Source organism: Oryctolagus cuniculus, chromosome 7, assembly GCF_051225735.1.
Source record: "Oryctolagus cuniculus isolate XC-2025 breed Fujian yellow rabbit chromosome 7, ASM5122573v1, whole genome shotgun sequence".
NCBI lineage: Eukaryota > Metazoa > Chordata > Mammalia > Lagomorpha > Leporidae > Oryctolagus > Oryctolagus cuniculus.
The window spans coordinates 17,281,890-17,421,059 of NC_142873.1; the positions used below are offsets into that span (position 1 = coordinate 17,281,890).

The 139,170-nt window shown below is 47.7% G+C and overlaps 2 protein-coding genes, 3 long non-coding RNA genes and 3 pseudogenes across 5 annotated transcripts; 2 read left to right on the forward strand and 6 right to left on the reverse strand.

Annotated features, from left to right (window-relative positions):
- Window positions 1–10,811: 10,811 nt before the first annotated feature.
- LOC103350008 (nucleoporin SEH1 pseudogene) lies at window positions 10,812–11,558 on the reverse strand (annotated as a pseudogene).
- Window positions 11,559–33,661: 22,103 nt separating this feature from the next.
- LOC149125328 (syntaxin-18 pseudogene) lies at window positions 33,662–34,547 on the reverse strand (annotated as a pseudogene).
- A 7,518-nt stretch (window positions 34,548–42,065) lies between these two features.
- On the reverse strand, window positions 42,066–44,479 carry LOC100340111 (ADP-ribosylation factor GTPase-activating protein 2 pseudogene; annotated as a pseudogene).
- A 6,818-nt stretch (window positions 44,480–51,297) lies between these two features.
- Window positions 51,298–62,159, reverse strand: LOC127486644 (5-hydroxytryptamine receptor 5A-like). Its single transcript, XM_089336886.1, has 2 exons — window positions 61,025–62,159; window positions 51,298–51,475 (listed from the first exon to the last, which is right to left on the reverse strand). The coding sequence occupies exons 1-2, from the start codon at window positions 61,517–61,519 to the stop codon at window positions 51,434–51,436; spliced, it is 537 nt and encodes a 178-aa protein (XP_089193012.1). The 5' UTR covers window positions 61,520–62,159; the 3' UTR covers window positions 51,298–51,433.
- Window positions 62,160–69,233: 7,074 nt separating this feature from the next.
- On the reverse strand, window positions 69,234–73,635 carry LOC149125329 (uncharacterized). The gene is made up of 3 exons (XR_016211371.1): window positions 73,561–73,635; window positions 72,007–72,127; window positions 69,234–69,728 (listed from the first exon to the last, which is right to left on the reverse strand). It is a non-coding gene; the product is annotated as an uncharacterized LOC149125329 (long non-coding RNA).
- A 5,839-nt stretch (window positions 73,636–79,474) lies between these two features.
- LOC149125330 (uncharacterized) lies at window positions 79,475–80,441 on the forward strand. The gene is made up of 3 exons (XR_016211372.1): window positions 79,475–79,641; window positions 79,818–80,001; window positions 80,127–80,441. It is a non-coding gene; the product is annotated as an uncharacterized LOC149125330 (long non-coding RNA).
- Window positions 80,442–86,122: 5,681 nt separating this feature from the next.
- On the forward strand, window positions 86,123–89,389 carry LOC149125331 (uncharacterized). The gene is made up of 3 exons (XR_016211373.1): window positions 86,123–86,222; window positions 88,082–88,296; window positions 89,320–89,389. It is a non-coding gene; the product is annotated as an uncharacterized LOC149125331 (long non-coding RNA).
- A 34,748-nt stretch (window positions 89,390–124,137) lies between these two features.
- Window positions 124,138–137,188, reverse strand: LOC127488788 (tetratricopeptide repeat protein 34-like). The gene is given in 12 exon segments (XM_089299370.1): window positions 124,138–124,353; window positions 124,484–124,567; window positions 126,892–127,454; window positions 128,510–128,703; window positions 129,040–129,297; window positions 131,078–131,235; window positions 132,085–132,293; window positions 133,009–133,234; window positions 134,260–134,484; window positions 134,486–135,111; window positions 136,324–136,451; window positions 137,155–137,188. Coding segments are annotated over 10 exon segments (2,586 nt in total). The 3' UTR covers window positions 124,138–124,353; window positions 124,484–124,567; window positions 126,892–126,926.
- Window positions 137,189–139,170: the final 1,982 nt, after the last annotated feature.

Sequence of the window (139,170 nt, forward strand, 5' to 3'; positions counted from 1 at the left end):
CCGCCCCTTGAGGGCTTCAGGCAGCAGAGTGTGGTCCGCCCACCCACCTCCCTACCGAACACCGCTCGCGGTCTCCCAGGGGAGCGTGCGGGAGCCCGGACGCCAGGGAACGCGCGGCGCGGACGACGCCCCGGGCCTGGGTCCTCACCCTGCCCGGCCCGGCCGCTGGGCCTCGGCCTCCGCGGGTGGAAATGCGCCCGGGGAGGGGCGACTTCGGGTGAGAGGGGGCAGCCGCGGCCTCCGCCCTTCTCCCCTCCTCTCCCACCCACCGCGTCCGCTTCCCGCCTTGGCCCTGCCTCCTCGGGAACCCGCACAGCCCTGGGACCCGCACAGCCCTGGATCCTGCACAGCCCTGGAGTCGTCCTCCGCAGCGGCCACGAGGCTCAGAGGCAAATGATGGCGCGGGGCGGGGCCTCCGCAAGGAGTCCCACAGGCGCCGCGTCCGAGCTGTCCCGGACACCAGCGGCTCGCCCGGCTTTTCCTCGCCAGGGCCGGGTGCAGTCCAGGTGCGGGGGCCGAGTACGGGCCGCGCGCTGCCTCCTGGGCCCCCGGGCCAGCTCTGGAGCTCGCGTAGGGGTCCCCGGGCCCGAGGGAGGTGGTGCCCTCCTGGGGAAGACGCGACGCAGGGTGGGCACTGGAGGAGGGGGCGCCCTCCAGCTGCCAGCCCCACCCCTCCCAGCCCCGTGGCCGCCCCGCTGCCCAACGCAGAGGCAGCCAAGGCCGCTCCAGACCCCCCAGGGTCCCCTGAGGTCCTGCCCTGCAGGCCATACACACCCTTGGCGCCCCATGCGTGCCAGGCCTCCTCAGCGCCCGCAGCCCGCGGTCCTGGCCCCTCCTCCCTGCGCGGAGGGCGCCCCCTCCCCAGGCCCCGGCCCTTGGTCTACAGGAAGGGGCCGTGGGAGGTGGTGGGAGGGGTCCGGTGGCTCCGCGGGCCTTGGGAGCCTGGCCTGACACAGGAGCTGGTGAACAGGCGGCGGGACTAGGAGTAGCCTCTTCTCCCGGGGGGCGGGGGCGGGGGGCTGTTCCCAATCAGAGCTGAGGCGGCCCCTGCGGCCGGGTGCCTTGGATGGCCACTCACCTACCAGCTGGAGCTCCCGTCGCAGCTGCCCCCTCCATCTCCCTCTCCCTCTCCCCCTCCGCTCCGTGGGTCCCAGGCCATGCGGACGGCGCGTGCCCAAACCCGCGGCCGGGCGGGGGTAGGGTTGGCCAGGCGCTCTGCACCAGCATGGAGGTGCTGGGCTCCCCGGGGCCCAGCAAAGCTGGAGAGGCCGCGGTGAAGTAGCAGCTGTGCTACCACATGACGGCCAAGATGTGGTGGATGGTGAGTGGGCACCGGGCCCATGTGGGCCAGCGTTGTGGCCCTGGGGCCGTGTGGCCGGCTCAGCTGGGCGTCTGAGGCCCCCGGGGGGGGGATGTCTGTGGGCAGGCGGCCCCCGGGGGCTCCAGGCAGGGCCAGGGGCGGCTGCATGGAGCAGGGCTGGGGCAGCTCTGCTAAGCTTGGGCGCCCTTCTGGAAGCTTCTAGGGGACCAAGCCACGGCCCTCGGGGCTGGGACCCCCAGATGGGAGAGGGAGAGATTCCGGGTCAGGCGGGGGCCGTGGGGCTAGGCTGGGGGCCGGGAGAGGCCCAGGCCCTCCACCCAGGGACTTGGAGCCTGGGGCCAGGGGCCAGGTCTCGTCCCACTTTGGGAAGCAGCCTGGGTCTCACGGCCGTGGCTCCGGGGCCCTGTCCCCTGCAGCTGCCGGGAGGGGGTGGGGGTCCCCAGTCCCCGGTGCCGAGTTCCGGGGTCAGCTTCAGCTCTTGGTCTCCCCTTGGCCAGCATTTATCATGTGCCTACTGTACCCCACCCCGTCTCGGGTGCTCAAGAGAAGGGCAGGTGTGGGCGGCGGGGGGCAGGGGCCCGCGTGGGCCTGGGTGGCCACAGAGCAGAGTCCCGGCAGCTGGCAAAATGGACAAAGAGAAAAGGGGGCTGAGGATAGGGCCGGTGCAAAGGCCCTGGGGCAGCATGGAGCCAGGAGGCCAGCGTGGCTGGAGTAAAGCGGGGAGGGGGGGCGGCCCCACAGCAGAGGCCCAGGCTCCCGTTCGGGGGGGTTATGCCCCCTCCAGCGAGCCAGGGGCCCACATCAGCGGGGGTTCCTGCAGAGGTGCAGCCTGGGGCACCTGGGCGCTCGCCCCTTCCCAGCCCTCAGCAGGAGCCATGAGCTGCGTCACTCCCCCACCAGGCCCCCAGCACAGCTCGGCTGCCCTGGGGCCGGGGAGGGGGCCACGTGCCCACCAGGGCCACGCCGGCCTCGCTGTGCGTCCCCATCACGGGAGACATCTGAGCCCAGTGGGTCCGCGGTGTCTACAGGAGCAGCGTCTACACCTGGCCGGCCGGGATCCAGGGCGGGAAAACAGGACACATAGCCAGCGTGGCTGCGAGAGCCGCTTCGTGGCTTTGTCCTTTCCGTGGGGGGTGGGGGCACGGAGGAAGCGAGAGCAGGGGCGTGCGGGGCTAAGGACAGGCACCGGCCGCCTCCAGCCTCAGTCTCTCCTGCCTGCTGCGAGGTAGCTGCCCAGGCTGGATCTGCAGGATGGGCATGCGGGGGCGGCTGTGGTCGGACCCCCAGGAGGCTCTCCTGTGAATCTGCAGCCAGGCCAGGGGCTCGTGGGCATGGGGTCGGCGCTGAGGAGGGGATGCTGGCAGAGGGTCTGAGGTCTGGGGGCCGAGGGCATGGCCATGCAAAGGCCCTGGGGCGGGATGGAGCTGTGGGTGAGTGGGCGGGGCCCTAGGGAGCCATGTTGGGGTTTAGGCGGGCGTGTCCATCTGAGTGCCACCCGCCGCCTCCCCTGCTGTGTGCCGGCGCTGGGGTGGGGGTCGGGGTGCTCTGTCTCCTGGCCCTCGGCCGCCGCCCACTGTACCCACATCTGAGGCTCCGAGGAGCTAGCCAGTCTGCTGCAAACCACGGAATGTGTCCCGGAGCTTGGCGGGAATGTTGGGGGGGGTGGGGCCGGGTCGGGTCAAGCGGGGGCCGCGGGGCCTTGGGCGCCTCCTCGGCCCCGCCCCGGACGCTGCGCAGAGGGGGGCTCGGCTGGGCTCCTGGGCGGGCCAGTGAGTGAGTGAATGAATGAGTGGCCCGCTCCAGTGAGGACACGTTCTGTTGGCGCCTCCGGCCCCGCCTTCTCCCAGGCCAGCGGCCAGGTGTCTACCCCTCCCCAGGCGCTCAGAGAGGGGCAGCTACCCCTGGGGGTCGCACCCAGGAGCTCTCAGGGAGCACTGAGCTTGGCTCGACCTGGCTTGGCCGCCTGTGCGGGGTGGACGGGGCTTGGAGCCGTGGCCGTGGCCGTGGCCATGGCCAAGGCGGGGCGGGAGGAAGTGAGGGAGCCTCGCGTTGGAGGCCGAACACGCCGCGCTGGGGGGCGGGGCTGAGCCAGGCAAGGTCGGGGGGTCCGCGGGCAGCGGGGGTCCACGGGGCAGGGCTGAGGGCCCCGGAGGCAGCGGGGGCAGGGAGGCTGGCGGGAGGGTCCTACCTGGGGGTACACCAGCAGCAGGAGGGGACCCCGCGGATGTCCTGGCCGGGGTGGGGGCTGAGCCCGGGCGCCTGGGTGGTCCGCGCTGCGGGGCAGGGGCAGGGTGGACAGATGGGTGGGTGATGGGTGATGGACGGATGGGTGAGTGGGTGACAGGTGGGTGCGGACCGTGCAGCACCCAGGGCTGCCCGGGAAGCTCTGTGAGGGCCAGGCACAGCCTCCCCGCCCCCGCCCCTGCTGGCCCCGCCCCTCTGCGACCCCCCGCCAGAGTTGAGCCTATCCGAAGCCAGGAGCCAAGAGCTTCTTCTAGCTCTCCCATGCAGGTGCAGGGGCCCAAGGACTTGGACCATCTTCCACTGCTATTCCTAGGCTCGAACTGGTACCCATATGGGATGCTGGCACTGCAGACTGCGTCTTTACCTGCTATGCCATAGCGCCTGCCCCTAGATAGGTTTTCAATCCTACTTTCTCTCCTCTCCTTCAATAATTCTTATACAAATTTACCTTATTAACCTACAGAGCCATGAGATTTTCTTCATTTTGTTTCAGCCTATTTTCTCTCTATTTTTCCGATTGGTTACATTCTACTGTCGGGTCCTCGAGATCACCTGCTCCTTCCTACATCATCACCACTCGACCACTTGGCCCACTCAGCAAGTTTTTTAAGCTTACTGCGTGTTTAGTCCTATCATTTCCACTTGGTTATTGTTCGGCCAGCAGGGCCGAAGCAGGGGACCTCAGTGTGAGACCTGCTGATAAGCCCCACCTCATTTCATTAATTCTTGTTGCTGCCAGGTGAAGCTGCAGGTTCAACATGCCACCAAGAGACTTGGAGTATCACCGACTCTCCACTCTTGATCTCAGCCAAAAGGCCAAGAAACAATACGCCTGCTCCCACCAGGTTCCGATTGTAAAAGACCAACCCTCCACCCCCCAACACCAGCAGCCAACACCACCCAGAAGGATATCCAGGCTCTGCCTGCATCTACCTAGTAGAGGCTTAAGTTTTGCTTAGGTTATTCCTTCTGACTGTTTCCTCCGATTCAAAGTTGTACTTCAAATATTCCATTGTTGGAATAGTTTAAGCATAGTGGGTTAAGCCGCTTCATGCAATGCCAGCATCTTATATGGGCACTGGTTCGAATACTGGCTGCTCTACTTTCCACCCAGCTCCTTGCTAGTGTGCCTGGGAAACAGCAGAAGATGGCCCAAGTGTTTGGGCCCCTGCACTCACATGAGGCACCTGGAAGAAGCTTCTGGCTCCTGGCATTGGCCTGGCCCAGTCCCAGATGTTGTAGCCATTTGAAGAGTAAACCAGAAGATGGAAGACCTCTCTCTCTCTCTCTCTCTCTCTCTCTCTCTCTCTCTCTCTTTCTCTGTAACTCTTTCAAATAAATAAATGCTTTTTTTTTTCTAATTCTATTGCTATTTCTTCCTGGCAGTACATGTTATTATTTCAAACCATGTTTCTGCAGATTAACCTACTGTGCCACAGTGCTGGCCCCAGAAATACTATTTCTTAAAAAAAAAAAAAAGATAATTTATTTGTTTGTTTGTTTATTTTTCTATCTGCTGCTTCAATCCCACAAATGGCCTCAATGGTCAGAGCCGAGCCATGCAGCACCCAGGATCCAGAAACTCCATCCTGTCTCCCACATGGGTGGCATGAACCCAAGTACTTGCGCCATCACTTGACACCTCCCAGGTACATTAGTATTCTGAAGTTAGGTGGGAAGCACAGAATAACTGACAGTCAAACCAGGCCTTCCAATATGGAAAGTGGGCATCCTTTCTCTCTCTCTTTCTCTCTCTCTCTCTCTCTCTCTCTAAGATTTATTTATTTACTTGAAAGTCAGAGCTACACAGAGAGAAAAGAAGAGGCAGATAGAGAGAGAGAGAGAGGTCTTCCATCCGCTGGTTCACTCCCCAGATGGCCACAATGGTGGGATCTGCACTGATCCAAAGCCAGGAGCCAGGAGTTTCTTATGGGTTTCTCAAATGAGTGCAGGGACCCAAGGACTTGGGCCATCCTCTACTGCTTTCCCAAGCTGTAGCAGAGAGGTGGACTGGAAGTGGAGCAGCCAGGACTCGAACCAGCACCCATATGGGATACTGGCATTGCAGGCAGCAGCTTTACCCACTATGCCATAGCACTGACCCCAAGAAAGTGGGCATCCTTAGCAACAGTTTAATACATGGCACCACAGTGCCACCTCCACACCACAAATCTGAACAAATCGACAATCATTGAATTCAATTATCTTTTCTGACCATAATGGTATGAAACTAGAAATAAATAATAAAAAGAATGTCCAAATATTCATAGACCTGTGGAAATTAAATATGTTATTATACACCCAATGGTCAATGAAGGAATTAAAATTGAAACTAAAAATATCTTGATAAAATTGAAAATGGAAACTCAACATACTGAGATTATGGGATATAGCAGAAACAGTTCAAAAAAGGAAGTTCACAGGACAAAACACATACAGCAAAAAAGACCCCAATTAAGCAACCTAATGTTAACAACTTAGACAACTAGGAAAAGAACAAATTAAGCCCAAGATGCCAAAAGGAAGGAAAAAATTAAGATCAGAACTAAATGGGAGGCTGGCACTGAGGCACAGTGGGTTAAAGCCCTGGCCTAAAGCACCAGCATCCATGTGGGCGCCGGATCAAATCCAGGGTGCTCCACTTCCGATCCAGCTCTCTGCTATGGCCTGGGAAAGCAGTGGGAGATGGCCCAAGTTCTTGGGTCCCTGCACCCACATGGGAGATCCAGATGCAGTTCCAGGTCCCTGGCTTCAGCCTGGCCCAGACTTGGCTGTTGCAGGTATTTGAGGAGTGAACCAGTGAGTCAAAGGTTTCTCTCTCTCTCTCTCTCTCTCTCTCTCTCTCTCTCTCTCTCTCCCCCTTTCAACTAAATTAATTAATTAGACTTTATAACAGATTGGGACAAAGTAAATGAAATAGAAACTGGGAAACAGAAAGCAATAGAGAACAAGAAGTAAGAGTTGACTTTGAAAAGATAAGCAAATTTGGGCAATTTTAAGTAGAATAAGAAAAAAAGATTGAAAACGCAAATGAAGTCAGAAATGAAGGACTGAAACTTGGTACCACAGACATACAGGATCCTAAGAGACTACTAGGAACAGTTGTGTGCCAGCAAATGGGATGGCCGAGAAGAAAACCACCATACATGGAAAAAGTGATCGCTCCATCTCACCCTCTTTGGCAGTGGGATTCCCTGCTCCGTCACATCTTTGCCAACCAATGGCTGATGGCGTGGCCATCTTTTTCTGTATCTATTTTCCACCTGTATGTCTTCTTTGTTGAGTTCAAACATTTTGCCCATTTTTTTCGGTTAGACTGCATTCTTGTTACTGGGTTTTGAGAATTCTTCATGTAGTCAGAAAAAGACCCAGATACATGATTGGAAATAGTCTCTCCGAGTCTGTAGCTACGTTTTTACATGTTATAAACAATGACTTTTGAAAAGCAGAAGTTTTTAATTTTGATGACATCCAGCATATTAATTTGATTATTTATAATTTTATTTGTTTTTAATTAAAATTATTTGTAATTTTAATTTTAGTTTTGCCTGATCCAAAATCACAAATACTTCTCATGTATTTCCTTGTAGAAGTACTGTGGTTTCCATCTTTCCTTTAGGTGTATAGTCTATTTTGAGTTAATTCTTGTATATGATATTAATTAAGGATCAAAATTAATCTTTTGAAATGATTTATATTTGAAGGCAGAGAAAGACGAATAGAAAGCACTTCCGTTTCCTAGTTATCTCCCCTGTGCCTCCCACAATGGCCAGGGCTGGGCTGGGCCAATGAGTTAGAACTCAGTCAGGTCTCCCTTGGGGGTTGCAGGAGCCCAGTTTGTTGAGCCATCCCTGTTGCCTCCCAGGATCTGCATTAGCAAGAAGCTGGAGTCAGGAGCCAGAGCCAGATGTTGAACCAAGGTATTCTAGTGTGGGCATGGGCATCTTAACTGCCAGGTAAAACTCCTGTCCCAAATGCATCTTGTGTGGGGTGTGTGTGTGTGTGTGTGTGTGTTAAGATTTGTTTATTGGGGCCAGTGCTGTGGCCCAGCAGGTTAATGCCCTGGCCTGAAGCGCTGGCATCCCATATGGATGCTGGTTCAAGACCCAGCTGCTCTACTTCAATTCCCACTCTCTGTTATGGCCTGGGAAAGCAATAGAAGATGGCCCAAGTCCTTGAACCCTGGCACCCACGTGGAAGACCTGCAAGAAGCTCCTGGCTCCTGGCTTCAGATTGTTGCAGCTCTGGCCTTGGCAGCCAATTGGGGAGTGAACCAGTAGATGGAAGACCTCTCTCTCTCTCTCTCTCTCTCTCTCTCTCTCTTTCTCTTTCTCTTTCTCTTTCTCTTTCTCCTCTATCTGTGTAACTCTTTCAAATAAAATAAAGCTTTTTTTTAAGAAAAATATTTATTTATTTGAAAGGCAGAGAGAGAAAGAGGTCTTCCATCCACTGGTTCATTCCCCAAATGGCCACAATGACCAGAAATGGACCAATCTGAAGCCAGGAGCCAGGAGCTTCTGCCAGGTCTCCCACACAGGTGCAGGGACCCACGCACATGGGCCATCTTCTACTGCTTTCCCAGGCCATAGCAGGGAGCTGATCGGAAGTGGAGCAGCTAGGACTCAAACCCATGCTCACATGGCATGCTGGTGTCACAGATGGCTTAATCCACTGCACAACAATGCCAGCCCCTCTATTCATTTATTCTGAGGCCAATGCAACATTATCTTGATTACTGCAAACTTATAACAAGCTTAGAAATCATAAAGTGTTTGTCTACACATTTTTCTCTCAATATTAAGATTCCATCCATTTCCATATAATTTAAGAATCATCTATCAATTTTCACACACAAGCCTGCTGTAGGTTTTCTTAGGGTTGACACTGAACCCAATTTGAGAATTGACATATTAACAATTTTGAGTCTTCTCAGCCCTGAACAAGATATCTCTCTTTTACATAGGTCTCCTTAAATAGCTCTCAAGGATTTTTTTTATTTCGTTGTACAAGTCTTAAATTTTGGGGGGCTGATGTTGTTGCTTAGTAGGTAAAAGCTGCCTCCTGCAACGTCAGCATCCCATGTGGGTGCCAGTTCAAGTCCCAGCTGATCTACTTCCAATCCAGCTCCCGGCTAATATGCCTAGGAAAGCAGTAGAGGATGGCCCCAGTGCTTGGGCCTCTGCACTCATGTAGGAGACCTGGAAAAAGCTCCTGGTTCCTGGCTTCAGCCTGGCCTGGCACTGGCCATTGTGGCTGCTTGTGGAATGAATCAATGGATGGGAGATTCTCTCTCTCTCTCTCTCTCTCTCTCTCTCTCTCTTTCTCTTCATCTCCCTCTCCTTCTCCTTGTTTGTAGTTCATTCAAATAAACAACCAAATCTTTATTTTTTTAAAAAAAGACCTCAACTATTTTTTACCAGATTAATTATTTCACATTTTGATGGCATTGTAAATAATATTTTCAAATTTCCACCCTCCAATTGTTTGTTGCTGATATGTAGAAATATGCTTGAATGTTGTATATCGGTCTTACCTCCTGTAATCTTGCAAAATTCCCTGATTAGTTTCAACAGTTTGTGAGGTTTTTGTTTGTTTGAGATCTCATTGGATTGTCTACATATGTGGGCATATCATCCGAAAATAAAGATGCTTTTTCCTTCTTCTTTTCCAGTTTGGACACTTTGTTTCTTGACTTCCTAAGCAGGCTACAACCTTCAATACAGTCTTGAATAGGAATAGTGAGAGTAGGTGGCCTTCTTTTGTTCTTGATCTTAACACTCAAGCTTTCCCCATTAAATGCAACATTGACAAGAGGGTTTTCAGCCTGTCCTTTTTCAAACTGAGGAAAATCTTTTTATTCCTTGTTTCCTAAGAATCTTTTTTTAAGAATTATTCTATTTATTTGAAAGAAAGAATTACAGAGAGAAGTAGAGCTAGAGAGAGAGGGAGAGAAAGAGAGAGAGGTCTTTCATCTGCTGGTTCACTCCTCAAATGACTGCTATGACCAGAGCTGCACTGATCTGAAGCCAGGAGCTTCTTCCAGGTCTCCCACGTGGGTGCAGGGGTCCAGGGACTTGGGCCATCTTCCACTGCTTTCCCAGGTGCATTAGCAGGGAGCTGGAACAGAAGTGGAACAGCCAAGACTCAAACCAGTTTCCATATGGGATGCTGGCTCTACAGGCAGAGGCTTTAGCTACAATACCACATTGCCAGCCCCTGTTCATTTTTGTTGTTGTTTAATCAAATGTTGACCTCATAGAATAAGTTGGAAATTATTCTTTTAGTATTTAACTTTCTAATGTTTGTGGTTGACTTCTGACAAACCTTGTTTAAGGACATCAAGAACATTTTTCTCTTTCACTTAAAGTACCCCCCATTTATTCTATTAATATTCATTTTCTTTTCCTTTTTTAAATGCAATTCTTCTCATAGATATGACGCAAAAATAGCAGGAAGTTTGAATTGCTGTGTTGGTAGCAAAGCCTACCTTTAGCATGAACCCTGATCAGCCAAAACTACATCACTTGAGGCCGGCACCGTGGCTCAATAGGCTAATCCTCCACCTAGTGGCGCGGGCACACCGGGTTCTAGTCCTGGTCGGGGCGCCCGATTCTTTCCCGCTTGCCCCTCTTCCAGGCTAGCTCTCTGCTGTGGCCCTGGAGTGCAGTGGAGGATGGCCCAAGTGCTTGGGCCCTGCACCCCATGGGAGACCAGGAGAAGCACCTGGCTCCTGCTTTCAGATCAGCGTGGTGCGCCGGCCGCAGCGCGCCAGCCGTGGCGGCCATTGGAGGGTAAACCAACGGCAAAAGGAAGACCTTTCTCTCTGTCTCTCTCTCTCTCACTGTCCACTCTGCCTGTCAAAAAAAAAAAAAAAAACTGCATCATTTGAAAATCAGTTTTGGGATGTAATCAGAAATGACTGCTAAGTTTTCTTTATGAAAGATATTTATTCAATCTTCAAATTAAACTTATAAAAATTCATCATTTTTGCATTTTTGAAAACAAAAGAAACATGCCTACATTCTCCAAAGGGAGTAAAATGGTATTTTCCTTCCTCCCCACACTCAGAAGGATAGTAAGGATTTTTCTAATTTTTAAGCCAAGTTAGTTTCAAGAACATTTCAAAAAATTGTTTTGCTGACAATGTCTGAACAAAAAGCCTCTCCATTTATATCTCAAAAGTTTCAAGTAGTGTCAATAAACTGACTAGTACAAACAAATTGATATCCACTGTGTTTTTAAAGGCCTTTTGGACTGTGGTTAGTAGCAAGCAGGCTGCTGGTGTATCTTGGGAGAGGTCAAACGGCACTGGGGAAGGGGAAAAGGAGTTTGCGTTCCATTCCTGTGTGCATGCAACAAGCAGCAAAACAACAAAGTCACTCCAGTTAGCTTGTACTCAGCTGTGCTTTCTGCCAGCAGAAGATCCATTTAGTGCATTTTGAAGATTTGGAATATTTGAACCTAGGGAAGGATTCACATTTCCCTGCTGAGAACTCCCATTGACTAGGCTCCCATTACCTTTCAAAATACCAGTGCACTTCCAATTGTCTATATAATTAGCTATCCACAATCGTACACAGCCATCATCTCCTGAAGATGCTAGCACTGTTCCTATTATATTCCAGCTCACTCTCCAGACCTGAGAATTGTGATTATTAAACTGAGCTGCTATATGGATTTCAAATTTTGTTGGTCCACCAGATGAAGTAAGTTCTTTCCTCACAGGTTTTAGTGTAAAAATCCTCACATCTTTGGTTGCTATTGCTAGAATATGGAAAGATCTTCCCAAGTTTGGAGCAAATGCAATATCATGAACAGGATCAGTGACTGTCATAAGAGTTTCAGCTTTTGCATATTTCCTGGTATTTTCATTATATTCAAAAATCTGAACTGTGGCCATTGCATTTGGACTATTGTCATCACTCCCTACAGCTCTCCTGGGAGAGTGAGCACAAGAGCTTAAAGGGTTCCAAGAAATACAACTATGGCACATGCTTGCGCCAAGTCCCTGCCTCTATGAAAACATCCTTAAAAGTGTGAACTGATTGCTTAGTGACCCTCAGATTAATGTGTTCTTATGCCTGTTGCTCTAGAATTTATGATAATGCCTCTTTCGCATGTAAGGCACTGACATAGTCACATACAGGTCTACAGGATACAGTTGAGATGGACAGCTCCACAACACATCAGGAGTCTATGGGTCAATGCGGATGGAGATGAGGGGACACTGCCTTCCTTCTCCACAGTGAGATACATCACAGGTGTTGAGAGAGACAGGCACTCAGGAGGAGCAGACCTGGTTAAGAGAGCATCCATGAGTTGCAGGCTTTCTTCCTAGCTTCCTACACAACTCACCTCCTAGTCTCACTTTTATGGCATGTGATGACACCTGAGCCATATCCCTGAACTACAAAACACCTGACTTAGAGGCTGTGAGTCTTTGAACATGTGGAGAGAAAAGACTGATATTGAGCATCTCAGAAGGTAGCAATCTCTTTGGAGTTTGTGCCCTGTTTCATTGAGTGGCCTGTTCTTCATATCAGTTTTCCTGATTGGCATAGTAATGGTTTTTGAGTGTCAAATGCTCAAAGGAGAGATTCCTGGCTTCAGTGGAGGCAGATCAGAAAGAATGTGTAGATACTCAGTGAGAACAAGATTCTCAGTATCTTTGCCTATTATTGACTTCTTAACAGTATCAGACACAAAGACGCACAGAGATACAAGATACACACACAGACACACAGATGCACACATGTACATCTTTGCTCAGGAAATCAAACTCAGTTTATTGGAGATTATATCTACTTGAATTACTACTGACTAATGTAAATGATTTTAAAAAATAGTGAAGACCTCTAGCTAAGGCCTCTCATAATTACAGGGTATAATGTAAGATATAAATGAGATATGCACAATGTAAATATCCAACAATTCTCTGGGCACACATTTAAAATGGTCCCTATCTGACTCTATTCTTCCTGGTTACTCAAATGACCTGGACTTTAAGGCTTTGGAAATGACTTGAGAATTGATTAGCTTGCTTTCCTCAGACTAAGATGGTGATTTTGCAAATATATTAATAATTTACATGGATAACAGTGTTTTTATAACAGAATTGAATATGCAAATGTAAGTTTATTTTGTGAATTGATTGCATAAAGTATTCTCTTTTCCAAAGCAATGACCTGGAATTTCGCATTTATTTCCTTTCTGTGAATAGTCTGGGAGAGATAACAGATAGTGACCAAATTCCCACCCATGCTGCATTGGAAGGGCCCGTGGATGAGTCTGCAGTTGGCTGTCACTGTCCTTTTTTTTCTTAAAATGAAAATATTTTATTTATTTATTTGAGAGGCAAAGTTACAGACACAGAGAGAGGTCTTCCTTCCCCTGGTTCACTCCCCAAATGAGAGCTCAGTCAGAGCTGAATCAATATGAAGCCAGGATCCAGGAGCTTCCTCCGGCTCTCCCATGGGGGTGCAGGGGCCCAAGGTCTTAGGCCATCTTCTACTGTCCTCCCAGGCCATAGCAGAAAGCTGAATTGGAAGAGAGGCAGCTGGGACATGAACTGGTGTGCATATGAGATGCCAGTGCCACAGGAGGAGACTTAGCCCACTGCATCACAGCACTGGCCCCATAAACCATATGGTTGTAACACCAAAATTTATTTTTCTTTCTATACAGTGACTTATTTCAGTGAATCAGTCTCGTTACAAAATGTGTAATTTAATAGTCTTCAAAAAATATACAGAAATGCAGCTTGATAACAATTCAAACAGCTGTCAAAGATTCTGTCCCGACACAAGGTGAATGAACCCTATGACTGGTTCTGCAAGTGGTTATGCCCACGTTTAACAGAGGGCAGAGCTTCTGTTAGTGCACCCAAGGACAGACATGTCCTTCCCACTAGAGAATCCTGCAGTACTGAGGGCTGTTTTCCTACTTGGCAGTGCGCATTCTTCAAGGCTTTTGGCATAACTGACAATCTGCACAAGATCGACCAGCACTCAGTCCTCTGGTGAGCCATATTTCTGTTTCTGTGTTGCTCTTCCTGTTTGCGTGATCCTGAGAGCAGAGAAATTCCACCCAGGCAGGCTCTGTGGGAAGCAGGAAGAGGGGTGCTTCTTTGTAACAGTTCTTTGTGGAACTGCTACAAAGATGGTATAGTGCAGGTCTCCCTTGGTTTCCTCCTCACAATCTGTGAGCTAGATTGTCCTTATTTTGCTTTGAAAGAAACCAAGGCTCAGAGAGGTCAACCAAGGTGCCTGAGGTCACAGAGCCAATAAACAGGACACCAGAATACAAGGAGTCCCCACCTGCGCCCTTCTGACTCTGCCAGTCAGTGGCCGTGAGCCTAGGTAGGTGCAGACCAGCAGCTCCTCTCAGTGTCAGATGCAGAGAAGTCACCAATTGCATCGCTGGTCTAGCGCCTCCTTCATTGATGGGTCTCAAAGCCCCAGTTGCCTTATGTTAATCAGCGCAATTCCAAAAATGTGACAACTCCAAAATGTAATTAACAGTTCATCTTTTTTTTTATTCAGCAATGTGAATGATCTTTCTTTCTTTTTTTTTTTTTTTTCATTTTCATTATTTACTTGACAGGTAGAGTTATAGACAGTGAGAGAGAGACAGAGAGAAAGGTCTTCCTTCCATTGGTTTACCCCCCAAATGGCCGCTAAGGCCGGAGCTGCGCAGATCCGAAGCCAGGAGCCAGGTGCTTCCTCCTGGTCTCCCAAGAGTGTGCAGGGGCCGAAGTACTTGGGGCATCCTCCACTGCCCTCCCTGACCACAGAAGAGATCTGGGCTGGCAGAGGATCAACTGGGACTAGAACCCAGAGCCCATATGGGATGCCGGCGGAGGAGTAACCAAGTGAGCACAGTTCCGGCCCCAATTATCATTATTTTCGTTCTCAGTTTTCTTTTGAGAAATATTCTCAATTTTTTGAAGGAAAAAAATCTTCTAAAGAATTAAATCACGACAAAGGGGCGGGCCGCCGAATGGGGCTGTGGCGGCCGCGCGCCTCCTAGGAGGTGGAGCCGCCGCCCGCCGCCCGCCGCAGCCCTGTTCGGGATATGAAAGATTAACAAATCCCGGTGTAGAGGGCGGCGGCGTTGGATGTGTGGCGAAGCACTGGGGGCCACGGCTGGGCAGCCAGCGGCGTCTCCACAGCATGAACTACGCGGGCCGCGTCTCCCCGCGGAGCCCCGAGCCTAAGGGCCGGGGCGGCAGCGCCTGGGAGCTGGGCTCCGACACGGGGCCGGCGTTCGGGGCAGCGTCTGCTGCTGGAGCACCTGCCCAGCGGGGACCGGGCGGTGGCAGCGCGCCCCTGACCCTGCTGCGCGGGGAGCCCGGGCTGCACTTGCCGCCGAGCGCCGACGACCGCGACCCCCACCTGGCGCTGGACCCCTGCCTCAGTGACGAGAACTATGGCTTCAGCTCGGCCGAGTCGGGCTCGTCGCTGCGCTACTTCAGGGAGGGCGAGAGCGGCGGTGCCTCATCGCTGCACCCGTCGCCTCCGCCGGGCCCGGCGAACTCGGGGGGCGGCGGGTGCAGGTAGAGGAAGCGCGCGCGGCCCGGCAGCCCTGCCGCCCGGCATCCCTACAAGGTGGTGACGGAGCTGGGCCCGGAGGAGGTGCGCTGGTTCTACAGGGAGGACAAGAGGAACTGGAAGCCTTTCATCGGCTACGACTTGCTCCGCATCGAGCTCGCCTCCAGACCCTGCTGCAGGCCACCGGGGCGGGCCCCGGGCCAAGGCCCCGGATGGCGACCATGTGTGACCCAGCCTCCAGTTCCGGATAGGAAGACGATGAGTACCGCGCCTGGAGCGGCTTCTGCCCGCGCGCTGCGAGGCACGAGCCCGCGATGCAGGAGCTGGTGCCCATGGAGCAGGTGTGCGTGCGGGGCTGCCTCTACTAGGTGGACGTGGTTCAAGGAGAGTGCTACCCCGTGTATTGGAACCAGGCTGATAAAATACCAGTGAGCACGACAATGATGCAAAACCAAGTTTAGATCCAATCTGAACTCTTAAAGGACATTCATGGCCCAAAACTGATTTTTTTTTTTCCTGTTCAAATGGTGTTTGTCAAGATAAGGAGATTTCAGGGCTGAGTTGTTTCAGTTTTATTTAGGGGCAAGAAATATTTAAATTTAAAAGCACTTTATTTTATTTTTTTTAAAAAAGGTTTCCCATCCTAAAGAACTTATTTATAGTTTGCATCATTTTGATTATGAATCTGACAGAACCTCCTGCAGAGTGATCACACAAAACCTGGAAAAGAAGAAAGTTTGGGTCAACTGCATGTGAACATCATAAATCACAATCTGACTTTGCCCAAACATGAAGGCATATTGATCTGTTAGAAATCTAAAGTGGCCAAGGCCTAGTGTATTCTACGTAAAGATTACAAATGGTATCATTGTTTAGATTTCTATGAAAGCTTGCATTTCCACAATTCCTTAAAAAAAGAATATAACAGATTTAAAATGTTTTCAATTTAACTTGTTTAAAGAAGACTAATACTTAAAAAGAAACAATATTTGAACTACTGTATTTATAATGTATTACCTCTAACTGTATGAAACATTACATTTTTAATGTTTCCTTTGAGAGTAGTTTAAGAACCACATTTATTTCTATAATGTTTAAGATCCTTTTTTCTCAGAACTCCATCTTTGTACTCTTCAGATGAATATTTAGGCACTGTGGCGTACTTTCAGGATTTTTTTTTCATTAAAAAGTTGTAGTTTCACATAAATAATACTAGTTCAATTATCTTTCCTTTAAATATTAGTTTTTCACATGTACCTCAGAATGTTGGGTACATCTCATTAACTTTGTTAGAAAATTAATAAATACTTTTAGAATAGAGACTGTGACACTATTTCAAATTCTAAACATCCGTGTGCCAAACATTCAACAGGTAGGAAAGAATGGAGTGTCAGTGACATTTTATTTTTGATGTGTTTAAGAAAACAGGCACAAGGCACAGCACCTCAGGACTGGGCACTGGCAGGGTTTTCCTCAAGGGTTTGCACAGTGCTTTTCATCTGAGGAGCTCAAAGCCTTTGAGAGGTGTGCACTCAGTTCCCTGTGTGGTGGCTCCTCGAGGTGAGTGAGCTGATTCTTGTAGTCCATGCTGATACACCAAGGCACCAAAACCCTCCAAGTGCCTTGCATTCGATCACAGGGCAAGTCCACGTGTGCTCGGGCTGAGGCCAGGTTGTCTTCTTTGACACGCTATGCGGTGACTAACAGTTCGTGTGTGACCCCTTAGTGATTGGCAGATAGTAATAGCACATCGCAGTTTCTGTTTGGAAGAAGCGGCCAACAAGCCGACGTGTTCCCCTGTCTGTGTTCTCTGAGGCTCTCACCCTCTGGAGAGGATTGCTTCTGTGACGCCCTCTGGGTTCCCCGAAAGCTGCTGTCCTTACCTACTTTGCAGGGAACGTGTTGGCTCCCAGGTGACCCCTGTCAGAGCAGGGGCCACGTTGTCAGCTGTGGCCTCACCCACTCCTTCCTCTGTAAGATAAGCTGTGGCCCTGGCGTGCATAGCCTTTCCCCAGCCCCATCAGTACTGTCAGCTCTTTTGGCCTTCCATTGCATTTGCACCACAGAAAGCAGTTCTTCTTAGTGTTAAAAAAAAAAAAAAAAAAAAAAAAAAAAAAAAAAAAAAGGCCGGCACCATGGCGGCTCACTAGGCTAATCCTCCACCTTGCAGCTCTGGCACACCGGGTTCTAGTCCCGGTCGGGGCGCCAGATTCTGTCCCAGTTGCCCCTCTTCCAGGCCAGCTCTCTGCTGTGGCCAGGGAGTGCAGTGGAGGATGGCCCAAGTGCTTGGGCCCTGCACCCCATGGGAAACCAGGAGAAGCACCTGTGCGCCGGCCACAGCGGCCATTGGAGGGTGAACCAATGGCAAAGGAAGACCTTTCTCTCTCTCTCTCCCTCTCACTGTCCACTCTGCCTGTCAAAAAGAAAAAATAATAATCCCAAGGCTCCATGAGCATGTGCATGACTCACTGGAGACGTTTGCTATAAAAGGCCTTTGGTGAGCACAGCTGAAGCAATCTTTCTCAGACTTTGAGATTCCTATGAACTCAGGTCATTTTCGTAACCTGTTGTTTTGTAGATCTAGTTTGGTTTTCATAAAAATTAAACTCCTGTCACGACTCTTTTAAAGGTACTGAGTGTTGGTTGCTGGCTGTGGTGTCAGACACAGACGCTTAAGCCTCACGGGATTCGTTCTTTTCCACTGGAGTGTAAAGAACCCTTTCCACCTGAGAAGAGTGAAAACTGTCAGAGCTTTGAGTTTGGTATCTTTTTTTTATGTGTTCCTATACCCATCGGAATGTCTTCTTCCTTTGTTCATACCGAAAAAAATCAAATGTAAACACATGGAGTTTATTTGAATTTTTGGAAAGAACAACATCCAACACCCTCTTTTCAAAATAGATGTCCCAGACTCCTGGAGAGGTAGTCTCTTTTCCATTCAGTATTTCATCAGTGGAGATGACGATTTGGGGTTTTGTGGTATTCTTGTTTCCATGTCTCTGCATGTTATCATGAGATGTACTTGTATACTCAAGTATTATACAGAATATGTGTAATTCTGGCTTGATTTAGAAGCTAAGTCAGTTACTGAGTAACATTTTGCAACTCTATTCCAGCAAGTACTAAATTGGCCCAAAAAAGTTCTGTTTTTGATACCATTAAAATTTTATTCTCTCTAAAAAAAAAGAATTAAATCACATAACATTGGAGGGATTGAAAAACAATTTTAAAGTTAAACATTAATGTGTCTGCAGTTCAGTTGCTGACTATACACTATGTAAGGATCCCAAATCAACACCAGAATGTAGTCTTAAGATCACTTTAAGCTACAAGTGTATAATTGCATAGGATCTAAAATTCCTATATGTATGTCTCAATTTGACTACGCAGGAAATAGACTTAATTGTGAAAAAAAGGGCTGGCACCGTGGCTTACTTAGTTAATCCTACGCCTGTGGTGCCGGCATCCCATGTGGGTGCCGGTTCTAGTCCTGGCTGCTCCTCTTACAGTCCAGCTCTCTGCTGTGGCCCCAGAGGGCAGTGGAGGATGGCCCAAGTGTTTGGGTCCCTGTACACGCATGGGAGACCAGGAGGAAGCACCTGGCTCCTGGCTCCAGATTGGCGCAGTGCTGCCATAGTGGCCATTTGGGGAGTGAACCAATGGAAGGAAGACCTTTCTCTCTGTCTCTCTCTTACTGTCTATAAATCTACCTACAAATTAAAAAAAAAAGAAAGCAAAAAAATTGTGAAAAATAACACATTGCTATTAGATTTTTTAAAGATTTATTTATTTATTTGAAAGAGTTACACAGAGAGAGGAAGGAGAGGCAGAGAGAGAGAGAGAGAATATGCTCATTTTATATTATAATATCCTATTTACTACTCTTTTCTTGAAATTAAGGACTGCTTCTTAGAACCAAGTTAGACTATTTCTCTGCTATCAAGTATTGTGGGAAAAGGATATGCAAAAGTATCAGTTCATTTTGGCTTCAACTCTTGTTAAAATGTATATTATTTCATGTCATATCAAATCTCTCTTTTTTTTACCATTTATAGAAAGTGGAGTCATTATATTGTGTTTGTGCTTCTCTGTAAACTAAACCTAGTTTAGTGGTAATATAGACAATGGCTATAAACAATAATTGAATGGCAAATGATCATTTCATTTGTATACAGTAAAATTTAAAGTAATCACAGATCATTAAAACTATAATAGTATAATATTTCTAACCATTGGTTTGACAAAGGTGTAAAACAAAATTTCACAAAACTATATCTGCAGCTATACTGATTTGCACAGATTTTTCATCTTTCCTTCCTTCTTCCTTCCTCCCTCCCTCCCTCCTTCCCTCTTTCTTCCCTCCTCCCTTCCTCTCTCTCTCCCTCCCTTCTTTTTCTCCTTCCTTCCTTCCTCCCTTCATCCCTCTCTCCCATCCTTCCTTCCTCCCTTCCTCTCTCCCTCCCTCCCTCCTTCCTTTTTTTTTTAATTTTAGCTCCCTCATATAAGGGAGAACATGCAGTATTTGTCTTTCTGAGTATGGTTCATTTCATTCAACATTATGTCCTCCAACTGCATCCATTTTGCTGCAGATGGTAGAATTTCATTCTTTTTATAATGAATAATATTTCATCATGTGTGTATATATATATATATATACACACACACAACATTTTCTTTATCCATTCATTTGATGATGGACACCTTGGTTGATTCTGAATTTTGACTATTGTGAACAGTGCTGCTATGAACATGGTAGTTTAGGTTCCTCTTTGATACAACCTGTTCATGTCTTTTGGGTTTATACCCAGTAGTGAGATTGCTGGATTCTATGACAAGTCTATTTTTTATGACATTGCTATACTGTTTTCCACAGAAGCTGCACTGATTTACATTCTCACTAGTAGTGTATAAGTGTTCCTCTTTCCCTGTATCCTCACCAGCATCTGTTACTCTCTGTGTTTTGGATTTTAGTCATTCTGACAGGGGTGAGGTGATACCTCATTGTGGTTTTGATTTGCATTTCACTGATGGCTAGTGATGTTGAACATTTTTTTCATATATTTGTTTGCCCTTTGTATTTCTTCTTTTAAAATTTGTCTGTTAAGGTCCTTTGCACTTTGCAGTCTTTTTTTTTTTTTTTTTTAGATGTTGCTGAGTTTTTTAAGCTGATACATTCAGGACATTAATCCTTTTTCAGATAGGTAGCTTGCAAATACATTTCCCCATTCTATTGGACGTCTTTTCACTCTATTGATTGTGTCCTTTGCTGTGCAAAAGCTGAGTTTGATATAATTCCATTTGTTTAGTTTTGCCTTTGTCATATGTGCTTTGGGGGTCTTGTCCAAGAAGTTGTCTCCTACACCAATGTCTTTGAGTGTTTCTCCTATTTTTTCTTCCAACAACTTCATAGTCTCTGATTTTAAATTTAGGTCTTTGCTCCATCTTGAGTTGATTTTTGTATATAGTGAGAGCCATAGATCTGATTTCATTCATAGATAGCAATAGATATAGATAAAGATATAAATGTATGTACAGATTTAATTTCTGGACTCTATTCTGTCCCATTGACCTATGTATCAATTTTTGTGCTAATATTATCATGTTTTAATTACTATTGCCTTGAAGTCAGATATTTTGATGCCTCCTGTTGGATTTTTCTTGTTCAGGATCGCTTTGGCTAGTCAGTGTCTTTTGTGATTCCATATGAATTTTAAGATTGCTTTTTTCTAATTCTGTGAAGAATGTCATTGGTGTTTTGAAAGCATTTACACTGAATCTGTAGATTGCTTCAGATAGTGTAGACATTTTAATGGTCTTGATTCTTCCAATCCATGAGCAAGGAATATCTTTCCATTTTTGTGTCCTTGATGGCTTCTTTTATAAATGTTTGATAAATTTAATTGTAAAATTTTTCCACTTTGGTTAAATTTATTTCTAAATACTAGATCATTTTGTGGTTATTGTGAATGGGATTTCTTTTTTCATTTCTCCTTCACTGAGTTCACCTTTAGCATATAAAAAAGCTACTTTCTAGGAATGTTTATTTTGTAACCTACAAGTTTACTGGGTTGGTTTATCAATTCTAAAGGCTTTTAGTGGAGTGTTTAATTTTTCCATGTATAGCATTGCGTCATCTGCAAACATGGATAGTTTTATTTCCTTTTTTCCAATTTTGTTTGTATTTCTTTCTCCTCCTTACTTGTTCTCATTAAAACTTTCAATAGTATATTGAATTAGAGCAGCAGAAATGGAAGCCCATGTCTTGTTCCAGATCTGAGGGGAAATGTCTTCAGCTTTTCCCCATTCAGTATGATATTGGCTGTTCCTTGTTGTGTACAGCCTTTATAATTTTGAGGAATGCTCCTTCAATACCTAATTTGTGGAGGGTTTTTATCATGAAGGGGTGTTGAATCTTATCAAAGGCTTTCTGAGCATCTATTGAGGTGACCATGTGGTTTTTGTTCTCATTCCATTAATGTGATGTATGACCTTTATTGATTTGCAAATGTTAAACCATCCTTATACTTCTGGGGTAAATCTCACTTGATCGTGATATAGGATCTTTCTGATTTGATTTTGAATTCAATTTGCTAGTATTTTGTTGAAAATCTTTGTATCTATGCTCATTAAGACTATAGGTCTATAGTTTTCTTTTCCTGTCAGGTCTTGTTTTATTATCAAAGTGATGCTGGACTTAAAATAAGTTTAGCAGAATTCCATCCTATTCAATATTTTCTGATAGTTTTTTTTTTTTTTTGACAGGCAGAGTGGACAGTGAGAGAGACAGAGAGAAAGGTCTTCCTTTGCCGTCGGTTCACCCTCCAATGGCCGCCGCTGCAGCCGGCGCACCGCGCTGATCCGATGGCAGGAGCCAGGATCCAGGTGCTTTTTCCTGGTCTCCCATGGGGTGCAGGGCCCAAGCACCTGGGCCATCCTCCACTGCACTCCCTGGCCATAGCAGAGAGCTGGCCTGGAAGAGGGGCAACCGGGACAGAATCCGGCGCCCCGACCGGGACTAGAACCCGGTGTGCCGGCGCCACAAGGTGGAGGATTAGCCTATTGAGCCACGGCGCCGGCCAATATTTTCTGATAGTTTTAACAAGTATTAGAATTACTTCATTTATTGATTCTCAGCCTTTTGGCTAAGATCAAGTGTAGAACTACTTCTTTTATTTTAATACCCTGGATATATCATCTTGCTTTCTTCTGATCTGTAGGGTTTCTGCTGAGAAGTTTGATGTTAATCTAATTGATTTTTCTTTATTCTTAACTTGAAGCTTTTCTCTTGCTGTCTTTAGGATTCACTCCTTATTCTTAAGTTTTGAGTTCCTAGTTTCTGGATGTTCATGTCTCTTTCAAGACAGGGTAAATTATCAACTAGTATTTCATTCAGTAGGTTCTCAACACATCTTTCCCCTTCTTCTTCAGGAATACCTATGAAGCTTGTATTTGGACATTTAATGGCATCCCTTATTTTGTAGATTTTCTTCATTCTTTTAATTCTATTCTGTTTATTTTTCTCTGGGTTATTTCAGGAGTCTTGTCCTATACTTTAGAAATTCTTTCCTCCACTTGGCCTTTTCTGCTATTTAAACTGTCAATATTATTTTTTATTTTACTGATGGAAAATTTCATCTCCAAAATTTCTATTTGATCCTTCTTAATGAGTTCTAGCTCCTTAGTATATTTTCATTCATGCCACTGATTTTCTCATTTCTTTAATCTATCTGCATTTTCTTGCATCTCATTGAGTTTCATTACAATCATTATCTTTGGATTCTATAACAGACATTTCATAGATTTCCTTAAGTGCAGATCTAATTCTGGAGGATTATTATGATTTTTTGTGGGGGGGGGGGGAGGCATCATCCTACTTTGCTTCTTCATGTGTCCTGAGCCCTGTGTTGACATCTGCATATCTGGTTTACTCATCCTCCTTCATGGAGTAAGTTTTGTTAGAAAAGAGTTTATGATTTAGCTGGAATATAGGGTATCACTTGGCTTGTTTGTTTGGCTTTGGTTCTAGGTGAGCCCTGGAGTATAGTTGATAATGTCTTTTGTCTTAATCATTGCCAGCTGTGTCTATAAGTGATAGAATAGACTACCCTGTTGCAGTTCATAGGGGTAGAATTATAACACAGGGATGAATATGGGTTTCCTAGAGTATGTATCTTTAGCCCATAGATACTTTGGTGTCAGACTCCCTGGTGATTATGATGTCCAAGGACTTGTTCTTGGTGCTGAGAGAGACAAGAATGGTTCTCCGCTTGTCCTGCTGTCAAGCCTGAGTGCTATCAGGGCTTGTGGCACCGATTTCTGTGGCTCTAGGATTGTGTGATGTGGATGAACCCTTCCTCGGGTCCTGCCAGGAGAGTGCAGTTGGTGCTGTGGCTTGTTTCTTTTTAAAGATTTTATTTATTTATTTGATAGGTAGAGCTACAGTGAGAGGGAGAGACAAAGAGAAAGGTCTTCCATCCACTGATGCACTCACCAGATGGCTGCAACGGCCAGAGCTGTGCCGATCTGAAGCCAGGAGCCAGGTGCTTCTTCCGGGTATCCCACGCAGGTGCAGGGGCCCAAGCACTTGGGTCATCCTCCACTGCTCTCCCGGGCCACAACAGAGAGCTGGACTGGAAGAGGAGCAGCCAGGACTAGAACTGGCACCCATATGAGATGCCGACACCACAAGCAGAGGATTAACCAACTGTGCCACAGTGCCAGGCCTGGTGCTGTGTCTTATAACAACAGCATGAGTCCTAGGACTAGCAGATGTGAGCCACCTCACTGCAGTCCTACAGGGTCGCTATAAGGTACATAGGAGACTGTTCTGGAAGGTGTTAGTCCAGAGTAATGGAATGAAGGCAGGTTCTCCCTTAGATCTACCAGGCAGATTACAATGCATTGAGAAATGAGAAATGATTGTTACAGTCCTGGTGTTGCAGAGTATAGTGGCATTATAAAGCAGATCTGTGAGTTCTTTCTTTTAGAGTGAGAGATTTATTATATCATATCTATATTCTAATATTTCTGTTAGCATTTAGTTATTGAAATTAAGTACTGGGGCCAGCACTCTTGCATAGCCGGTAAAGCTGCCTCCTGCAGTGCCGGCATCCCGTGTGGGCACTGGTTGGAGTCCTAGCTGGTCCACTTCCAATCCAGCTCTCTGCTGTGGCCTAGGAAAGCAGTAGAAGATGGCCCAAGCCCTTGGGCCCCTGCACCTGTGTGGGAGACCCAGAAGAAGCTCCTGGCTCCTGGCTTCAGATTGGTGCAGCTCTGCTGTTGCAGCCAATTGGGGAGTGAACCAGCAGATGGAAGACCTTTCTCTCTCTGCCTCTCTTCTCTCTGTATAACTCTGACTTTCAAATAAATAAATCAATCTTAAAAAAAAAGAAATTAAGTCCTAAGGGATAACAAAATAAAAAAATAAATTAAGGATTATTATTTTCACTCTTGCCTTTATCAGTTTGTTCAGGATACTGGCCATTGGTATATACAATAGAGAGTTTAAAAAGATTTACATAATACTTTTATTAACTCTTAAAATTGTATAAAGTACATCATTTTCTAATAGGAAATCTTATTTATTCATATTAAAATCAATTATGTAATTTCAAGCTTGAGAGAGAATTTATGAAATTTTAGTTCATTAATATTATTTGAAGGCTCATAAATGAAAGGATCTACTTGTTTGATTCTTTTTCTTCTGATGTAACACAATATGACAACATCATGATCACATGTAGTATAAAAAGTTTGTTAAATAGAAACAATATCTCTGGCAATTTAATATTGTTCATTATCAGTTGCTAGTATTTATCTTCAACTTAAAATTACAGATCCAAAGCCTTGAAACCTCTTATTCATAAAGTGCACATTTGTTAACTCTCCTTGACTTAGGTTTTATTAACTTAGATCCCTCTATTAACTTAATGCTTCCCTGATATAGTTATTTCTACCGACTCATTTATCTCCTTCAAAGGTTTCTTTGACTACTGTCTGTTAATAAGTTATCCTATAAAGTAAACTTTTTTATTAATCATCTTCCAGTTGTTAATATCAATTACATATCAGCATATTTCAGATGACATTATATTCAAAATTGAATTTTCTTGGATGAGCATCATATAGCAGTGTGTTAACCTACCCCATGGGATTCTCGCATCCCATATTGAGTGCTGGTTCAAGTTCTGGTTCCTCCACTTCCTATCCAGCTTCCAACTGTGAATCTTGGGAGTCACAGATGATGGCTCAAATACTTGGGCCCATGCCACCTATGTGTGAGACGCAAATGGACTTCTGAGCTCCTGATGTTGGCCTGGACCAGTCCTCACAGTTGTGGACATTTGGGGCATGAATTAACAGAGCGAAGACATCTCTCTCTCTCTCTCCCTCTCTCTCTCTCTCTCTCTCTCTCTCTCTTTCAATTAGATGAAGATAAACTAGTATTTTAAAAATATAATTAATACTCCTTTAAAGGTTCTGTTTTCCCAAATACAATTTTCTTATCCCCTTTCAAATGGGCTAAACTGAAAGAAGAAAAAAATAACCTTCAATATCCTTTACTTCATGTTCTAAAAATCATCATTGGAATAATTTCATCATTCAACTAAAAACAATCCAGTCAACATCTGCAAATCAATACCAAGCACACTTAAGATTGTGAAGCACTTTGATTTCTTTTTTTCTTGTTAGCTATCAACCTTGGATACAATTATAAGAATATGTGTGTAAAAATGGTCCATTTGTGTCATGATGTTCAGCTGGACAGATTTTCTTTTAAAGTAATACATAGAATTTTTAAGACAAAATGAATCACTGATTACCTGAATTTTATTTGTATGACTGAAGTTTGAAAACTACCCATATGAACAAACAGAATATGATAAATAATTTTGTAAAGAGTTTGATAGGTTATGTTAAACAAAATAACTATCTGAAAACAGAACAATCTGGATTCCAATTCTTGCTTAACAGTAAATAACCAGAGTAAACCCTGAAAAGAAAAAAAGAAGTAATTACAGTTACACAAGAACATACTTATGGAGAAGACACTTTGGGGGCCAGCGCTGTGGCATAGTGGGTAAAGCTACTGCATGCAGTGCCGGCATCTCATATGGTCACTGGTTCAAGTCCTGGCTGCTCCACTTCCAATCCAACTCTCTGCTATGGCCTGGGAATGCAATAGAAGATGGCCTAAGTCTTTGGGCCACTGCACCCAGGTGGAAGATCCAGAAGAAGCTCCTAGCTCCTGGCTTTGGAGTGGTGCAGTTCTGGCCATTGCAGACATCTTGTAAGTGAACTGGCGGATGGAAGACCTCTGTCTCTCTGCTTCTGCCTCTCAGTAACTCTGCCTTTCAAATAAATAAAAAAAGAGATACTTTGGCTAAATAAATATGATAAGACCTATATACTATAGTATATTCTATTTTCTCTATCATTTCTGCATCAGTTTTGAAATCAACTTTGAAATAATCTAATTTTTCAAATAGAGTTGTGAACACCAGAAAAAATGTTAGACATTATGTCTATGACATCATTCCATTTATAATTAAATATGATAATTATATAAAAGTATTATCTATTCTATACTTATGTAGATTTTGATATAAGTTGAGTGGTATTGAAATGAAGACATGGGAACTCTTAAAATTTTGGAAGTACACTGCTTCTACACTTTCTTTTGATGTATTGCTATTTCTAAAACTGGAGTCAGTAGGAAGCTAGCTACTGAGAAATTTAATCTAAAAATTGTGTATTAGAATGACAATTCTACTGGTTTAAAACAAATTATTATGCCTGTGCTGACAACACAGGTATTTGTGTTTTCTCGTTAAGTTTCTCTTCTATTTGATTATGCTGTGGACTACTTGAAATATCTCCTTCAGTTTAGACTGCATACCTACTTAGACCTGAAGACTGTAAGCAAGTAATCTATTTAATACTTCTAATTCTCAGTGTTTCTGGTCATGTTATAGAATACTTTGAAACCAATTCAATACTATTGCATTTAGCTATGTTGCAAACTTCTTATGGAATCAATCACCACCTATTATATTCCACACACATGATTAATTCACTAGTCATAAAGCAATTATTTCAAATGTGAATCAATTTTCATCCTGTCTAAATGTAAGAGTTAGGAAGACCCCTTTTTGAATTATTTATTAGCTATCAGTGGTGCTCAATTAAAATGATTTTAAATTATATAGGTGAAAGAAATTTTTTTAAAAACCCATCTATTTCTCTCAATTTTTGGCTCTTTCCCTCCAATTCAGGGATGAATGAGAAATACGGAAGTAAGCCAGCCTGCCATTTTTCCAAGAGCAGCCCCAATAGAATCTACTGGGTTGAAATAGAACATTTAGAGTTGAGTTTGGTACTCAGTTCTTTCAACCAGTACTATCTTTGTGACATGATTCACTGGGCCAACCACTTAGAGGAACTCTATGTCTGGCTGTCCAATTTGGAAATATAGAAAAGAGTTCATGACCACCATGCTTTGTAAACCCATATTTGTGAAAATTATATTTCTCTATTTAAAAGGGCTATGAGATAGCCATATGTGTGTACTGGGAAAAATTAACCATTTTGTAAAAAGGTTATTGTGCACAATTTCTAAAAACTCATTGGTATCACTTGAATTGGTTACACATTACTTTCTGGCAGAGTAATTTCTGTATTTCTATAGTTGGCTAAAAATGATCAGCATTCAAATTCAATTCAAAGATTCTACAAATACATCATCAGTGATATTGTGTCTTATTAACTATGCTGTTGGGTAAACTACATGGCATAGTGAAAAAAGCATGAACTTTTGTGTCAGGGAAATCTGGATATGAATCAGAATTCATTCCTATGTAAGAATGAAGAGATTTATTAACTAAATCTCCCCAGATTTAGTTCTTCAACCATCTGAAAAATCACCTCATTGGAAGGTGGTGAGGATTACATGAGATAACCTGTGAGAATTCTGATAACAACCTCCTTATGCAGCACTGAACATCAATGTGTCCATATTGCAAATAAGGTTATTGGAGTTCAAATAATTCCTTCAGAATCAGAGAGGAAGCAAGTCTGTAATCCCATGACAAAATGTAAATGTGTCTTTCACAATCAAAATATACTTTAAAAGTAGTATTCTCACAAATATCACCTTCCTGATAAAAGTTTAAATTCTCCTAATAACAATCATTATTATTATTTCAATAGCATTCACATAATTTTCTCACAGTTGTTACATTCATTGAATTATCATACATGCATCAACATCACTTTTGTAAGCATAAGTTCCAAATCAAAAGCCCAGTTAAGGTTGCAGGTCTATAATGTGTAGTCACAGCTTTTGTAAATCTTAGCTTGCCCATTTTCAAATTGTTGTTGATCATAGTGTTGTTGTATCATTTAAGTAAGAATAATTGGTTGATTATTTTGAGAGATGAATATATAGAGTGGCTATAAATTTTTATTATATTAGCGATTTTGTGGGGAGCAACCCGGACTAGACTGAGTTACTGGAATTAAGACTTATTCTATGCATCTGCTCTCCCACAATATGGCGCTGGGAGAGAAGTAAACAGCTTCCGCACAGCTGCCTCCAGTTCAACCAATAAACTGTGGGACCTGCTCCTGATTGGAGGAGAGCAGCGTACTCAGCATGTGGGTAGCAGAGTTGGGATTGGTGGAAGAGGACTATAAAGGAGGAGAGAGACGGCATGCACCAGGAACATCTATGGGGAACATCTAAGGGGAACACCTGTGCAGCCCCCCAGAGAGCCGGCCGGCGGTGTGCCGCTCCCCTGCGGAAGTGGGGAATGTGGCCAGGGGGAACCGCCCTTCCACGGAGGTGGAAGGGACAGTAGCCAACCCGGGAAGAACCAGCAGCAAACCCGGGGAGGGCCGAGCAGACGAAAGAACAGCGCAGGGTCCTGTGTCGTTCCTCCACGAAGAGGGGGAGCGACAGATTTGAATGATAGTTGTTAAGATGAAACATGACTATTGAATATGTGGCCTTAGTAATGCTCAATATTGACAGTTTTCACTAGAATTCTTTAGGTATGGTTTAAAGGTGATTCTCAAAGAGAAACGCATTGCTTAAGACATTATTTGGAACTAACAGTGAATCAGACAGACAAAGCATTATAAATGGAGTTGAGGTCTTTGCATTGTCATTAATGAGTCAAGTGATCATATGCATAAGCTATAACCAGTCTAATTCTCATCTCCCTCATCAAAAATTTTCAAAATAGCAATCACACACTTACCTCCAAGAGGGTGGAACAGATTATAAAATATTAATAGAAGATATGAATTGAAAACCAATATTAAGGTAAAATTACTTGGATCTTTAACCCTTTCCCATGGTAATTATTCTGTAAATCAATTTTGGAATGGCAATGAGTACTATGATTAGACGTGTCTTTTGATCAAATACTGGGATTCATGAGTTTGATTAATGAAGAAAGATTATTAATTTTGTTGTTTCCAAAAATACATAAGTAGAAACTAGGTCATTTATTGTACTCAAATACAAGAATCCCTATGATTGAATGACACAGATCAGAAATAAGCCTAGGAGACATACTAATAACTGTCTCTGCACATGAATAAATGAACTATTAGTAATTAGAATTCATTAACCACATAGGCTAATGGATGGAATAACACAATTTTACTGCTGTTTTAAAGTTTTTGGTCCTCATTTATTCAAATGGCTCTACTAAGGACAACACTGATGGAGTACTTTGACCTTTTGTACATCACTTCTTTCCAAGGTGAAATTTCACTTGTTCTCTTTCTCATTAAGGTTCTGCTTGAAAATGATTCATGCGTGGCCGGTGCTGCAGCTCACTAGGCTAATCCTCCGCCTGTGGCTCTGGCACCCCAGGTTCTAGTCCCGGTTGGAGCACCGGATTTTGTCTCAGTTGCTCCTCTTCCAGTCCAGCTCTCTGCTGTGGCCCGGGAAGGCAGTGGAGGATGGCCCAAGTACTTGGGCCCTGCACCCACATGGGAGACCAGGAGGAAGCACCTGGCTCCTGGCTTTGGATTGGCACAGTGCGTTGGCCACTGCAGGCCAGCAGGTAAGGCCACTTGGGGGATGAACCAACGGAAAAAGGAAGACCTTTCTCTCTGTCTCTGTCTCTGTCTCTGTCTCTGTCTCTGTCTCTCTCTCTCACTGTCTAACTCTGCCTGTCAAAAAAAAAATTTAAAAATGACTCACGCTTATAATTGAAGGTGAAGAAACCTGGGCATTCATTTAGATGATTATTAAGAAAATTTTTTTCAGTCTGAAAAAAATGATACACAACCTTATTATCCCCTCACCATTGGCTGAGAGTGAGATGTGATTCCCAGAAGTAGGATTCGTTTTCCTGGTGATGATAGAATTACTATCAGGATTAGCCTTCCACTAACTGAGCTGACTTCACCTCATTGGCAAGACATTTTAAATGTCCTCATGACATTCATTTGCAGGTGCTGTAGTTATCTAAAGCATAAAGGATGAACTGACTTTGAAATTGATTTACTCACGTGTCCATATTTATATTAACAGATGGAATAAAATTTTCTAAGAATACTGATTTAAATGTAACTGACTCTTGCTTATGTTTGAATCTTTTTCCTTTAAAGGAAATGGGCAAGATTATATAAATATCTATTTCATTAATATCCTTTGTGTTGTTTTTGCATCTGTAGATTTTCTAGCTAATACATAGGAATCAAAATGATAACTATGGTAATTAGAAAGTCCACATTCCATGATTTCCATTAAATTTAATACTATGTTCCTACCTTGTGTTGCATGGGTTTTTTGGGTACTGATAGCTTCTAAGCAGTAAATTGAAATATGTTTGTTTCATGGGTAACATGGAAACAACATTTTCACTATGTTGTGTACTCTATATTATATATGGTCTGAAATATTTAGGGAAGCAATATTTGTCATGATAAATAAAATGATAAGCTGTCATTGGATCATTTACAGAAATTTTCTTTAGCTAAAATTATAACTGTTGTTATCATATCATATCAAAATTATAACTGTTGTTATCATAACTATGATAACTGTTGTTATCATAATAGTGGATCAAGTTTGCCTAACACAGAAAGTTGGAAAAAATGGAGCTTTTTAATGTGAAAGAGATAATAACAAAGGGAATAAATGATGTTTGTGGCCTAAGCATACTGTAAACAGTTAAACCAGTTTTGGTAATCGCATACATTACTTTCTTTCATTAGATGTAAGTAAAATTTGAAACAATTTAGGATTAAAGTTCTTTCCTTTTCCCCTCTACCCAAACCTGTTGTCAAGTGAGAGCAATTCTAGGATTAGACTTTAACACACAAGCACACATTAGCAAATAGGCATAAACTCAAGTAGCTTATATTTTGAAAACACTCAGTTGTGTGACTTCATCCTGTGCAAGAACCTTGAATGGAAGGTTTATTAGAGAGTATTGTGACATTATCCTAGAGTAACACTGCTGTTTGTATTACTTTTCTGGGCAAGTGACATAATCTTATTGATTAAAAGTTGGGCTAGGCTGGCGCCACAGCTCACTAGGCTAATGCTCCGCCTGTGCCGCCAGTACTCTGAGTTCTGTCCCAGTTGCTCCTCTTCCAGTCCAGCTCTCTGCTGTGGCCTCGGAAGGCAGTAGAAGATGGCCCAAGTGCTTGGTCCCTGCACCTGCATGGGAGACCAGGAGGAAGCACCTGGCTCCTGGCTTAGGATACGCACAGTATGCTGCCCTTAGAGGCCATCTGGGGAGTGAACCAACAGAAGGAAGACCTTTCTCTCTGTCTCTCTCTCACTAACTCTGCTTGTCAAATAAATAACAAAAATGAAAAAAAAAAGAAAAGAAAGATCATTCACTTTGCTGATTAAAAAAAAAAAAAGATGAACTGTTAATTACATTTTGGAGTTGTCACATTTTTGGAATTGCGCTGATTAATATAAGGCAACTGGAGCTTGGAGACCCATCGATGAAGGAGGCGCTAGACCAGCGATGCAATTGGTGACTTCTCTGCATCTGACACTGAGAGGAGCTGCTGGTCTGCACCTACCTAGGCTCACAGCCGCTGACTGGCAGAGTCAGAAGGGCGCAGGTGGGGACTCCTTGCATTCTGGCATCCTATTCATTTGCTGTGTGACCTCAGGCACCTTGGCTGACCTCTCTGAGCCTTGGTTTCCTTCTACATGAAATGAGGACAATCTAGCTCACAGATTGTGAGGAGGAAACCAAGGGAGACATGCATGATACCGTCTTTGTAGCAGTTCCACAAAGAACTGTTACAAAGAAGCACCCCTCTTCCTGCTTCCCGCAGAGCCTGCCTGGGTAGAATTTCTCTGCTCTCAGGATCACGCAAACAGGAAGAGCAACACAGAAACAGAAATAGGGCTCACCAGAGGACTGAGTGCTGGTCGCTCTTGTGCAGATTGTCAGTTATGCCAAAAGCCTTGAAGAAGTCACATTGCTGCTGGCACTGAGGCTCACTAGGCTAATGCTCTGCCTAAGGCCCCGGCACCCCAGGTTCTAGTCCTGGTTGGGGGTTGGGGTGCCAGTTCTGTCCCGGTTGCTCCTCTTCCAGAGGACTGTTTTTTTGTAAGAAAACCACGTTTCAATTTGAATCTCGACATTAAAATGTTTACAAAAACCACCAGTTAGATAAACTAAATGTGTAAGTCAATTAAATAGAAAAAAAGATATTCGCAGCCGTTTTCTCCGTGTTGTTTGTGCTGTCTCTGGCAGGTGCGCCAAAAGTCACACAGCTGAGGTCAGAAATAAATCACAAATAATGAGACCGGCACGGTGGCCACGGTCAGCCCCACTGCTGCTCCCCGGAATGCGCTTGGCGACATCAGGGATGACTGACACCCATGCCCTCAGCAGGTGGGCGAGTGCTGCCCTGGGCGCAGGCACAGCGAGATCAGGAGCAGAGGCCGCACACTCGCCACGCCCACTCTGTGCAGGGACGCTCGGCCGCCGGTGCTGCTGCCGCTGACCCTGTACACACACCCTGCACACACAGCCGACTCGGGCCTTGTTTCCGGCTGCAACCGGCTGCTGCCCTGCTGACATTTCCGGGGGTCGGGGCAGTAGGCCCGCGCTTCCGTGGCCCCTTCCATAGACCCAGTGATGGGAAAGCAGGCCGCAGGTGCCCTGGCCTGCACCTGCTGTGAGTGGTTCTGGGCTTAGTCGGGCCAGGCAGACTGTGGCCGAGGGCCCGGGCTGTTAACTCACCGACAACACAACAGAGGGCCGTCATCAGATTTATTGGATGAACAAGGCAGGTGGGAATTTTCTCGGACCGCGCATCCGCTGACTCGGGCAGACAGGAAGCCGTGCAGAGACAAGGGAGCGAGCATTCGTGAGAGCCGTCATTAGACGCGTTCTTCCCTGGAGCTCCGGGGACAGGCAGGGTCAGACTCTGCTGAGTGAGGAGCCGCCGCTGGCCGGCAGCCTCGCGGTCAGGTGGTTAACGCCCCTCCCCGAGCCCACCCTGCCCAGTGACTGCTGCACAGACCACTTCCGTGTGCTCAGCTAAGGACTCAAGTCTGGGTGTCGCTTCGTATGGGAATCCGCAGGTGTGGCTCAGGCCCCTCTCCCCTGAAGCAGCTCTGTGACACCCTGGTGACAGTCACGCCACAGTGCCAGAGACATGCAGAGGCGCACGCCTGCCAAGCTGCCCGTGCAGACTGCCGGCGCCGCCGCCCGAGCAGGGAGAAGGAGCACATCACGAGGAAGAAGAGGATCCACACGCGGAAGCCGGCGTTGTTCTTGATGGCCTCTCTTATGTCTTCGTTGCCCTCCTTGATGTTTCCAGTCGCTCCAACCACCAACTGGTGATGTTGTCAACCTCCACTTCCTGTTGCAACAACTTTTCCGTGAATATCTCTTGGAGTCTGGAAATTTCAACCACTTTCCCTTCGATTTGCCTCACTTCGTCAAACAAGCTGTTCATCTCCCCAATGGGCTGCTGATTTTCTTGTTCAAACATTTGCATTTCTTCTGGGGATAACTCCTCTTCTCCTTTGCCATCTCCCCAGGCACTCCAGTCAGGCTGCGCTTCAGACACAGTCTTTTCTGGGAACTCTTCAGAGGCAGGTTTCTCTTCAGAGTCTTTTGAAGGATTCTGTGACGCTTTCTCAGAAGCGATGGATTCTCTTGTTTTTGCATTTGGTTCTGGTTCCAGCTTAGATAATCTCTTCTTATCCACCACTCGTTTAACTCGGATGACTCTCTGTTCTGAGTGAAGTTCACACACTCTTTTTAAGTAATCCTCGATGAAATCCAGAGTGGCAGTGCTGTGCTCCTTCACCTGCTGGGAGGGGACCTCCCTGTGCGCATCTGTCCTGAGCTGCTGAATTGCTTCCGAGCAGGTCCTCATGAAGATCTGTGCGTCCTGGTCTATCTGGTCTCCTCTGTGTCTGTCATCCTGCCAGTCAGACAGAACGTGGCTGTAAGCATTAATATAATCTTTCCTATGCTCCAGAAGAAAATCTCTCAGTTTGCTGTGGCCTGGGCAGGCAGTGGAGGATGGCCTTGCACCTGCATGGGAGACCAGGAGGAAGTGCCTGGCTCCTGGCTTTGGATTGGCACAGCTCTGGCTTTAGCAGCCATCTGGGGGATGAACCAACGGAAGGAAAACCTTTCTCTCTCTCTCTCTGTCACTGTCTAACCTGTGAATCTGAAGGGTCAGCTACTGATTTTTATATAAATACTATTCATGGACACTAAGGATGCTTGAACAGCATTTACCTCAAACAAAATACTTTGAATAATACTTAAGCAGGAAAAACAATTCTCTGCTGTGCTAAAGAAGAAATCTTTATACCGATGATCAGAGAGAAAAGTGAGCCCCTAGCTCAACTATTTGAGTATTAGGTTACTGTGTGTGTATGTGTGTGTGCGTGCTGAGATTTGAAGAAGCTTCATGTATCTACATATACACATGCACACACACACACAAATCTGTAAAGCTCCTTCAAATCTGAGCTATTTATGGTATACATAAAATTAATTTGCATCTCTAAATAAGTACAGTTAATATTAACATTTCAAAAATATAAATAATTCAATTTTTAATTCTTGCATATTTCAGATAAAATTATCTTACATTGTAAAGATGACATATCACAAATTTAAAATTGCTCATCAACTATTCCTGTTTAGTATTTTTCCTCAAAATCATTATGACAGCTCATTTTGCACAACAGGATCTATTCAGAACCAGTTGTAGGTGGTTGTTATGCACCCAGACTTTTTAATTTTCAGCAGTCCTTTTGTTAATAATATTCTGATTTATTGATGAGTAGACATATATCCCTATTCCCTATTTTGGTGATGATTCAATCATTTCAATTCCCTCTAATTCTTTTAAATGGAGAACTCAAAAGTAAAGAACTATTAGACTCAAATTAAACTTTCCCAGCAAAAATTGCATTATACATGGTATTTAATGGTTAAGTTTGCATAAAATGTTGCATAGAACTTAGTCACCTGTCTCCTGATATGAGTGATGTTGAGACTGGCCAGCAGGTTAAAATTGTGAAAATTTGCTTCCTTTTAATGTATTATTTTTCTTCTAGTTGCAAAAACATACCTTATCATTACACAGATACTCAATTACTCTTCAGATAATTGCCATTATCTGTTGATCACTGGTATTTCTTTTTTATTTTTTTATTTTTTATTTATTTATTTTTTGACAGGCAGAGTGGACAGTGAGAGAGAGAGACAGAGATAGAGAGAAAGGTCTCCCTTTTTTCCGTTGGTTCATCCCCCAGTGGCCGCTGCAGCCAGTTATTGCAGCAGGCGCACAGCGCTAATCCGAAGGCAGGAGCCAGGTGCTTCTCCTGGTCTCCCATATGGGTGCAGGACCCAAGGACCTGGGCCATCCTCCACTGCACTCCCCGGCCACAGCAGAGAGCTGGACAGGAAGAGGAGCAACTGGGACAGAATCCTGTGCCTCAACCGGGACTAGAACCTGGTGTGCCGGTGCCGCAGGCAGAGGGTTAGCCTATTGAGCCATGCTGCTGGCCGATCACTGGTATTTCTAATAACTAATGATTACATTAACAGTTGACAGTGTTTCTTTGAAAATTTTTAATTTCGGGCCAGCACTGTGGCATAGAAGTAAAGCTGTCACCTGCAGTGTCGGCATCCCATATGGGTGCTGGTTCAAATCCTGGCTGCTCCACTTCAGATCCAGTTCTCTGCTGTGGCTTGGGAAAGCAGTAGAAGTAGGCCCCAGTGCTTTGGCCTCTGCACCCGTATGGGAGACCCAGAAGAAGCTCCTGACTCCTGGCTTTGGAGGCGTGCAGCTCCTGCCATTGTGGCCATCCAGGGAGAGAACCAGCAGATGGACAACGTATGTCTCTCTTTCTATGCCTCTGCTTCTCTGTAACTCTGCCTTTCAAATAAATGTCTTTAAAAAAAAAAGAAAATCTGCAATTTAATCTAAAGTTATTAATTTTTTAAAAGATTTTCTTACTTTAAAGACAGAGAGAAAAAATAGAGGAGAGGAGAGGGGAGGGGAGGAGAGTGGAGGGGGAGGAGGGGAGGGGCAGAGAGGAGGGGAGAGGCTGGTCATTCATCTGCTGATTAATACCCCAAATGGCCATAACACCCAGGGCTGGGCAAGGCTGAAGCTAGGATCCATCCAAGCCTCCCATATAAGTGTCAGGGTCCCAAGCACTGGTGCTGTCATGCTAGCCTTGCAGATGTGTTAACAAGGAGCTCAACAGGAAGCAGAGTGGCTGAGACACAACTACTCTCACACTTGGGCCGTGTGTGTCTCAAGTTGCAGAATGTCTGCTCCTAGAGTTATTAGTTATTAGTTATTCCTATTAGTTATTAGTTTTTATTTCTAAATTAGAGCTTTCTGTGACAGCACAGTTAATCATTTATACAGAAGATAGCTTTCTCATTGTAAAGGAATAATATTCATTTCTTTACTTTGACTTTCTCAAAAATCTTCATTTAATAATCATATTTTGAAAACATCATTCTTATGCTTTTAATCTTTAATGGGAAATTTAGTTTGCTCTAAAATTATGTGGCTAATTCAGTGATCAAGCATGCCACTAGTGCTATCTAGAAATAAAAATATGAATTGCATATTTGATTGTTTTCACATGGTTATTTCAACTGTCATCAATATCTAAAAACATTCTCGTTGTAGCCTGTACCATGTCTAACATTATCTTATGAACTGATGAAATAACCATCTGAAATCACTGTTATTACCTAGATTTTTTTTCTGCAAACTTTAATGGCTGATTTGTTGTGTATTCCTTAGTCACACCCTAAACCTGATATTCTCTTATTTCTCACTCTCACAGCAATACAATGTTTATCTTTCCACAGTGGCCACAGGATGCTATTTTAGGAAGATTCAGCTCTCTGATTTGCCTAAATGACTACATAATCCTTAAAATGCAGTAAGGTCATAGGATTCCAGATTCCTGTAAATTCTGTGACTTTTCAGATGTAAATGATTATCAAGCCAGATGAGTATTTCTATTTTCTAAACTTCTGTATATGAATTGAATTTTTACATTTTTTGAAATAGCTATTCTGGATTTCTTGGATTTTTATTTTATATCGATGTTGGACAGTATGAAAAATAAATGAGGAATCTCAAAAATTCATTCATAGCCTAAACATTTGATAATATTTTTCTTTCATCGTAGGCAGTTTCTTATATGAGCACACAATAGAATATTTGTTATACAGCACTGTTATAGACAAGTTCTTAATTATTATGTCCAGAACTTTCTTCCAAGCCAATGCAATCCATTTTTCAAGTTTTGATGTTGATGTTACATCAGTAGATCTTATTTCACTGGATTCTTATTGTGATTTATTTCCCTCAAGGTAGTTAGTTTTTCTTAGAGGTTTTTTTTTTTTTTAGATTTATTTATTTATTTAAAGGCAGAGTTGCAGCAGAGAGGCAGAAGTGAGAGGGAGAGGGAGTGGGAGAGAGAGAGAGAGAGAGAGAGAGAGAGAGAGAGAGGTCTTCCATCTGCTGGTTTATTCCCCAAATGGCCACCATGGCCAGAGCTGGGCTGATCCAAAGCCAGGAACTAGGAGCTTCTTCTGGGTCTCCCACGTGATTGCAGGGGCCCAAGGACTTGGGCCATCTTCTATTGCTTTCCCAGGACATAGCACAGAGCTGGATTGGAAAGGAACAGCTGTGACTCAAACCGGTGCCAATATAGGATCCGGGCACTGCAAGTGGTGGCTTTACCTGCCATGTCACAATGTCAGCCCCGATTCCTAGAATTTAAACTACTTCCGTAAAAAGTACCTGGGAGATTCCAAGAAACTGACAACCTAAGCAATATGCAAATTGCCTTGGGTTCTGTCTCTCTCTCTTTCTCCCCTATGCTTCCCTCCCCTCTTTGTTCCTCTTATATTATTAGAAATCTAGGCCGGCGCCGCGGCTCACTAGGCTAATCCTCCACCTAGCGGCGCCGGCACACCGGGTTCTAGTCCCGGTTGGGGCGCTGGATTCTGTCCCGGTTACCCCTCTTCCAGGCCAGCTCTCTGCTGTGGCCAGGGAGTGCAGTGGAGGATGGCCCAGGTGCTTGGGCCCTGCACCCCATGGGAGACCAGGAAAAGCACCTGGCTCCTGGCTCCTGCCATCGGATCAGCGCGATGCGCCGGCCGCAGCGCGCCGGCCGCGGCGGCCATTGGAGGGTGAACCAACGGCAACGGAAGACCTTTCTCTCTGTCTCTCTCTCTCACTGTCCACTCTGCCTGTCAAAAAAAAAAAAAAAAGAAATCTGACAATTTCCTCTGCTTAATTCTTTCCCATTTCCAGTGTTCCAACATCCTTCTGACTATTGCAGGATAATAAAATAGCATATCTCCCCTACTTGGCAGTGGCTTCTTACATCCCATTAAGCCATTGTTTCTTACTTTCAAAAAAATTTTTTGCAATTGCAGCCATTCCTTCTTCAATGAATATTTGATGCACAAATGCTCTATTTATGCCCTGGATTCTACTTCTGTACCTCTGCACACACAATAACATTTTGTGTTCTAAAGCTGAAACATACCAGAACATTATAAAAGACATCTTGACTAGTAATCAAACTTGACCTGTATAATTCTGACAATGCATATGATTCAATTGAGGTAATTACAGTATGAATAGTTCAGATGAAAGTCTTATAAGGCAGGAAAGGACAGCTCTGTCATAACTGTCAGTAGTCTTATAGTGATAATAAAGCACAAAAAATCATCAGACTCATTCCACTATGAGAAACAGTAAGATGTGCTTCCTCGCAGGAAGCTAAGTTCCAGGAAGATCCCCTAGACATGATCGACAACATCGTGTGCTAGGTACTTTTCCTCCTATTTCTAAGTATAGCCCTGCAACAATTCTTAATTCTGAAAAGCTCATGTTTTTCTGTGCTATCTCTTTAGTGGATTTTGACAGCAAATTTTGTAGTTTTTTTTTTATATTTAGTGAGATTTCTGAATAAAAATGTTGTTTGACAATCACCTTCTACTCAATTTCTTGGCATGATGGTTTTAAGAATGCCTCAAGAGAAAAAAAAAAACCTGCTGTTCTCATTTATCTGCAATTCTTTTCTCCAAAGAATGTTAATATCCAAAGTTATGACTGTTTTAGGGGCTGGCACTGTGGCACAGTGGGTTAACGCCCTGCCCTGAAGCACTGGCATCCCATATGGGCACCAGTTCTAGTCCCAGCTGCTCCTCTTCCGGCCCAACTCTCTGCCATGGCCTGGGAAAGCAGTAGAAGATGGCCCAAGTCCTTGGGCCTCTGCACCCACATGGGAGATCAGGAAGAAGCTCCTGATTCCTGGCTTTGGATCGGCGTAGCTCTGGCTGTTGCAGCCACTTGGGGAGTGAACCATTGAATGGAAGACCTCTCTTTCTCTGACTCTCCTCTCTCTGTGTAACTCTGACTTTCAAATAAATAAACAAATAAATCTTAAAAAAAAAACAAAGCTATGACTGTTTTAGAATCTTTTCAATACTCCTAAAAGTCATGTTTTGTATTTATGCAAACTATACGATTAGTCTTACAAAAATATTTGTATGATTTAAATTTCTGTCTTTTTAAAAGAAATGGATATTTGGGGTAGTGTTTTATCTAGTCATCCTTCTGAGCTTTTTTAAAGAGTAAATAATGTATGAATACTTAACAATTCTGTTTTTAAAGATTTATTTATTTATTTGAAAGAGTTACACAGAAAGAGAAGAAGAGGCAGAGAGAGAGGTCTTCAATCCACCGGTTTATTCCCTAGATAACTGCAATGGCCAGAGCTAAGCCATTCTGAAGCCAGGAGCCAGGAGCTTCTTCCAGATCTCCCTGGGGATGCAGGGTCTCAAGCACTTGAGCCATCTTCTGCTGCTTTCTCAGGCCACAGCAGAGAGCTGGATTGGAAGTGGAGCAGCCGGGACTTGAACTGGTGCCCATGTGGGATGCTGGCACTACAGGCAGAAGCTTCACCCTCTACTCCACAGTGCCAGCCCCACTAATGTGCAGTTCTTTCCAGTTCTAAAACTATTTTTGCATCATTAAACTATGAGTTTTTTAAAATAGTTGACATTGTTAAATACCGATGTGCTTTTGCTACAATGGAACCTGGGCAGGCTTTGGTGGAGCAGCTATGCAGCCAGTTGTGATGCCCACATTCTATATCAGTGTCTGTGTTTGAAACCCAGTTCTGCTGCTGATTCCAGCTCCCTGCTAATGTGCACCCAGGAAGGCAGCAAATACTGCCTCGAGCAGTTGGAGCCCTGCCATCCCTTTGAGAGATGTGAATTGATTTCCCAGATGCTAATTGCAGGCATTTGGAAACTGAACTAGTAGATGGGAGATCTCCCTCCCCGCTCCCCCTTTCAAATAAAATAAAATAAAATTATTAAAGATTTTTCAGCTAGAATCAATTTGCTCTTGACTCTAAACCATACAATTAAATAATTTATTGCTTTTAGGTTTTTTAAAAAATGTTTATTTTAATAGGAAAGAAAATGAGCTCCCCCATTCACTGGTTCACTCCTCAAATGCCAACAACTGCCAGAAATGCACCAGGTTAATGAATTAGGAACTCAACTTTTTCCTTTTTTAAGATGTTACTTATATGAGAGGTGGAATTACAGACAGAGAGAGGGAGAGAAAAATAGGTCTCCCACTCACTCTTTCACTGCACAAATGGCCAAAACGGCTGGAGCTGAGTGATCTTAAGCCAGGAGAGCTTCTTCCAGGCTCCCATGCAGGTGGAGGGGCCCAAGCACTGGGGGTCATTATCTGTTTTCCCAGGCCATAGCAGAGAGCTGGATCAGAGGAGGAGCAGCTGGGACCAGAACCAATGCCCATATGGGATCCTGACGCTGCAGATGGAGGCTTAGCCCTCCATGCCACAGTGTTGGCCCCTAGGAACTCAATGGTAAATGAAACTCTTTAATTAGAAGGAAAATAATACCACATAGAAATCTGGGCATCCAAAAAAATGTACAAAAACCACTAAAAATACTGAATGTAGATGGACATTTTTAGGGAATTAAATCTATTTTAAAGATAAGTTGTTTAAGCAAAAATAGAAATATTTTATAGAAGATAAAAATATATAGAATTTTCAAAACTAACCACTATTATGAAAGCCAGGAAAAGAGAAACAAAAATATAATATTGCAGTACATGAAGTTTAATATAGCATCATGTTAAAACATTGTAAATTATCTCTCTCTCTCTTTTTTTTTTTTTTTTTGGCAGGACCCCAGCCCCATGGGGGCTTTATTTTGACACCACTTTGTTTCAATACAAACAGTCCAGAAAGAGTCCCGTCGCTCTGGGCGAGCGTCGAGGGAGTGGTCTGTGTTTCTTGGAGCTCAACCTACAACCCGGAGGTGGCCGAGGGGCCCAGACTGCCAGCATGGCAGGGGAGGATGGCACCAAAGATGACACAGTGCATGGCCCGGCTGCCAGAGAGAGGCCCGCACACAGCCCCTCGAGCTCTCAGGGGCAGGCCAGGCCAGGTCCCTCTGAGCCTGCTTCTCTCCCTCATGTCTTCTGCTTTCTTGGCCAGTGTGAGGCTCACAGCAACCAGAGTCAGGACACAGGCCAGATGGGACCCACTGCGGCCATGGGCCAGGGGAAGGGCCAAACATCTCAGAAAATGGAGGGCCGATGGCCCACAGTAGATGGTGTGCCAGGCTTCAGAGAGGCCCAGAAAGTTCTCCAAGCAATTACAGTCACAGGGGGGGAGGAGGAAGGGGACATGGGATCACTCAGGCCTGGTCCCAAATGAAGCCTTTAGGTACCAGGTGAAGGTTCTAGCCCTTAGTAAGGCCCAGACCAAGGTCCTTCCTCTCCTCTACCCTCTCCTGATACCCAGAAGAGGCACTGGCAGCAGCAGCAGAGGCAGCAGCAAGCCCAGAACCCCTCCCTGGGGGGCTTTCGGCAGCTCCCCTCTTGCTGGGTCTCTCCCTGGTGCCAGAGGGCAGAGGCCCGAGCCCTCAGACCACCTAGAAGGATCCTGGAGCCAGCAGAAGGTGTACACTTTTCCCTTTCCTTGCATGGGGAAGGGCTGGGCCTCCCACCCTGAGAGAAATCCCTCCAGTGTGCAGGACAAGTGAGCAGCAGCTCTGGGGGCAGGAGTGGAAGGACACTGCACAGAGGAGAGGCTGACGGCACACAGGGGAGGGGCTCAATCCACAGGAGTCCCCCCCCAGGGTCCTCTAGGGCCACCCCCCTGCACAGCACACACTTAGGTAACCAAGCCACCCAGCTTCCACAGGAGGCACCCATGCCCTGAGAACCATGGGTTTCTTGCTGCTGTCCCCAGCGATGCCTGAGCCATGGGGCTATCAGTAGGAACTGTAGCGGTCCTACAAAGAATTCATCACACCATTGGCCAGCACAGCCAACTTGTCTGCCACAGACGTGACACCCTGCTTAAACTGGGCGATGTCCGCTGAGGGTAGCACATTGCCCAGAGACACGCTTCCTGCTCCATGGGCTCCATGAACGTCCCCAAAGAGGTCTGAAGAGCTGATGGCACTGCTGCCTGTGAGCTGCTCCAGCCGAGACCTGGCTTCATACTCAACGTCCACCTCCCGCCCAAAGAACATGTCAGATGAGATGGCTTTTGCACCTGCAAACTTCTGGCCTGCTTCGCTGGACTCGAGGCCCGAGCTCCAGCTCTCCACGTCCCTCCGGCTTGTGGCTCTTTCTGAAATGGGCTGGATGCTCGAGATGGTCACTTCTGCCTCCTTCTCTACCCTGTCCATGCCCCAGGTGGTATCCGTATCCCAGCGGGAACCAAAACTTTCCAACAAGGAAAAGGGGGTGTCCTTGTACTTCGGGGGTTCAGAGGTGAACATCCAAACGTCCTCAAACAGGTCCAGTTGCGAGCGGGAGGACTTGGCGGTCACTGGGATCTCCTGCTCCATCACCTGCATCCCGGACAGCACCGAGCGGGACACGGAGCTCCGGCTCACCAAGCCCATGCCCAGCCGCTCCGCCTGCTCTCGCTTCTTCCCCTCCAGATTCTGGAGCTGCTTCTCCTCCTCCTTCCGATCAAGCTGGAGCTCCTGGTAGGCCAGACGCATGGAGGCGACCATGGACTCCTCGGCCTGCTTCTTAGCATGCGCCGCCTGCTGCTCACGGAGCTTCTCTGCCACCTGGGCCTGCCGCTCCATCTCGCTGAAGCTCCGGCCGCTCACCTTCTGGGCGCCCAGGCCTTTCTTAGCTGCTGCCGGCTTCTTCTTGCCAATGATGGAGCTTTTCAGTTCCAGAGGTGCCTTGGGCGAGGTGCCAAGCAGGTCGGTGTTGGGGCCGTGCTCCGGCTGGGCCAGGCCACTGCTCTCTGCGGACGGGGCTGGCTGCTGGATCCCTGCAGGCTCAGCGGCTGGCACATCCCAGGCAGGGGCTGAGTGTGCTCCGTGAAGAAATCCGAGTCCTTCTTCTCTGTGGAGTGGCTAGGAGCACTGCTCATGCTGTCCATCCAGAGGTCAGTGCCACGCAGGGCCAGGGCGGCGCTCCCCAGCTGCCGGATCTTCTCCCGGTACATCTGGGCTGCTCGGCTGTTGCACTTGCTGTTGGCATCACTGGCTGTGCAGCCGTGCTGGTGGAAAAAGGCCGTCTGCATACACTCAGCTGGAACCAGCTCCAGTTGGAATCCAGCTCTGTGGACCTGATGAAGCTGAGATGGACGCCCAGGGAGCGCTGGACCCCGCAGCAGTCAATGTACAAGAAAACACCATACGTGATGCTGGCGCAGCTCGGATTCCTGGCGCCGCAGTGGAAACAGGCCTTGTTGGTGGGAATTGCTCAAAGCCTCTTATAGAGTCTGGATTTCCGTCTTGCTCAGTTCTGCCGCCATTTTCTCTCCTGTAAATTATTTTACATATTATATTTCCTAAAGCAACTACTAACACAAAGCAAAAGATTGTCTAATAAGCCAATAAATAAAATAAATTAGAATCCTAGAGCATGCTTAGCTAATTTAAACAAGATGAAAAAGAGGTAAAGTGAAATGTATAAGAACAGATAAATAGAAAAAAGAACAAATTAAAAAATTTAATGTAAATTATTCAATAAACATTCCAAATATAAATGACCTAAATGTCTATGTGAAATAAAAAAACTGAGGTTGTATTAAAAAAGAAAGTAACACACAACTGTAGCCTGCCAATGAATACATTCACATTAAATATAAAGATACAAAGCATAAATGCAGTGAAAAAAACATATCATTACAACAGTTTTTATTAAAATTGATGAGCAATGATAGATCAATATAAGATAACAAAAAATTCAGGGCAAGAATATTAACAAAGATAAATTTAGACAATACACACTAATAAATAGGCCTATTAACAAAGAGTTCTAGTGATTGAAAATGTATCTAATAAAAGCCTAAAATATATGAAGCAAAAGTATAGTATATATAAATTAAAAATCTTTAATTATAAAAGAGATTTCAATAACCTTCAATAACGGATAGAAGAAACAGGTGGAAGATCAGTAACTATATAGAATACTTTATCAATCTTATAAGCTATCCTTTGTAAAAGTATTAGATACATTTTATTTTGACTAATTCTTTTTTTAAGATTTTACTTTTATTTATTTGAAAGGCAGAGTTGCAGAGAGAGAGAGAGATTCCATCCACTGGTCCACTCACATAATGGCCACAACAGCTGGGTTGGGCCAGCCCAAAGCCAGCAGCCAGGAGCCAGAAGCTTCTTCCAGGTCTCCCACATGGGTGCAGGGGTCCAAGCACTTGGACTATCTACTGCTGCTTTCCCAGGTGCATTAGCAGGGAGTTGAATGGGAAGTTGAGCAGTCAAGATTCGAGCTGATGCCCATATGGGCATCACTCTCTCTGCCTCTCTTTCTCTGTGTAACTCTGACTCTCAAGTAAATAAATAAACCTTTAAAAAAAAAGAAGAAAAGACATGAATTTTGGTGTGTTTAATATTATCTTGATGAATTAATGGATGTCTAAGGTGTAAAAATGTGCAAAATCACAGATTCCATATTTTATATGATGCTATTTACTGTATGTCAACTATGACTCAGAGCTATACAAGTAAAATTTTAGAAAAAAAAAATTTCAGTATGTGACTTATTGTTTAAAATATTTAAGTGTAATTATTTAAAAATGTTAACTAAAATGTATTGCTTCTTTTTCCTTGTAATATACAAGTATATTAGTGACATCTACCTAGCATACATCACAGAGTTTCTGACAAGCAAAGCAAATAACAAAAAAGTTGTGTGTCAGCTTAGCATTTATGTTAGCAGTTGTTTAAATTTTGGCATGTTTGCTTTGCTGTTAATTCTTGACTGAAACATATTTATATAACATTTACTTAAAAATAACCTAAATGCCTGAAATTGTATACTAATCATTGTAGTTAAGTGTTTACCTGTATAATTTAGCTCTGTTATTCTGACACTACTGCATAAAGTTGTATAGTTGCATAAAACATCAGTATTATAGATGTCTATGCACAATTGTTAATGAATTCATACTGTGTGCCTGTCACTAATGTAAATGTGAAGTTTATCTTATCTAGATGTGTTGCTAAGGTCTTTAGCAGATAGTAGTTAAACATGAACTCAATGCTATTATAGACTGCCCTACTCAAATTTCTTTCAACCAAAATAATATTCTGCTTCTAATGAATACTGTGAATCTGGAGAGTCCAGACAGTTTACCTCTAGTTCTTTTTTTTTTTTTTTGTCTTTATGAAAGCAATTTAGCAGTTTACCCCTAGCTGTTAAGGACTAATGATATGTAGTCCAATTGCAACTTGTATTCAAATGAATGAAAATGGGAATTCAGGTGAGTAACAACACAGGATTGATGTGAAATACTTTTCTCTTTTAAAAGGTTACCAAACTTCAGAACAACATTAATTAGGTGTTGAATCTGCAATTAAAGATACTATCACTTTTGCACCCAATGTGTGTATACACAGGCATAATCAATCAAACACTGATTGCTTTGCAAGAAAAAGTCATTTCCATTCCCAACTCACTGAGTTCTCCCAGATAAATTTAAACACACACACACACACACACACACACACTTGCACTCATGCATGCATGCATGATACAGACATTTTGACACTTAAACTTTTGGAAGTCACTGTTGTCTGAATCATTTTGCATTTACTAGAAAAAAAATATGGCTAAGTTATCATAATTACCTTCCCGGTTGTATGTAATTTGCAGATTTCTGAGCTCTATCTCAATGAAATAGTGTTTCCTTTTTATTTAAATTGTAAACTTATTATTTAAACAATACAGAAAAATGTCAGTTACATGGAACTATGGCCCCATTTCATAATATTCGATGCACATTATTATAGCCAAATAGCTGAAGTAGGATACTTATATTTTCCCTTTCTTTAATTCTTTCTTTATAAACTGGAATTAATGTGGCTCATGGTTCTGGAAGGGTAAGGCTTATGGGAGTTATCCTGTGATGGCCTTCTTGATGACAGGGTCCCAAAACAGTGTAGAGCCATCATATGACAAGAGACTGAGAGCACAGATATCCATGTCTTTGTGTTAGTGAATTTTTGTAAATCCATTTGAGTTTTATCTTGGGGACTCTTCCCAATGGACCTAATCTAAACCTTGTTTCCCAAAGATGTCACCTTTCAATATTACAATTGAGTGGTGTTTGCATCCTATTAATACTCACAATGAATATTGAACTCAGACATCAAGCTATAGTCAAGTCATAACATTTCATGCCTGGCTGCCCAAACCCATGTCTTTCTCAGTATGAAAACTACAATAATTCCTTCTCCAATAATTCCAAAGTCCTCATTCCAGCATTAATGTATTATTTTATTTTTTAAAAAATAATTTGATATTCAAAAGATAGAGTGGGAGAAGGAGACAGAGAGAAGGAGGGGGGCATGTATACTCACTGTTCAGTTTCCAAATGACTGGAATGCCCACAGCTGGGCCAGGCTTCAGCCAGAAGCTGAGAATTCCATCTAGGTCTCCCACATGGGTGGCAAAAGTACAACTACTTCAATCATGACCTGCTTCTCCCAGGGAGGGCATTAACAGGAAATTTAAATAGGAGAAGATCCAGGACTCAAATCCAAGCACTCTGATATGGAATCAAATCAAATCAATTTGATATGGAATCAAATCCAAGCATTCCCATCTGGTGGCTTAACTGATAGGCCAAATATCCAGAGGCCAGCACTAATCCAAAAGGTTAAAATGCAAAGTCTCTTCTGAGTCATAAAGCAAAATCCTTTGCTCTGTAGTCCTATAATGTAAGAAGAAATTATTTACATCCAATAATGAAACAGGCAGAAGGTACACATCTTGTTTGCCTAGGGCTTAAGGCCCAGGACAAGCAGATCCAGATTTCAACAGATCATGGAGCAACTTGGAGTCATTTGTGAGTTTATATGCCCTTTATTTACAGTGGCAGTGAGGACAGCCACATGCCCCTATGGTGGTGGGACCGTAGGAGCTATCTGGTGTTGTGTTCACAGTTGCAGTAAGACACACACACACACACACACACACACACACACAGAGAGAGAGAGAGAGAGAGAGAGAGACTTCTACATACAGCCCACAGACAGCCAAACATAGCCACATCAATCATTAGTACCACTCACAAGCAATCACAAACCTGTCCATACCCATCCATAGGCAATCATGTGTGCCATGCCCCCTGCAGTTGCTTATATACATTTACAGACAAAATTAGATCAAAGGCAAGATGTTATCTAACAGACTGTGGACAGCTAGCCGAGAAAGTGGACCTGTTAGTTATTAGGATATCAGTTACCATAGAGAGAAAGAGAGATGTGAACACCAAAATCAATCAATCAATCAATCAATCAATAAAGGCATGGGGATTTGATATCCTCACTTTCCAAGTCCATCTCCTCTGCACATTTCTATTCCAAAAAGGAAGAATAGTCAAGTAGAAAGGAATAATAGGTCCAAAAACTGTTGGAAACTCAGCAAAAAAAAAAGTATTAAATCTTAAAGTAGCAAGTCTGGCGTTTTGTGTGTACTATAGCAAGATATGGACTCCTCAAGGCTTTAGGCAGCACTGTCCCAAGACGTGGGTCAAGTGACTGCCGCTGGTGGCTGCACACTCTTATCAGCAGCATTCACAGAAAGGCATGGGATGTTGGTGGTTGTTCTCCATTTATGGCATCACCACTGTGGCTTTCCTCCCATAGCTCTACCAGACATTTAATCCACTGGGTGTTCTTTGCAAAAATTCTAGTTCTTCACCAAATTTCTTGCTGGTCTCCAAGGCATTCCACAGAAATCTCAGCAAAGATTCCATAATTTTTGCATTCTATACACCTACAAAATCAGCCATTGGTTCAGTACCCAGATGGCTACCATGGTCAGGGCTGGGCCAGGCCAACATGAGAATGCAGGGGCTTCATCCAGATCTCGAATGTGGATGTAGGGACCCAAGCACTTGAACTGCCTTCTGCTGCTTTCCTAGGAGCATTATCAGGGAGCTGGATTGGAAGTGGGACACTCACTCAAGACATGAACCAACACCCATATGGGATGCTGGCATCCCAGACAGTGGCTAAAACTGCTGTGCCACAATGCTTGCCCTAGGAACAAACTTTAAACACCATAGTTGGAATAGGTTTTCACTCTGTAATATCTCACAATGTAGAATGCATTCTAGCATGACTTCTGAGTGGACAAATCATATCTAAAATGCATGTAGAGAGGAAAAAAGACCTAACAATGCTAGAGAAATTAGGGTTATATTTTTCCCATAAATGTTTAGGATTCATTTAGTAATTGAAACCTTTAGTTTCATAAGCATCTCTTAAATTATAATCTTAAATATGACCACTTTACTTTTGTTAAATTCTATTTTCCCTTTGTTCGTCTGAGGACATTAAAATTTATTACATATGTATGACTACTTAAAGCCTTGACATTTTAATATATGCATTAGTAAGTACCTCAGTCTTTTTCACTTTTCTACAACAGAATAACTCTGAGACTGAGTAATTTATTTAAAAACAAATATTTGTCTCTCACAGTTCTGAAGGCGATGAAGTCCGAGTTTAAGACACTGACATCAGGTGAAAGTTTGTCATTACATTCTCAGGTGGTGGAAGATGGTAAGCAGTAAATTCTTGCTTGACAAATTTTTCTATAATGCCATTAATCCACTCATGAAGGCAGAGCCCTTATGATTTAAGGAACTTCCATTAGGTCCACCTTTCTAATATTGCTGCGGGAGTCTGCGATTCCAAATGCCCAGTTTGTGTTACGTGACCACAGATTTAGAATCATGTACAAGGAAGAGTGTGCAAAACTGAAGTAGTTGTTAAGTAAAAAGATAAAATGTAAACAAAATAGAAAGCTCCCAGCCACACTGAGAGGGGTTTCTGAAGGAGAGAACCATTGAGGACTGATTGTCTAGATTTTTCAGGCTGTAAGACAGGAGGTTCTCATGATTGGTCTAAGAAACAAATTATGAAATGATAGTTTTGGTTGTTAAATTGGGTGAAAGTTAATTCTACAGTTGAGACACAAATGAAACTTTCCCCCAAATTGTATAAAACTCTTATTACCTAGATCAGTAACAACTACATTGGAAAACCTTGAATAAGATGATTGGCACATGACATCAACATCATTTGCAGAAGTCTGTTGCTTGACTTTTCTCATGTCCTCTGAGACTCATCTCCAAATGATGGGGAGAGTCCCCCACTCCCCCAGTCCCTGTCTACCTAGTCAGAAGTCTATCAATCCCCCTCTTAAGAGGTACCCTAACTGCTGTTAGAGAGAAGGGATGATGACTGCTCTGGCTACTTCAAGCTGGAGATGGGTGATGTTGGAGACAATAAGTGTTCCTCCTCCAAAGGTCTGTCTAGGGTTCTCAGATCAAAGGTCTGTATCTGTTGTTCCATCTACAAGCATTTGGTAACCTCTAGACAGGAAGAGACAAGCTTTATAAGAAAGTTGAGCATACAGGGCCAAACAAAAGCGGTATTACAAAACTGCAAAGAGGAGCTACAAAAGGAAAAATCCATGTCCATATGTTAGAGTCCTAAATAGGACAAGAAGGACTCAGCTAGTTTGGACTTAAACCTGTCTAATTGTCTTATGAGCCTGATATTGCCATTTAGAACTTATGTACTTCCTTATAACAGATGAGAGGTATTAATCCAAAGTCAGTATGTCTCATTTAATAATCTACATGCCCCACTTTGTTGGGACATGAGGATGTCTAACGCCTACTATTTTACTACAAGACCATAGAACTTAATAAGTTAAAGAAGTTTGTTCAGCCTTGATGGGTATAATTGTGGCCCCCATCCCTTTTGAACTAAAAGAGTGAGATTTAAGACAGATCTCTACAAGGAGGGAATACTGACAAACCAAAGGAGGCTTCTGTATGTACAGTATCTCACTCCAGGGCTTTCTAAGAGTGGATTGTCAAGGGCATTGTGCTTGAAATGCAGGGCAATTCTGTCATCCTTCAGTGTATTCCATTGTCAACAGCATTAAAAACATGGCATCAAACCATTAGTGGAAATACGCAGGTGAAGAATAAGATGAAAAAAAATTAGCAATCTGAGTAGCAACGGTATCCCCCATCTTGATGATAGAATTAAAGGATGACAAAATTGAGGGGTAAAAGCTGGGGAAGAGTGTGTGTAACATTTTAATTACTCTTTTTTATACAGGAGTTCAAGTCCTTTGGTAACTTCGCAGGAATATTCATTTTCCTTTGACATGTTGAGGTCATCTTCCAAGATCGAAGTTGGTTCAGAAACTCAGGATTTCATTTGAGAACGGTGATCCAGGATTCTAATTGGGACACTTGCTGCAGCAGGAATAGAAAGAATAACAAAATTGTCAGCCTGATCTAATCAGAGTTATGGTAATCAAACAGTTAAAAATGGGCAGATAATGCCAACCCCTTTAAGACTCAGTTTTACCAAGCAATAGAGAATCATATGCTCCTATTGGCAAGAGATGAAGAAGAAAGTCACTACAAAACGCAAACTGCAGAGAAAAGATATGAAAACATCAGGTTAGAAAAGGATCAAAGGATTGAGTTTTCTCTGTTGCCAAATTTGGTGAAGAAACCAGTCTGTCCAGCTGTAGCTAGAGGCCTCCCCTCTCTCCTCCTGACATTTGACATTGAATGAGTAGGGGTAGGAAGGAGAGAGAGAGAATGAGGAGTGTAGATTTTGGTCCAATACCTTAAGGGGCTGTTGGAGTCAGCTCCTATTAGGGAGCCTCCCTAGGAAATTTCAGTTACTCCAAGACCACACTCCAGTATCACCCACTGGATGAATTTACAAAAAAAGGAAGACCAGCTTTCCCAGCACCAAAAGGAGAGAGAGGTTAATCAGATATACCCCCCAACAAGCCTCCCCTCCTAGCTTTTAATACTGGCAGCCACACTAGATGCTTTTTAACTGAGTTTTGGCATTTTTGATTGATAAAAGACTATGGTGGAGTTCAGAAAGTCTCTGGAAAAAAAAGTTGAAAGTTGATCATTTCAATTACCCTTATGACAATTCCAGGTGAGCCCTCAAGAAATGCTGCAGAAGTCTGCAGTTCTAATCACTGGGGATCCTGTCTTTTGACCATGAAGCAATAAGAACAGGTACAAGAAAGAATGTGTAAAGTAGAAGTAGTTTATTAAGTGAAAGGGGAAAGCAAATGTAAAAGAGCTCCTGCAAGCAGTAAAATGGTTCTCTAATGGAGGGAACCATTGAGGGCTGATTGTCTTGGGGTTTGTATAGACTATAAATTCCCATGATTGGTCTGGAAGAGGCATTGAGAAGTGATTTTTTGACTGGTTAATTGGGTGACTAAGTCTCCAATTGAGAGTCAATAAAACCACAGAAAGCACATGAAGCCTTCCACCCAAGACGTGTAAAACTCTCATTACCTAGATCAGGTGCGACCATCCAGATAAACCTTGATTTAAACGCCCTTCACAGGAGCCAGTGGGTGACTTTTCTGCAGCCCTCTAAGACCCATCTCCAGGTGGTGGGAAGGGTCTCCTATGATCCCATCTACCTGGCTGGGGTTCTATCTCTCTGTCTTTAATGTACTGAAGATTAAGTTTCCAACACTAAGTCCAACAAAGTGACTGATGCACTTTGGCTTCTGCCATTGCATGGAAGACTTGGATCAGTCTCCAGTTTCCTTGGTTAGGCTTGGTCCAGCCCCAGTTTTTGTAGCCATATGGGGAGCAAACCAGCAGATGAGGGGCCTTTCTGAATCTCTGCTCATTAGATAAATAAAAATAAGTATTTAGAAAAAGAAGCTCAGGGAATTCTAAGGATAACAAACAAAAAATAAGAGAAATCAGGGAAGCAATATGTGAAAACAAATAAGAAGTTTAATAAGCATACAAACCGTAACATCAACAAAACAGAAGTTTTGGAGCAGAGGGATATTATGACTGAATTGAAAATTCCATAGAGAGCTTCAACAGCAAACAATGCAGAAGAAAGAATCAGTGATCTCAAAGGCTGCTTACTTGAAATTATGCAGTCAGAAGAACAAAAAGAAAACACACACACGAGTGAAGGCATAAAGGACACTGTCAATAAGACTAATCTATGTGTTATTATAATCCTAGAAGGAGCACATAAAGAGACAAGAACAGAGGCTTATTTAAAGAATTAATGGCTGGCATTGTGGCATAGCAGGTAAAGCTGCTGCCTGCTGTGGTGGCATCTCGGATGAGATGCAGTTCCAGTCCCAGCTGCTCCACTTCTGATCCAGCTCTCTGCTACGGCCTGGGAAAGCAGTGGAAGATGTCCTAAGTCCTTGGGCCCCTGATCCATGCAGAAGACCTAGAAGCAGCTCCTGGCCCCTGGCTTCAGATTGGCCCAGCTCTGTCCATTGTGGCCATTTTGGGAGTGAACCAGCAGATGGAAGATCTCTCTCTCTCTCTCTCTGCTTCTGCCTCTCTGTAACTCTGCCTTTCAAATAATAAATAAATCTTTAAAAAGAATTACAGAAAAATTGCCAAATTGGAGTGATAAATAATTGCTCATTCCACTAAGTTTAAGGAATCCTTAATAGATTATGTATGGTGTTTATCAAGACATTTTAATGATAGATTTTCAAAAGTCTAAGTTTTTTTTTAAAGAGGGAATTTTGAAAATATCAAGAAAAAAGTCATGCATCTTTTCTCTTTAGAGGTCTTTACAGGAATTTAATACCCCATCCTATGTACAACTTCTTATTTTTGCTGAGAAATAGGTGGGTTTCTCAGGAGAAACCTTGCAGGATATTAGACTGTGGAAGAATATAATCAAGGTGCTGAAAGAAAAATAACAAAAGATGCAGCCTAGATTATTCCCAATACTGTACACTAGATACGAAAGATAAACCTTGTTCATGAAATCAAAGCAGAGAGATGTTGTCATTATTCAAACTTCATTTTTGTTTTGCTTTTGTTTTGTGATATATATTTATTTAATTTTATTAATATGAATCAGATTTCATGTATTTCAGAGGTGTGATTATAAGAAGATAACCATACTTCTTTCCCTCCCTGCCTTCCTCCCTGAACCTCTCTCCTTCTATCCTCTTTTTTTAATTTTTGGGAAAATATGATGGGGTTCTTGACATTGAAACAAAAGGACAGAAGTTACTATATGAAAATATTAAGTCCATGATAAAGGTAAGACTGTGAGTCAGTTCAGAATATTCCAAAACTGCAATGTTGGGGCCAAAATTATTTTTAACAACATTAGAAAATTTACAAGATAAAATATTAAAAAGCTATATTTGCAATAATTAAATATAAATAGTTATAAAATTACAAAATATGGTCGGAAGAGAAGTCAAAATGTGAGTTTTTGCAGGCAGTTGGCATTTAAGTTGTTAAGAATTAAAAGTAGACCATTATAACCATTAAATGTTTTATGTTTCATTGTAATCAGGAATAAAACAAACCTGAAGTAGATAAAGAGAAAGGAATCAGAGTATATACGCGTGCGCACACACACACACACACACACACAAACTCACTAAATCACAAGGAAAATATCTGGCAAGAAAGGAGGAAACAGTAAAGTAGCTACAAAAAACAGGGATTAATTAATAATAAGAAAAACGTCCTTATCTATCAATTTTTATATCGAGAACGCCGGCCTGCGCCTCACTGCCCCACCCCCTGCTCCTGCTCCCGGGGTCCCGTCGGACACCTGCCCCCCCTGCCGGTCTCCGCGCTCCGGCCTCTCCCCGCCCCGCCCCTCCCGCACAACGAGTCCTGGAACCGGGGCGGGCCGGGGAGTCCTGGGCGCGGGCAGCGCCGCCTGGTGGACGGCGAGCGGCGCTGCAGCCGGGAGACGCGCGCCCAGCGCCGACGGAGGCGGGCGGCAGCGGCGGAGGGTCGGCCTCGGCGGAAAAAAAGTTATATTGCGAGTCAACTGGTAAAAGACATGAAGTTGACTGGATAAAGTTTTAAAGTTTAATTGTATGTTGCCTAAAAGCGATCCATTTTAGCTATACTAACTCAAGATGAAAGTAACATGATGTAAAAAGATATTCCATTCCAATGGCCAGCAAAAGAAAGCTGAAGTGTTACGTAATGAATCTGGAGGGCGATTCATCAGAACATAACATTGTATAAATGTACATTCATCATCAAAGCAGCAAATAGATAAAGTTAATATCAAAACTAAAGAAGACAGACAGAAATACAATAAAAATGGAAGACTTCAATGCTCTCTTTTCAATGATGAACAGACCATCCAGACAGAACAATAAGGAAGGAATACCAGATTTAAACTAAAATTTAGACCAAATGGACCTAACAGCCATCTACAAAACATTTCATTAACATCAGTAAAACACATATTGTATACAAGTGCACACAGCACATTCTTTTTTTTTTTTTTTTTTTTTTTGACAGGCAGAGTGGACAGTGAGAGAGATAGAAAGGTCTTCCTTTGCTGTTGGTTCACCCTCCAATGGCCCCCGCGGCTGGCGCGCTGCAGCCGGCGCACCGCGCTGATCCAATGGCAGGAGCCAGGAGCCAGGTGCTTTTCCTGGTCTCCCATGGGGTGCAGGGCCCAAGCACCTGGGCCATCCTCCACTGCACTCCCTGGCCACAGCAGAGAGCTGGCCTGGAAGAGGGGCAACCGGGACAGAATCCGGTGCCCCAACCGGGACTAGAACCCGGTGTGCCAGCGCCGCTAGGCGGAGGATTAGCCTAGTGAGCCGCGGCGCCGGCTACACAGCACATTCTTTACACACAGTTTAACTTCCACTGCACACAAAAAAGAAGGTATACTGTTTTCTTGCAAACACAGTTACAATATATAATGATAAGGTATCCTGTATTATTTCAAAATCTTAAAGAAGGATTTTAAATGATTTCACCACAAAAGATGACAAATGTTTGGAGAGATAGATTTATTTATCCTGACTGAACATTACATTTGTTTAAACATCGCATGATACCTCCTTAAAATTTATAATTTTTAGGAAAAAATTCAGTAAAACAACTACAATAACAAAATAAAAAACACTCAACAATTTACTGCTTAAATATTTAAAAGATTTGTAAAACACACACATCTATACCCACAAACAGAAAATTTTTAAAAATTATTTATTTATTTTTTTAAGAGGCAGAGTTACAGAGATAGAGGGAGACATACACACACATGGGGTGGTAGAGAAAGAGAAAGAGAGAGAGAGAGAAAGTAAGAGAAAGGAGAGAGAGATCATCCATCCATTGATTAGCAATCAATGGTTACAATAGCTGCAACTGAGTCTATCAGAAGCCAGGAGCCAGGAGCTTCTTCTGGGTCTCCCGAGTGGGTGCACGGGGCAAGAACTTTGACCACCTGTCACTGCTTTCTCAGTGCATTAGCAGGGAGATGGATAGAAAGTGGCACATCTGGAATTGGAACTGGCATATGGGATACCAGCACTGCAGGCGGTGGCTTTACCCACTACACAAAAGTGCTGACCCAACACATTTAAGAAGCAACAGCAGAGGCATGATCCATGAAAGAAATAAATAATATTCTGTGCTTCACTGAACCGACTTTCTGCTGTATTTCAAATATCAAGAGGCTGCAGACTGCAACACCAGCATCCCATATGGGTCCTAGTTCAAGTCTCAGCTGCTGGACTTCTACTCCATTTCTCTGCTAATGCACCTGGGAAAGCAGCAGAAGGTGGCTCCAGTCCTTGGTCTCCTGCACCCATGTGGGAGTCCAGGATGAAACTCCCAGTTCCTGGCTTTGGTCTGTCTCCACATTGGCCATTGTGGCCACTTGGAAAGCAAACCAGCGGGAAGTTCTGTCTCTCCTCTGTTGTAACTCTGACCTTCAAAAAATTAAATCTTCAAAAAGCATTATCATATACTGCTCACAGTATATCTGAAGTACACACATTGCTCAATGAAAAGAAATGGTACATAGCAAGCTCCCATGTCTATTTCACTGTACATATACACCTATATGAGAAAACACATATTTAATGCATATTTGTACTCTTATGCATTGAGAGACAGAGAGGGAGAGAAGTAACAATGGAAAATTTTAACAACTGTTTCTTAAAAGGTTTATGTTTTTAATATTGCATTACTAAATAGGATTATATTATATTTATAAAACATTAACATTTTCACTGTGAATTATTTAAAAATTGGTTTCAGGAAAAAAGAATTGTGTTTTTATAGCAATAATGATCATTCATTGGTACATGATCTATCTTCTATGTCTCATGGAAAATGGACTCCCTTTCTTGTTGTCTCTCTCAATCTCTCTCCATCTCTTTACCAGTATCCAACACCCAAATTCACACACAATACATGTCTCATAATTTCATGATGAGCATGATTCCTACTAAATAAATACACTTACTTAATTTTAATCAGAGTTCCTTTCTAATTTAACATTAGCAACAACAAAAATTAATACTTCCTCAACTGATGAATTCTTTTAGGCATAGTTATTTAAGGAACTATAAAAGCAGTCATCATTTTCTATGGTATTTTGTAATCTCATTGGGAAAATGGGTTTTATTAGAAAAAATATACCTATCAAGGCAACATCTTGAAGACTAAAGTATAATGTGGCTGAATGAGAAATGTTAGAAACAGATTTGAACTCTGAAGGAAATGCAAGTTTCAATTAAAATAGAAGGAGAGGAAACGTGGCTGGCGCTGCAGTTCACTAGGCTAATCCTCCGCCTGTGGCGCTGGCACACCAGGTTCTAGTCCCGGTCGGGGTGCTGGATTCTGTCCAGGTTGCTCCTCTTCCAGTCCAGCTTTCTGCTGTGGCCCAGGAGTGCAGAGGAGGATGGCCCAAGTCCTTGGGCTCTGCACCCGCATGGGAGACCAGGAGAAGCACCTGGCTCCTGGCTTCGGATCAGCCCGCCAGCTGTAGCAGCCACTGAGGGGTGAACCAACAGTAAAGGAAGACCTTTCTCTCTGTCTCTCTCTCTCTCACTGTCCACTCTGCCTGTCAAAATAAATAAATAATAGTTTTTACTTTCTGCTGTGGAGTTTTCAGAAATTAAGTAAGATTTGAAAAACAGTGGTGGTGGTGTAGTTAAGATTGTCCCTTTATTTCAAAGTAATTCCTATGCCAACATTTATAATCTGAAAGTTTTATCATGTAAAAGTAAAATTGAGAAGTATTTAGGATTTGTGAGATATTCAGTTTACCTGATGCTGATTTTTGTTCAAGAATAAAATAAACCCTCAATGAATTCACATTGAATTTGTAATTCATAAGAAACTTTACTTGTCAAAATATAATTTATATAAAAATTGATGAGTCATCATCACAGTTTTCATTAATTTTGATTTGGTTACAGGATAGATCGTCCTGATCACCTGCTCATTTTAGGGCTAATCATATCTTTTTATCTGTGATGCTGATTTTTGTAGACCATGATGTATTTGAAATTCCAGACAGCCCAACTCAAACTAGTATAAATAGACAAAATTACCTTTCTAGTTCTCCTCTTTCTTCACTAACCTCAGCCTTTCTATTTGACATTATTTTCCCCATTTAAGTATCACAGTTCTTTTCTTTTGAATAAAGTATAAGGTATAAGAATTTGAGTCTATTATATGATATGTTGGCCCCCCAGAATTTTGCCTTTTCAAAGAACCTAAACCCTGAAACTAAAAACAAATTTAAAACAAAGTACCTTAAATGTTTGCCCCAATTCCAGATGTATAAAGGCCTTTTTATAGGTACAAGCAGCTTATTGTTTGCTCATGACACTTAAGCTAATTTTATGGAATACAAACACAAGATATGTCATTAGAACAAAGTCAAACATAATTTTTAATGAAAAATTGTTATTTTAATGAAAAAATTATTTTGTGAGGGAAATCTCTTCTTGTGTCTGTATAATAATGTGTATGTTCATGTCAACTAACTATACTATTATGTAGTAAAACGTTACTATTAACTGTTCTCTAGCATGTTCAATTACCTTTCTTTGGTAATAAACTTAATTTCAGTCTATAGCTAAAAAAAGATGTTAGTAGCAGCCATTAACTTTTACCGTCTCCTGAGTTACACAGGAGATACAAGTAGTTAACTTGCTTATTGTTCATCTTTGACCTGGGGGGCTATCATTTCAAGTAATTTCAAAGAATATTTGGGTAAATTCCTTTAGAGAACACATCAAAAACACTAACCATGTGACTTCAACAAAAATGAGGTGAAAAGACAATGACAGCAGCAGTTTTCATGGTGCAGTTCAAACAGAAATGAGGAAATCTGTTGCACAATATCCCCCTGGAGGATCCAGATTAATCCGGATGTTTGTTGAGTGATGAATCTGGATTAATCTTATGAGACCAGTTCCCATCTCAATGTCTGACATAAGTTAGGGTTTCAGAATGTATTTGAATAAAATTCATCAAAGAAACAGGAAGGAAATAGTATGGTTTCCCTAGGCAACACAGCTAGTAGTAGAACTGTATTTAGAAACTTTGACACCCACTACCATGGAGAAATCAAGACGCCTGGTTTGTAATTAATTCTTCAGCAAAACATAGGGCAGAGGCAACCCTGGTGTTATATGCAGAACCCTAGATCATGTGGCAGCCTCGCAAACCCATAGGATTCATTTTGAGAGTGATCTGACAGGAACAGGCATTGTGGCACAGCAGGTTAAGCTGCCACATGGGACCCCTGCATCCCATACCAGAGGCTGGAGGGCCAGAGACTGAGTCGTGCATCTGAGCCTTCCTGCTGGTGATTGTGGAAAACAGTAGGTGATGTCCCTGGTACCCGGATCCCTGCCACCCATGTGGAAGTCCTAGATGGAGCTCCTGGCTCCTGGCTTCGGCATTTCCCAGCCCTAGCTGTTGCAGACACTGGGAGTGAACCTGAGGCTAGAAGGTCGCTCCTCTCTCTCACACTCTTTCTCTCTCCCTCCCTCCCTCCCACCCTCATCCCTCCAAATAAATAAGTAAATAAAACATTTGTAAAACACAAGACAGTGATCTTTCAGAGAAAAAAGAAATCAGTATATATACTGCACCCAAATAAACATTTTATAATTCCATTTTCCACAAATGTCTAGAAGTAGTATGTGTGTATGGAGAGGGAAAGAAAGAGGGAGAGAGGGAGAAATGAAGACAGGGAGAAAGGAAGAGAGTGGGAATCATCTATCCTGGATTTTTAATTTCCTCCTGTAGCTTTTTCTGGGGTGGTTTTCAGTCACACAGACAGCCTAAGTGCAGTGAGGTGGGGGATTGAAATAAAACCCAGAAAGTAGTTCCACAAACAATGGAAGCAGGTAACAAAGGCAAGCTCTGACACTCCTATAATCAACATCTTTACTCTTAGATCAGGATGCTGCAAAATGACAGTAACCTAGGAGGTGGCATATTTTTGCAAAATCAGTTGGTAGAACTTGCAAAGAAGAATATGGACTGGAATAAACACTAATCTGCTGTGCTTGATGTGTGGCAATCTTCCTGTCAGCCAGGCTCCCATCACTCCCTTTCCCCGTGGACATTCCTACTTTAAGTGCAGGAAGCTTCATATTTTTCAGTGTGCTAACCCCAGTGTACCCCCAGCCACCCACTTCCCCAGATGTTCCAAGGGTGTTACAGACCCATGGAATTCTGGAGCCAGATCGGACCTTGTAGAGGTATGTGGCCCAAATGCCTCATTTTATGGATAAGGAAATAATCCACTGGAGATGAATGCATTTTATGCATAAGGAAATAACCCATTGGAGATGACTGACATGATTATCTCTGTGATACACAACTGTCAAAGTCTCTCCTCCCTGCCAACCAAAAAGTTCCACTTTCTACAAATGCGGTGTGTGTGTGTGAGTGCCAGGGATACAGCCTGTACAGATGCAAGTAGAGTATTTTAAGGATCGCTATAGCACCCACCTCCACAGCTTCAGATACAGGCAAGACGCTGTTGGCCTTCCTGGAGCCCACGCGGAATTTGGCAGCCTTGTAGATCTTCCAGTAGACGAACAGCACCACGCAGAGCGGCAGGTAGAAGGCACCCACCGTGGAGAACACGATGTAGGAGGGCTCGCGGCTGACCTGAAACTCCTCCCTGCCCTCAGAGTATGTCTCCCCCCAGCCGAAAAGCAGCGGGACCAGCGAAATGACAGCGGACAGCGCCCAGGTGAGCGTGATCATCACGTTGGAGATGCACTGGCGAGCGCGGAGCGTGTACTCCAGGTGGCGGGTGATGGACCAGTAGTCCAGGGCGATGGCTGTCACGTTCCAGATGCTGGCGGTGCAGCACAGCACGTCGCACGTGATCCACAGCTGGCACAGCCGCCGGCCCAGCTGCCAGCGACGCCCAGAAAGCTCATGCACCAGGCTGAGAGGCATGACCAGCGCGGCCACCAGCACATCCGAGACGGCCATGGACGCCACCAGGTTGTGTGGCACGCGGTGGAAGGTGCGGACACGCAGGATGGTCGCCAGCACCAGCAGGTTCCACGCGAATATAGCTGCCACCAGAAAGCCCAGCAAGGTCAGAACAAGCACACCGAAGACAGAGAGCAGGTGCGGGCTGGGGCGCAGCAGGTCTTCCGTGCCAAGGCTGCCGCTCCTCTTCCAGAGGAGAGGAAGTCAAGTGGGAAAAGGAAGGTAAGTTCACCGGTAAATCCATCTCTGGATTAGGAGCCGGCTCGGGGTGTGTGCAGAAGGGACATTCAGGAGGACTTAAGATGAAAGCAGCGCCCAGAGCCAATCCAGATGTTTGCACCCCCGGCCAGCGGCGGGGTTTCTGGGAAGCGCCTGTGAATTTGTCTTCAGCCTCCCGCTGGTGAGCGAACCCGGGAGACGGTGTGGTGGAGAGGAGGGCGCTCCCTGGGCTATAAGCCGTGTTAACGTTGGAGCCCTCGGAGGCTAGGAAAGCAGAGACGAGGAGCTGGACTCGCGGCCAGCCCAGGCTGTCACCTGTCTCAGGACTCCTCACCTGGAGGAGACGGCGGTCTGATCGCTCCCATGTCCGCCCGAGCAGGGCAGAGCAGCCCTGCAGCGTGTGAGCGCCAGAAGGGCTGGTGCGTCAGAGCGGTAGCTCCCGCAGCGTTGCTTCCCTACCTGCCCCTACCCAGGCGGCCGCCTGCAGCCTCAGCGCAGTGCTGGGAAGCCAAGCGTTCTGGTACCTGCCTTTCGCTTTGCGCAGTCCAACCTCCCCACTCCGTCTGGGGCTGCGGATCAGAGCAAACGCTGGCGCGCCCACCCAGACTGCTTTATCCAGCACTATGGAACGCGGTCAGCTGATGAGGTCGCCTCTCCCCGCCTCCCGGTTCCGGGAGCGCGCGTTTTGGCGCTGTCTGGGGTGCTGCTCTTGCCTCTCACCTCTGGGCCCGCAGCGCACCGTCCCTAGGCTTCTCCCCTCCTGAGGGCACCGTTTAGTGCTGTCCGTGGTTCTGCCACGGTTTTCCTGAAATGGCCCCCTGCGGGGAACAAGTTGACCAATGAACTTTTGAAATATCCTTTTAGCCACCTCCCACATCCGTCCCTCTAGGGGTGGTCGGGAGCGCTTGAGCGGTTTCTCAGTCCCGGTAGGTGCTTGTCTTCTTGTGGACTTCTTCTCCAGAGGTTTTTGTATGATTGCTTCCTTCTTACACAACACTGAGCTGCTTCTCTTAAGGGATGTTTTCCTTAAAAGAGAAAAGGCAAGACAGCAGTTACGGCTGCTCCCAGAGAAGGCTGAATATTGCGGCAGAACATTAATCTATTTCCTCGGAATTATAAAGAAGGCGAGAAGTCTCTTCAGCAGGCTGTACTAAATTTGCTTCTCATGCAGGGAAACTCGCATGTAAGTCGTTAGAAAGGCTCCACCTCAGTGAGAACAGGAGGGAGCATCAGCCACTCCCCCACATGTGCATACTTACACACACACTATCCACAGCAGTGATTAAGTATCTAAAGCTCCTACCCAGATGTTGGGATTCAAAGTACTTCATGGAGAGAAAGCAAGATAGAGGAACTTGGGACAAAGAAAAAGATATCACAAGAGGGCAAGTAAGATGGCAAGAAGCATTTTTGTTAAAGTGCACACACAATGAGTGTCATGAAATCCCACATATTTACAAGTGAATCTGGGCAGAAGTTATATAGCCACAGAAAATAAGAGACATTCATTTTTTAAAGCTTTATTTTATATATTTAAAAGAGTTAGAGAGGTAGAGATAGAGAGAGAGAGGTCTTCCATCTGCTGGTCACTCCCCAGATGGCCACAATGGCCCAAGCTCTGGTGATTCGAAGCCAGGAGCCCAGAGCTTCCTCCGGGTCTCCCATGTAGGTGCAGGGCCTCAAGGATATGGGCCATCTTCTACTGCTATCCCAGGCCATAGCAGAGAGCTGGATCAGAAGAGGAGCAGCCAGAGACTAGAACCGGCACCCATATGGGATGCCGGCGCTTGCGGCCAGAGCTTTAACCTGCTGCACCACAGCACTGGCCCAAAAACATCCATTGTTAAAAGATTCGGTTTCTAACAGAGAATGCACTGAGAACTTTACATGTACAGGCATAAACATAAGAAAGAACAAAATCACAGAAAATTGTCTTCTGAGTCTACTAGTAATTTAGTACTTAATTTAGGCAACTTACATAATTAAAGATATCTGAACAGAAGCATTGTAATATATAAATTAAGGTTATTTCTGATAATCTCAAAGTGATGCTATATGTTTTCTATTTATTTGAATGACTGAATTTATTTTTTTAAAGATTTTTTCTTTGAAAGATGGAGTTACATGGGGAGAGAAGGAGAGGCAGAAAGAGAGAGGTCTTCCATTCACTGGTTCACTTCCCAGTTGGTTGCAATGGTCAGAGCTATGCCAATCTGAAGCAGGAGATTCTCCCAGGTCTCCCATGCGGGTACAGGAGCCCAAGGATTTGGGCCATCTTCTACTGCTTTCTCAGGCCATAGCAGAGAGCTGGATCAGGAGTGGACTGACATTGATGTTCAGGAACCCGAAGTGCCAATGTGGTCTCACTAAAGGAGAAATAGCTATTAGGGGCCAGCTGATGAATGGAGGCCTGGGCTAAATCCAGCTCATGGTGAATGCATTGGGTCAGTGGTCCCACAGGGTATACTTCTCCAGTGCTCAAGGATGCAATTGGGATGATTACAAACCCCACATTGGATATTGTTATTGTAATATGGAATGAGCACAGCATTCAGTACCAAGTATGCCATTGCAGATATGGCTACCGACTCCTCTTCCACACCTGTCACAAAGGAGAATCAAAGCAGTTTGAACTAACTTAGGACAGACAGTGGCAAGCATTGATGTTCTTGCTCTACAACTGTGTAAACTTTCCCTCTCTCTGTTATAATATAGTCTGAAGAACCCTGTATCATGTAAGATCAAAGAGCAATGGTTTTCATTGTGGTCCATGAGTCCCTAGGAATCTCCCAGGCCCTTTCTGTGGGACTTCAAGGTCAAAGCAATCTTCACAGTGATATTGAGATATGGTTTGCTTGCCTCATTGTGCTGACACTCATTGGTGATGATGAATAAACCTGTGAATGCCTAGCACAGATCATTGCAATGATGCAGTGATAGGAAATTGTGACAGCACTCATTGCCATTATTCACTTCTGTGTAAACACAGGGGAAGAAGAGAGAAAACTGCCAGCTTCACTTATTCATGTCCTTAATGTGGCACTGCCTGGTCTTGTGGTTAAGATACCAGAATCCCTTATTGGGTGCCTAGGTTTGAGTACCAGTTCTGCTCCCAATTCCAGCTTTGTGTTAATGCACACCTTGGGAGGCAGCAGTTAAGAGCTCAAGTACTTGGATCCCTGCCACCCCTGTGGGAGACCTGGATTAAGTTTCAGGATCCTGACTTTGCCCTGGCACAGCCCAGACTGTTGCAGGTATTTGGAGAGTGAATTAACAGAGAAGAGATATCTGTCTGTCTCTAACTCTGTATCCCTTTCTCTGTCTCTCTGCCATTCAAATCAAATAAAATAAATAAATAAACAAAAAATTTAAAAGAATGTCTTTAATAAAACAATAAAGTTATCTTAACATTTGCATGTACATTTTTAATATTCCGTGTAACAAATTAGAAAGTATGCATAGAGTACTCATGGAGAGAAGGTGCCTATTTTAAGGAAAAGTGCTTGTGAAATAGCAGAGGCAGAAATTAAAATCATTTTAGGAGTCAGTGTAGTGGGACAGCAGGTTTAGCCACTGCCTGTGACCCCTCCATCCTATATGAGCACTGATTTGAGTCCCAGCTGCCCCACTTCTGATCCAGCTCCCTGCTAATACACCTGCGAAATCAGCAGAAGACGGCTGAAGTATTTTGGCCCTGCCACCCATGTTAGAAACCTGGATGGAGGTTAAGCCACTGCCTGCAGTGCTGGCATCCCATATGTGTGCTGGTTCAAGACCTGGCTGCTCCACTTGCAATCCTGCTCTCTGTTACGCCTGGGAAAGCAGTAGATGAAGGCCCAATCCTTGGGCCCCTGCACCCGTGTGGGAGACCTGGAGGAAACCCCTGCCTCCTGGCTTTGGATTGGTGCAGCTCCGGCTGTTGTGACCAATTGGGGAGTGAACCAGCAGATGGAGGACCCCTCCCTCTGCCTCTCCTCTTTCTATGTAACTCTGACTTACAAATAAATAAATAAATCTCTAAAGAAAAAGAAACCTGGATAGAGTTCCAGGCTCCAGGCTTTGGCCGGGATCCAGAACATTGTGGCCATCTGGGAAGTTATCCAGCAGGTGAAGATTCTCTCTCTCTCTTCTCACACTCACTCTCACCTGTGTGCATGTCCATCCTTTCTGTAAATCCACCATTCAACTGAAAATAAAATAAACCTTAAAAAAGGAAATGAGGGGCTGGCATTGTGGATAGCAGGTTTAAGCTACCACCTGTGATGCCGGCATGTTATGGTGCTAGTTTGGGTCCTGGCTGCTCCATTTTCAATCCAGTGCTCTGCTGATGCACCTGGGAAAGCAATGGAGAATTATCCAAGTACTTGGGCTCCTGCCACCCACATGGGAGACCAGAATAAAATTCCTGGCTCATGGCTTCTGCCTGGCCATTTGGAGAGTGGACTAGCAGATGGAAGATCTCTATGTCTTTCCTTCTTTCTCTGTAACTCTGCCTTTCAAATCTATAAATAAGTAAATCTTTTTAAAAGTAGGAAAATAAAATCATTTTTATTTGAAAGGGTTATCAACAGATAACTATCAGCATCTGGTCTTAGGTATTTGGCAAACATTTTCTAAATAATCCATTTCTAAAAAAATGAATGAAGTGAGCCTTCACTTCAAGGAAAACAATTGACAAAACTGGAGCTCTCAGGGACTGGCATTGTGGCACAGCAGGTTAAGCCACCACTCGGGATACCCACATCCAATATTGGAGTGCTGGTTTGGATCCCATATACTCTGCTTCTGAACTAGCTCCCTGCAAATGCACATGGGAAACAGCAGCTGGTAGTTAAAGTGCTTCCATCCTTGTCACCTGTGTGGGAGACCCAGAAGGAGCTCCTGGCTTCCACCAAGGCAGTCATTTGGGGAGTGAACCAGTAGGTAGAAAATCAGCATTTGGAAAAACTCCTATCCACCATTGTGAAGTTGACATCACCCCAGCATTTACCTTTCCAACAAGATGGATGCGATATTCAAAACTGTGATGTTTTATATTGCAGTATGTGAGATTCCTCAACAGCTGGGTGATCTGGATAATTCAGGGATCTAATGTTATTCAAATGGCCAGGCCATATTGCCACAAAATCGTAAGTGGGAAAAGGCCTAAGACCAATGAATTACAGCCTAGCAGGCACAGAAAGTTCATGGTATGATTTCAGATTTCACATTATAACAAAGCTTTAAGAAACTGCCACTAACTGAATTTTAACACGGCATCACAGAAAAATATCCCTAACTATCTGAAAAGACTATTAAAATACTCCTTAACTTTCTAGCTAGCTCGGTGTGAGGATGGATTTTCCTCACAAACTTAAACCAAAATAACATATCACAACAGATGGAATGTAGAAACAGATATGGGATTCTAGTTGTGTTGAAGAGATGTGAAAAAACTGTTAAATAATGCCACTTACATTTTTTTGGTTTTGGAAAATATAGTTGTTTTTCATAAATTAGTATTATTTATATAAACTTGCAGTGGGTTTATTGTTTTATTTTGAATTAATACTACACAAATATGTTTAGGTGTTCTCCATTTAAATTTACATCCTAGTAAATATAAATAGGTGTAACTCATGCAAAGAAAGCTCTGTGGGGGTGCTCAATAAATTTTAAAGAATATAAAAGGATCCAGAGACCAAAATGTTTGAGAATTCCTGTTCTACGCATTCATCATAACTGCACATTAGTCCACTGTGTTGATGTTGAATTTTAGTAGAACTGGACAGATGAGAAGAAAAGTTGCAAATGTATTGAAATCTTTGGTTAAAAATACAAAGGTACTTCAAAAAATCATGGAAGATGTAATTTTTAAAAAAATCTTGTATTGAGTGAATATAATTTTCATAAGCACAACTTTGGGAATATAGTGGTTTTCCCCCCCATACCCACCCTCCCACCCCCACTCCCACCCCACCTCCTACTCCCTCTCCCATCTCATTTTTCTTTAAGATTCATTTTTAATTAACTTTATGTACAGCAGACCAACTCTATAGTAAGTAAAGATTTCAACAGTTTGCACACATACCCACATACAATGTAAAAATTACTGTTTGGGAACAAGTTTTGCAGTTAATTCTCATAGTACAACTCCTTAAGGACAGATGTCCTACATGTGGAGTAAGTGCACAGTGACTCCTGTTGTTAATTTAACTATTAACACTTTTACTTATGACCTCAGTGATCACCCAAGGCTCTTGCCATGAGCTGCCAAGGCTACAGAAGCCTTTTGTGACCACAAACTCTGTCAGTATTTAGGGCCATAAGCAAAGTGGAAGTTCTCTCCTCCCTTCAGAGAAGAGTGCAGCCTTCTTTGATGGCCCCTTGAAAGATGTAATTGAAAGAAGTGTGCATAGGGCTGACATTGTGGCATTATGGGTTAAGCCTCCCCCTGTGACACTACCATCCCATATGGGCATCAGTTTGATTCCTAGCTGCCCTACTTCTGATCCAGCTCCCTGATAACCACTTCGTGTGAGTTGAGTTGTCCCTCCCCGTTCCAAGACAAAAGATGTTTTAAAATCTTAACACCTCTATCTGTGATTGTGACCTTATGCGGAAATAAGGTTCTTGCAGATGTAATCATGTGAAGATGAGATCAATGGCTGGAGCAGGGCCGATCTTAAGCCAGGAGCCAGGAGCTTCCTCCAGGTCTCCCACGTGGGTGCAGAGGCCCAAGGACCTCGGCCATCCTCCACTGCTTTCCCAGGCCATAACAGAGAGCTGGATTGTAAGAAGAGCAGCCAGGACTAGAATTGGCACCCATATGGGATGCCAGCAGTTCAAGCCAGGGTGTTAACCCGCTACACCACAGTGTCAGCCCCTATTAATGATTTTTTAAATCATCAAATCTCAGCATTGTTTGTTGAAAATAGAACTCTAACCACAGACAAGAATGGGGTCCTAGGGATTTTTTTCACCTTTCATCAGTAACCCTGTCCATCCGGGGACCCTTGTGGATATTGAAGGACTGAACTGATGCCTGCGCTGTGGCCTCCCTCAGAGGCATGATAAAGTCCTAACAGTTTTCTGTTCTCCAAGCACTTGTTATGAAGGCAGGAGGACAGGCAATGACAGCCACAAGAGTGGGGTCACAGGGAGGAAACTCAGGAAGCCCAACTGCCCTGTCTGCACCCTCACGGGCTCTCCACATTTTCTGGCAGTAAAAGCCACCCTCACTGTCTCCACGTCCCTGGTGTGCTCTGCCCTGGAAATGTAACCTGTGCTTTCCTGGAGCCACCCTTAAACAGAGCATGGCATGACAGCACAGAAGCTGATAGCATGGGCTTTGCTCATGGCCTGACCTGACTCCAATTCCAACTCAGTCACTAATCCGTGACCATGAGCAAGATGTGTAGCCCTCTCTGCAGTTTTATTTTCAACTTATTGTTTTGTATTTTTGAGATAATATATTTTCAATTTACATTATAATCAAAGACTTAGTGCTCCACTAAAGAAAGAGTCAACTAATAAAAAGTACAGGCTGGACAATAGGCTAGCCCCATAAAGAATAATCAAATGGAAATATTTTCAACTTCTTTCATTTACAGTAAATTTTAAAACAGTCCTTTGGCAGTTTTGTTGCCTATGATTTATGTCTCTTTTGCTAAGTGATTGGTTTTCACTTCTGCCTTTTATTAAACAAACACTTAATGAATTTAACCTTGCTTCACCCACATTCATGTCCTGCAGAGGTGGAGAGAGAGAGAGGTCTTCCATCCACTGGTTCACTACCCAGATGACTGCAACAGCTGGAGCTGGGCCCATCTAAAGCCAGGAGCCAGGAGCTTCTTCCAGGTCTCCCATGTGGGTGCAGGGGTCCAAGGGCTTGGGCCATCTTCTACTGCTTTCCCAGGCCATAGCAGAGAGCTAGATTGGAACTGGAGCAGTCAGGACTCAAACTGGTGGCTATAATGGATGCCGGCACTGCACGCAGCAGCTTTAGCTGTGGTAAAGACAATGTAAAATTTCACATTTTAATATTGATGTTGTACACTGTTTTACTTAACATTTTGGGGAGTAACTGCCTCTGACTTCAATTCAAGAGGATACTTTTTTGTTACTAGTATAACCAGTTTTTGTAATGGCATTAGCAAATAAAGGGATGCTTATTATTGAAACAAAAAAGTGTGTTATCCTTGCTGATTGTTAGCTATGAATATGACAATTATTAATTGATTTACCCACAGTCTCCTGTGGAGGCTCTGGGATATGGAGTAACTAAAGCAGATAAGAATCCCTACTTTTTGTGGTAGGGGCTTGGGAAAATCTTTTTTTCTTTCTGGGAGTCATATTCCTCATCAGTATGATAAGGCAATGGGCCTGTCTGGGGGCCTTTCCTGCTCAGTTTTCTCTGAGTCCCTGGGTGACTGAGATGTGTGTTCAGTGTGCACTGGGGACTGCAGCTAAGACTTGTACAGGTGGAGAAATAAAGGGAAAACTTAGTATGGCTTGTAAGTTCATCTTTTCCAGAATTATCATGATGATATCCAGTCTTGATGATAAGTTAAATTGCACTGTACACATCACTACTCTTTTATTGTTTTTAAAAAATTATTTATTTGAACGTCAGCGTGAGAGAGAGAGAAAGAGAATTTTCCACCCACTGGTTCACTCCCCAGATGGCCCCAGTGGCCAGCACTGGGCCAGGTCAAGGCCAGGAGCTACATCTAGGTCTCCCATGTGGGTGGCAGGGGTCCAAGTATTTGGGCACAGGCAGAATTGAGCTTTCTACTCTAACTTCACTCTGCAAACACTCATCCTCTATCCCTTTCTTCAGCCAGCAGCTCCTTTCTCTGAATCTTCATGTTTTGTGTTCTGTACAGTGAGAAATGCTTCCTTGGGTACTGAGAGAAGGAAGAAGGACACACACAGAAAATGCACCCATAGGTACTCTGAGCAATAACCCTGGACCCATACAGGGTCCTTTCATGCATCAAAGAGAGGGAGGGAGGGAGGGAGAGGGACAGAGAGAGAGGAGAGAGACGCAACAGTCTTCCACTTGCTGATTCACTTCCTAAATGGTCCCAACAGCTAGGGCTAAGCGGATCCAAAGCTAGGAGCCAGGAGGTTCCTTCAAGTCTCCCACATGGGTGCAGGTGCCCAAGGACTTGGGCCATCTTCCACTGCTTTTCCAGGCCAAAACAGAGAGCTGGATTGGAAGTGGAGCAGCCAGGACTTGAATTCTTGCCCACACTGGGATGCCGGCACTGCAGGAAGTGGCTTTACATGCTATGCTACAGCGTCAGCCCCCACATAAACTTTTATTCTGTTCATAGAAATGTTATAATTTTTATACATTTTTTTCACATCCTGTTTTCCTATACTTAAAAGGTTTGTATGGACACAATAGATGATCTTAGAATGCCTCTCCTTGGTGTGTAACTTGGGAGAAAGATCAAGCACCCAAAGAAGAGAGAAAGAAACCTCTTTAACTTGCCATGGATGCCTGGGCACCTGAAGTGGGTGGAGATGTTGATGTCACTGCACCCTTGGGTGTGTGCTTCCCAGGGGCAGCTGTGCAGAGTGGAGGGGAGAGGTGGGTAGAGGGTGGGGTGTATCTTGGGGAAAATGAGAGGTCTTGATGTCATCAGTGGGGAGTGTCTGATGTTGATCAGGCAGCACAGGGCTACTGGTTAGGCAGCCACTTAATGACCAATGATCCCAGAGCTGTAGAAGTAGGCCAGAGATGCTGTTAGAACTTGACTTGGCAGAGCTGTGTGGAGTGAGCTCAGGGCTATGAACAAGACAGTTGATAAGGGGGAAGGGGAGTGTGTGTGTCCTCTGGGAGAGTCAGAATCCTCCAATTTCCTGCCTGTGGAGGAGAGACCTTACCTGTGAGGGGACATAGTGTGCAGTCTCAGCCAGCAAAATTTGTAGTAGTAGAGGAGCTGAGTTTCCCCTTGTCTGGCATTTCTTATTTAATTGATAGCCCCCCTGAACCTTTTATTTAAGGTATACAAACTTAATGAATTTCATATATACAAATTTAGGAACATAGTGATTCTTCCCATCCTACCCTCCCTCCCACCCGCACTCCTACCCTTCTTCCTCCTCTAATTGTGATTTCAATTGTCAGGGCCTGCAGTTCCTTGAGAGTTCTGTAACCACACCCATCACTGGTCACCTCTCCTCACACTCACCCAGCCTTCCCCACTATGCAGAAGGGGGCAAAACACCTCCAAGTCTTCACCCACCTGGGCCAGATGTTTCAGATATCTCACCTGGCCACGTCTCCCTCCTGCTTCCATTCTGACCCTCTGTCATGGGCACAGAATCTCACCAACTTGCAGACAATACCCAGTGCTGGGCCTGCAGCTTAGCCAATAACACACTTGATTGTTCCTGCAATATGGAGAGAAAGACCTTCAGAGAGGAACCTTCTCTTCCAGGGGACTCTGAGTACCCAGTGAGGGTCCTGGATGAAGCCTAAGGCCAAGGGCATGGCTTCTCTGGCTCTCCAGGGAACACAGGTCAGCTTAGCATGGGTTGTTATGCATGAAAATCTCCCAAAAAGTTCAGAGAAGGTTGAGATGTCCATGTGGCCTGCTGTAGTCATTGTTCCTCCTTCCCTTAGGACAGCAGCAGTGAACAAGGCTGAAGGTTCATAGGGGGTGGCTCCCAAAGGACAGGCTCTCACCATGGATCTCATAGGGATGTCTACTCAGCTCCTGGGGCAGGGCTGATGGGGCTTCTGCACCTCCCCCCCCCCCCCCATATAGGGTCAAGCAGAAAATGTCCTTAGAACAAGCAAGGTGCTTTTTAAAGTCTTCCTAGTTACAGCTTTCGCACAGGCTGTGGTTGTTTTCTGCATTCCGTGAAAGCCCCTTTCAGAATCCAGATAGGCATTCTCCAACTTTGAATTTTTTTTAAGATTTACTTATTTATTTGAACATCTGAGTTTCAGAAAGAGAGAGAGAAAAAAAAATCTTGAACTCACTGGTTCATTCCCCAATTGGCTGCAACAGCCAAGGCTGGGCCAGGCCAAAACCAGGAGCCAGGAGCTTTGTCCAGGCCTCCCACATGGGTGGCAGGACCAAGCACTTAAGCCATCATCTGCTGCTCTTCCCAGGCCATTACCAGGGCTATATCAGAAGTGGAGCAGCTGGGACAGGAACCAGTGCCCGAACAGAATGCTGGTGTCACAGGCAGCAGCTTTATCCCCTATACCATGATGGCCCCAACTTTGAATTCTTGAAGTAGGGGTGCTGCAGCAACAAGAATTAGCTCTCCTGCCCGAAAGAACTAAAAATAACAGCAACCACAGCGACAGACAAAATAGAGTATTTTCAAGATCCTTGACAGCTAGCAAAAAAGAAGTGACAGGAACGCAGCGGGGGAGCCCTGTCATTGCTCCAACTCACTGTCCTCAGAGAGTTTCCAAGATAAACAGAGGGAGAGGAAGGTGAAGATGGGCCCAGTGGGCCCTTTGGAAGGAGGACACCGAGCTGAGAGGCCAAGAAAGACAAAGTATCATTGAGTCTGTAGGGGGCGCCCGGGGGGGGGGGGTGTCACAGAAGGCGCCTTCTGAGCACACAGCACAGTGTGACCAGGCGTGCACACAGGAAACCACCTAGTGTAGGGAAGTTGTTTCAAAAGCAGAAACCAGTGCCTGTCCCTCACTCAGGGCCATAATAGTGACTGTTTCCAAAAGACAGACTTTTTCAAAAAACAAGCAAGCACGCAAACACACAAAACCCCTCCGTGCTCCATTCAGCCAGCACCTCGCGCTCCTCCCAGGGCCCCAGAGCGCCCAGAGCCCCACCCCAGGGCCTCACCGCGGCCCTCAGCCTCCGGAGCCGCCGCGCTCCCAAGGCCACGCCCACCGCCGCGCGGCCCGGCGCTTTCCCGCCCTCCGCAAGCCCCGCCCACCCACCCGTTGCCCTCAGCCCCTCACACAGCCCAGGCCCCTGCGCCCCGAGGACGCCATCGATGACCCCCAGCCCAGCCTGCAGGCCGCCGAGGGCCCTGGGGGCTGCCGCCCCCCTGGGGAACCCGGATGCGGACCCCGCTTCAGAAAACAGAGCTGTGGACAATGGAGGACCCCGCGCCAGGGCTCCGGAGCGGGGACAGCGGTGCGGGGTCACTTGAGGGCCGCCTTCCGGAACCGGAGTCAGAGGAGAAGAGAGGGAACCGCGGACGCGGGGCGGACCCCGCGCCGAGGGACAGGGTTCCAGGAGGACGGGCGCCAGCCCCAGGCTCAGGACGCCGCTCCTCGGGAGGAGGATGCGGGAGCCGCGCCCACAGCTCCCGGGAGGGCGGGAAGGGCCGGCCCCCCTGGAGGAGGCCGCGGGGCTGCGGAGCCCGGGCGGCAGGGGGCGCTCTCCGGGACCACAGCCTCCTGCTGTTTGTAACTCCAGGCCTTTCCTTCTTACTGTGGTGTTTATTCATGGGAGAGAGAGAATTACAGAGAGGGGAGAGGCAGAGAGAAAGGTCTTCCATGCTCTGGTTCGCTCTCCAGATGGCCACTACAAGGGGTCTCCCAGGCAGGAGCAGGCCCCAAGCCCTCGGGCCATCTTGCATGGCTTCCCCAGCCCATTAGGAGAGAGCCAGAAGGGAAGAGGAGCAGCCGGGACAGGAACCAGCGCCCATGGGGGAAGCCGGCCCTGCAGGCGGAGGCTTAGCCCACCAGGACACAGCACAGGCCGGGCCCACGGCGTTTCCGGTGCTGTGCCGAGAAACTGACTTGAAACTTAGCAGACTCCAGGAGCTAGAATCCTGCTGTCTTTTCTCTTAGAGAGAGGAGGCCTTGCCTCCTGCATGGGGGCTTGTAGTGTATAACTTTGTTGCAGGCAGAAGTCTCTGAGGGTTAAAGTGCAGTTAAGGAAGTGAGGTTAAGGTGGCTGCGGGTCATCCCGCACTGTCTTGGGCTCAGAGGCTCTGGAGCTGGCGCAGTCACACTAAGGAGAGGAGCCCAGGAGCTGCAGCGTGGGGGGGACAGGGCGTGCACAGAAGGGCAGGGTCCAGCAGCCAGGTGGCACAGCAGGTTAGAGCCCCAGCCTGTAGCCCCGACCTCCATGGGGGCTGCTCCACTGGCTCTGCAGCTCTCTGCTGTGTCCCTGGGAAGCAACCAAAGACGGCCCTAGTCCTTGGGCCTCTGCCCTGGTGTGGGAGACTTGGCAGAAGCTCCTGGCTCCTGACTTTGGATCAGCTCAGCTCTGGCCATTGTTGTCATTTGGGGAGTGAACCAAAGACCTCTCTCTCTCTCTCTCAGGCTCGACCTCTCTCTGTAACTCTGTATTTCAAATAAAATATAATAATTATTAAAAGAAGAAGAACCAGGGCAGTGTCTTTTCCCGTGGGCCATACTAGTTCACTCATCTCTTCCCTGAAAGGTTGCTGGGCCCAAGCCAGCTCCTCCCCAGGGTTTGAGTCATTCAGTTTGTTCTGCACCTGTTCTCTCCATCCTTATCCTCTCTACTTGTTTTGTGTGTGTGTGTGTGATTTATTTATTTATTTGAGGGTTAGCACTACAGAGAGAGGGAGAGACAGAAAAAAGGGCTTCCATCTGCTGGTTCACCACCGAAATGGCCTCAATGCCTTCCTCTGGGCTGATCTGAAGCCAGGATTTATCCGGGCCTCCCACATGGGTGCAGGGGCCCAAGCCCTTGGGCCATCTTCCACTGCTCTCCTAAGCGATAAGCAGAGAGCTGAATTGCAAGAGCAGCAGCTGGGACATGAACCGGCTCCCACACGGGATCCTGGCCTGACTGACAGAGGCTTCCCCTACAAAGCCACAGCCGGGCCCCATCTCCTTCTACTTTAAATCAGATGTGGAGAAATCCTGCCTGAACCCCGTGCTCACGTTAATGAGATTGCAGGGATGTGTGGGAAGGATCCCTCCTCCAATAGGGTGAAAACAACACCTGTGTCTTTTGTGCTTTTTCCACATAAATTCTTAGGTGCTTCTTCTGGTCATATGAATAATGTGCTTCCTATTTTTGTGGGGATTGCCTTGAATTTGTAAATTGCATTGGATAGAGTAGACATTTTCATCATGTTAATTCTTGTAATCCGTGGACATGGATGTCTTTCTAGTGTTTGTGTCTGCTTCAGGTTCTTTCACTGGTGTTTCATAATAGTCATGGTAGAGAAGACACTAAGAAATGGACAAGTAGGAGTACTTTCTACATGGCTTGGCAAACATTTTAATGAGATGTGGGGGCAAAGCATTGAGGCCTGTCTGTGTCTAGCACACAGTAACTGCTCAGTCACATTAGTTCTTACGAGTTCATCACCCTCTGCTCTTTCAGAATCTTCCTCCTTGTCTTAGACACAGGGATAACTGTTCATGGTGTGATGGACCATTCTACTCACATAAGTTAATGTTCCTCAAATGATTTAAATGTTTAGTATTATTAATAATGTCTCAAGGAGCATCATCTACATATATTTGGTATGTCCCTTATTAATTGTGAAGATGCTTCTCCAGGTTGTATCCTGTAAAGGGAATTGTAAGATCAAAGTTCTGGTACATTCCTGATGGTGCTGTTCTGGCCCCATTGCCTGGCAAGAAGATTTTCCCATTCACATTCACAGCCACTGATGAGAATGTTCTTTTCTATACCCCCTTGCAGAAACTAGACAGCCCCTGTTACCTTCTGTTAACTTTTACCAGCACTTAACTCTTTATTGTGAGATTTTATCAACTCAGATTACACTCAATAGGCCTGGAAAGGCTGCGATCAATGGGATGGTCTGTGTTCTCTTGTATTGGATGACTGCTCTGTTCTGAGATAATCAGACAACAGCAGTGTGAGCACACGAGTCTTGCACGGTGGACGACACTGCGTGTTGGGTTCCTGCAGTGTTCTGGATTTTGTGTGTGAGGCCCTCATTTCTTTGTCGCTCTTTCCTTTCTTTCTGCCTGCTTCCTTATTCTTTCTTTCCACTGACTTGGGATTGGTCTGCTCCTGTTTTACTAGGATTTTTGAGATACTTTGTTAGGTTATTGGAAGTCTTTCTAATTATTTGATGTAGGAACTTAATCCCATAACCTTTCCTCTGCATACTACTTTTAGAATTTCCTGTAGATTCAGTGTGTTGTGCTTCCATTTTAATTAGTTTCATGGAATTTTAAAATTTCCCTCTTGGTTTCTTATCCAGCCTTTATGTATTTGCATACCTTTGGGGGTTCTTGCATTGTTGATTTCTAGTATTATAGCATCCATGTTCCATGTGCAGATGAAAAGAATGTGTATTCTGCAGCTGTGGAGTGAAATATCTGTAGTCATCTGTTATGGCCATTTGGTCTGTAGTAGTTTCTCTCTGATGCTTGTTAATTTTTTTCCAGGTGATCTCTTCCTGTCGAAGAAAGGTGAGTGTTGAAGTCCCCCACTATTACTACATTAGAATTCATGTGTCCTTTAGATGTAATAATTTTGTTTTATAAATTAGTGTGCTGCAGCAATGGATTCGTATGCACTTACCATTGTCACATCTTCTTGTTGGATCAAACCCTTGATAATCATATAGCAACCGTCATCTCTGTTTCAGTTTTTATCATCAAACCTATTTTATCTGATCCAACCATAGGTACTCTTGTTCACATCTGATATCCATTAGCATGAAGCATCTTTTCCCATCCTTTCCCTTTCAGTCTCTGTCTTTACTAGTGTGTTTCTTGTAGGCAACTTGTGGTTGGGTCTTGGTTTTCATCCAGTCATCCTGTCTGTATCTCGTAACTGGGTAATGTTGTCTGTGGACATTCACAGTTATTATGGATAAGGGATGGGTAAGAACTTGATTTTTAGAAATTTCATCATTTTGTTGTGAGTACCCTATGTTCTTTTTCCAGTGGGTTTTCTGTCATGTGTCTTGATAGTGGCAGTGACTCCTTATTCCAAGTCACTTGCAGAGGCTCTGGGGATAGGAACTGCACAAGGCAGACAGTGCTCCTGTCTCAGGAAGACCCTTTTCTGGCATAGGTGCCTGATGGTCTAGAGGAGGTCACAGAAACTCATTCTGTGTCTGACTGCAATCACTACTTGATCCTTTCAGTGTTCTTTGGTCCTGCTGTGTCACCCAGGAATCAAACTGAATATCAATGACAGATCTTAGCACCAGAGTGACTCACAGGGGAAGCACATTCTCCAAATGGCCAAATGATGTCCCTGTATAACAAAGGAGGAAAATTCCTCAGTTCTTTGGATGTCACAACATCAGGTGCACTTACCCAACTGGTAAAATATTTCTACCTGTGCAGAAATTTGTTGGATTGATAACATCAGATTTTTCCAATTGGTTTTTATTGTCCATGTTCTTGTGGTCTTAGCCCAAAAACTGTGTTGACTCTGCCCATTTCTTAGAGCATTTGCTCCTTGTTTTCTTCTGTTAGTTTCATAGTTTCAGATCTTACATTTAGATCATGATCCATTTTGAGTTGATTTTTGTAAATTAAAATCTATTTTCCCAGTCCCATTAAAATAGATGTGCATATCTCCAGGGAATGTTTTCCACATCTTTGTCAAAAGTAAGTGTAGGGATGTAGGTGTGTGAATTTCTAGGGGTTCTCTTTTTTTCCATTGTCCTATGTGTCTATTGCTATGTTGCTACCATACTGTTTTGGTCTCAATAGCCTTGTGGCATATCTTTAATTTTGAACTGTGGTGCCTCCATCTTTGGCTTCATTGTGTTAAGAATATTTTGAGTATTCAGAGCCTTTTGTGTTTTCATAAGAATTTTAAGATTTTTTTCTTATTCTGTGAGGATGTCATCAGTATTTTGATGGAGACTACATTGAATCTCTAAATTGTTTTGGGTAGTTTTGATACTTTAATAATATTAATTCTTCCAAATCAAGAATATATGAGGGAATTCCATTATTTTGTGTCTGCTTCATTTTCTTTCATTAGATTCAATGTGTTTGAATTTCATTGAAGAGGACTTTCACATGCTGGTTGAACTTATCACAAGGTATTTAATTTTTTGTATCTGTATAGAATTAGATAGCACTTACCAATTCTCATCATGATGGTTGAGTATATAATAAGGCCATTGATTTTGGAATTCCACACTGTGTAGCTAATAAAGAATTACTAATCCAGAACACATAAGGAATGGAAACACTTCCCCTGTCAGGTGGAGGCCTCACAGCAGGAATGTGGGATTTCCCTGGGTCATGAAGGGGGATGTGAATGAGTTGGAGGTGTTTGTTATGTGTGGATGCTGTGTGTGATCCATTCCATCTGTGCTATTCTGACATTAAACACACTGCTTATCTGCCCCATGTGCAGGGGACATAGGGTGACAATGACAGTGACTCTAATTCAGCAAGGGCAAAAATGGAGCCTACAAGGAAGTCATGAATCCAAAAGTTTTCAAGTTGAGATGGGCAAATCCAACAGGACTTCCTGGGATAGGTTTCAAGGCTGAGGACTAATCCTCTGTGATGTGGGGCCTTGCCTCTGGGTCTCAGCCTGTGATACTTCCTTCTTCATTTGAACCAGTACTTGTCTTTTCTTCTCACACTCCTCTGATGTGTGTCTTCTTCCTGGTGTTAGCAGCCTTCTCTTGGTTGTTTTGCACATACACCTTACCTGAGTCAGTCTGCCAATGCCCCGTGCTTGGCTCTGACCACATTCTACCAGGGGCTGTTCTCACGATCTCAGGCACATCAGGAAAATCTTTATTGACCTGATTTCTGTTGGTCATTGTTGTTTTTAATTTTTTATCTTTGAAACTAGCAGCATTGCCTCGCAGAAAAGCTGGGTCCACAGAGGTCCAGAATGAATCTCTACTCTCCCTGACTCCAGGAGACAAAAAGAAGAACATGGATCTCCATACAGAAATGACCTCCATGAGGTCTGACAGTCTCCACCATTGCAGCAGAGGAGAAAACCTGAGGGAGAATTCCAGAGGTAAGGGAACACACAGGACAGGCAGGGCTGTGTTAAATACTCATTCACCTTATGTATTCTCTGCTCCCATTCTATCACCCATTGATTGAAAACAGACAGAGAATACATAATGGGACAATAGAAATGTGGGAAAAGCTGTGTCCAAGGAATGACCCTCATACTTTGTTTGTTTTTAGGAGCAGTAATAGCAGTGCTTTATCTGAAGTCTACAAAACCCAACAATGCATTCTTGGAAGACAAGAGCCATGCTCGGCACAGGGAAGCTGGAGGTCAAAGCTCATGGGGTGGCCCTCCTTCCATCAGCTGTGGTGCTGAGAAAACCTCTTAGTCTCTATGGACCCCAGGTTCCTCATCAGTGAGGTAAAGTGTGTATTGTTCCTCTCTGAGGTCCTGCTGCTTAGGTTCCTCTGAGTCCCTGGGGAACCACACGTGCCCTGGGAACTGAGGCTGAGAGCTGACCTAGTCCCTCCTGTGTCTCCTCCCAGATCCGGAACTGAGTCCACATCCTGAGAACCCAGAACTGAAGGTGCAGATGAAGGAAGATGAGCAGCTCTCTGGGACGTGAGAATGACCCAGAGAATGACAAGGTAATGTTAGGGTGAAACCAAGTGTGGGTGAGATGAAGGACACATTGTGTCAGAAACCTCAGGGGATACTCAGAAAGGCCTACTCCACTGTCCAGCCCCTGAAGGAGCCACCTTCCATGAGTACTGAGGTCAGGAGAGAAACTGACTCCACAGTGAACCTGTGCACCTGGCCAGGGAGATCCCTGGATGGAATCAGAGCAGGTTTATGCTGAACACAAGCTTTCCATGCAAGCTAGAGATCCTGGTAACTTCAGTGTCACCACCAAAAAAAAAAAAAAAAAAAAAAAAAAAAAAAAAAAGAGGGAGAGAGAGAGAAAGCACAGCCTTCCTGCCCTCTTCAGCTAGGTACATTTTTCCACCCATGCTCAATTCCGCCATGCAACACACTGCACAATCCAATAAAATGGCAGTGGTGCAGTTCCACAGCCCCAAAGTAAGGATCCCCATGATCCCCACATGGGGCCAAGACCTATGTACATTGTTCACAAGGCTTTTGCTTTCTCTGTGCTATAGTGTGAAAGCACTCACAGAACTCAGTAGCCAAAATAATTAATCATTCATCTGAGAAATTGGCAAAGGACCTGAGTAGACATTACTCCATGAAAGGAATATGCATTGCTACCAGGTTTATGACAAGTTGCCCATTATCAGTACTCATCAGGGAAACACCATTCCAAACCACAGAGGGATATCCCCTCAGAACCATAGGGTCAGCTGCTTTCACAAAGACAAGAGAGAATAAATGTGGGCAAGGGTGTACCAAAAAGGAAACACTTTTACATTTGTGTGAGAATGTTGAGTGGTATGGCCATTATAGAAAACATTATTGAAGTATTTTTGAAATGTTAAACTAGAACTGTCAAATGACCCATTCATCCTCCTTATTGGTATATGTGCAAAAAAAGAAGAAACAAAAAACCATATCAGATATATACCTGCAATCCCTAGTCGATGCCTTATTCACAGAGGCCAAGATGCAAACTGCCTAAATGTCCATCAACAGAAGGTTGGTTAAGCAATCTTGCTGTCCATATATATGGCTTGAAAAGTATATTTTAATAAAAGGATACTACAGAATTTCCATGACACTTTGGAATCACTTGAAGATTTTGAATCATTCTTAACATGTCTGTGTATAGATATTTATATACATATAATGTGTAACAATACATTATACATGATAGATGTATGATGATGCTTAAATATATATTTATATGATGGAATGCTGTTCAACTCAAAGATAAAGGAACTCCTGTCATTTGTGAGAAACTGGATGAAATTGGAGGACATTATGGTGAGTGAAATAAATGAGATATAGAAATAATAACACTGCATGAAGTCTGTTATGTGTGGAGTCTGAAAGAAAAAATGGAAAATTGTTGAATATGTCAAAACAGAGAATATAAGAGAAGTCTTCAAGGTGGTGCAGTCTGGTGGGAAGAATAGAGAAATGTTGACCCAAGAGTACAAAGTGGTAGTTATAGAGAAGAACTAAATCTAGGGTTCTGAAGTTAAGCATGAGAATCTGAGTTATTAGTGGAGCATGCTATTCTCCATTAGAATGAGAAAGTCTGAGAATTTTCTAACAGTAGATTTTGTGGGTTCTTACCATGTGCAGGCACATAAAGGTTAACTGTGAGATGATGAATATTTTATTTACTAGTCTAGAGGAATCATTACACTATGGATATGTACATTACAATATCATTTTTGAATATTTTAATAATTATTTTAAAAGATGTATTATTCTATTTGAAAAGCAGAGTTACAGACAGAGAGGAACACACACACACTGAGAGGGAGAGACCTTGCATCTTCTGTTTCACTCCCCAAGTGCCTACAACAACCAGGGCTGAGCCAGGCCAAAGCCAGGAGCCCAAAATGCCATCTGGGTATCTCACAAGAGCTCAAGGGCCAAGGACATAAGCCATGTTCCACTGCTTTCCCTGGCACCTCAACAGGGAGCTGGATCAGCTGAAAGTGGAGCCGCTGGGACTCCACCAGCACTCATAGAGGAGACCAGTGTCTCAAGTGGTGGCTTACCCCACTATGCCACAGTGGAGACTCCTACATCTATTTAGACATCAGAATTTAAAATTTCAAAAAAAAAAAAAAAACAGTTTTGATCATCCACTCAAATGGAAACCTTAAAATGTGCAGCTTTTGGGACTGGCATTTCATTCAGCAGTTAAGTGGCTTTTGCAATGCTCACATATAGGCCCTACATATAGGATGCCTGTGGGTGAAACTGAAAGTGGAAAGAAGTGGTTACTAAAGGAGGATGCACATTCCCTGAAGGGAGGAGAGAACTTCCTCTTTGCTTATGGCCTTGTCGAGCTAGGTGGATCCAGAAGGCTTCTGTAGCTGAGGCAGCTCATGTCAAGCGCCCTGGGTGAGCACTGAGGTCAGACATAAGAGTGTGATTTGTTAAAGACACAGTGAGAGCCACTGTGCACTGCCCTCTGTCCTCAAAGCTATATCAAGGGACTTCATAGTAGAACTGTTCTCCAGAATCACTTCCTTTTAGTGCATTAAATGGAGGATATTCTTATGTCTCATAGGTTATAGTTCTGTCTAAGAGCTCACAGCAGATGTATCATCCGTGGGTTCTTCTTTGAAGACAATTAAGTTTCTAAAAGGAAAGAAGGGAGAAGAGGAAGGGAATAGCAGAAGGGGGCAAAAAGTGAAATCCCCTTTGAGAAGCAGTAACCTTGGACAGCCCTTTGCTAGGCTGCTGAGTAACAGTTCTCTTAGTTTTCTTGTTCCATTCTGTCTTTTTTTCTTTCTCAGACTAAACAGGAGAGTTGGAGGAGGAAGAGGGGGAGAATAGGTGGGAGGGCAGGTAGGTGGGAAGAAGGACTATGTTCTTAACATTGCATTTATGCCATAGATACAACATTAAATAAGAAGTTAATTTAAAAAACCACTTCAAATATGTAACACCCATATTCCTCAAAATAAGTTTGCCATCATTATAAAATTAGTTGCAGTAATTATATATAAATATATTATTAAAAGCATTAGGTTCTTCCCATACATTTGCAGAACAAATTGGAGTTCTGCACACCAAGTGTCACCCTGGCCAAGCCTGACTGTTGCATGCTTTTGGGGAGTGAAATAGTAATGTAACACATAGTTTTGGTTGTGTTTCTCTGTGTGTATGTCTCTACATCTTCATCTTTACATCTCAAATAAGTATAATTAAACAAAGAACATTTTCATTTCCATATGTTCAAATATGTTCAAATTAATATGTTCAAATTTTCTGTTCAAAGTCATTGATAAGAAGATGAATATACAGGCCAACATAGGGAGAAACTTTTTGAAATTGCATACCTAATATAACAGTTCTATCCAGAAAACTAAAAGAACTCTCAAAATTCCTTTCTAAGATAATAAAATGACCCATTTATCAGGGAAGCTTAAAATTCAGCATTTCAAACAGGTAGAAAAGCCTTGAGATCTCTTTAAACAGCAGGTGGGGTGACTTCCTAACAGCCCTGAGAAAGGAAGGCTTGTTGGGACACATTTTCTGCCTTGGTATTTTCATACACATACATGACTATATGAGCGATACATGCTTAGGTGATTTGGGGACACGGTCTGTAGTATCAGTGCAGGATCTATAACTATGAGACTGGCAGATGGGTAGGTTGTCCCCACCAGTGGGGGTCTTGTGCCTCAACCTAGCTTAGGCCCCTGGAAGGCAGAGTTCCAAAGATTCCATGACACGCTCCACCTTCTAATTCTGTGATGGCAACGGCAGACCGTTAGCTGCCACACAACAGCCAGTCCTAGCAGAGACTGAGCTACAGGCAGTGCCTTGAATCTAGGCTTTGGCAGTTTTATCCTTGTTTGTCCAGTGAAGAACTTCCCAGTGTTGTCGGGCAGTGGATCAGGTGTTTCACATCAGTAAGTGAAGCTGGACAGTTATTGTCACCCCTCAAGCCTACCTGAAACTCTTGGATGTCATTTGTTTGAACCTCACCTGTGTTTGGGTTTCCTCTCCCCAGTCCCTGTTGTCCTGCTGTGACACACCATCAGCATGGCAGGATCCCACAGCCCTGCCTCAGATCCTGAGGCAGAACTGAATGACCTCGAATGCCAGCAATTGAGATCCCAGCTGGCAAAGAGCCAACAGGACTGCTGGGAGCTCCAGGAGAAGTTTCTCATAGCTGAGGCTACAAACTTTGCCCTGGCCATGGAGCTGAAAAAATACAGTAAGTTCTCTCGGGTCATTTCACCACAGTGAAGATTGTCCTGTATCTTCTCCTGAGGAACTAAATGGCCTCACTACTTCATTGTTGTCTTCTTTTTGCTGAACTTAATTTCCTCCTGACCACACTCCCAAGCTGACACACAGGGTTTCGCAAGTTTTCCAAGGTAGCAGTGAGGTGTAGGGTGACAGGAGTGCTGAATCTTTCATGGATTCCTGTTGAGGCATCGAGCTGCCTGTTGTCCTCAGGGTCAGGCTCCACCATATTGAGTGCATGTTTATGATCATCCTGTCTGTGTCAGCTCCTGCAGCCTTATACCATCACTGTGGGCCTCATTTCTGGGGCTAACGCATTTCACTCAATTCAAGCTTCCGTTGAGTTCCCATTGGCAAAGCACTGTCCTAGGTCAGGAGTGGACATGTGTTCAGAGTGAGCAGGATGTGCTTCCAGAGAGACAGAGAGTCTCCTGTGCACTGGAACTCTGATATCCATGGGAACACCCTCACAACACAGCCTCCCCACTGGGAGAAAGTCCTGCTCCTGGAGCACAAGTTCTTCTTCCAGAAGAGGAAGACGCTGCCTGAGACCTGGGAGTGGGAGCACAGGGTGTAGGGGGGGAATCAGGCCCACTCACCTGGGTGCTCCCCACTGCCCACCTTCTCTGTAGCTTCGATTTCTCTCCCATTCATAGGTGCTATCATAATTCCTGCCTCTGTAGATTGTCACAACAATATGTGCTCCTTCTTTCCTATACAACTCCAAGGATGGTTCCTTGCTCAAGATCAACAGAATCCATGAGGCCCTTATTGCACTCTTTCTAATTTAGCAGGAACTATACTTTTTCTTGGGCCATATTGCCTCAGGGCCTTACTTTGTTATACATTGTATTCTACACAGTTCCATGAAAGATGGTCCCTTAAGTCTGAAATAACAAACACTTGAAATCTTTCCCAATGCAAGGAAACAGTCCTACACCCTTATCAAGCTCCCAAATATACAGAAGGTGACGACTTCATGCCCCAAGTTCCTGTTTGACCTGAGAGGCTGCAAGGCTTGCTGAGTCCAGTGGCTCATGATTCAGTCTGAGCTCAGGGGCTGGGAACTCTGATTCTGTAAACACCAGTGGAATCACCTTGTCAAGTCACCTTCTGTATCTTTGAAGTCCTTTTTTCTCATTTTACTGGGAAATAGCAGGGTCAGTGCTGTGGTTCAGCAGGTAAAGCCGCTGCCTGCAGTGCTGGCATCCCATATGGGTACTAGTTCAATTCTGGCTGGTCCACTACCAATCCAGCTCTCTGCTATGGCCTAAAAAGCAGTAGAAGATAACCAACGTGCTTAGGCCCCTGCATCCACATGGGAGACCTAGAAACAGCTCTTGGCGTCTGGCTTCAGATTGGCACAGCTCCAACCTTACAGCCATTTGGGGAGTGAATCAGCTGATGGAGTCTCTCTCTCTCTCTCTCTCTCTCTCTCTCTCTGCCTATGTCTCTCTGTAACTCTGCCTTTCAAATAAATAAATCTTTTAAAAATAGGAAATTTCAGATGCTATGTAGTGAGGTGATGAAATACAGATGTGAAACTCCCAATCTGGAGCCTGGCCCTGGAGTTCTTTTGGTCTTCAGCAGGCACTGACTACAAAAGCACCTCCCTGAGTTCTGCGTGTCTGTCTTTCCCCAGATTGTGAGAAGTTTAAAAACATCATTGAGTCCATACTGACCAAGAAGCTCCACTTGGAGGAGCCGCTGGCAGAGAAGCCCACGGTCCCAGAGCTGCTCAGGTAAGGGTCTCTGTGTGGGACAGGCAGGTGGGGAGGTGTGTGGGTGTCTCCGGTGGGGCAGCTCAGAAGGGAGAACTGAGGCATCTCAGGCATGGAAAGCCAAGGCACTGTGGCAAACAATGTTCTCCATGTAGGATCACTGTGGGACCCCAGACAAAGAAGTGGCCATCAAAGGAGGATGCACTTTTCTCTAAGGGAGGAGAGAACTTCCACTTTGCTGATGGCCTTGTCTAAATACAGACAGAGTTTTCAAAATGCTTCCATAGCCTAGTCAGCTCATGTCATGAGCCTTGTGTGGTCCCTGACAACATACAGAGGAGTGCTAATTGTTCAATTAACAGCAGGAGTCACTGTGCACTGACTCCCCATGCAGGACCTCTGTCCTCAATGAGTTGTATTAAGAGAGAGTTACAGTGAAACATTTCTCAAACAGTTTTTATTCTTGGGTGGGTGTGTGTGCACATTGTTGAAATCGTTACTTAATATAGAGTTGGTCTTCTGTGTACAAAGTTCATTGAAAATGCATCTTAAAGGAGAATGAGATTGAGAAGTAGAGAGGGAAGAGGAGCTGGGCTGGGAGTGTGGGTGGTACCCTGGGTATGGGGAGAAGAATAACTATATTCCTAAAGTTGTCTTATGAAATGTATATTACTTACAATAAATGAATGAATAAATTTTTAGAAAGAAATGGTAAAAATTAATTTTACAATGAAAGTAAAAGTGAATAGGTACTTTGAAAAAATTCTCCCTACAGGAGAATTTAAAATGAAAATACTATTCCCTCCGCAATTACTGTTTATTTCTGTAATAAAATGGTATGAATAGATAATAAAAAAAAAAAGACATCATGGAGTCCATGTTGACCAAGAAGCTACATGGGGAGGCCCCTGCCAAAGCAGTCCAGGTCTGCTGAGCTGCTCAGGTAAGGCTCTCTGTGTAGGGCAGGCAGGTGGGGATGTGTGACACTAGTGGGCAGCCCAAATCAAAAACTGAGCCAGCCTGTGCCAGACAAGGGCAGAGAGTTTCAGCAAAGCCCCATGTCTCAGACGTTATGAAACAAGGAGGGAGCAGAGGAATCTGAATTCAGAGCTGCAAGTGCGGAGAGTCTGTAAGTAAGGTGTCCAGGTGGATGGGCTCCCATGGGGCCCTCCTGTTTACTCTCTCTTCTGCAACAGGAAATCCCCATGGCTGTGTTTCTGGGAATCCAGTCACCAGTTAGCTTTGGTCCTCTGTAGGTGGTGCTATGCCTGTTCTCTCTTCCTCCCATGTTCTCATGGTTCCCTTAGTGTGGAGGTGCTTTTCTGTGGTCACTCACCTCAAGATGGAGCTGCATTGGGTCTTCTCAGGGGAGGTAGAGGGGATGCTGGGCTCCTCTGATTGGTCATCTTGCAATCAATCCTCATTTCCCCTTAGTCACCATCACCTCCTGATATAGAAGACTGATGCTCAGCTTGGCCCTGCCAGACCTTCATTCTTGTTTCTTGCCATGTAACCCCTGTGTGCACCATGAATCCCAGTCACTACACTGTACACTGTGTGTCTTCCTACGTGGAAATGCCTGTGGCTGGAAGGAGGAACTGAATTAGCACCTTTATGAAGGCGAGAAAGGAAGAATCCTTGCACTGTTGATAGAACATGACCTGAATGGAATCTCAGGAATTGTGACAAGATCTTTCTCTAAAAGTGGGAGCAAGGCCTTGTGTTGCCCTTTGCTGTTCTTGGCACAGGTATTTCTCCAAACCTGAGTGGTGATGCTGGTGGAGGGCTCTATAAGGCATTGTTATGAAAATCTGTGGAAATACAGAGAACCCAACACTCATCACTTCCCATCTAGAACTTTCTCCATGCTTGCACCTTAGGCATTGCCGTGGCATCCTTGAAGATCAGGACCAAGAACTTTCCCAGTTACGTCCAAAGGTCCAAAGGGGGAGAAATCTAGCCCACATCCTGCAGCAGTACCTGAAGGACGTGCTCACCGTGCATGACCCTGAGACCTGTACGGGGCAGGGCTTCCGACGACTGCTCACTGAGGCTGTCCGGCTGTCAGCGTGCCTTGAGGACCTGCTAGGAGCAGGTAAGCTGGGCACAGGCTGTCATGTGAGAAGCCTCAGGGGTTCAGATGCATTCATCTCTGCCATGGGCATTTGCCTCAGCTCTTCTTGGTACTGAACATGTGTACCAGGACAAGGTCAGCACTGCTTGGGAAAAACAGATAGGGGCAGAGAAGTCTTTCAAGTTTGCAGTATCCCAAAGGTCTCCTCCCTTCCTGATTGTGGTTGGCCATTGGGGGAAGAGGCAGGGTCCATCCTCATATCAAGACCAGAAAGACCTTGTGAAGTGAGGCCACTGTTAGGCTGAACAAAGTCACTGAGCTAACTTGAATGGAAGCCTCCAGCTCTGTGCTCAGTGTGGTTTTCAAATGGTAGACAGCTGATTGCTTTCTCCATCCAGGATTTCTCTTGCCTCATTCACTAGATGGACCAAAAACTCTGGGGCAGAGCAGATGTAACCATCAAAGGTGGAAGCTGTTGCTTGTAGGTTTCCCAATAGGACAAAGGCCCTCCTCTCCCTGGGAGTGTCAGACCAGGCACTAGAGTTAGTAGAACTTCAGTGAGGAAAGCTGTTGAGAAGGGACTCGTAACACAGAGAGAATTTCCTCTAATGATACAGCAGAGAAAACGTGGAGGGCCTGTGAAGGAGGGATGGAAGTCGGGTTCTTTGCTTCTTCATGACAGCTGGAGTTTCTCTGTGAGACCCATGGGAACATAGAACCCATGCCTTGGACTCCCACTAGTGGCAGGATGAGGGATAACAGGCAGAAGTCCCAGGGAAGCTTGAGAAGCTTCCAGTGATATGGGAGCAAAGGATGTTGGCCTAGTTTCAGGCAGATTCTGCCATGATTCTGATCTCCAAGTGCAGAGACACAAAGCCTAATGGACCACAAGAGAATGGTAAGGCATTTCTTTAAACACAGAACATTTGAAGTTTTTGTCCACTATTGGCCCATATGTAGATATTCATATGCACACAGAGGCCACCTTGATTGTAATGGGGGCAGTGATATTATCTGATTGGACATTTCTGAATCTGTTTACAGAAAATATTGAAGAGGAGGAAACACCAGCACAAGGACCTGTTGCTGACAGGTAATAGTGAATGATTAGGAGCTGGCAACAAATGGGTGAAGGATGCACAGGGTCTCGTAAAGAACAGAAAAGGGGCCGAGGCAGTCATGGAGTTGAGGCACACACAGAAACACAACTGCAGATTGTGTTGAGTCCTTCCTTGCCAACTAGGAAATCCCCCTGTTAAAGTAGGTGTCTGTTGTCCTAGTCCTAGTTGCTGATAGGATCCATCATGAACTCACAGCCTTAGGTGTTGCCTGCACACAAAGGGAACCTCTGTTCTCTGCTTTCTGGAAAAGGGAGGAAGATGTGCATCTGCTTTCTACAGAGTTAGCTGAAGTTCTCACCAGAGAAAACTAACAAAGAGGCAATGGGCAAAGGGGGCAGTTAGGAAGAATCCAGCCAGGTTCAACTGCAGAAAAGCACCTCTACAAAACCATGTTTGCTGTCCTGTGACTTGGTTAAGAGAAGGCCCAGAAGGTAGCACATCTCTAGAATCTGCCAAGCCCCTAGAACCTTGATCACATGGCTGCAGGACACTGCAACAACCCAACCTGAGCACAGGGTGTCAGCCCGCGTGGCTGTCAATGTGTGCTTGTGCTGTGACTGTGCCATGCAGCGACAGTGGAGGCTGCTTCCTCATTAGCTGCTGTGTATTGAGTGTGATGAGCAGAGGCTGATCTCTTCCCAGGCCCTCTCCCCCTAGGCAGCCACACGGTGTCCAGAGTGGAGGGAACAACCTCTATGCTGTCTATGACTGATCCCTTATGCACCCCATCCAAACCAGCCACCTCCTTGGTGTCTCTTCCTTCTTGGTTTAATCTCTGTCATCCTTATCCCACCTGGCTTCTCAGGGAGCTCTTGGAAGTGGATGAAATGGAAACCCCACAAAATTCACAGCAGGAAACATCTATCACTGGTGCTGTTGACCACCTGCTGAGTGACTCCTGCCTGCCTGAGGGCACTGTGCAAATGTCTCCTGATGCTGAGGACACCCACAGTGTGCTAGGTGTAGATGGGGAACACGCTTGTTCACAAAAGAAAGAAGAACCTGTCACCGTTCTCCCAGGTAGCCTCTCCATTCTTTGTACACAATGGCTCTCAGGTTGAGGGTCACTTTTGAGCACAGGCCCTGCAGACACAAGTTGGTTTCAGTCAGGGTCCAGGTTGTGGCACTGAACATAGACATCAGGAGAGTCAAGGAGCTTCCCTCCCCTCAGATGCAGTTTGTCTCACTGCACCCTAGCCTAAGGGAACATACAGAGGCCCTGTGTAGGAAGTGCCTTTCAGACACTCTAACTTAGAAATAATGCCTGCTGTCACCCGCAGTGATATCATTCTGTTCTACTACTGCATCCCTGGAGTTCTAGCCCCATGCAGGCTTTTAGTAACACTTCCCATGTGTGGGCCAAGTTGTGATCCTAGTTTCCCTACTTCCATCCCTAGTCTCTATCTCCTTTAAGACAGCTTATCTTAGCTATGCAATCATCCCAAAACCAGGATATAAAGTCTTTTATACTGTACTTCCTGTACAGTTCAAAAAACATAGCTGAATCCAGGAACGTCCCTACAAAATCAATGTTCAATGTTTCTCTATAACTGCATAGATTTATTTGTGCGAGGTATTATGGAGTTCATTCAGCCTTCTTTAGAAACTCCTCTACCCTTATTCACCATGATCAGTCTGATAGGATGAGTCAGTAACATAGCAACACTCCTAGATTTTAGATACATAAATCCTAAAGGGCCTGGGGAGAGAGCTCTTGAATTGCTTGTATTGTTCCCATAGACAAGAGGGAGATTACTCATGAGGAATGCTTAGAAGAGCCAAGATTCTGTGTGGCATCAAACAGGTTTCAATTCCAGGGCATCAGACTCCATGCATAGCTCTCTCCCAGTGTTCTACCTCCTCTCCACAGTCAGCAACCTGGGTCCTTTAATGAGAGCAGCCTGACAACTGCAGTTTGCCTCCTAGGAAGTTCTTGGGCTGTGAGCTTAGAATCCCTGAGGACCATTGCAGGCTGTTTCTAAGGGTTCTGGACAGAGGTTATTGAGATGCTGATCCAACTGTGAACAGGGAGATTTGACCCCTTGCCCAGGATGGCTCACCAAGCCCATCTCCTGATGTCAACTTAGTCCTCCTGGAGGATTTCTGTCACAGTCTCCTGTTGTCACACAAGAACAATCTGTCCCCTTGGTAGTAGTGGCCATCGGACACGCATATCTGACCAAAACCTGCTTAACCTAGTCAATCTCTCTGAATTTGTTTGCAGAAAATCAATATCACGAAGTGGAGGTACAAGAGCAAGTTGTCACATACACTTCCAGGTAACTCGGAGGCAGAGCAGACACTGTAGCATGGACTACTAGGGAATCAAAATGCTGGAGAAACTGGTCACTAGAGCCAGTTGGAACATTCAGCCAATGATGAAATGGCTCTTTTCATAACGTTCCCTTTTGCATTGTTTCCCTCTATATTCCCCCTTTGAACATCCCTCACATATTTTAACCTGTAGTCTGATGACAAAGTCACTTCTGTACCTGTGATGCATGTCTTCAGTGTCTCTGCCCTCCCATCCCAGCAGGGAGCTCCCAGAGGAGCAAGAGCGGGAAGACCCAGAGGACTCACTGGACGAGTGCTACCTCACTCCCTCGATTTTTCCGGTCGTTTCTGAGCTTGACCATTCCACGTGGAGCAGCTGGTGCTCCCTGGAGCAGCAGGACATGCTCTCTGCTCCAGATGCAAATGGTGAGTCCTCCACTGTGAGGTGATACAACCCCCTCTGCTTGCCAAGGAGCCCGCACTATCCTTGCACTCATCACTCCCACCTGACTGAGAGGGCTCCTGGACATGGGATGGTCTGAGACGTTCTCAGCATCTGTTCTTTTTCAACCAGTCTGTTGCACAGGTGTGGTTGGCCCATCCAGCCTTGCTGTCCTCCCATTCCTTGTGTGGCTTTGTCACTCAGATTCCAGTGCTCAGTCATTGCCAGAAGAATGTCACAGATGCACACCCACCTAAGCAGCACATCTCATGCTTGTCTCTGCCATCCATTCCTAATGAAGCAGACCCCTCTGCCCCCTGCAGTGTTGATCACACGAGTCATTCCCCATCCCTGTCATGTGACATTGCTTCCTGTCAGAGCCAGCAGCATGCTCGTCTCCATTGCAGTCAAGATACTCCCCCTGTTTCATTGAACCCAACCACGTTGTCTGTCCCTTCAACGTTGGCATCATTTCACCTACCACACATACAAAATGTTCTGTCATTCCTTTAGTAGTGTGTCCCCAGGCTGCAGGTCTGAGACCTGTGCTTAGAGATTCCATGAGTAGCCAAGTTTTCTCTTGTGCTGCACACATTCACTCTGATACCCAGAACTGAAAATTCACCTGTTCCACCTTTTATCTTATCCTCAATGTACAAAATATGGTAAACCACAAACTACCAAGAGAGCTTGTTTGAGAACCATGGGCACTGCACTTCCTCTCATGGAAAGGAATCACACTAGGAACCAAGCATCTCCAGAGAATATTATTTTAGATTTGATTTTACCTTATGAAAGGCAGAATTAGAGAAACAGGGAGAGAGAGAGAGAAACAGGGAGAGAGAGAGAGAGGCAACTCTTGCATACTCTGGTCTGCTCCCCACATGGCCACAATGGCATCGACTGGACCAGGCCCAGGGAGGAACTAGGAGTTTCCTCCAGGTCTCCTATGTGGGTGCAGGGCCCAAGTACTGGACCATCTTCTACTGCATTCCCAGGTGCATTAGAGGGATTTGGATCAGAAGTAGAACAGCCAGGACTTGATCCGGCATTGACATGGGATCCTGGGGTTAAAGGCAGCAGCTTTACCTGCTTGCCACAGCAACCACACTTGGGAAAATTTGTTTCATTTCTGTAGGTAATCAGGTCAGTGATTATTGGTGTGATGACTGGAGGAATAGGGAGGTTTACCTCATGTGTCAAGAAAAATGAACAAGCTAGTTCCCTCAGAAATGACCTCCACCCTCTAGACAATTCCTATCTGAGGAGTCGGCAGTGACACTGAGGATACTGGTGTGCTGTGCTAGTGCTGGACAGCGCATTGCACAGGCTTTGAGGGGATCATCCTGGATGACTGTGCCTGTTTGAATTCATTTGCAGAAAAGGAACATGACAATGATGAAATGCAAGAGGAAGCACAAGCCCTGTCACACACCAGGTGAGTCTTAGGAACCCTGGGCAGCGAGCTTAGTGCTGACCCGGGCAGACTCCAGGTCCAGAGAAGAAGAGCAGTGCCACTGTGCATCTCCCATCCATTGAGCCAACCCTGCGGCACCCCGTCAGCACTGCTGTCTGCCATCATTAGGGTACTAGTCTGGGTTTCCACTTCTCCCTAGCTTTTCCACGTAGTGACCTGCAGCAGGCTGACTCCATGAAGGAGCCTCTCCAGGGATTCCTTGCCATCGTTGCCTCTCTCGTGTGCAGTGAAGGGCAGGGTGCTGCTCACAGGTCTCCTCTTCTCATGAGCTTCTCTGCCCCCCATTAATCATGTAAAACAACCTGACAGAAACTAGTGCCTCAGCACTGAGAATAAGACTGACGGCTAAATCCGTGGTAGTCTCCAGTATCCCACAAGGGGAATTCATTGACTCTGCATGTAGTTTACATAAATCTGTTGAAGCCAGTTTTCATTTCCCAAATACTCATGGGTACTAGTGGACCAACTGAGAGTCATTTCTCCAGGCTGAGTCCCTAATGACCTCAAAACAGAGGAAATCCTCTGTTTCTCTCTGCTTCTGTCTCCATGCCCTGTCAATATCTCCGCTACTCACTTATCACCTCAAACCTAATACTCTTTCTCCAAGAAGATGAGAGTTCTGTTTGCCTGTTTACTTTAAAATGACTTCAAGCAGTACAAATAAGCATAAAGAAGTCTACAAGCACACATAGATTTAATATTTGGCTGTAGTTGATTCATGTGTAAATATTATATATCTACACATACTTACCATTCTAAGTGAAGGCAGTTGTGTTTCTGTTTTACCTGGCTTTCTGTTTGCCACGTGCTTCCTATGAGCACTTCATTTTTCCTCACATGAAAGCTGCCCTGTGATAACGTTCAGTTCATCTACTCCAGGTGGTCAGCAAGGAGCCTCCTCAAATGGAAGACATTGCATCCTGTCTGCACCGTTAGTAGCCAGTCTTCCCCAGATAGGGACAAAGTTGTGGGTGGCCCCTTGCTCAGCCCAGCCACTTCTGGAAGCCTCCTCTTGGAACAGCTTGGAAAGGGGCTTTCTGTTCCTTCTATGTTTCTCACCCACCTTTCCCTCCCTCCAATCTCATCAGGGAGATTCCAGAGATTGAAGATCAAGATGTCTCACAAGACTCTCACGGTACGTGTTTAACTCCTACACTTCTTCTGGAAGCTTCTGACTGGCCCCATTCTAGGAGCACCTGGTCCTCACTGGAGAAACAGCCTGTCTGCTCTGCTCTTGTTGTAGACAGTGAGTGCTCCATTGTGAACGGGAACACTCCACTGGTCTCCCAGGTGGCCTCTGTAGTCTTGGGTTGCTGCACCTGTGTTGGGTGAGACAGACCACTGTGCACTCAGGCCCTGGGCACTTATCTCAGTCTGGATGTGGCTCTTGGGTGGAGTTTGCTCATAGTCATCCAACAGGGGAATCCCTTGGCTGTCACCAGGCCCACTTTCAAGGCGCAGCTTTTGACGTCAAGACAGGGAAGGAGGGGATAGTGTCTAAACTCGGCATTTTTTTCTCCTGTAAAGCCTCCATAATCTTGCACCAGGACAGGAATCTATTCAGTATCTGAGTGAGGCTGAGGGGTCCCTCACGTCATCACAGGCAGAGTGCCTCTTGTTGAGTAGGAGCCTTGAAGTATTGCTTCATGGGGGGGGGAGGCAGAGAAAAAGTCCAATTTCCTTGAATCTGATCTTCAATGAGGTTTTACACTTTCTCTCAGCAAGAATCACTCATCAAATCATTCAGTAGGAAAATCACGAAATCCTGATGCCCTTCCGTGTTTCTCAATGTTCTGCAGTAGAATTGGCAATGACAGTTGTCCCCCCAGTGCTATAGATCAGCAGGCACCTTTTCTTGGTGAGACCATGCGCTTTTCCTCTGTACAGATGTACAGAGATGTGCAGAGTCATCCCAGGACACAGCGATTCACACCCAGCTATGAAGGCCACTCTCATGGGCATCTGTGCTGTGCTAGACCCTGTGCCATCCTGATCCATGCAACCCTCACTGGACCTCTCCTGGTGGAGATTCTGTCCCCACCTTGGGGAGAGGATCCTGAGGCTCAACAAGGTCACTCTCCCAGGTCACCCCACCTTGTGTGCATTGCAATCAGAGACCACTCCTTTGCCTGCCCCTTGTCTGTAGGCTCAGTCCACTTGTTTTCAGCAGACATGCCAGCGAGGTGGCTGCTATGGGTACTCACACTTAAAACTTTTCTTCTGTAACAAATTGTGTTGAGAGAATTTCAAATATCAGTAGAAAAGTTCTGGTCTGCAAACAAGAACTTCTAAAGGCCCTGCACAACATCTCCCACTAGGAAGGCATCGGTGTGCTTCGTCCCTGAGCAGGGTCAGCACCTCATTGAGGTTCTCAGATAGAACTCCAGCTCAGGAGTGCCCCATGGCCTGAGAGTTCCTGGTCTCTCCCCTCGGACTTTTTGCACTCAGTGTCCCAGTGAGGCATGCCCATCTCCATTTCTGTCCAAAATGGTTGCTGTTTCACAGAACAGAGTTCCCTGGATGAACGTTTCTAGGCTCCAGTTGTGCCTGGGATGTCTGACTGCAAGCATACAGGAGCTGCTTATGCTCAGAAAGCCAGAGCAGATTGGTGGGCAGTTTATGTACAGAATGATCCCTTTTGAGAGTTGGTAAACCTTTATCTCTGTCCCTGGTGACTGCTCTGTCCTTGTACTCCTATCCCCACTAGGATGAGTGAAGTCATTGCTACGTGCCAGACCTACAGACTTGTGGCTATAGACTCAAAATCCTGAATTGAGCTGTAAGCAGGAGTTAGAATTCATGATTGTTTATTTGTTATGGAACAGAGCTGTGACCATTTCACAGCAAGCTCAGCAGCATGTGCCCCGGTGGTGTTTGCTCCCTCCTGGTGGGAACCTTGGAGGATCACTGTCGCCACTTGCTTACTTTTTCTTCAATGCCAATCCTCAGCTCTGCCCTTTGACATCCATGCTTATCCAGGCCACAGCATCCATATAGGCATCTCTGTCGTTCATGTTCTCAATGGCGTTTCCATTGGAAGATGAATTGACTAGGGAAGAGTTCATCCAGAAATACATGCTCTTGAATTGCTTGTATTGTTCCCATAGACAAGAGGGAGATTATTCATGAGCAACTCTTAGAAGAGCCAAGATTCTGTGTGGCATCAAACAGGTTTCAATTCCAGGGCATCAGACTCCATGCATAGCTCTCTCCCAGTGTTCTACCTCCTCTCCACAGTCAGCAACCTGGGTCCTTTAATGAGAGCAGCCAGATGACTGCAGTTTGCCTCCTAGGAAGTTCTTGGGCTGTGAGCTTAGAATCCCTGAGGACCATTGCAGGCTGTTTCTAAGGGTTCTGGACAGAGGTTATTGAGATGGTGATCCAACTGTGAGCAGGGAGATTTGACCCCTTGCCCAGGATGGCTCACCAAGCCCATCTCCTGAGTCGACTTAGTCCTCCTGGAGGACTTCTGTCACAGTCTCCTGTTCTCACATGAGAACAATCTGTCCCCTTGATAGTAGTGGCCATCGGTAACCCATATCTGACCTAAAACCTGCTTAACCTGTTCAATCTCTCTGAATTTGTTTGCAGAAAATCAATATCACGAAGTGGAGGTACCAGAGAAAACTGTCACATACACTTCCAGGTAACTTGGAGGCAGAGCAAACAGTGTAGCATGGACTACTACGGAATTGGTAGCCAGTCTTTCCCAGATAGGAACTAAGTTGTGGGTGGCCCCTTGCTCAGCCCAGCCACTTCTGGGAGCCTCCTCTTTGGAACAGCTTGTAAAGGGGCTTTCTGTTCCCTTTCTGTTTCTCACCCACCTTTCCCTCCCTCCAGTCTCATCAGGGAGATTCCAGAGATTGAAGATCAAGATGTCTCACAAGACTCTCACGGTACGCGTTTGACTCCTGCACTTCTTCCGGAAGCTTCTGACTGGTCCCATTCTAGGAGCACCTGGTCCTCACTGGAGAAACAGCCTGTCTGCTCTGCTCTTGTTGTAGACAGTGAGTGCTCCATTGTGAACGGGAACACTCCACTGGTCTCCCAGGTGGCCTCTGTAGTCTTGGGTTGCTACACCTGTGTTGAGTGAGACAGACCACTGTGCACTCAGGCCCTGGGGACTTATCTCAGTCTGGATGTGGCTCTTGGGTGGAGTTTGTTCATAGTCATCCAACAGGGGAATCCCTTGGCTGTCACCAGGCCCACTTTCAAGGCGCAGCTTTTGACGTCAAGACAGGGAAGGAGGGGATGGGAATGCAGGATGGCAAACACTGAGCCACCACCATTTCTCTTGGAGAGGTTTCTTGAAGAAGTCACTGTGATGTTCTTAATTTTAACAACAGTTGCAATTGTAAACAGCATCCTCCAAACTTCTCAGGCTTAAAGTTTTGGCAGTCTGTACAATGTTTCCTTAGTTATCTGACACTAGGTATCCTTGGTTGGCAGACTCTGTTTTCTCTGAAGCAGCTTGGTGCTAACCACAGCAGTCCAGTCCCGCACCTGTCTCCATGGTGTGGTTTTCATCTTCTGCTTTACAGCACTGATTTGTGCTCATATGAGGTCTGTAGTTTTAATCCAGTGTCTAAACTCGGCATTTTTTTCTCCTGTAAAGCCTCCATAATCTTGCACCAGGACAGGAATCTATTCAGTATCTGAGTGAGGCTGAGGGGTCCCTCACGTCATCACAGGCAGAGTGCCTCTTGTTGAGTAGGAGCCTTGAAGTATTGCTTCATGGCGGGGGAGGCAGAGAAAAAGTCCAATTTCCTTGAATCTGATCTTCAATGAGGTTTTACACTTTCTCTCAGCAAGAATCACTCATCAAATCATTCAGTAGGAAAATCACGAAATCCTGATGCCCTTCCGTGTTTCTCAATGTTCTGCAGTAGAATTGGCAATGACAGTTGTCCCCCCAGTGCTATAGATCAGCAGGCACCTTTTCTTGGTGAGACCATGCGCTTTTCCTCTGTACAGATGTACAGAGATGTGCAGAGTCATCCCAGGACACAGCGATTCACACCCAGCTATGAAGGCCACTCTCATGGGCATCTGTGCTGTGCTAGACCCTGTGCCATCCTGATCCATGCAACCCTCACTGGACCTCTCCTGGTGGAGATTCTGTCCCCACCTTGGGGAGAGGATCCTGAGGCTCAACAAGGTCACTCTCCCAGGTCACCCCACCTTGTGTGCATTGCAATCAGAGACCACTCCTTGGCCTACCCCTTGTCTGTAGGCTCAGTCCACTTGTTTTCAGCAGACATGCCAGCGAGGTGGCTGCTATGGGTACTCACACTTAAAACTTTTCTTCTGTAACAAATTGTGTTGAGAGAATTTCAAATATCAGTAGAAAAGTTCTGGTCTGCAAACAAGAACTTCTAAAGGCCCTGCACAACATCTCCCACTAGGAAGGCATCGGTGTGCTTCGTCCCTGAGCAGGGTCAGCACCTCATTGAGGTTCTCAGATAGAACTCCAGCTCAGGAGTGCCCCATGGCCTGAGAGTTCCTGGTCTCTCCCCTCGGACTTTTTGCACTCAGTGTCCCAGTGAGGCATGCCCATCTCCATTTCTGTCCAAAATGGTTGCTGTTTCACAGAACAGAGTTCCCTGGATGAACGTTTCTAGGCTCCAGTTGTGCCTGGGATGTCTGACTGCAAGCATACAGGAGCTGCTTATGCTCAGAAAGCCAGAGCAGATTGGTGGGCAGTTTATGTACAGAATGATCCCTTTTGAGAGTTGGTAAACCTTTATCTCTGTCCCTGGTGACTGCTCTGTCCTTGTACTCCTATCCCCACTAGGATGAGTGAAGTCATTGCTACGTGCCAGACCTACAGACTTGTGGCTATAGACTCAAAATCCTGAATTGAGCTGTAAGCAGGAGTTAGAATTCATGATTGTTTATTTGTTATGGAACAGAGCTGTGACCATTTCACAGCAAGCTCAGCAGCATGTGCCCCGGTGGTGTTTGCTCCCTCCTGGTGGGAACCTTGGAGGATCACTGTCGCCACTTGCTTACTTTTTCTTCAATGCCAATCCTCAGCTCTGCCCTTTGACATCCATGCTTATCCAGGCCACAGCATCCATATAGGCATCTCTGTCGTTCATGTTCTCAATGGCGTTTCCATTGGAAGATGAATTGACTAGGGAAGAGTTCATCCAGAAATACATGCTCTTGAATTGCTTGTATTGTTCCCATAGACAAGAGGGAGATTATTCATGAGCAACTCTTAGAAGAGCCAAGATTCTGTGTGGCATCAAACAGGTTTCAATTCCAGGGCATCAGACTCCATGCATAGCTCTCTCCCAGTGTTCTACCTCCTCTCCACAGTCAGCAACCTGGGTCCTTTAATGAGAGCAGCCAGATGACTGCAGTTTGCCTCCTAGGAAGTTCTTGGGCTGTGAGCTTAGAATCCCTGAGGACCATTGCAGGCTGTTTCTAAGGGTTCTGGACAGAGGTTATTGAGATGGTGATCCAACTGTGAGCAGGGAGATTTGACCCCTTGCCCAGGATGGCTCACCAAGCCCATCTCCTGAGTCGACTTAGTCCTCCTGGAGGACTTCTGTCACAGTCTCCTGTTCTCACATGAGAACAATCTGTCCCCTTGATAGTAGTGGCCATCGGTAACCCATATCTGACCTAAAACCTGCTTAACCTGTTCAATCTCTCTGAATTTGTTTGCAGAAAATCAATATCACGAAGTGGAGGTACCAGAGAAAACTGTCACATACACTTCCAGGTAACTTGGAGGCAGAGCAAACAGTGTAGCATGGACTACTACGGAATTGGTAGCCAGTCTTTCCCAGATAGGAACTAAGTTGTGGGTGGCCCCTTGCTCAGCCCAGCCACTTCTGGGAGCCTCCTCTTTGGAACAGCTTGTAAAGGGGCTTTCTGTTCCCTTTCTGTTTCTCACCCACCTTTCCCTCCCTCCAGTCTCATCAGGGAGATTCCAGAGATTGAAGATCAAGATGTCTCACAAGACTCTCACGGTACGCGTTTGACTCCTGCACTTCTTCCGGAAGCTTCTGACTGGTCCCATTCTAGGAGCACCTGGTCCTCACTGGAGAAACAGCCTGTCTGCTCTGCTCTTGTTGTAGACAGTGAGTGCTCCATTGTGAACGGGAACACTCCACTGGTCTCCCAGGTGGCCTCTGTAGTCTTGGGTTGCTACACCTGTGTTGAGTGAGACAGACCACTGTGCACTCAGGCCCTGGGGACTTATCTCAGTCTGGATGTGGCTCTTGGGTGGAGTTTGTTCATAGTCATCCAACAGGGGAATCCCTTGGCTGTCACCAGGCCCACTTTCAAGGTGCAGCTTTTGACGTCAAGATAGGGAAGGAGGGAATGGGAAGGCATGATGGCAAACACTGAGCCACCACCATCTCTCTTGGAGAGGCTTCTTTAACAAGTCACTGTGATGTTCTTAATTTTAACAACAGTTGCAATTGTAAACAGCATCCTCCAAACTTCTCAGGCTTAAAGCTTTGGCAGTCTGTATGATGTTTCCTTAGTTATCTGATACTAGGTATCCTTGGTTGGCAGATTCTCTGTTTTCTCTGAAGCAGCTTGGTGCTAACCACAGCAGTCCAGTCCCGCACCTGTCTCCATGGTGTGGTTTTCATCTTCTGCTTTACAGCACTGATTTGTGCTCATATGAGGTCTGTAGTTTTAATCCAGTGTCTAAACTCGGCATTTTTTTCTCCTGTAAAGCCTCCATAATCTTGCACCAGGACAGGAATCTATTCAGTATCTGAGTGAGGCTGAGGGGTCCCTCACGTCATCACAGGCAGAGTGCCTCTTGTTGAGTAGGAGCCTTGAAGTATTGCTTCATGGCGGGGGAGGCAGAGAAAAAGTCCAATTTCCTTGAATCTGAGCTTCAATGAACTTTTACACTTTCTCTCAGCAAGAATCACTCATCAAATCATTCAGTAGGAAAATCACGAAATCCTGATGCCCTTCCGTGTTTCTCAATGTTCTGCAGTAGAATTGGCAATGACAGTTGTCCCCCCAGTGCTATAGATCAGCAGGCACCTTTTCTTGGTGAGACCATGCGCTTTTCCTCTGTACAGATGTACAGAGATGTGCAGAGTCATCCCAGGTCACAGCGATTCACACCCAGCTATGAAGGCCACTCTCATGGGCATCTGTGCTGTGCTAGACCCTGTGCCATCCTGATCCATGCAACCCTCACTGGACCTCTCCTGGTGGAGATTCTGTCCCCACCTTGGGGAGAGGATCCTGAGGCTCAACAAGGTCACTCTCCCAGGTCACCCCACCTTGTGTGCATTGCAATCAGAGACCACTCCTTGGCCTACCCCTTGTCTGTAGGCTCAGTCCACTTGTTTTCAGCAGACATGCCAGCGAGGTGGCTGCTATGGGTACTCACACTTAAAACTTTTCTTCTGTAACAAATTGTGTTGAGAGAATTTCAAATATCAGTAGAAAAGTTCTGGTCTGCAAACAAGAACTTCTAAAGGCCCTGCACAACATCTCCCACTAGGAAGGCATCGGTGTGCTTCGTCCCTGAGCAGGGTCAGCACCTCATTGAGGTTCTCAGATAGAACTCCAGCTCAGGAGTGCCCCATGGCCTGAGAGTTCCTGGTCTCTCCCCTCGGACTTTTTGCACTCAGTGTCCCAGTGAGGCATGCCCATCTCCATTTCTGTCCAAAATGGTTGCTGTTTCACAGAACAGAGTTCCCTGGATGAACGTTTCTAGGCTCCAGTTGTGCCTGGGATGTCTGACTGCAAGCATACAGGAGCTGCTTATGCTCAGAAAGCCAGAGCAGATTGGTGGGCAGTTTATGTACAGAATGATCCCTTTTGAGAGTTGGTAAACCTTTATCTCTGTCCCTGGTGACTGCTCTGTCCTTGTACTCCTATCCCCACTAGGATGAGTGAAGTCATTGCTACGTGCCAGACCTACAGACTTGTGGCTATAGACTCAAAATCCTGAATTGAGCTGTAAGCAGGAGTTAGAATTCATGATTGTTTATTTGTTATGGAACAGAGCTGTGACCATTTCACAGCAAGCTCAGCAGCATGTGCCCCGGTGGTGTTTGCTCCCTCCTGGTGGGAACCTTGGAGGATCACTGTCGCCACTTGCTTACTTTTTCTTCAATGCCAATCCTCAGCTCTGCCCTTTGACATCCATGCTTATCCAGGCCACAGCATCCATATAGGCATCTCTGTCGTTCATGTTCTCAATGGCGTTTCCATTGGAAGATGAATTGACTAGGGAAGAGTTCATCCAGAAATACATGCTCTTGAATTGCTTGTATTGTTCCCATAGACAAGAGGGAGATTATTCATGAGCAACTCTTAGAAGAGCCAAGATTCTGTGTGGCATCAAACAGGTTTCAATTCCAGGGCATCAGACTCCATGCATAGCTCTCTCCCAGTGTTCTACCTCCTCTCCACAGTCAGCAACCTGGGTCCTTTAATGAGAGCAGCCAGATGACTGCAGTTTGCCTCCTAGGAAGTTCTTGGGCTGTGAGCTTAGAATCCCTGAGGACCATTGCAGGCTGTTTCTAAGGGTTCTGGACAGAGGTTATTGAGATGGTGATCCAACTGTGAGCAGGGAGATTTGACCCCTTGCCCAGGATGGCTCACCAAGCCCATCTCCTGAGTCGACTTAGTCCTCCTGGAGGACTTCTGTCACAGTCTCCTGTTCTCACATGAGAACAATCTGTCCCCTTGATAGTAGTGGCCATCGGTAACCCATATCTGACCTAAAACCTGCTTAACCTGTTCAATCTCTCTGAATTTGTTTGCAGAAAATCAATATCACGAAGTGGAGGTACCAGAGAAAACTGTCACATACACTTCCAGGTAACTTGGAGGCAGAGCAAACAGTGTAGCATGGACTACTACGGAATTGGTAGCCAGTCTTTCCCAGATAGGAACTAAGTTGTGGGTGGCCCCTTGCTCAGCCCAGCCACTTCTGGGAGCCTCCTCTTTGGAACAGCTTGTAAAGGGGCTTTCTGTTCCCTTTCTGTTTCTCACCCACCTTTCCCTCCCTCCAGTCTCATCAGGGAGATTCCAGAGATTGAAGATCAAGATGTCTCACAAGACTCTCACGGTACGCGTTTGACTCCTGCACTTCTTCCGGAAGCTTCTGACTGGTCCCATTCTAGGAGCACCTGGTCCTCACTGGAGAAACAGCCTGTCTGCTCTGCTCTTGTTGTAGACAGTGAGTGCTCCATTGTGAACGGGAACACTCCACTGGTCTCCCAGGTGGCCTCTGTAGTCTTGGGTTGCTACACCTGTGTTGAGTGAGACAGACCACTGTGCACTCAGGCCCTGGGGACTTATCTCAGTCTGGATGTGGCTCTTGGGTGGAGTTTGTTCATAGTCATCCAACAGGGGAATCCCTTGGCTGTCACCAGGCCCACTTTCAAGGTGCAGCTTTTGACGTCAAGATAGGGAAGGAGGGAATGGGAAGGCATGATGGCAAACACTGAGCCACCACCATCTCTCTTGGAGAGGCTTCTTTAACAAGTCACTGTGATGTTCTTAATTTTAACAACAGTTGCAATTGTAAACAGCATCCTCCAAACTTCTCAGGCTTAAAGCTTTGGCAGTCTGTATGATGTTTCCTTAGTTATCTGATACTAGGTATCCTTGGTTGGCAGATTCTCTGTTTTCTCTGAAGCAGCTTGGTGCTAACCACAGCAGTCCAGTCCCGCACCTGTGTCCATGGTGTGGTTTTCATCTTCTGCTTTACAGCACTGATTTGTGCTCATATGAGGTCTGTAGTTTTAATCCAGTGTCTAAACTCAGCATTTTATTCTCATGCAAAGCTTCCATAACCTTGCACCACGACAGGAATCTATTCAGTATCTGAGTGAGGCTGAGGGGTCCCTCACGTCATCACAGGCAGAGTGCCTCTTGTTGAGTAGGAGCCTTGGAGTATGCCTTCATGGGGGGAGGCAGAGAAAAAGTCCAATTTCCTTGAATCTGAGCTTCAATGAACTTTTACACTTTCTCTCAGGAGGAATCTTTAGGGTTTGAGGCACCTTCACTCATCAAATCATTCTGTAGGAAAATCACGAAATCCTGATGCCCTTCCCTGTTTCTCAGTGTTCTGGAGTAGAATTGGCAATGACAGTTGTCCCCCCAGTGCTATAGATCAGCAGGCACCTTTTCTTGGTGAGACCATGCACTTTTCCTCTGTACAGATGTACAGAGATGTGCAGAGTCATCCCAGGTCACAGCGATTCACACCCAGCTATGAAGGCCACTCTCATGGGCATCTGTGCTGTGCTAGACCCTGTGCCATCCTGATCCATGCAACCCTCACTGGACCTCTCCTGGTGGAGATTCTGTCCCCACCTTGGGGAGAGGATCCTGAGGCTCAACAAGGTCACTCTCCCAGGTCACCCCACCTTGTGTGCATTGCAATCAGAGACCACTCCTTGGCCTACCCCTTGTCTGTAGGCTCAGTCCACTTGTTTTCAGCAGACATGCCAGCGAGGTGGCTGCTATGGGTACTCACACTTAAAACTTTTCTTCTGTAACAAATTGTGTTGAGAGAATTTCAAATATCAGTAGAAAAGTTCTGGTCTGCAAACAAGAACTTCTAAAGGCCCTGCACAACATCTCCCACTAGGAAGGCATCGGTGTGCTTCGTCCCTGAGCAGGGTCAGCACCTCATTGAGGTTCTCAGATAGAACTCCAGCTCAGGAGTGCCCCATGGCCTGAGAGTTCCTGGTCTCTCCCCTCGGACTTTTTGCACTCAGGGTCCCAGTGAGGCCTTGAACTTGTCTTTGCCACAGACTAGTGCTTGTGTGGCTTTGTCTCAGAAACACCCAGTGCCAGGGCTGGGAAGTCATGAGGAAGCAGGCAAGTGCACAACACTGCCTCAGGAGGGAGATGTGTGTGCTAGGCCAAAGCAATGCCTTACCTCCCACCTGGGATTTCTTCCTGACTTTTGTGTTTCACCTTAGCTTGTCTCTCCATTCTTCAGGTGCCTGTAACTAGGTTCCCACTTCAACTGACCAGAAAATGATGGCCACATCATGTATATTATTATCTATATGACAGACACTGAAGGCATATATCCTATGAATCGATGTGCTTGGTGTTTGTTCAGCAAAGCATGTGCATGTATGAAATGCATGTGTTCTTGTGCTAGATGTGTCCATTCCAGCTGTTAGTGGTCCCCTGTCCTTGTCTCTCATTACAATGCCCTCCAGGTTAGATGATCCTGCTCCATCCCCCCAAACCTTCAACAGATATCCAGTGTGGTTTCTGTGCCTTAAAAGCTTAAGAGCTGTGTGTTTTATTAGTTCAACTTTGTTGAATATTGTGATCATCTGAGCCATGTTTATTACTTTTGCCTAGTGATAAATTATCAGTGAGTATGTATAAAATCAACCCAAATGAAAACATTTTAGTGTCTGTGCAGATTTCATCTCCCACTTCAGACAAGACTGTCCAGGGCCCCTTTCCTTACTTGTTGTCCCTCTGCTGCAGGCCTGACTGCCAGAGAGAGAGCATGAATACCAATCCTGATGGCTGTGGTTCTATTTCAGAACTGAGTTTTGTTGATGCCCCTGAGAGGAAGACCCGTTCCCAGCTGGAGGGAGGTCCTCACAAAGATCCCATCACCAGCAAGAGTGAGAGTCATAGCATCAGCCCCAGTGATGTCCCAAGTACCCCAAAAGAAAATGTTATCAAAGGAAAACAGAAGCCCAGGAAATGCAAACTGGCCTGCCGGTTCCCTGGCCTGGAGATGAAGGGAAAACCACAGCCCACAGAGAGGAAGATTGCGTGCCGATTCCCTGGCCAGGAGATGAAGGGAAAACCACAGCCCATGGAGTGCCACCTCGCATGGAGATTCCCTGACCAGGAGATGAAGGAAAAACCACAGATCAACATGTGGGCACTGACCTTCAGATTCCTGGGCCTTCACGCCTAGACAGAGGTAATCCTGTGTGTGTGTCTTAGATGTACTTGTTCCTTCTTACACTGGGAACAGATTATAGCTCATTTCTGTTTGTTCAGATAGGGTAGAACTGTAACCTCTCTGTTTGGATCAATAATTGGAAATAGAAGATACAGTAAGAAATCCTTGTCATGTAGAAACCTGACCCACAAAATAGAATACCTCCCCTCATAATCAAGTTAAAATGTTTACAGTTGAACTTCTCTCCCTAAAACATGCTGTTCACCATCCACTCACTTGATTGCAAGCCCTCTATTGGGTTGAGAAATATACATTGAACAATCACATTTTATCTAATCTTGTTCCTAGGCCAATTTCCAATGCGGATTCTTAGGTCTCATTCTCCAATGTTTGTCCTTCCCTCTGACCGGTATACAAACAGGATATTCTCAAAAAGAAAATTTCTTAGGGGAACTGAAAAAAATGGGGAAACTCTAGGATGACTAAAGAGTGCCTGTTTTAAAGTTAATGTTCCCTTCAGAGTCGAGTGAGTGAGCTATTAGGCACACAGCAGAATGGTCCTAGGTGTAACTAGATGTGGAATCATCTTCAGAGAAACTTGGTGTCTGTTCTATTGACATGAGTTGTGCTGTGGTTACACTCCCGGCTCTCTTTGCTTACTGCAGAAAACTAATCCATTTCTAATGCACCAGAGAGCAGGAGGAATTGGGGTGACATCACCCACTCCTGGTTAGGAGAGGCCAAGGGCCCTGGTTCCCCAGCACTGCAGAGCTTGGCTGGAGTTCAGGGCAGGACTCTGCTCATTTGGCTGCCACTTCCCTCTCAGCAGCCCAGGGCTCCCCTTCAGCCAGTCTCCCCACTGGAGCTGAGTTTGCCTGGCCTCTGCCCCACTGCGGCCCAGATACAGGCTCAGCTCTCACCTGGACCTGACCCAGCTCTCCTTTGATTTTTCTTCTCTCCCTCTTTCAGATCCCAAGTACAGTTGGAAGTACAGAACAGTATTGCTGATTGTAACATCCCCACCTCTTCCAAACATCTACCACAGGAGCTCCACTTCAACAGCAACCAGAACACCAAGAACGCAATTTCAACACCATGAACTGTCCTCGGCTATTTTTATCCACTAGCCTGCTTCCCTGAGAGCTGGCACAGTCTTCAACTCCAATCCGAGTAAACACCTAAGGAGACCCAGGCCTGACTGCACAGCTGCTCTGGAGAGAACACAACCTGGCTCCTCTCCAACTGCCTCCTGTAGAGATCTGAGGTCAGGAGGAGCTGGAAGCAAACAGCATAGGACTCTGGGCACACACTGCCTTTGGATGGGGCGAGCTCAGTGTGGGCAGTGTCAGAGACACAGCACCCTGCACACAAGGCTGCATGTGAGCAGAGGAGAGGATAGGACTCTGCAGGACGTGGACCCTGACCCAGACAGCTGGCCCTCTCCTTCACACAGCCAGCATCCGCATAGAGGACAGCAGGAGGAGGAGACTTTGGGGCTCAAAAGGACAGGAAGGGTCTCTTTCCTCCTTTTGAACCCCAACCATCTCCCCCTTCTGCTGTCTTCCATGATGGGAACGCTGACTGTGTGAAGGCGCAGGCCAGGTGTCTGGCTCGGGGTCTGCATCCTGAGGATCTCTGATGCTTTCCTCAATTTTACACTCAGCCTCACTCTTTGGCCAAGCACCTGATGCAGGGAGTGCCGTGTGCTCCCTCCCACACCCCCGCAGGAGGCAGAGAACATCTTGTGTGCCCATCAGGTCCCCTGACCCTGGCATCGGTCAGTTGGTGAAAGCTGTCTGTTGAGCTGTACATCCTAAAGATGCGCTCCTTCCTCTGTATCCTAACAACTGTGGAGAGGGTGACCCCTCAGAACCTGAGCAAAAAGGGAGTGAGCAGCAGCCCTGGCGGAGGTCCAGTCATCAACCCAGGAGGTGGCTGTCGATGGGCGTGATAACAGCAAGTTCATGGTGATGAATGCAGCAGTGTGGCCAGAAGGGGCCAGGTGGGTGAGGTGGACTGAGCCTGCATCAAGGAACCAGACACCTCTCTGAACACTCCTCTCTCCACGTCCAGAGTCAGGCAGCACAGATGCGGGCAGGACCTTGTCATGGGGACGCTCATCTCCTACAGCTGCTGGTCCTGCCAACTCCACTCAGTGTTGCAGGAGAACTGGGGGCTCCTGATGCAGGATGTGGGCCAAGGCATCCAGAGCCCCAGCAAACAGCAAGGCCGTGTTCCTGCCGGCCTGAGGCAGCTGCAGGACAAGGAGCGGCCATATGCCTGTCCCCACCCCGACATGGAAAACCAAGTCCTCGCAGATTCTGGATGCCCACTGCTTAGTAGTTGTTCCTGGTCAATGAACAAACCGAGCCAATGGCACCGCTGCCCTGTGGTGGACCTGTTTCTCACAGCTACCATTCTTACTTCCACTGTCTGTCATACCTGTGATGACACAATTGTTTTCCTTTCATGAAAATTGGGATCCTAGGGAGGGAATTATGTTTCCACCTGAGTGTGCCTCCTCTCAGTGTAACAGCTGCCTTAGACATCCTGTCAGCACATCTTGGGCTCCTAAAATCTACAACTTCTCATTAAGATATCGCTGTCCAGGCCCAGAAGTGTCTCCAGTGTCCAGGAGTGTAACTGGAATCTCAAAAATTTTGATTCAGAACCCAATATGTATTCCCTGTTTTAGTTAAGTGTTTTTAAAAAGAAAAATTCCAAAAAAAATAAAAAAATTAAAAAGAAAAAAAAAATTAAATGAAAATAGAAAAGAAAAATGGTACTGCATTGTTTTTTAAAAAGGAAAAAGATTTAAAAAAATAAAAATTTAAAAACTGTTAAAAATTTAAAAAGAAAAAATTAGAAAAATGTCATTTAAGTGTTTTTGAAAGTAAAATACTGAAAAATTAAAATTAAAAATGTTAAAAACTTTAAAAACAGTAAAAAACAAAAAATAGGAAAATACTAATAGGAAAATTAAAATGCCACTTCATTTTAGTAACTTTTTAAATAGGAAAAAGTAAGATATATATAAAAATTAATTTTTTTTAAAAATTTAAACTCAGCAAAAAAAGTAAAATTCCATTTCAGTTCAGTGTTTTTGTAAATACAAAAATGCTAAAAAATTTTAAATTTAAAACTGATTATACTTTACAAATGACAAAAGAGAAAAACAATTATTCAGAATAAGTGTAAAATGTCATTCCTATTCACTGTTTCATTTAACGGAGAAAATGCCAAATAATTACAATTTAACAACTTTGCAAAAGTTTAAAACTTCAAACAAAAAAAGCAATACTAAGGAAACAACGTACAATGCCATTTCAGTTAGTTATTTTTCTAAATAAGAAAATGCTTAAAAGAAATGAAAAAATTTCAAAACAAGAAGAAATTACTAAGAAGAAAAAAAATAAATGCCGCTTCAGTAAAATGCCACAATGCAACAACAACAAAAAAATAAACATTGTTTTTTTGCTTTGTTTGACAACTCAAATTGGTTTAAAACAACTGACCACTGATGATGACAAGTTATTCAGTACCTCCAGAACAAACTGCCAGGTAATTTATGCCAAGAGACAAATCAGCAGTCATCTAGGTTTTACCTTGGATACCACTTCCACCATCCCTAACTTCGGTGAAAATCTCTGCAGAAATTCTACAAACTCTTTGCTGATTTTGAGACCTGCTTTTACTTTTGTTCTGTATAAAAATCATACACTTTGGATAATAAAATTTCAGAGTTGAAATAAAAATCTTTGGAGAGTGCTGCTTGGAAGATGTATAAATATCCTGTTTGAAAATGGCCTTCCTTTAACAGTTTTACCATGCGTTAACCATTCATGCCTGTGTCAGTTATTATACTCAAGTTTAATACTAGATTTCTAATAGAATTCTTCCTGAAGACTGGATCTTGGCATTCTGTAGTTCAAAAGCATTTTCACCCCAACATGGAATGTTATTGCAAATATCCTGTTAGCCCATACCATTGAATTTTTTTCTCTATCACTTGGATTTTTTAATTGCAGTGTTATAATATATTACATCTCATATTGGGTGTGCTGATGTTTTACCCTTGTATCTCTCTCTCTCTCTCTCTCTCTCTCTCTCTCTCTCTCTCTTTATTTATATATGAAGTAGACTGCTTTTCACAAGCTATAGTAGAGAGCCGGATCAGAAGAGGAACAGCCAGGTCTTGAACCAGAGTCCACATGGGAAGCAGGCACTGTAGGTGGAGGCGTTGCCCACTGTACCACAGTGCCAGAACCAAGTTTACCAATTTTTAAAGCGATTGGTTTATTTATCTGCAAGGCAAACATAAGAGAGAGGGAGAGCTACATAGAATGAAACACAAACACACAGAGATGTTCCGTCTGATTCATGTCTCAAATGCCTGTGGTAGCCATGGCTAAACCAGGCTGAAGTAAGGAATCCAACAGCTTAAGCCATCTGTGCCTCCCATTACTACAGGAAATATGGCTTAGAAGCAGCTGGGTCTTGAACCAGGCACTCTGACATGGATGCCGCTGTCATACTGATGGCTTTACCCAGGGTCCCACGATGTCAGCACCTGCCTTCTTTAGAAAAAAAAAAAAACAAGTTTATTGAAAAGCAGCATTACAGTGAAGAGGCAGAGGATGAACAGTGGGAGCAAAGGGAGAGGGAGGTGGTGGTGCTGGGGTGGAGAGAGAGAGAGAAATACCTTCCATCTACTGGTTCACTCCCCTAATGCCTGCAAATTCAGGAAAAACCTCCTGGCTGCCTTGAATGTTTCCATTCCTGCACTTGGGACTCCAGGCCAGAATCAAAGTGTCTCTCCTGGAAGGCCAGCCATCTGCCAGCAGGTCTTGGGACTTCCTACCTACATGACCACATGACAGAGTGCCTTATCCCATGATGCCCTTGGGATCCAGGGGACCACAAGTGCAGATTCCATTCGCAGTGATTTTGAAAATTGAAAAAGAATGCATCTGTACTGTCCATATACCATCTTTTTCCCCTTGAATTCTTCTACACACAGTATACCATTTATGTCATAGTGTCTTTAGGTATTATAAGATATCTAGGGACAACTGAAAACATATGGGAGAATATTTGGTCCAATGCAAATGCTACCACATTTATGTACAGCACTTTAGCAATGGTGACTTTAGTGCCTGCAAGTGATCCCAGACCCCATCTGACACAGAGCTTCATGGACAACTGTCCATATTCCATAAGTCCTTGCAGGGTCTCACCAGACACAGATTAGCGTCCTGAGACTTGAGGTGCAGGTCTAATGAATCCTGCAAGGACGGAAGCAGCTTTGCCCCTGGGGAACAGGTCCCCACTGGAGGCGTTTTCAGATGCACACTGAGCTATGGATGGGAATGGGGATTCTGGTGAGGTCAGCAGTGGAAATGAGGAATAGATGTGATTGAAGACCAGGAACAAGGTGAACCTTGTTTGTAAGAGGCAGGGAACTTGGTTTCTGGCATTTTTCTAGAAGGTATAACTTGCCAGGAATGAAACTGGACAATAAATGGAGGTGAATTCTCAGCAAAGCGCTGATTCAGGGACTTGCCTTCTGGCAGTGTTTCAAAAGAATTTATTTGAAAGGGAGAGATACAGACATACTGGGAGAGAGATTGTCAGCTGCTGGGTCAATCCCCAATAGCTAGGGCAGGGTCAGGCCAAAGCCAGGAGCCAGGAGCCAGGAGCTCCTTCCAGATGTGTGTGGGGTCCAAGCAAGTGGTCCAACTTCCGTTTAATTTCCAGGCACCTTAGCATGGAGTTGGATAAGAAGTGGAGCAGCTTGGACTTGAAATGGTGCCCATACGTGATGCTGACACTGCAGGTGGGGACTTAGGCTTCTATGTCACAGCACTGGCCAATGGCCATCTGACTCTTTATAGTAACGTCCAAAAAGAGAATTTAATTTCTGGGAATTCTGAACAAAAAGAAACTAGAATTTGAAGATTTGGAAAGTTGAGTCTATCCATATTACAACAAATGAAATGTGTTCAGGAAGAGAACACCAGGGTGTGGCTAGACTGTGCCTTGAAAAAGATGCTTGTATGACATGGACAGAATCTGCAGGTTTCACCAAGGGTGAGCGGATGGTGTTGAAATGAAAGTGGGCTGACGGCCTTCCTGGATGGAGAGGATGGGGTAATGCAGTGCGTCAGTTGACAACATGCAGTTTTTGTCAAGAAGAATGAAGGTGACCCTGAAGGGGATTCCAAGATAATCAGGGCTCCTGCACCTGTTACCCAGGCTGACAGGCAAGACAGAAGCCATGGGACACTGCACTGACCAGCAGTAGAGGCTCCGGAAATGTTTGGGATAATGCTGCCACCCTCCTGGGCCCAGGTGGCAGAGTTTGAACCAAAGAGAATTATCATGGAGAGGCAGACAGAGAGAAGACCTTCCATTCACTGGTTCACTTCCCAATTGGAAACCATGGCCAGAGCTGGGCCAATCTGAAGCCATAAACCAGTAGTTTTTCCTGTGTCTCCCACATGAGTGCAGGAGCCCAAGGAACTGGACCATCTTCTACTGCCTTCCCAGGCCATAGCAGAGAGCTGGATCAAAGGAGGAGCAACCAGGACTCGAACAGGTGTCCATATAGGATGCTGCCATTCCAGGCGAATGCTTGGGCTAGTAAACCACTGCTCCATCACAGAAACTAGTTGTTTGAGAGGGAGAGACACAGAGAGTACTGCCACCCTCTGTTTCAGTCCTCGAATGTGTGCAACTGCCTGGCTGGACTGGGGCCAAAGTCAGGAGCAGGGAATTCAATCCAGGTCTCTCTGTGTGGGTGGCAGGAACCCAAGTACTTGATATTCTGGGGACGGGTTGTTCACAGACATGGGTGGGCACCTTTGGGGTTGTATTTCTACTTGTCTGCAGGAGGCCTCCTGCAGAGTTGGCCACCTCAGGCTGTTTTGTCCAACCAAGGACATGCTGTTGCCAAACCCCTTCCCATGTGTGATGAATGTCCTACGTTCTGAACACTGAGGGCCCCACACCTGCTTTCTCACTTTCCCTGGCTCCACCATGTAGGAAGATCTCCATGGACTGGCCATTCTGAAACAGTGACACCAGCTCTTGATGTGAAAGGAGAGACCCAAGGAGCAGGCACTGGGAAAATTCATGCTGGCTCCTGTAACATAATTACAGCCCATCTCAAGAGCCTCACAGTGTCCAGGGACAGCAGAATCCTGTCCACGGGCAGTGTCTAGTTCCTAGGACCAGTGGTGTCACCTGTGCAGCTCAGGGTCTGTCACTCAGGGTGGGCTCAAGTGTCCTCCAATTGGGGGCTGCAGTGCCTGCTGGTCTGTGTGAGTGCACTCGTGCCTTCCTCCTGTCTCCAGTGCCTGGTGCACTGAGTCCCTGAAGATCCTCTGGACAATGACTGTCGCCTTCACACAGTGGATTTCAGACAAGCTCAGCCAGACTCCAATTCTGCTCCCTGCCTAGCAAGAAAGAGAGGGAAGAGGCCAGTGGTTCTCTCTGAGGCAGCTGTGTGCTGAGGACTCTTCCCGGGCCTCCAGGATTCTCCTGATGAGCATGCCCCTCCTCCCCCTCTGCACTCCAGGACAGCCACAGAGACACAGGGACTCCATGCCTGCTGTCAGCTGGGTTTCCCCTCCCCATCCCTCTCCAGGCCCCAGGTCTAACCCAGTCCTGGAGGCCACAGGAAAACAACAGGAAAAGCACACTATGTTGCATTTTCAAAGCACCCAGCCCTAGCAACCTCCATGAAACTCAGGGAAGCTGAGCTTCCCCGTGGGGCACTTGGGGTCACTCCTCCAACTTCTGAGAGGGCTCCCGTACAGCAGCAGATGAGATGAGCTGGCAGAGGTGGCTCCCAAAGGGCGGGTTTGCACCCTGGACCTCACAGGGACGTCTGCACCCTGCACATCGGGTCCCCAGGAAATGCCCTGAGAACATGTAGCAGGCTCTTTTTTTAGAGAACTTTGATTCTTTATTTATTTATTATAATTTTTTTGACAGGCAGAGTGGACAGTGAGGGAGTGAGTGAGACAGAGATAGGTCTTCCTTTTCCGTTGGATCACCCCGTAATGGCCGCTGTGGCCGGTGCACCGTGCTGACCTGATACCAGGAGCCAGGTGCTTCCTCCTGGTCTCCTATGGGGTGCAGGGCCCAAGCACTTGGGCCACCCTCCACTGCCCTCCCGGGCACAGCAGAGAGCTGGACTGGAAGAGGAGCAACCGGGACAGAATCCGGCCCCCCGACCCGGCCTAGAACCCGGGATGCTGGCGCCGCAAGTGGAGGATTAGCCTAGTGAGCTGCGGCACCGGCCATAGCAGGCTTTTAAATACAGCCTCCAGCAGGTTCCTCATTCATGGCTCCACCCTGCCTCTGCACTGTGTTCTGTACCTGCGTCTTTAACAACATTGATTACCGAGCCAGCAGGCAGGGCGGTGCAGTGGGTTAAGTCCCCACGTGTGATCCCAACTCCCCAGTCAACGCATGTAACAGGGAAATAACGGGACCCATGCTGTGGTTTATGGTACTGGTGACTGGGGTCAGGGACTAATCACTTCTTTATCAATACATTTCCGTGAGGAACGTGCATGGACACACATGCGCGCACACACACACACACACGCTGGAGTTCAGGGCACCACAGCCTGACAGCAACAGCAGCTCAGCGAGGGGCCAGGGCAGAGGGGACACAAAGAGCTCCTCCAGGGCAACGCTGGGTTCTCCTCCGGACTCTGCTGCTCCCTCAGGATCCGGGCCAGAGAGACCCCGGGAAGAGTGGTCCACTGGCAAGGGAGGAAGGGTCGGGATCCCCAGAGAGAATGGAAGCCGGAGCTCGAGGTGGCAGAGCGATCATTAAATCCACAGAGGGGAAACCCCACAGGCCACAGCACCACGCACCCGCTCCTCCGTCAGCTCCCACACAGCTGGGAAGGGCGTGGACACGGACACGCGGGACAACCCCGCACCAGACCTTGGGCTCCCACAGGCCACGCCCACCGCCGCGCTGCCCGGCGCTTTCCCGCCCTCTGCAAGCCCCGCCCACCCGCCCTTTGCCCTCAGCCCCTCACACAGCCCAGGCCCCTGCGCCCCGAGGGCGCCATCGATGACCCCCAGCCCGGCCTGCAGGCCGCCGAGGGCCCTGGGGGCTGCCGCCCCCCTGGGGAACCCGGATGCGCACCCGCTTCAGAAAACAGAGCTGTGGACAATGGAGGACCCCGCGCCAGGGCTCCGGAACGGGGACAGCGGTGCGGGGTCACTTGAGGGCCGCCTTCCGGAATCGGAGTCAGAGGAGAAGAAAGGGAAACGCGGACGCGGGGCGGACCCCGCGCCGAGGGACAGGGTTCCAGGAGGACGGGCGCCGGCCCCAGACTCAGGACGCCGCTCCTCGGGAGGAGGATGCGGGAGCCGTGCCCACAGCTCCCGGGAGGGCGGGAAGGGCCGGGCCCCCTGGAGGAGGCCGCGGGGCTGCGGAGCCCGGGCGGCAGGGGCGCTCTCCGGGACCACAGCCTCCTGCTGTTTGTAACTCCAGGCCTTTCACTCTTACTGTTGTGTTTATTCATGGGAGAGAGAGAATTACAGAGAGGGGAGAGGCAGAGAGAAAGGTCTTCCATGCTCTGGTTTGCTCTCCAGATGGCCACTACAAGGGGTCTCCCAGGCAGGAGCAGGGCCCAAGCCCTCGGGCCATCTTGCATGGCTTCCCCAGCCCATTAGGAGAGAGCCAGAAGGGAAGAGGGGCAGCCGGACAGGAACCAGCGCCCATGGGGGAAGCCGGCCCTGCAGCCAGAGGGTTAGCCCACCAGGACACAGCACAGGCCTGGACCACGGCGTTTCCGGTGCTGTGCAGAGAAACTGACTTGAAACTTACCAGACTCCAGGAGCTAGAATCATGCTGTCTTTTCTCTTAGAGAGAGGAGGCCTTGCCTCCTGCGTGCGGGCTTGTAGTGTATAACTTTGTTGCAGGCAGAAGTCTCTGAGGGTTAAAGTGCAGTTAAGGAAGTGAGGTTAAGGTGGCTGCAGGTCATCCCGCACTGTCTTGGGCTCAGAGGCTCTGGAGCTGGTGCCGTCACACTAAGGAGAGGAGCCCAGGAGCTGCAGCATGGGGGCGACAGAGCATGCACAGAAGGGCAGGGTTGGGGTGAAGGTGGCACAGCGGGTTAGAGGGGGACCCGTTCACACTTTGGGATTAAGGAGTGAGAACCAGATTTGGGTCGTGCATGCACAGTCAAAAGTTTAAACACTTTATCCTTTTACAATAGATATACTATACCTATACATGATAGAATATTTGTATATATGAAATCTATATTTGTATAATTTGAGCCATTCAACTGAAACCAATGTACAGGTGTGCAACCAGGAGTTTGAATGCGTAGGTCTTTTCCCCCGACACGGTGTGGAGTCCCCTTCTCCAAGTGGGAGGCACAGCTTTCTCACTCCCTGGTGAGAGCAGGGCAATCCCGTTTGTAAGAGAGCCGGGGGTTGAGAGTTATCTTTAAATTCATGGACAAAAACCACTGTAAAATGTAATGTTATTGGCCAGCACCGTGGCTCACTAGGCTAATCCTCCACCTTGCGGTGCTGGCACACCAGTTTCTAGTCCAGTCGGGGCTCCGGATTCTGTCCGGGTTGCCCCTCTTCCAGGCCAGCTCTCTGCTGTGGGCAGGGAGTGCAGTGGAGGATGGCCCAAGTCCTTGGGCCCTGCACCCCATGGGAGACCAGGATAAGTACCTGGCTCCTGCCATCAGATTGCGCGGTGCGCCGGCCGCAGCGGCCATTGGATTGTGAACCAACAGCAAAGGAAGACCTTTCTCTCTGTCTCTCTCACTGTCCACTCTGCCTGTCAAAAAAAAAAAAAAGTAACGTTATTAAAATAGATTTATTATCCCTGAAAAAAAAAGTATGATAGTTTTACTGTTGTTTATAGCTATTGTACTTGTCTCTGTGTGTGTGTTGCCTCCAAACTCATGTTGAAAATTAATCCTCCAGTGCAGACCCCAGGGACAGGAGGGAGTCGGAGTGGGAAGAGGCCTCGCGGGGGGCCACTGCAGCCACCTGGTGCAGCCATGTGACCATGGAGTTGGTGCCCTCCTGGATGGCCCACCACTGGATGCTTTCTAGGTCAAAGGCCCTGTCTGAGCCGGCAGCCTCCTTCTGCAGTCCCCGGGTGCCTCTGCCGGCTGCCCATTCTGCAGGCAGAGGGCACAGGGGGCCAGAGGCCTGGGGTGGCGCCTAGTTGTGGCTGAGCCTATGCAGTGGTGCAGGAGCTCCTCCTTGGACCGCGGGCTGGGGGAGCTGTCATGTCCACTTCCCCGGCACGGGGCCTGGGGGACTGTGGGCTCCGGGCCTCTCAGGTTTCTGGCTGGCTCCTGATAGGGCTCAGGCACACTAAGCGAGCTGGCAGAGGAGCTCAGGGAGTAGCAAGGTGGGATATCCTCGGGGATCAGCCGGGGCTGGGCCCAGGGGGCTCCTTGGCTGGGGCCGGGGCCTCCTTCCCGCCCTGCTTCAGGGCCTGTGGGATGATGGATGGCCACACCGTGGGAGCGGCCAGGCCAAGCAGGGTGCCTCTTCAGAGTCCTAGAAGCAGTACACGCCCTCCTCGCCCTCCTCAGTGGGTGTCCTGAGGCACAGGGACTGCCTCCCTCCTTCCCCTCCAGCCCAGTCCTTTGGGCCCTTGGGGGCCTGCCCAGGGGCAGCTCCAGCCCAGCTCGGCTCCTGCCTGTGCCCCGGGCCTGCTCCGGGCTCCAGCTGGTACACCCAGCCTTGAGCCGGTACCCTGAGACCTGGCTGGAGGGGGCCGCGAGGCCGGGGGGTTCCTGCCTGTCCAGCTGGCCTCAGACTGCTCCCTGGGGGGCCTTTGCAGGGTCTCCTCACTGAGGGACGCTGCACAGCAGAAGTTGACTGGCGTGTCGGTGCACGAGTCGTCCTCCCGGGCCGGGGTGGACACCAGCATATAGACATGGACGGCCAGCGCCCGGAGGCCGAGCACCAGTGCCGAGGCCACCTTGCGGAGCTGCGCGGGCACAGCCGCCCCCAGGCACTAGCACAGCATCTCCAGCTCCTTGTCCGCGCTGCATGGGTGGGGGAGCCTGTGGGCACCGGCCCCTCCTGGCATCTGGTGGCTTCTTCTCGCAGGCAGTGCCCGCCGCCACCGCCACCCCTGCCAGTGCTGTGGTCCTCAATGTTATATGGTATTTGAGGTGAGGGTCTTTGGAAGGTCATTAGGATTAGATGAGGTATGGGAGTGGGGTTCCTGGGTTTGCATTAGTGCCTTTATAAGAAAAGAAGGAGAGACCAAAGCTCATACACTTTCTCTGTCTCAACATGAGCTGCCCTGCACAACTTCAGGACTCTGCAGAGAGTTCCTTTCCAACCAGAAAGCTCCCATCAGATGCAGCCCCCAACTTTGGGCTTCCTAGTCTCCAAGAAATGGATTTCTTTTCTTAATAAATTATCCAGTCTCTGGTATTGGGTTACAGTAACAGAAAACAGATGAAGACAGCCACCAGTTTCCTTAAAGCCTCAAAAGAACACCAGGGAGGGCAGTTTTCCCCGTTGTCCAAAGATGACTTAGAACAATAATTCTGACTGAATTCTTCTCCCCTCTGCAGACTCACCTTCCTCGTGATGCTGGACACACTGGTGACCTGGGATGCTAGAGATGGTCACCCCGGAGAGGCTGCTCATACTGGGCATGGTGACATGGGTCATCCTGGGACACTGGTCTCACTGCTCATGCCGGGGATGGTGACACTGGGGACCCAGAATCATTCCGGGGACACTGGTCACGAGGGGCTACTGCTCACACTGATGATGATACTGATAACACTTGGGGTTTGCTTTGAGTCAGAAATTTTTGTAGTTTAATCATCCAATTCTGTGTTTTTCAGAAATGCATGTATTTTACCCTAATGTGAATACAGACCATTTTACTGGGCCGTCTTTTGATGCTGCATTCAACATCAAGTTCCTTGGCAGAAGACAGAATGTGGCTAATTTACAGGGCTACCTCTGGATGATAGAGACTCCAACTGTCAAGAGCATTTTGATTGTTAGTTTTGAGTCTCTAATGTCTTCAGATGTTGATGTATTTGCTCATTCTGTGCCTCTCCGACTTATGGACCACTTAGCTCTTTGCTCTCTACTAACTGATGATTGCAATGAAGCACTTGATCATGTTCATTACTACAAGTACTCAACAAGCTCATTGGTAGACTCACAAAAAAAGGAGAGTGATTTTTTTCAAAAAAGTGAATATTCAAATCAAACTAGATTTTTCCTAATAATTTCTGAAGTGCATTTAAAACACATACCTCACAATTTCAGATTCATATATAAACATTTTCTAAAATATTTGTTTATTTTCATTTTATTTGAGAGAGAGAGATGAATATACAGAGAGAAGCAGAGTGCTGCTGGTTCACTCCCCATATGCTCATGACAGCCAGGGCTGGGTCAGGCCGAAGCCAGGAGTTTAGAACTCAATCCAAGTTCCCCACATGGGTGGCAGGGGCCCGAGTACTACAGCCATCACCTGATGCCTCCCAGCATGCACCTTATCAGGAAGCTGGATTGGAAACAAACGATCCAGGACCCGAATGAATCAGGCATTCCTATATTGGATGCCTGTGTCCCAAGTGGCATCCCAGCTGTTGTGCCATTTAACCTCACCTTTCCCCAATAAATGAGTTCTTTGGGGACAGGTAGTTGCATTAGAGCTCATTCTTTCAAAACGTCTGCATACTGAATAATTATTTACTGATTAATCACAGACCTAGTGTGTTCTTACATTCTCTCTAACCATTCTGCTTCACTCTCCTATTACTATCTCAGATAACCAATGGATTTCCATCAATAGTAGCTATTTGAATGAAGGGACAAAGACTCACATCTGCAGGGCTGGCACTGTGGCACAGCAGGTTAATCCTCAATACTGGCATCCCATATTGGAGCCCTGGTTCAAGTTCTCACTGCTACACTTCTGCTCTACTTCCCTGCCACTGGGCCCAGGTAAGCAGCAGCACTGACCCAAGTATTTGGGCCCCTGCTACCCATGTGGGAGACCTGGATGAGTTCCTGGCTCTTAGCTTTGGCTTCAGCCTGGCCCAGCCCTGGCCACTGCAGCCATCTGGGGAGTGAACCATTGGGTGGAAGAGCTCTGTATCTCTATCTCTCCCTCTCTCTTTCTAATTCTGCCTTAGAAACAAATAAAAAAGTCTTAAAAAAACAGCTTGTACTTGGGAAGTGTGGTTTCAGGAGATTTTTCAGGCTAAAGCAATGTGTTGTTAAAATGCATGATGGGTCACAAGAATCTGATGGAATAATCAGGATATTCAAACTAGACACATTGGTTCCACTATGCAAGGGTGAGAATAAAAACGTTCCTGCAAACTTAGGAAAGTCTGGTTGTTCTGTAGCTGTGGCAATAAAGATCCGTGTTCATTGTTTAAACCTCTCTAAATGATCGAGGACAATGCAGTTCTATGAATACACATTTGCCAAACTAAATTGTTGGTGTCAGCACTCACTTGTGAAAGTCAGCCCATCAGGGCAGACTCACCACTGAACTGTACCTCTGAGCACCAATAGCCAGCAGCACTCTCACCCGTGGAGCCACACTTCACGGTGATGCAAGCTCACTCCCCCTCTGAACATCCTTTAGTCCCTGAGCGCCACGCTGCCCCAAGCAGTCATGGACGATCAGCATTCTGCTATGCTCTGAGGGACTGTATCTGCAAGCAGAGTTTCCTCTTGTAACGCTAAGGCTTAACCACAGCTGTGTCTTTTTATCTCAGATCCTCAACAGTGGTCATTCTGGAGATTCTACTGAGACCATTCAATGACTCACCATAGACTGCTTGGAACACAGGTGCATTGACTGGGCCCTAAACTCCAGGTGCCCAATGGATCTGCAGTCAGGTAGAGATACTGGTAATTTGACTTTGACTAATTCCACTGGGCTCTTGATGCTCAGTGTATTTTACTATCTCAGAGTTTGTGACTGTCTTGGTCCTTATTATGTCACCAAGACAGAACACTTGAGACTAGATAATCATAAAGGGAAGAAGTTGGGGCCGGTGCTGTGGCAGAGCAGGTAAGGCAGCCGCTTGCAGTGCCGGCTTCTCATATGGGCACCAGTTCAAGTCTCAGCTGCTCCACTTCTGATTCAGGTCTCTACTATGGCCTAGGAAAGCAGCAGAAGATGGCCCAAGTCCTTGGGCCCCTGCACCCACATGGAAGACCCGGAAGAAGCTCCTGGCTCCTGGCTTCGGTTCAGCACAGCTCTGGCTATTGGGGCCATCTAGGGAGTGAACCAGCGGATTGAAGACCTCTCTCTCTCTCTCTCTCTCTCTCTCTCTCTCTCTGCCTCTGCCTCTCTGTAACTAACTTTCAAGTAAAGAAATAAAGTCTGAAAAAATAAAGGAAAGAAGTTTATTAAGCTCATGGTTCTAGGGACTAGAAGTCTAAGATGCAGTTGTTTGTCTATGTATACAAAGTCTTTACGTGATAGGTTTTTGTCTGATGATTGTAAAGGGAGTCATTCTAGAAGGCATAGGTTAGATGGGCATCCAAGCCATGCGAAGCCAAGTCTGAGGGCTAATGAATTGAGCATCACTAGACCAGTGACAAATGTGTGTCAAACCAATTGGTGGAACTTTGTTTTAGAACCATACAGAACTTTTGTGTGGGAAATCCTGGCTGGTCACTTTCTGAAAGCATGACACTTAGTTCAGCCTGTTTTCCAGCTCAACCGATTGTTGCACTGGTGTTTGTAAAGTCTCTACTTCGCCTCTAGTTGGAGACCCTAAGGCACCGTGCACAAACACAAACTGTTGACTAACCAGAGTGACCTGTTGGTTTATCTGTGTGAAAGTCTCTTCTCCTTTAAGAAATAGCTAACTCTTTGCACTTTTCATGACAACTACCAGCAGTTTGTTTTACTTACTGAGAAATTTCTGACAAATGAAAATCAAAGTTAACTTATTTTAGAGAATCTCTCAAAAAATAGGAAACAAACCCCAAGAGAGCTGGTTAAGCCACCACCTCTGATGCCAGAATCCACATGAGCCTGTTTGAGTCTTGTGCCTGGAAAAGTAGCAGAGAGTGGCCAATGTCCTTTGGCCCTGCCACCTACATGGGAGACCCAGATGGCATTCTAGGCTCCAGGCTTCAGCTTGCCTGAGCCCTGGCCATTGCAGCCATTTGAGGAGTGAACCAGCAGATGGAAGATCTCCCCCTCTCTAACTCTGCCTTTCAAATAAATAAATAAATCTTGATATCTCAAAGACTTTGCAAGCTTCCGAACCCTACCCTCCTTGCATTTCTCTGTCTTGTGTTATTTCTATTCAGCTTTATCTGACTATGTGAACTAATCTTCCTTTGGGGTTTCTCAGGAAAAATGCAATCATCTTGCAAAATTGCCAAGCAAAAAATCAGGGGGATGGGGCAGACGTGTCTGCCAGCTCCTCGGTGCTCATGGTATGTGGGCAGAGACAGCCACTGTAAGGCGAGGCTGTGTAACTGCCTAGACAATGGTCAGACACAGGACCTACCTCCCGGTGATGTGGATAAAGTGTCTGAGGAAGATCTGTGCAGGAGGCGACACTTGAGTAGCGACAAGATGGAAGATGAGTGGGAAGAGCAGTCAGGTGGAGAGTGGCTTGTGCAAAGGCCCTGAGGCAGCCCACACGTAGCTGACCTGCCCCCACAACTCGGGCCCATCTTGGCTGCCCCTGAAGGGGGGCACAGCTAGTGTAAGGCTGGGATGGGTGTTATTTGAGCAGAGCTTTGAGTAAGGAAAGAGAGCTCCCAGCATTCCCTGTGCAGAAGAGGACTTTTCCTGGAGAGTGGGCAGATCCTGGTCCCTGTGTTAACCCAGAGCTGAGACCTCATTTGCTTTTGAAGCTGTCTTGGGTCATTTGTTTGAAAGACAGAGTGACACACACACAGGTCTTCCATCCACTGGTTCACTCCCCAAGTGGCCCCATTGGACAGGGCTGAGCCAGGCCAAAGCCAGGAGCTTCTTCCGGGTCTCCCATGTGTGTGCAGGGCCCCAACACTCAGGCCATCTTCCACTGCTTTCCCAGCCATCTGCATGGGAAGTGGAGCAGCCGGGACTCAAACTGGTGCCCATGGTGCAAGTGGCAACCCATGCCAGCTCCGGGACAGGGAAGGCATGTTTTAGTCTTTTCTTCCTTCTTCTTCTCCTCCTCCCCCTCTCCCTCCTCCTCTTCCTCTCCTTCCCTCTCCCCCTGATTCAAGATTTTATTTATTTGAGAGGTACACTTACAATGAGAGGGAGAGAGAGAGAGAGATCTTCCATCTGCTGTATGGCCTCTGCATTCCAAAATAAAGCCCTAGATATCCTCAAAAAGAAAAAAAAAGAATCCATGTATGGTCTCAGGAGATGATCTATATTATCATTTCTAAATTGTAGCCTCAATTATTTTGTGATAAAAAATACAAACAGCAGAGAGGTGGTCAGCAGGAAGGTGAGTAGTACAAGGGGCTGTTGTGAAGTCTTGTTCTACGTATCTCCAGCTCTCTCCAGAAAAGGCAACCTGGGCAAAGCACCCAAATATCCATTGCCTTCACCAAGTCCAGCCTACATATTGCATGGGGCGATTGTACCCATCATTAAGAGATTCCAGATAACTCACTTTTTAAAAAGTTTTATTCATTTTGAAAGTCAGAGTTACAGAGAAAGAAGGAGAAACAGAGATCTTCCATCCATGTGTTCACTCCTCAGATGGCTGCAACCATGAAGGCTGGGCCAGGGGAAAGCTGGGGGCTCATCCAGGTCTCCCACCTGAGGGACAGGGCCCAAACACTTGGGCATCTTCTGCTGCTCTTCCCATTATCAGGAGCTGGACTGAAAGAGAGGCAGCCATAAACAAACTGGCACTTAACATGGAATGCCAGCATTGCAGGTGGCAGGCTTACCCACTATGCCACAATGTGGCCCCAGTACTCACTGTTTACATCTCATGATTGACAAGCACCTGATTCCACTGTGTTTGCAGGAAGGCAAGGGTGGGAATGAAGTAGTCACCAGGCTTTCACTGTGGATAGGATTGTTGGAAATGCTGGAAACAAGAGAAAACCACAAGTCACACACTCAAGGTCAAGCAGAGGAGGGAGGGTAATAATCCAAAGAACGGATTCTAAAATAGACTGTAAAAAAATAATAAAAGGATGAGAAATGAAGAGTATACTCATTATAGAGCCATGACAAGAATTCTGGTATAAGTCAATCTGGGAGAGAAATGAGCAAGTATAATCATGGACTTGGAAAAATGTTCTAGTTGTGGCGGATGGTGTCTGAAGCTGGCTTTCAAGTATGCTTTGTATCTGAATGTGTGAAAATTATGCAGGAATCTGGTCATGAAGTACCAAGAGGGCCTAACTTAAGGTGTTTCTGTTGTGTTCTGAAAGACGTGAGGGACACCTGTAGGGTTTTACTTTCTTAAGTGGCACTGTTACATTATAGAAGGTGCTTAAACAGAAACTAAATGAACAAAACTAAGGTGTTTTTTTTTTTTTTTTGCGTTTCTTCCTTTATTAAAAAAAAATCATCCAGGGGCACGTGAGCAGCCTCCCGTGGCAGGGGTCATGGGGCGAGGTGGGGGCGGGGGCTCGGCTATGTACAGGTGGGCACCGCTCTTGGTCTGGCCGCAGCCTCGGCCTGCACCTGGCCCTGGGGTCGAAGGTGCCACCCTGGGCATGGGCTACGTGGCCATGGCCAGCCTCCGCCTGGGGGCTCTGGGTGACCAAGGGTGCCCTCCTGGAGGGGCCCCACGCTAGGTGTAGAAGACCTCAGGGCTCGGGGGGCCGAGGCCCACCTGCCCACCCCGGGCGGGGTCCCCGCAGCCGGCACCGCTAGATGTAGATAACCTTGGGGCCCAGGGAGCTTGGAGGCACTGTGCTAGGTGCAGATGACCTTGGGGCCCAGGGGGCTCTGGGGACCGAGGCTGCCTCCCCACTTCGCGGGCCCTGCTAGGTGTAGAAGATGAACTCGGGGATCTGGCCATCCTCCACCGAGGTGCCGCAAAACTAAGTTTTATATCTGCAAATGCACAGGAGTTTTTTTCAGTCTGGAGGCTGGGGTTCAAGGCCAAGGCTCCAGCGGACTCTGAGGAGGGTACAGCCATGTCCTCTCCCCCGTGAGTCCCACCCCCTGGGGGGTGAGGGCTTCAACCTGACACTCGGTGGTAGCCCAGTGCCTCCCCTGCCAGATGAGCCAAGGGTACTTGCCCCCTGGGGTGGGAGGGGCCAGGCAGGTCGGGTGTCTGCACCCCAGCAGCCAAGCTCTGATGGCCTCCCAGTGATGGACAGGGCAGGGCACCGGGGTGGGGAGGACAAGGACAGAGGCACGGCTGCCCGGCCCCTCGGCACCTGCCCTCACCTCACTGCCTGGGCACTGACCAGAACCTGGCCCCATCCCTGGCTCCTCGCACTGTTAGGCCATCTTTGTGGAGCCCACGAGCACACGGTGGACACAGAAGGATGACCGTGGACACTGGAGGAAAAACTTGGTGAAAACGGTGCCCCAGGAAACTTCGCCAAGGCCTCCTGGGAGCTTCTGAGTGGGGAGGCAGAGAGGAGAGAGGCAATGGAGCTCCCCCACCACCGTGGACTCCCAGTCCCCTCATCCTTATGGTGGGAGGCACTGTCCCTACAGCCCCTGTCCTTGTGGTCAGAGCCCAGCAGGTGCCGGGGTGCTGGGAGGGCCCATAGGGGATGGGGGTGGGGCTGCTGACCCTGGGGCCACTTCTGCTGCTTGGGGTGGGACAGGTGCCTACCAGGAGGTGAGGGGTGGGGGCGCTGTGGCTCACGCCCAAGGGAGGAGCAGGCAGAGACTGGGGCAGGCGGCCCGGGAGGGGGTTTGGGGTCTGGTCTGCCAGCACCTCTCATGCATGCTGCAGCATGGGCAGAGACAGGGCACGGCTGGGCTCCCTGGCCTGCCTGGGAGGGGTCTCCATGCTCCTCGGCAGGGAGCAAGAGCCTCCCTGGACGGTTAGTCCCCTGCTGTCTCCAGCTCCAGGGAAGTACCAAGCGGGGTCCCCTCAGGATTTGCAGGCTCACTGGGCCCCCCACGGCCCGAGACGGGGAGCAGCCCCGTGAGTGACTTCCAGGAAAGCACTCAGCAGCAGCCCTGAGACTCAGGCCAGGGCCAAGGTGGGAGGCAGCTTTGGGCCCAAAGAGGGGCTTCCAGGCACAGCGTGAGGGCGTGGCCTTGTCCTGTGCAGCCAGGGGGAGACCTGGGCTGCTTCTTCAGCATCCCAGGTCTAGGTATGCGCCAGAGTCCCCAGCCTCAGGACGACCCTCCCAGGAAGCTGTCCCTTTACTCCCACTGGGTCCCACCCTGGCGCCGGGCACCTCCCGATCTGGGGCGCTGCGCGGGCCATACCCCGAGGCTGAAGATGACCGGCTGCCATGGCTGGGTCAGTGCAGCCAGCAGCCCGAGTCCACCCCTCTCTGGGCTCTGGCCTTCAGCTGCTTCAGGCCGCGGTGGCCGGGGTCCACCAGGAGACCTCTCTGGGCTGCTGTCCAGGCTTCCACGTGGCGTTGCTGCTCCAGGCAGCGCTGCCTTTGGTGCAAGAATGGGCGGACGGTGGGGGTCCGGCACGGCTGCCCCCACAGGCTGCTCTGGGCAGGGGCAGGTGCCAGCGTGAGGGCCTGGCTGAAGGCCGCGGCGGCCCCCACCTCGTCCCCCAGGCTCAGCAGCAGGCGGCCCTGGGAGCAGAGGTCCTCCGCCCACCGCGGGAGGTCCCCATCGCCTGCACCCTCCTGGAGCAGTTGGTCCAGGTCCCTGAGGGCTAGGTCGCATTCCCGCAGCTGGGCCAGGCAGGTGGCACGCAGGCGCAAGTGGCAGGCGCCCCCACCACCAGCCAGCATGGCCAGGGAGCAGAAGCCCAGCGCCTGCCGCGGCCGCCCCGTGTCCAGGAGGGCATTGGCTTCCCGGGCAGAGGCCTGTACAGAGGAGGAAGATTGGAAGAGGGAGAGAGCCTGGGTCAGCCTAGCCAGCGCCCAGCGCTTCCCACCTCTGGGGCCCCCTCCCCGCGCTCTCTGCCATCCCAGCTGGCTTTGCAGCCCCTCCCACTGGCCCTCCGCAGGCTGTCCCCGCCCCCAGGACAGCGGCCCACCGACCTTCGCGACCCAAAGCCGGGAAGGCAGCGAACCAACCGAGGGACAAGCAGGCTGCTGACCAGGCCTCTGCACACGCGCCAGTCCAGGCCCCACCGCACCCTCCGGACGGCAGGGCCGGCGGGGAGTGCGCAGCTCCGGCCATGCCGCCGGCGCCTTCCTTTCCAGGCCGAGCTGAAGCCCCCTCGGTCACCCTCCTGGGCTCATGAACTCCTGGGAGAGGCTGTACAGAGACCCCGCCCCAGACTGCGGCCCGGCCCGGAGGGCGCGCTCAGGCCCCACACAGCTGGGCTGGGTGGGCAGCGGGAGGAGCGCGCAGACCGAGTGTGGTGACCGGCCGCCAGCCACCGGAAGTGGGGAACGGCTACTTCCGGTTCTGCTCGCGTTGCTCAGCAGCCTCTTAGACTTGGAAAGGCAAGGCCGCAGCTTCTCAGAGATGCTGCCTTAGCCCCGCCTCCGACCCAGAGGCCCCGCCCAGCATGTCCCTTAAGTCGAGAGGCCCCGCCCAGCGCCCCCCCACCCCGTGAGCTCAGTACCCCGCCCAGCCCCGTGTCCAGCCCCAGAGGCCCCGCCCGGCCCCACCCCGCGTGTGCTCCCGGATCCCGGCTCCGGTACCCAGCCCACCATCCAGCGCTGTTGGTTGAGGCCGCGGGAGCCCCCGCCACGCGCAGGCCTGGGAGAAGCTGTTGCGCCGCCCTGCATGAGGCGGGCTTGGTGCAGGGTGGGCTCCAAGGGGTCTCCCTCCACCCCCGGGAGGCTTACGCCCTCTGCGAGCAAGCCCAGAGGCCCGTGGCCATCGCGGCCGGCGGCCAGAGACCAGGGTCCGGCCAGTGATGCTGCTCGCTCCCACCGCACATGCGACGCGCACCCCGCGGGCGCACCTGGGCGAAGCTTTGCCGCTGGGAGGCCTCCACCAGCCGCAGCAGAAAGCCCAGGTCCGTGGCCTCCGGCTCCGCCAGGCCCTGCAGGTCCCGGGCCGCAGCCCGCAAGTCTCCCTGCTTCAGCCGGGGCCGCCGCGGACTCCTGAGCGGCTCGCAGGGCCCCTGCAGATACGCACCGCCTGCCTCGTAGTTGCCTGTAGGGGTGGGAGGGGGTGTGTGTGGGCGTGGGCGAGGGACTGCGGGCAGAGGCACGCGGATTCACCTGCTGCACAGCCCCTGCCTCTCCCCCATGGTCACCGCAAGGGGTCGTCCCCCCACCAGCCCGAGCAGAACCAGAAGTGGGGACCACGCTCTCAGGACGTTGGTGGCACAGCACAAGGACGATGTGGGGCAAGGCCACCCGGGCAGAGCCGGGCCTCCGCGGGGTACAGAGGGGGGTCAGCGGTCATGGCTGAGGCCTCAGAAGTCACTGCCATCCAGGGGCGCTTTCCCTGCGTATCAGGTCAAAGGGTGGCGCAGGCCGGGCATACCCAGCGCCATGAGGGCGTCAGCCAGCAGCAGGTGCCCACTGGGCTGTGCGCTGTCCATCTGGACCAGTGCCTCCCCAGCGGCCAGAAGGCCCTGGGCGTCGTCCTACCGGAGGGGCCGGCTCAGCAGCGCCCAGCAGTGAGCATGCAGGTCCTGCTTGAGGAGGCCCTGGGCGTTGCGCCTCAGAGAGTGGAGCTCAGGGACCACAGAGGCCAGGTCCAGCTTCAGGGCAGAGATGATGTTGGCCACGGCTTCCTGGAAGGGAGGCGGGCAGGGGTGGGGCTCCGTCTGGAGGGGCTGCCCTGCCTGCCCCACCCTGGCCACGACAATGAACCCCATTACCCCCCACGCCGTTTCTGCTGGGCACCAGAGGGGATCTCTTGCTGGCCTCTGTCCTAAAGTGAGCTGCCCAGAGCCCTTGAACAAGGCTGGACACGGCCTCCAGAGCACACCCTTCCATCACCTGGTCGAAGGCGCTGCCCTGGGCACAGGCTGGGTGGCCATGGCCATGGCCATGACCACAGCCATGGCCACAGCCGGCCTCCGCCTGGGGGCTCTGGGTGACCGAGGGCGCTGCCCCCCGGCGGGGCCCCACGCTAGGTGTAGAAGACCTCAGGGCTTGGGGGGCCGAGGCCCACCTGCCCACTTCGGGCGGGGTCCCTGGGGTCGGCACTGCTAGGTGTAGAAGATGACCTTGGGGCCCAGGGGGCTCCATGCTAGGTGTAGGGGTCTTGCACGAGGGCTTCAGCAGTCCGTGAAAACGCGTGTTATGCGGAGTCTACATGAGCTTGGCTTTTTTTGGTCTTTGCGCCATTTCCCACCGGCTTTCTGAAGGGTGCGCCTACCTGGCTCTAGGGTCAGGGTCTCTCCCTCTGTGGGTCTGTCTAAACGTTGGTGCTTCGCGGGGAAATCCACCAGGCACAGAGCCTTTCCTGCTCAGGGGGCTCTGACGCCCCAGATGGGGCCCTGGTCCATCGCTGGTCCATCTCTCCGTGGCTTCCTCCTGGCAGGTCTCACGTTCCGAGGAGGGGGCTCACTGCATCCAGTCTCCCAGGCTGCTGGGGTGGGATTCCCTCCCCCTGCAGGTCAGTCCTGGCGCCCACCCCTCATCTCTCAGTGCTGGCCTTCTTTCCAGCTGTCACTGTGACAGTGTCCTCTGGGCTCCGAGTTCCATTCTGGCTCCTGAAGCTCAGGATCCACAGCCGTGGTTCCCTGGGTGCTGCCCCTGGCTGCCATGTCTTCCCCGTGTCCCCAGGGTCTCCTCTCTGCTCCTTGGCCGCCCAGTACCCATCTCCTTTCACAGAGGGGAAACTGGCGTGGAGAGGACAAGCGACTCAGCCGAGTCCCCTCATTGGACTGGGCCCCCTCCCACTTGTGCACCAGCGTGGGTGTCCAGGGGAGCGGGTCAGGGCATGTCATGCATGGCACAGGGACAGACACAAAAACCTCATAAAGAAACCAACGAACCCGAACGCCCTCTGAGCACACAGGCCTAGCTGGTATGAGGGGGTCTCTCAACTGACGGCCTGAGCCACAGCCCCTTATGTTGAATGGCAGCTGTTTCTGCAGAGGTACAGAAACTCACTGCAAAAGCAGGCAAATCAAGTCCTGACCTGCCTGTGCCCCAGCAGACATGACTAATCGATGGCAGCACTTACTCCCGTGGCTCACATCCCTGAGCCCCTCTCAACACACTGTCCTGGCAGCCTCCACCAAGACAGCTGAAAGGAGCCTCCTGGCCCACACCCCGTGGTGGGACAGGATAGGGGGCGGCTCTCTGGTGGATTCCTTTTGGCTGGAGAGGATGCCAGTGCCCTGAGAGCTTGCACAGGTGACCAGCACAGGTTGAGGCTGCAGGCACAGAAGGGCAGTGTCCCTGACCTGGGTGCCTGGTGGTGCAGGTGGGACTGATGTTGGGGTTCTGGTGGGTACCCCGCTGCTGGGCATGGCTGGGCCCCCTCCCCATCCTCAGCATGGCTCTGGGTCTCCTCCCTCCCTGCTCGCTCAGCCCCAGGAGGGGACGGGGGTTCAGTATCTGCTGCTGGCCCAGGGCCAGGTTCATGAGCGCCCACCCACACAGAGCCTGCATGTTCCCCAGCTCGGCCCGCAGCACGGAGTTGAAGTCAAACATGGCAGTCTTCATCTGGCCCAGGAGACTGTAGCATAGGGCTCGGGCAAGCAGGGACTCACTGGCCTGGCTCCCTGCAGGAGGCAGCAGTCAGGACATGGCTGTAGCTCCTCCTGGCGCCTGACCCGGCAGAGCAGAGGGTGCTGACTCTGGGCACCAAAACACAGGGACAGTCAGGGCTGGCCAGGACACTGGCCACAGGACGGCCCCCAGAGGAGTGATGGACAGCCTGGGGGGCTCTGAGAAGAGGGGTGCTGCAGCTGCTTCTGGGGGAGAAGGGAAAGGCAGCCAATAGGAAGGGGTGGGGTGGGAGAGGCAGCCAGGGAGGAGCCCTCTGGCACATGTGCAGCGGTGGACATGGCCGGCAAAGCACCCAGCTCGGGGGGCCGACCAGCCATGTCTCTTCCCCACCAGTGCTGCTGGGAAGGACTCACTCAGCCCCCCCACCCTGCAGGGGTCTCTGTCAGGCCAGGGGGTGCTAGCAAGGCCCACCAGGGACCACTGGCAGGCAGGCCCCGGGACAGGTCCCACCCCCCAGGACTGTGCCCCTGCACCCGGAGCTCAGCCAGGAGGGGAGGCCAGGTGCCCACCACTCGGTCACTGTCCCTAGGTGGACTTGGTTGGGGGTGGGGATTGAGTTTGGAAAGGGGCCTGACTGCCCACAGAGCCGTGGGGGCTGGGATGGAAGCCTGGCTGGTGCCCGGCTGGTGCAGACGCGTCTCAGGCGTTGCAAGTTCACCTGCGTGGCCAGGGCCTGTGTGCAAGGTGCCCCCACCCAAGGTGCTCCCAGGGCGCACACACCTGAGACCAGCCCTGTCCTCGGACCTCACATCCCTGACCTGCAGCTCGGCAAAGACCCCCCCATCCCCTCATGCACTTGCCACGGGATGGGCTTCTTGGGCAGGGGGCCGGCCCCTACTTGCAGCCGGCCCCTACTTGCAGAGAGAGATCGCTGATGGTGTCCCTGGTGTGGGCCCTGCTGTTGGCTGCGCCTGGCCGTGCCTGCAGGATGGCCAGGGCCCGAGTGTGGCAGTGGCCCTGGAGCAGCTGCAGGTCCTCGGGGCAGAAGACATCCAAGGTGGGCTGGAGGCAGGCAGTGTCCCTGGCCTGGACAAGCCTCTTCACCAGCTGCAGGGGGAGCCGGTCATTGGTGCCCCTCAGACACAGCTGCTCGGTCCTCCTCGTGCTCCCAAGACTCTGGGGGTGCTCCCAACTTGCCCCTGGATTGGAGCAGAAAGTGCAAGGGGTGGCCCTGCTATGCCCTCATGAGGCTGGGGTGGGGGTCTTAGGGTCACCAGACTCCCACACACACAGGTGAACGCCTTGCTGGCCAGAGTGTAGGGAGGGGCTTCCAGATCCTCAAGTTCAGAGCCAGGAGCAGAGCAGGAAGGCTCAGGGAGGACAGAACCCCAGCTCGCAAGGCGGTCCCCAAGGAGACCCCCTGCCGCCACCTGCTGGCCGCTCATGCATGCTCCAGTGCCTTGGCCAGCAGCTCCTGTTCCAGGAGGCGGTTGTCCCCAGGGCTAGGGGGATGCTGGGGAGGGCAGGGGTGACAGAGGGGTGGACAGGACCCTTGGCTGGTCCTCCCCAGCCTGAAGTCCCCCCCTCTGCACGTAACCTGCTGCCCCCGTTCCAAGAGCGAGGCCCCTGGAGCGTGCACACAGGTGTGGGTGGGTCTCCCTGGGGAGCAGAGGGGTCACTGGGCCAGGCAGGCAAGGCCCCGTGGGTCAGGAGCCTCCCTTAACTGCTTGGGGACACCTGCCCAGGCTGTGTCCTGGACAGCCTGCGAGGCGGAGCACGGAAGATGGGGTCGGAAGTCGGAGCCCCCGCCCAGGCTCCTCACCTGGTGGTCCTCGAAACTGAAGCCCCTGCGCAGCTGCACCAGCGCCAGCTGCACCAGCACCATGGCCGCCTGCGGTCCCTGCACCAGCACTGCCTGCAGGGCCCCGTGAGCATCATCCAGGCAGCCCAAGTGGTACAGGGCATCGGCGGCCAGCAGGCGCATGGCCTCATCCTCCACGTCCAGCTCCATTAGCAGTGAGGCCAGCTGGTACACACCACGGGCATCCCTGCAGGAAGGTGGCTCAGGCTGGGCTTGCCACGCACCTCTCACCCACGCAGGTGGAGGGGGCCTCAAGCCTCCCTGTGCACCTGGCCTGTGCAGCCCTTCTGGTCGGGCCTCGAAGATGCTGGGCTCCCAGAGGGACCCTCATGGGCTGCGCCAACCCCAGGACCCTGACTGCCTTTCCTGGTGTCTGACCCTGGGCCCCAGCCTCTGGCTCCAGCCTCCCACCACCCTGTGGGTGGACATTCTTCAGACAGCAGGCCTGGGGGCGGGCAGAGGGTCAGCAGGAGGGCTGACCCTGAGCAGACTCTGCCTCAGTTCTCCATTCTGCAGAAGCAGGCGCGAGCCTTTTGGCCCTGTGGGCTCAGGGGTGCCAGTCGGGGGCAGACTGGATGATGGTGACACTTCCCAGAGAGAACGGAGGGTTTCTCCTCCCCAGAGGATCCAGCAGGGGATGGCAGGATCTGTGTGTGTGCTGATGTCACCGCTGCCCCCTGCCTGCTGAAGCACCTCCCCCACACTCCCCCCAACTGAGGAGAACAAATGGCAGCAGCTGGAGGTTCACCTGTCCTTAAGTCTATCAAATGGGGGGAGGGGCTTCTGAAGTCAGGGGCCATGCAGGGGAGCTGCTCCCTGACCCAGCACCCCCAGGGCCGTCTCCATGGTGAGGGGAGGGGGGATGCCCCCTAGAGGCCTTGGAACTAAGAGCAAAACATCTGGGGCTGTGGGGTGGGAGCAGGTGCACGCCTGATACACACCTGGCGCAGCCAAGCTCAGCGCTGTGACCGGTATGTGCACAGAGAAAGGACCAGAAGGAAATGGAACGGGGGGGGGGGGGTGACGGGTGCTGTTGTCTCTCAGTGTCTGGCGCGGAGGGGTGTGTCCAACCCAGAGCCCAAGGTGACCCCTGGGCCCGGGAGCTCGCCCAGAACAGGAAAAAACACAGCTGCAGCCTTGCAGGACCAGACAGGAACAGCAGCTCTGGCGCGCGCGCGGTGGTACTCACCCCTCCGGGCCGCGCCGCCTGGCCCGTCAGCCTGGCTTTGGCAGCCCAGCAGGGGCGGGCGCTGCAGCATCTGGCGGCCCTCCTCCAGCAGCATGATCAGCAGCAGCCTGCGCTGGTTCCAGGGCACGAAGGCCTTGGCAGCCAACAGCGCTTCCTCTGGCCAAAGCCTGCACGCGGTGACATAGTCCAATGTGCCCAGGAAGGCGCTGCTGGCCAGCACCTGCAGCAGCCCGCGGCCACACAGCGTGCACGCAGCCGCCAAGGTGCGGCGCGCCCTGCTCCACCACAGCCTGGAAGTCTTCCCGGGCGCCCCGCGCGTCCCTGCCATGCAGCGCGCAAAAGCCTCGCAGCGCCAGCAGCGGTGCGCGCTCCCCGGCGCGGACCTTGGTGGCATCCCCAGGGCCAGCGGGCCGCAGCAGGCCCTCGCACAGAGCTCGGACGCCCGCCACGTCCCCGGCCAGCAGCAGGCACTCGGCCAGGAGGGTTCCCAGCGCAGGCTGGGCCCCGGTTAGTGCCACGCGGAGCAGGATTCAGAGCGCCCAAGTCACCTGTGCCAGCAGCTCGCGATCCGCGTCTTCGCGGAGCTCGGGGCAGCTCCGCACGGCCTCCTGGAAGCTGGCGAAGCCCAGGTCCGCGGCCTCCTGGGCCTGGGCCCGGACGCGCTCCTGGTCCCGGACGGACAGCATGGCCTGGAACTGCCAGCGTGCGGCGGAGGGGCTCTCGCGGCAGGCGTCGTGCAGATCCCGCAGCATGTCCGCCGCGAGGCCGTCCAGGAAGAAGGCGGCGAGCGTGACCAGCAGGGTGGCCAGGCGCTCACCTAGGGAATAGACCGGCGTTGGGGACCCCCTGGGAGGTGGCGCCCGAGGCCTCCCGCCCTGCCCGGGTGCTTTGGGCCCCTTGCGGTACTTTCACTCTGGCGCCCAACAGTCCAGGACTTGGGGCCGCGAGGACACGGGGGTCTTGAAGCCCCTCAGGGACAGAGCAGGGTGGGAAGCAGACCCCATAAACAGCTTGGGGTGGGCGGCGCTGCCCGCAGCACCGCTGTGTCTGCCTCACCCCAGAGCCCAAGTGGAGCTGGAGCTGGAGCTTCCTCGCCCCCTGGCGGTCACTGAGGGAATTGGAGCACTGGGGTCTCTGCTGGGGGACCGGCCCTGGCCCTGACTGCGATGGGAGGGGCCTTGGGTTTCCTGCCTGCTGGGGGCTACCTGGAGACTCCAGGTGTCCGTGCCTCTCTGCACTGGATCTCCCTGTTAGGCCAGGGGGGAGGAGGAGGCAGCAGTGCCGCTGCCGGGCCCTGGGACCTTTCCTGGGTCCCCTCGCCTGTGGCCTCTTCCACTGAGGCCCAGAAATGCCAGTGGTCGGCACACATGGGCCTGTGAGGACCCAGTGGGTCAGGCCAGGCTTGGTGCACCACGAACATCCCCGACATGTGCGTGCACAGAGCTGTGTGAGGGGGAAGGCAGCGCAGCAGGCCCAGGGCCAGGAGGAGCCCAAGGTTCTGTCTCCCCCAGCCGTACTCCATGGGGGGCCCTGAGCGCTCAGGAGAGCTCCCGGCCCAGCCCGGTTGTCCAACCCTGTGCCCGGCATTCCTCCCAGGTCCTGCAGGCTCTCAGCGCTTCCTTCACCCCAGCAGCAGCGGCAATCCTCTACGCCCAGACCCCTTGGCGGGCAGGAGGCCCGGGAGGCACACACGCGTGCACCCAGCTGCCACTGTCCCTGCGTCACGGCGGCCAGAGCCCAGTGTGAAATCAACCCTGAGACCACCACCGCCGCCAAGAGGCCCCGTCCTCATGCCAGCAGCCACGAGCCCCTCTTGTTGTTCGCTGCTGCACAGAGCAAGGCCGGCCCGGAGCTTTACAAGTGTTCATGGATCCCTGGGAGTGGCGTCCCAGAAGACCCCAGTGGTCTGGGGTGTAGAGTTTCTTACCCCTGTCCTTCTGAGAGTCTGGTCACATACCTGGGGCTTCCTGCTGTGGCTCAGGAGTCACAGGTCACACACCTGGGGCGTCCTGGTGTGGCCCGGGGTCACAGGTCACACACCTGGCGCCTCCTGGTATGGCCCGGGTCCCAGGTCACAGGTCACATACCTGGGGTGTCCTGGTGTGGCCCAGGGACTGCACCTCGATTCTCACTCCGTCCTCACGTCCACTGACTCTTCTGCTGCTTCTGATGTGTTTCAGATCTAGAATTTCCGTGGCTCTCTGTGCAATGTCTGCTGAGAGCGCATCAGCTCGGTCATGGTGACTGAGGTCCTGAATATACTGGAATGTATTAGAATGTAGTGGAATGTACTGGAATGTGCTGGAATGTGCTGGAATGCGCCCTCTGAGTCATTTGCTGGCAGAGCTTCAGCATCTGGATAACTTCAGCGTCCATCTCCTCGTTTCCTCCTGGCTGGGGCTCAGCGTTCAGTGCCCATTTCCGTGCACCCTGGTGATTTCTTTTTTCTGTTCCTGCTTTGTAGACTCCGTGTTCAGCTGTGTTCCTCCGAGCGGCTGCCTGGGTTCCAGTGAGGAGTTGAGTTGGGCCCACGTCCAACACACGCCCCTTCCTCCCTGCTCCAAGCTGCTCTTCTCAGCGCTGCATCTCCAGGCCCTGAGCCGCCCGGAGTGTGCCATTGTGTGGTCAGCCGTGTGTGCCATTGCACGGTCAGCCATATGAGCTGTTGCGTGGTCAGCCGTGACGCCCAGATTCTGGGTCTCGAACCCTCAGCCGCCTCCTCTTCAGTATCTTCCTTTTGACTTCATGGCCTTGACCTCTGTCCTGTGACATCTTGAGCCACTGAAGTGACAGCTTTCCATCGTGCCACGCCCATAGATCAACAGGTCCCTGGGGCAGAGCACTGCTGGGACACCAGCTTCACCTCCCATGGCCCTGGCTGCCAAGGGCAAACTTTGTTCCTGCCTGCATGCGCCCACCGTCCAGCGCCCGTGCCCACCATCCAGTACCCATGCTCCCCGTCCAGCACCCACGCTCCCCGTCCAGCACCTGTGCCCACCCTCCAGTGCCTGTGCCCACCGTCTAGTTCTCGCGGTCACTGCCATCCAGGGTGCTGCCATCGCTCTGTCCAGGCCCCACACGCGTCATCTGTGGGACGCGTGGCTGGGCCGAGCGGTTCCCCCATTCACGGACGTCAGTCCTTCTCTTGTTAGATTAAAAACGCTGATAATCAGAGGGTCTGTAAATGCTGCCCCATTATTGTTTTAATTTTCATTTTCCTGATTACCAGTGGGTCTCATCTGTTAAAATTATTTCTTCTCCAATCTGATGAGGAGAGAGAAAGTGGGTTCTCATTACTTTAATGTGTGTGCGCCTTGTGGCTCGGAGCTGGCTGCTTTCCCGGGTGCTGCTCACCATCTGTGCGCTCTCTCGGGAAGTGCTCTCGCCAGCGCTCACCCTGGACGTCTCCTTACTGGGGCGCAGGGTTCTGCAGATGCCCGCCGGGCTCCTCTTTGCCTGGCGTGTATTTGGCAAACATTGTTCTGTGTTTTTAGATCCTTTGCCCTTTGTTTTTACACTTATAGAAAAAAAGAAGTTTAAGACTTTTAATTCATAAAATACCCAGTTTGCCTTTGTTCTTTGCACTTTTGTAAAGCTCTTCTGGACCCAGAGGTCTCGATGGGGTTCTGGAATTTTCTTTCAGGAACTGCGAGGTAGGGTGGGTGTTCGGCACAGAGGTGAAGCTGGTGCTGGGGCCACCCAGTGTGCACTGAGGGCCTGGCTTGAATCCTACCCACTCCGCTTCCCTCCCAGCTTCCAGCACAGGGGCCCTGGGGGGCAGCAGGTGATGGCTGGGTTCCTGGTACCCACGTGGGAGACCCCGAGGGAGTTCCTGGCTCCTGGCTCCAGCCTGGCCCAGCCCGGGCATCGTGTGTTGGGAGGGAACCAGCAGGTGGAAGATCTCTCCCTGTCAGTTTCTGCCTCTCTGCTTTTCGAATAAAATGCTGCAAAAGTGAGATGTGGTGCCATGGAGCTGTTCTAGAATCCACCTGGAAGGTCGTTGGCGGGGAGCGCAGCTGGGGGTCGGCAGGCCAACATCAGTGTGGTACTGTGGGCCCATTTCTGCATCTCTGGCCTGCTTTCTTGCTTTTCTGTCCAAGCCCGAGGTCGTAGCCCCACGTCTGTTAGCCACTGGTAGAAGGCTCCCCCACTTCCATCCTTACTGCCCCTTGCCCTGTATTCTAATGCAGATCTGTCTAAGGAGGGCATTGAGCATTCGTCCTTTAGGCAGTCCTTTAGGCTGGGCCAGGCTGAAGCCAGGAGCCACTGTTAATGTAGCGAGTTGCATTCTTTTTTTTTTTTTTAAGATTTATTTATTTATTTATTTATTTATTTTGACAGGCAGAGTGGACAGTGAGAGAGAGACAGAAAGGTCTTCCTTTGTTGTTGGTTCACCCTCCAATGGCCGCCGCGGCTGGCGTGCTGCGGCCAGTGCACCAAGGTAATCCCAAGCCAGGAGCCAGGTGCTTCTCCTGGTCTCCCATGGGGTGCAGGGCCCAAGCACTTGGGCCATCCTCCACTGCACTCCCTGGCCACAGCAGAGAGCTGGCCTGGAAGAGGGGCAACCAGGACAGAATCCGGTGCCCCAACTGGGACTAGAATCCAGTGTGCCAGCGCCGCAAGGTGGAGGATTAGCCTAGTAAGCCATGGCGCCGGCCTGGCTCAATTATTTTCCCTCAGCATTTTAAAGATGTTGTTCTACCATCTACCATCCATAGCTGTGGTTGACAAATGAGCTATCACACGTATCACTTGCCCCTAGTCATTGTCCTGAGCTGCTTTCCAGGTTTTCTCTTTAGCTTTGGTTCCATCAGTCTGACATCCTCACATTTACACTACCTGGGGAAGCTGAGCGTTCTGCATCTGTCAACTTACATCTTCCATCAAGTTGGAGACATTTTCAGTCTTTACCATTTCTGTATCTTTTACCCCAT

What these genes read in the sequence shown, in the direction of transcription:
- LOC127486644 (XM_089336886.1), bottom strand. Translation starts at nt 61,519, where the DNA reads ATGGCCGTCTCGGATGTGCTGGTGGCCGCGCTGGTCATGCCTCTCAGC. An exon ending in CTGTATCTGAAGCTGTGGAG is followed by an intron (nt 51,476 to 61,024) that starts GTGGGTGCTATA and finishes TTCCTGCTGCAG; the next exon opens with CAAGTGTCCCAATTAGAATC.